Source organism: Anolis sagrei, chromosome 2, assembly GCF_037176765.1.
Source record: "Anolis sagrei isolate rAnoSag1 chromosome 2, rAnoSag1.mat, whole genome shotgun sequence".
Classification (NCBI taxonomy): domain Eukaryota; kingdom Metazoa; phylum Chordata; class Lepidosauria; order Squamata; family Dactyloidae; genus Anolis; species Anolis sagrei.
In genome coordinates, this window is record NC_090022.1 from 223,168,692 (window position 1) to 223,312,870 (window position 144,179).

The 144,179-nt window shown below is 41.3% G+C and overlaps 2 protein-coding genes and 1 long non-coding RNA gene across 6 annotated transcripts in view; 2 read left to right on the forward strand and 1 right to left on the reverse strand.

The window, feature by feature from the left end:
• Positions 1–37,083: 37,083 nt before the first annotated feature.
• Positions 37,084–98,457, forward strand: GDA (guanine deaminase). Of its 2 annotated transcripts, XM_060762201.2 has the most exons (14): positions 37,084–37,563; positions 55,945–56,033; positions 61,198–61,369; positions 63,840–63,927; positions 65,569–65,674; positions 69,116–69,143; positions 70,986–71,093; positions 80,394–80,501; positions 82,319–82,416; positions 84,220–84,287; positions 86,088–86,234; positions 87,638–87,756; positions 88,374–88,401; positions 91,561–98,457. In XM_060762201.2, the coding sequence occupies exons 1-14, from the start codon at positions 37,099–37,101 to the stop codon at positions 91,629–91,631; spliced, it is 1,695 nt and encodes a 564-aa protein (XP_060618184.2). In that variant the 5' UTR covers positions 37,084–37,098; the 3' UTR covers positions 91,632–98,457. The 2 variants fall into 2 exon arrangements, with proteins under 2 accessions (XP_060618184.2, XP_060618185.2); XM_060762202.2 differs by lacking the exon at positions 70,986–71,093 and having other exon boundaries at positions 37,128–37,563.
• Positions 98,458–126,162: 27,705 nt separating this feature from the next.
• Positions 126,163–139,866, reverse strand: ZFAND5 (zinc finger AN1-type containing 5). Of its 2 annotated transcripts, XM_060762200.2 has the most exons (6): positions 139,341–139,866; positions 132,951–133,107; positions 132,581–132,692; positions 132,086–132,189; positions 127,985–128,110; positions 126,163–127,808 (listed from the first exon to the last, which is right to left on the reverse strand). In XM_060762200.2, the coding sequence occupies exons 2-6, from the start codon at positions 133,099–133,101 to the stop codon at positions 127,660–127,662; spliced, it is 642 nt and encodes a 213-aa protein (XP_060618183.1). In that variant the 5' UTR covers positions 133,102–133,107; positions 139,341–139,866; the 3' UTR covers positions 126,163–127,659. The 2 variants fall into 2 exon arrangements, with proteins under 2 accessions (XP_060618183.1, XP_060618181.1); XM_060762198.2 differs by lacking the exon at positions 139,341–139,866 and having other exon boundaries at positions 132,086–132,186.
• A 214-nt stretch (positions 139,867–140,080) lies between these two features.
• Positions 140,081–144,179, forward strand: part of LOC132767352 (uncharacterized) — a 6,526-nt gene continuing 2,427 nt past the window's right edge. For both annotated transcript variants that reach the window (XR_010909314.1, XR_010909313.1), the window contains exon 1: positions 140,081–141,732. This is a non-coding gene — a long non-coding RNA (uncharacterized lncRNA). The remainder of the gene's footprint in view (positions 141,733–144,179) is intronic.

The following is a 144,179-nucleotide window of genomic DNA, read 5'->3' on the forward strand; positions in this document are numbered from 1 at the left end:
ATCTGGTTGAAGCATGTTGCAACATACATGGCTACAGAAAAATAGGTGCACACATCCCCACTGATCCCTTTTCTCACTGACAACACATAAATGGTCATGTTGGAGGAGCTGTGCAGCACTGCTTATAAGATGGTTATGAGGGGATAGCGTGTGGCGATGTAGCTATGGAGACATAGGTACGTGATGCATGCTTGTCCCTCAATGTAGAATTAGAGTCATAGTCTTGTATTCCACACACACACACACTCATATGCATACGAAAATGAGGTTAAGTTGCAGTGTTCTGAATTAAATTTGTAGTTTCTAATAGTGATTTCTGAAAACAGGTACAGGGAGCACAGTTGGTCAAAATCAATCCGCTTCTCTGATATCTCAAATAATACTTTGTATCCTGGAGAATTAAAGACAGTTATTGCTACTCCGTTCCCACAGCAATACAGGGAGACATGTATATTTTTCTTCTGTAAAATAATTGCTTCAGTTGAAAGCTCTGATTTTGTGTGTGTGTGTGTACCTTTTGTACCTCAATAAAACTCTTTGAAAAACAAGGAAGAGGGGGTTGCTTTATCAGGATGCCTGTGAATGAATGCAGAAGGCCCAAGGGTAGCATTATGGGTAAAGGGGATTAGCTCTCATTTGCTTTTTCGGCTTGAGCTATTTAAAGATGGAACACACGTTCACATCAGACCTTTCTCTGAGTCACTGCAGTTATGAATCACTGAAACATCTTTCAATGCTAATTTAATCTTACATATAAACTGTAGCCATACATCCATACATATGGGAGTTAATATACTCGACTCAATAGATGCAGCAGTGTAGTGATGGGGATAGAGTGTTGTCCCCCCAGAAGAATTTTGTTTCCCATTTTTTACTCAGTTTCTGAAGTTCTAATATTGCAGAAAGCGAGACACTGAAAACTAGAATTCTTCTATTTACTATATTTACAAAGCTAGCCCCTTTTCTTTGGAAATCTAGATTCCATTTCTAAAGGCTCATCTGAAGTTTTACGTTATTGCAATGTTATTAATTAGGGAATAAAGGAAAAATTAATGGTGGGGAGAAGCATTCTTAATTAGGAAGACAGTGCTCTCATTTTACCTCTTCCCCCATTGGATTGTGCTGTTTTGGACTTTTTTAAAAAAACAAAAAAAAAACAAAACTGGTGTCATGTCTCAACAGAAGAGTTCCCAACACTGATAGAAAGCATTTTAGAAGGATACAGTTGGCTGCATTTCAGAGGAAGGAATTGACAAAGTCACACATTTATGTAAGGGCCTACCTACAATGATGCCAAACCCCGAGTTAAACCAGAAGTCGAACCTGGACATTTACATGATATCCAGGGACTTCCGGTTTTTAGCATGGTTTTATCTTGAATTACAAGAAATTCAGGAATGCGCCAGAGCTTCACTGAAACTTTAACATCAATGTGGACAGCTGGACTAGTTCTAATTTGACCTAGTCCACTGTCTACACCAGGTATCCGCAAACTGCAGCCCTCCATCTGTTTGGGCCTCCAACTCCCAGAAGCCCTAACAAGCTTGTTCAATTGTCAGGAATTCTGGGAGTTGAAGTCCCAAACAGCTGGAAGAACACATTTGAGGATGCCTGGTCTACTGCTGCCATCCCCTTTTCCATTTTCTCTGTGGTGGATGGATCGGGGATGGATCTAGGATATGTTTTCTCTGTTGCTGTGGCAGCTGGCTGGAGAGCTCCTGGATGTATGCTTTTGCTGATCTCCTCTCCTTCCCCTTGCTTGTATGGGTACCTTTGCTGATGTCAGCAAAGGAACCTGGTGATAACCAAGAACTATGGATCCCTCTGGCTAATTGCCCCAACAGGAAATATATCAGGCTAAGTAAGAGTGACTGTTTGACCAGGCCAAATTGGTTTTGGTCTGACTGTGTTCTTGCCGCTGCCACATGTTGGGGGCATCTGAACAGCTCCATGGAATCCGTGGCTAGTCTGGAGAAAAAAAATGCTCTGGATCAATACAAGATTTTTCTGTACATGTAGATGAACTCTAAGAAAACCTTATGAAACTGATGGAGCCTCCTGATTTACACACACAAAGTAGTGTAAGAGGCATAGCATAGAAAACCATATTGGGAAATTAGAGAAAGCTGCCCTGCCAGTTTATATCTATTTGAGAAGAAGGCTTTGACCAAAATAGCTTTTCGTGTTCACTTTATCAAAGCTGTAAGTGCAGCCTTGTGAAGCCTGCGAGGACTACCTCTCCTTTTGTCACTAAGGAGCTGCCACAGGGATGAGGCAGAATTGAAGATCTGAGGAGAACACAGAGAAAGTGTTTGAAGAAAAAGCACCACATGAAGAAGACAGCGGAAGACAGATTTGCAATTCATGCTCTCAACCCACCCATATTCAGTTGCAACTTTGAGGCCAGAGAGTGACGAAATGTGGACTAGGCTGCAATCTCTCCCACTGTAAATATCTGATTTATTAGATTCCATCCTTTGCTGTTTGATTTTGAAATTCAAATTGTATAGTTACCCGAATTGTTAAAATTTCTGTCTTTCTCCCCTTCTCAATGAAGAAATTTTAGGAAACAGTTTTGACCTTCATTAGTATTTTATTTCAGTGTCAAATTTATATAATGGTGTTGCTTTGAATGCAAAATATATACATACAAACGGCTTATAATTATTTAGTTAGAAGAAATTACTTTTTCAAACAACACAATTTCATGCAAATCCTATTAAACATCTATGAGGTCAAATTTAGAATAAGGACCATAGTTATGGAGGGTCCTGCTCGAAGAGCGTTGCACTAACCCAACTTTTCTCCAATTGAAAGCACATTCACCAAGGTTGGAAGCAGCAAGAGGTTTATTCAAAATCTGACCAGAAGGGATAGAGTAAGGCTCGTGCCAAAAATACACACATAACATGAATACAGAAAATGAAGACTTTATACACTTGACAGGCACTCAGATCTTCCTCTCCACCCATTTCCTTCCTTGATGGCCAGAAGGAGGGCAGGCTAAGATCTGCGCTCTCATTGGCTGCTGTCATGATGATGTTGCCACCTTCAGACAGGGATTCCCTTGGGAATGGGAATGAGATGGAGGGGATTGGCCCAGGGAAAGTTCACCTGTTGAGGGACAGCTCTCCTGGAAGGAGGCAAGAGCTGAAAAGTCTGTGTTTATCTTGGGGAATGCAAATAAATCTTTGATTGTTTGTAATTGTCATAATGTTTTCTGGGTATGTTGAGGTTGAGGTGACACAAAAGGTAATGATTCTCCTCAATCAAGTCTTGGATGCCAGACCATGGGATCTGGTATGCATGTACACTTGGTGTTCCACTTTCCACAGCCAGCTCAATGGTATCAGATCTCACAGAGGAAAATGCCTGTTGTCCAGCATGTGTACACAATTATCATTTATTTATTTACTATACTTGTATACCGCCTTTCTCAGTCTATCGGCGACTCAAGGCGGTTTCTTGATTATCACCTTTGTCTCAAGATGTGCCCAGCGCAGATGTCTTAGGACATTCCTCAGCAAGGTTAGCAAGGGTGATAACCTTTGTGATTGGCTTTGTGCAGAAATCACATTTAATTAATACATTTCATAAGCAGGGATATGCGGGGGGGGGGGGGGATAAACAAATGATTTTTCTATCCCATCACATATTTTCCGCCTTTCCACTTCCTTAACAAATTATCCATTTGCTTTCCCATCACACGGGAGATATATTTCTCCTCCCACTATCCCCTCCCCCATTTTATTTTTATTGAAAAAATCTTCTCTTCTCTTTGCAAGCAAAAGTTGACAGAACAAAATAATTAAATTACCATTTCTGCCTCCACAGTCACAAATTAGTAACGGCAGAAGAAAGGAATCCATACTACCCACCTTGACTCCTCCCTCCAGCATGATGTCATCGTACTGTTTACCAGCGGACAAGGGGGACTCCCATCACATGTGAAATTTGCCATTTTTGCCCTTCTCTATGCAGGAAATTGAAAATGAAGTCAATTGCCAATCAAGTTCTAAATCATCAGGGAAAACTACACTTTAGAAATGGCAAAAGACTAGAAACTCATGAAATGATTGTGTGTCATGTGATGGGCTCTGTCAGTAGCTATTTCTGAAGTGTGTAGGAACACAGAGTTTACTGCATGTGATTAAGCCCCTTCATCCGATAAAGTCTTATAACAGTATCTTGGAAACAATGTTCGCATTTAAAGAACAAGTTAACATAGCTAATTTCTGAAAGAATTTAAGGGGACATATCACAGCTAGTAGAATTAAGGGGACTTATCTGGTTTTGTTCTAAATAATCAGTCTTTCCTTATGGAGACAGGGACACTGAATTTCATAAATTAGAGTATTGGCAGGCCCTTTGAGGAGCACTTGCTGAATCAGATGCTGGATCCAAAGGTGGTTATTACTGTAAGGAGAAAAAGAAGAATGGAATGAGATAAAATTTGACATTCTTATTCTGATACCATATTCTTGCTTAGCCAGGCATTGTACTGAATTCAGAGGTCTGTGACTAATTTAATGGAACCAGAGCTTAGTAAAGTTACTTCCTTGTGCTACAGCACTCAGAATGTTCCTAGCAGTCTGGTTGCTGGTTATTTGGAACCATAGTCCCAGGGTGCATCTGCACTCTAGAATGAATGCAGTTTGACATCACTTTTACAACCATTGCTCAATGTTATGGAATCCTGGGATTTGAGGTTTGGCGGCACCAGCACTGTTTGGCAGAGGAGGCTAAAGACCTTGAGCCATGGCAGCGTATATGCACCTTCCTCCAAAGTAATTTTCCTAACTCTAATAAAAGCTTACTTCCAAGTAACCCATGGATAGTATCATGTTGTTTTGTTAAGTTCTAAAATGTAACAGCATTAGGAACACAGCAGAAGAAATCAGGGAAAAAACATCATAAAAGTCCCTGAATGCTTTCAGCCACTTAACAGAAATGTCAAACAATGTGGAAGAGAACTTGTTTCTTCAGAAGCTGACATTCACAAGCAGCTAAAAAGCTGCCGTATAAATAGCAGCTAGATAAATATAGATCTGAAGTAACACATGAAAGGAGGCATCTCGTTTTCATGCTGAGTAAAATATGTAGGCAACATAATGAAGGAGGGGACTCTATAGCAAACTAATCAATATATGAAAGAACAATGACCTTGACAATGGATTGACAACATGCTACTTTAAGAAAAGACAATCGTGCTTTCACCAGTGTGTTATCAGTCAGATTGGAAGCCTCCTATGTCTCTATGCCCACAGAGAAATTGATGAAAGGTTTTGAGGCTTGGCTAGATATTGATGAAGCTTGGCATCAAGTTATTGAGTTACTATAGTGTAAGTACAACTTCCATTATCATGATCCCCTTTTGGGGTCATTCTTTACATAAGGAATAAAATCCTTACAATCCACTTTTAAGTGATGCAGCCTTCTGTAATATGAACATTTCTGTGTCTTTAGAGGAGGGGATCAAAATGCTCTCATCTTGTCTCCTACCCCATAACTGCATCTCTATATACAGCCCATTCTCCCATGACAATAGTTCTCAAATATCCACTGCCAGTCTGTAGTCCTTTCTTTCAATTTGGGTATACATTAGGAATGTACAAAACTTTGTTTATAATGGTTAGTTGAATCTATTTCATATGATTCATACATACGAAGCAATGTTAAGAAACGGGAGGGGCAGTCATGCTTTGAATGAGCTATGTAAGTCTCATAAATGGCTCCAGGTCTCTGTTGCAGGCGCCACTTCTCCTCTAAAAGGGTTGGGTTTGGGTCCCCCCAAGGGGGCAGCTAGCGGGAGCCAAGGCAGGCAGGCAAGAGGATGCCTGGCTAGCTGGCCAGGCAAGGAAGTAGCTCCCCCATCACATGGCTGGCCCAGGGAGAGACAGGCAGAGACCATCACAGTGAGGCTTTAACGAAGGCAGCACCGGTATTCCGAAGTGAGCAGAATTTTGGGAAATGTTTTTTAGGGTAGGGCCTTTTGAATTCTCTGTCACAGGACCCTCACCTTCCCAGAATCCTGCTTACTGCCTTGTGCCTTCTACTCCTCCCTGAAAATTTTGGTGGAGCGAAACCCATGTTCATTCTCTAAGGGGTTTTTGAGATAAAATAGGATTGTTGGGAGTTGAATCAACCCTGTGAGGTAGGCAAAGTTGAGAGGCAGTAACTACCAAGTTTACCTAGTAGGTTTCCTATTATTATTATTATTATTATTATTATTATTATTTCAAAGGCTGAATGGGCATCTGTTGGGGTGCTTTGACTGTACTTTTCCTGCCTGGCAGAAGGGGGTTGGACTGGGTGGCCCTTGGGATCTTCTAGAAAAATAATACTGTTAAGTTTATGTTGTTTAAAATTTCTTAAAATAAGTGAATGTGCAAAACTTTCTGAAACTTGGCGGGGTAGTGATGCCTTGGTTATGTTGTATAATTGAAAATAGAAATCCAAGGAGATAGCTCTTGTAGGTTTTTTTAAGTTCATAAAACCTTTTTTAAATTGCCAAAAAATCAATGGATGAGTGAAACGTTCTGAAAGTTGGCGAGAGAGGGCAGTAGTAAATGTGTTCTACCATTGTAGCAAGTTTCATCCCAATAGTTCTAAAAATGAGGGAGAAAGGAGCCCCAAAACCTTCCTCCCTTGCACAATTACATAAAAATACAATTTACATACAATTTACATACAATTACATTATCGTTGTGATACAGACCACTAACGATATTTTAGAAACACTTTAGAAATGATTCATCACCACCGCTAACTCAGTAATGAGTATTGAAATATTTTTTATTGATCGCGCTGGCCTAGTATACGTATACAGTCAGTTCCTAAATTACGAAAATCTGGTTTACAAATGACTCATAGTTTAAAAAAAGAGGGTGAGAAAACAGGAATTGATAGAAATCTACCACTAGGAAGGAAACTCACTCCTCAAAGAGTTATCATTGGAAAAAGGTGTCTCCACTGAAACTTTATCACCAATCCTTGTTTTCACAACAAGCCCAATTTTTCAAACTCCATTTCTCACAGGAACAGAAAGTGCAATGAAATATTCTAAACAGGGGCACAGACAGCAAGACAAACACCACAGGGATGTTAACCCTTCCCAAAGTTAATATTTATGTTTGGCTGGAATTACGCTTTAAAATGTATCTGTTCTAACTTACATGCAAATTCAGCCTAAGAACAAACCTACAGAACCTATCTTGTTTGTAACTTGGGGGCTGCCTGTATCCTATTGTTCAGCTCTTCTTCCCTGCCAAAGGAAGGCAAGACTCCTCCCAGTGTCAGAGACGCAGGAGCTGTTGGGAAATGTAATCCCAAAACACCATAGATCAGGGCTTTCCAAACTGTGTATCAGCTACAGTGTGTAAATGTATCATGTGAATATAACAAGAAACCTCTGAGTATATGTGAAATAAGCAATCAGTCATATATTTTTAAATATATAAATGAAAGGTTTTCAGGAGATACGTTGTCTCTCCATACATTATGTATGTATCCATATCTTTTCTAAGGGATTGGTTTAACCTCTAGTTATGCCTGTATAAAAAGGGTGCGAAGAACATAAAATGTTTGGAAAGCTCTGGCATAGTTCTGATGCAATTGTCCCAAATCACTTCCAGTTTATGCCTGGGCAGTTCTGAGTGTCGAGCAGCCGCTTCTGGAAATTCTGGAGAGAGAGAAAATAAGGTGAGGTAGAACATTTGAGAGAAAACCATTGCAAGCCAGTAAAACAGCACTCTTTAGCTCCATTTGGATCTGTTCAATCTAAATTTGTGAGATCCAATTTCATAACTAAAGAAACTGGCATTGCACACCTATATAATGCACCAGATTTCCCCAGAAAATCTTTGAGTACTATCACTATTCTGTCTTCAGAATGAAATGAGTCATTTGTTGATTTCTACTGATAACCATCAGAAGGTACAAATCTTTCTAAAGACTACTGGCAGGATTCTAGCTCAGAAGGAGAATCATACTCAGGAACTTTCTGTAATACGCTTTAATGACTGCCCTAATAATGCTCAAATTGCTATGATTGTGCCCCATTAGACTAATGAAGGCCTTCCTGGACAATCCTGAATGAAGTGCATCAGCCCTTTCCAAGCATATGAAAATTCTGTAAACACTTGAAGAAAAAAGAGACAAGGAGGCACGTATTGTCAATCTGCAGCACTCTTAAAAGGCAGTACTTTTCCTAGTCATTTTGCTCAGGGGAAAAAAGCCCCAATCTGCTATTCACAAGTCAAAGAGGGTTTCATATTTTTCTTAAAAGTTGAACTGCTGAATTGCACCCAGGAGACTTTGGGGGATGTGGGTCATTATCTGGACCTCCACCTCGTTTGGGGAGGTGGGGGCTGGTCCTTTGGACTGTAATTATCATGTGGACATTGTGAAGATTTGAAAATAGATGCCATGATATGGTGGGTTAACTGGAAAGACATGTGCTGGCAGCTGTTTGGCTGAGCATGCCAGGGGCCAGAGTTCTGATTGGCTACTGTCTCTGGCTTGCTGCTGAGACAAACAGTTTTAACTGCCACTTTCACTTTGGAGAGTGAAGAGAGTGCTGACTGGAAACAGCCAGGAAGGAAATGGCTGCCAACTCTCTGAAGCCTGATCATTTTTAAGGCATGAAGCATAATTTAAAGACTGTTCTAAAGGACTGTTCATTCCCTCTGTTCTCTGTGTGAATTCAGAGAGACTGCTGTATATATTGTTGCCCTGTTTGACTTTTTGAACTGAAGTAAAGATACTGTTACTTGTTACACAAGCCTGAGTGACACTTTATTATACTGCAGGGTTTATCTTGGTTCAAAAACTGTGGTAATGGTTCTGTTTATTTACATTCACCAACCCCTACAGACATCACATTTCACCCCCTCCCATGTAAATTTCTTATTTTAAAAAATAACATGGGATATATTATGGAGTGGGAAAAGGGAAGACATTCAACAAGACCCTGGGCAGATGGGCATAGAGAAATCTGATCCCACTTTTGGAGTTACCTTCATACCAGGCCCGTAGCCAGGATTTCGTTTCGGGGGGGGGGGGCTGAATTTTTTTCGGGAGGGGGGTTCAGGGGGGCTGAGTTTTGGGGGGGCTGAGTCTGAGTGAAAGAGGGTCTAGCCTAGCAAACCTTTTGTATCATTACCCCAATACCCCCATGCATATGGGATATATTGAGTATGGTGATCAGATCATGATATGAATAAACATAACAGTTTAAATAATGCACCAGTAAGGCCTTTTCGCGAACCACCATGAGAATTTCGGGGGGGGGGCTGAAGCCCCTCGAGCCCCCCCCCCCCCCCCGGCTACATGCCTGCTTCATACCTTTGGATCAAGAGGCAGCTGACAATTGTTTCTACTTCTACTCCAGAGACCAGGAACCAAAGACATCATTGGAAGATGACTGTGGAAATAGACTCATCTATGTCTGTAGGGTTTACCTTAAATATACTACAGAAACTTATTGTCTGTTATAGTTGTTTTTCTGCTTTCCCATACCTTTTTCCACAGGCATTTACCGAAATACTTCAGCTTTTTTCATGTCTACTCTTTCCATCCATTGTTTTGTCTGTCTAACATGAAGTCATGAGGTGCCATTTGTCACCTCTCTTGCTGTGTGAACATTTGTGATCTTCCATCTCAGAACTGTTTTAAACTGAGCTTGTGTAATAGACACTTTTTATGCAATGTAATATATCATGTGACACTACGGAAAAGTGTATTTCTGAGTAAGCCTGCACATGATTACAACATACCCTAGATCTGTCATGAAAGGGCATGGACAGCCCCAATTAATCCTCTGGAACAGAGGGCATGCTTATCAGATTTGTAGCTGACACCAAATTGGGAGGGATAGCTAATACCCTAGAGGACAGGATCACAATCCAAAATGACCTTAGGAGATTAAAGAGCTGGGCCAAAACTACCAAAATGGATTTCAACAAGGAAAAATGCAAGGTACTACACTTAGGCAGAAAAAATTTAAATGCACAATATAGATGGGTGACACCTGGCTAGAAAACAGTATATGTGAAAGGGATCTAGGACTCGTAGTAAACCATAAGCTAAACATGAGTCAATTATATAATGCAGCTGCTTTAAAAGCCATTACAATTCTAGGCTGCATCAACAGTATTGTGTCTAGATGAGAGATCCCCTACCTAAGGCCCACAGGTCAGATGTGATCCTTCAAGGTAATTTATCAGCTCCCCACCCATAACTTTAAACTTAGGGTCACTCAAAGTCTTAAGCAACTTAAAGGCACAATACAATCCTAATTAATCTGACTATTCATTAACCAAAATCAGGCCTGCACTTCCCATTGAAATACTGGTACATTTATGTCCTTCATTTTGCATATTTTATTATTATTTCATGCATGATGGAGCCCTTCCCAGAATTCCTGCTTGCCAAATCATAAATCTTCAGGAAATGTCTCAAAAGTCCTTGAAAACTGATGTTAGGGGGCGGGGGGAAGAGATCTTCTTCAAGAATTAGTATATAACTGGAGAAAACAGCAAAAACCATGTGCATGGAACCTGTCAAAATTGCCCGTGTTGAATTGTTTCAGTGGAAATAAGTGGACTAAGGGGAATTCCTCTGGGCACTCTCCAAACAAGCATTGACATTTCTGTCCCAAAATGCTTCTTCATGAGCTTGGTATGGTAATTTTTTAAAATTACTTGAATCACTTGAAATACCAAAATTTCAAAGTACATTTTTTCCTGTCTGTACAGCTAGCTTTTTAAATTTTGGACTTCTGCAATGGAGAGTACTGAGATTGGGAGGAAAGCCCAGTATGTGTCTGATGAAGATCAGTAAATTAGAACTACTCCATAGTAACAGGATTGGAGGGGTAAGCCCAGTATCCTCCAAAAAGGTTTTTTAATGGAGCAGGCAGGAACTCCACTCACTCGTGGGATAAGAATGAACATGGATAATACCAGTAAAAACAGCAACATAAGACTAGTGTATGATAAGGAATGACAGATGGAATGATGTCCTTTGTAATGCTACAGGACTAAAAACCATGGTAATATGACCCCCCCCCCCCCCGCCAGCATGGGATAATGTCCCTATGTGTGAACAGACAGCATGCTATTCTCTGCCCTTCACACTTGTCCATCTATGATGTATGGCATGCAAGCATTTCAGAATCATAACAGAAGAACCCTAATACTAAAAAACAGCCTCATACCTTCTGCCATAATGAACACATTTAGAAAACTTTGTCAAGTACACTTTCAGGTTTCAATATAAATCTAATTCCTAGCAGTCTTATTTTCAGCATACCTATGGCTAAATAGCTGACACTAGAAGGGAATGATATTGTGTGAAGTAAATCGTGTGCAACACGTGGCTGCAAGAGGCCCTCCTCTTGGGTGCACTGGCCTCCCACTCCCTGCAGCCTCCCCTTCCATATCAATGGCCCTCCCTCCTGGCTTGCTCAACCTGCCCTGGCCTGCAATAGAGTCCCCATATTCAATGCTTGCAAAAAGTGCCTACTTGTTCTAAGCCACTCTGAGTCCCCTTCAGGGTTAGAGAGGGTGAGGTAAAAATATAGTAAATAAATAAATAAATGTAATGGTGGGTGGCTGCGCCAGGGTCTACACACATTTCCTCATTCATTTGGACAGGAATGGGTATGGGTATGGGATAGGGAATGGGAAGAGGAAGGGCATGCATGTTCCCTTCTGCACTCATGCACTCACCTGCTCTCTTGAGCAGAAGGGGAAGGAGATGGGACAGGGTGTCGTCCAGGCTCTTGAGGGTTCATCCCAGCGTGTCTGCTCCTGTTGGTTCCACTTAAGACACACAGAGTTAAGAACAGAGTCAAAGATCACTTTATTCTTCAGTTGGCCAAAGAATGATTTCCCCAGATCTGACATATCTACCATTTACAGACATTAATATTTTTGAGATATTTGGAAATAGTAGACATTGCTCTGATTGGTAGACAGTATGATCTGTGGTCTTATAGGTTCTCAGGACATTAATTGTCATGTTTTACAACTCATGATTGGAGTAAAATCTGTGGTGGGAAACTTAATAAAGCCATTATTGTAGGGCAGGTGGGTAGGCAATCCCTGTTAAGATAAATGATCAGCTGATCCCCATAAGTAAGATAATAGAAATAGTAGGAAACAAAAATTGGATGAAAGTACTAGGCCTATGTAACAAACTTAAACAAGGTAAATATAGAGAAGGCACAGAAAAGTTGGATACTTTTAAAAGGATAGAAACAGAGAAAAGGTTGGCAGGAGCAATATACAAACTGATGATAGAAGAGGATGAATATATTGTAAGAACATTATAAACTAAATGTCAGACTCACAAGACAAACAACAGAGGAACTAATGAAGGGAGTTAAGAAAATTAAAATTAGAAGTATACAGAATTAGAAAGAACATTCGTTTGGAAATGGTATAGAACACCAGCCCAATTATCAAATATGGGAATGGGAATAAGCTTAAAATGCTGGCATTGTGGTGCAAATAAAGGGTGGTATACCCACATGTGGTGGGAATACCCAAAGACAATAATTCCCTGGGAAAATTTGTAAAGAAAATGGAGAAAGCATTTAAAATAGAAATTCAATTAAATATGACTTCATGTTAATGTGAATACTTAGGAACAATAAGATTAATGCAAAAGCAAGATTTATTTAGAGCAATTATTTTAGCTGGCATGGAGGTAATAGCATGGGGATGGAAAGATTAAAAATGGAGTATGGAACACTGGGACAATTATCTATTTAACCAAGTCCAATTGGACATTGTAGCACACATAACTCAAGATGATGTGTAGGAGGACAAGATAGAAGACATTAAAGAGAAATGGTTGATTTATATGGAATGGATAGAATGTGGTGAAGCCAACACAAATATTGGGGGACATGAGAGAAGCAGGATAGTAACACATCCCAGCATCCCCTTAGCAATGTCTTTGTAGATAGCTGATTCTCTCACACCAAAAGCGACTTGCAGCATACAACCAAATCAGCACAAATACTGTACAAAGACTAAGAAAATTGTGTTCATGGTTAAAGATAAAGATATAGAGTAAATGTGGTAGGGGTATGGTGTAGGAGTGGAGAGGGGGGGAAAGAGGAGAAAAGTGAAAAAATAATAACATTCTAAAGAGATGAATAGATAATATAGAAATGTTCCATTATATAGAATGTGTATATGTAATAGCTGTCTATTACCTATTCATATATCGTGTTATGATGCAATTAATAAAAATACTTCTTTAAAAAGGCAACACGACATGGTGAACTCCATTAAAAATCAACAGACTAATTAATGGGATAGTTTCAGAAATTTGTACTTGATTCAGAAAATTGTTGAAAAGTGTTCAGCTCTGTGCCCTTGCAGACAGTGACCATGTCACAGAAAAATACTATTTTTTCAAAGTATGGACCAATACTTTTCCATATTTATGATTTAATAGTAATGAAGGTCTTGAACAAAATTTCTTTCATGCTGGAACACTGAGATCATTACACTAAAGAGAAGCAGCACACTGAAAAACCCTTAAACCAATTTTCGCCAGAACAGAACACAATGTACTAAGAGGAATGAAAGACTCAAAAAGTTGAAAGTGGAAAGATGAGTGAATGAAATTTAATATGGTAGCTGTCTTCTAATTTTTGCGTTATATTATTCAGGATACATTGTACAATGTTTGCTTTCATAATTCATTTTCAGAAAAAGAAAGCATCCTGAAAGAGCCAGAGGTATTCTAGATATGTATACTCTCTAGATCACTGCTTCATAAACTGTGAGTTTGACCTCAAATGGGGTTCCCTAGCTCAAAGTCGGGGTTATGAAAAATGTGCCAACAGTAGAGGGTTTCTAAACGCAGGGGTGGCTTGTCCATTACACGAAGTAAGCGGTCGCAGAACACTTTTTTTGCCAGGGGTGCAGAGGCACCTCTGTAAATGCCCTCGACTACCACTTGAGGAGCGCCCCCTCAGCTCACAACAGCCCTAGCAGTCCAGGGGGAGCCTTGGCTTTCTTGCCTCACTGCTGGGCGATCCTCTTTCCAAAGGGACCGGGCCCTTGAGCCTCGCCTAGCCCCTCTTGTTCCTGCTCCACCCGGCCACTGGGTGCGCGAGCAGAGCCGGCGCTCAATCGTTCTCCGCGTTCGATCCCTTCCCCATGACCGGCTCCCTTTGCCGATCCCCGGACCGCCACCTGCTTCCTCTCCTCTCCCCAATCCACGGGTGGGCCAAGGGGCGGAGCCGCCGTGCCTGGCCCGCTTCGGGTCCTGAGGCATGTCTGAAGACCCCAGCGTGCGCACCAAAAGTCGCCTCTTCTCCTGACTTTCTCTTCAGCAATTGGGACCAAGAGAGAGAGAGAGAGAGAGCCCCTCCGGCTGGAGGTATCTCCCACCTCCGATCCCTCCTTTGTTCCAGGAAAGGTGGGCATCTCCACCTCTCTCTCTCTCTCTCTCTCTCTCAGTCCCAATGGCTGCGGAGAAAGTCAGGAGAAGAGGTGACTTTTGTGTACATGCCAGATCTTCAGGCATGCCTCCGGACCCAAAGCGGGCCAGGCAAGGGAGCTAGTGTGGCAAGTGTAGTTACTTGGATGTATAATTCACCTACAATCAAAGAGCATTCTGAACTCCACCAATGATGGAATTGGACCAAATATGGCACACAGAACTCCCACGACACACAGAAAATATATATCAATGATTGGTTGGGGGGGGGGGATGTGCGCCAAAATACTGTTTGCTTACAGTTGAAAATTACCTAGGGCCGCCTCTGTCTAAACGTCACCTAGGTTCTGTTTTAGATGTTACATGAATCTTTTAGCAACAACGTACAGTGGACTCTGCAGAAAATTCTTCAGCTATATTTCATAAAAAGGGGGAATTAGCCTGTTTAGCAAGCCTTGCAAATGCTTTCTTTCCTGTAACTGTTTGATTATTTTTTTAAAACACTTATGTTATATACCTATACACCTAAGGTCATGTAAACATTGTTCAGAGACAAAGTACTCTAGCACAGCTGGTAAAAAACCAGCTACAATAAATCTTACCAATCAAGAAGTTGGCAGTTCAAAGCCTAGATCGAGGTGAGCACCCAACCTTCAGCCCAGCTCACTGTCCACCTAAGCAGTTCGAAAACAGCTGTTAGCAGATGAATTAGGTACCGCTTAAGCAGGGAGGTATTTTATGGCACCATAAAAAGGAAATACCAGAAAATACCAGCAATCAAAAGAAAGGAGGAAGTTTGTGATGAAGGGCTCTTCAACATAGAGGATGGAGCAAACTAATTGCGCACAACCTTCAGGACTCTGAGGTTGGGAAAATGCCTATATATATAGTTTGTTGTTTGCCCTTCCGGAATTGAGCACAACCTTCAAGACACCTAGGTTGGGAAAATGCCTATATATATACTTCTATCTGTTGTTTGTCCTGCCTGTTTAACAGCATTGTATGTTTGCCGTATATGTGTTCTGTGATCTGCCCTGAGTCCCCTTTGGGGTGAGAAGGGTGGAATATGAATGCTGTAAATAAAATAGTGAGTGGAAAAAGTTTAAGAAGTCCTGCTCTAGATGAAGAAAATAATGCACTTTAAATGCAGAAATTCTCATGGCTAGTTTGTATCATCTTATGCTCCATGGATATAATATAACCTCTAAGATTTCATATACGAAAAATAGGACTTGTGTGGCCAAGCAATATCAGAGTGAGCTTAAAACAGGAAACAATGTTAACAAGGGATAGCACACAAGCTAAGAGTGGCTGTAATGATTTCCTTTTGCCTGAGCGTACTGGGAAGGGAAAGATCCACCCTCCCTCTCCCCATTGCTGAATCAATTGAGTACAATCTGTATTATGAACAAGAGAAGTAAGCTGAAGACAAATGGGGAATGTCAGAAAAGGAGAATTGTCAACATTTAAAAAAATAGCCCAAAAAAGTAGGATAATAGGGGATGCACATTACTGACTATATTTTGAGGAAGCTAGATCGAAACTAGAGGTCATTCCTAATTTTATGTTGAGATCACTGATTTTCAAAAGTAATCATATGACCATCTCATTGTGAAATGATTTGAGTCATTCAACCAACTGTTCCAGAGTTTTAATATATAAAGGATGTTTTATTATTTAACATAATATTTTATTCACAAATCTTACAATCTTATAGTTGGAAGAGCAATATTCAGGAATATATAAGTAAAGTACTGTAGTCTTGAGAGATGGTCATCCATTCCCTCAATAGAATGTTTTATTTGCATAGACCACTAAGAGTCGCCGCAAACTAGCCTCCTGCGGGAGCAAACTGTGCCAGCACATCCCTGATGTCATGAGACTGCGCCTCTCTCTCCGCCCCTTTCTCCGCCTCTTTCTCTGTGCCAGCGTGGTTTTTCCTTTGCTAGGGCAGCATTGCCAGCGTACTCTCGTTGTTGACAGAATTCAACAACGAGAGTACACTGGCAATGCTGCCCTAGCAAAGGAAAAACCACTCTGGCACAGAGAAAGAGGCAGAGAAAGGGGCGGGGAGAGAGGCGGAGTCTCATGACGTCAGGGACGTGCTGGCACAGTTTGCTCCCACAGGAGGCTAGTTTGCGACGGGTCTAAAGGAGAGGAAACGGCTCTCTGAAACTATTCAGTCTGTTCCATGATAAACAGCTCTTGCTGTCAAAAAACATCTTCATAGCCTCCTTTATATGTTATCTGAATTCATTGGCGTGTGTCAGAAATATTAAAAATTAACTAGGTATTTTTTAATTACAAAAATGTGAGTCAAGCACTGGAAGGGTTAAGTGGATGCCATGAGTGAGCAAAAGCTGCAGTTCATTATAAGCAGGTGTGCCTGTGCCTTAGTTGCCCTTAGTCTGTGAGAGGTCTCTGTAGAAGAAGGGCCTCAGTGTGTTAATAGGCCTCAATATGAGTAGGCCTTCATGTTAGTTTGCCTTGGTGTATGAAAAGGGTCAGTCCGAGAGAGCCCGCAATGTGAAAAGGCCTCAGTGGGAGAAAGACCTCAGTGTGAGGTAGACCTCAGTGTTAGTAAGCCTCGGTGTGAGTAGGCCTGGTGTGTGAGAAGCTTCAGTGAGAAAAGCCCCTGGTTGAAGGTCATCTTGTAGGAAGCTTCAGTGTGAAGGCTGCTGTGTGTAAAAAGCTACTGTGTGAAGCTCCTATGTAACTTTGGTGTGAGAAGAGGCTATGTGAGAGCGAAGCTGTTTTATCTGCATGAGAAAGAAGCCCAGTGTGGAAGCAAAGAAGGAAGTGAAAAGAACTTTGTGTTATGGAAACCTTGTTCTTGTAAATATTATTTTGCTATAAAGAAAAGCCTCCTATGGAAGAGACAACATTGGTTTCTGTATTTTTGTTCTTTTTATCACTTTGGACTACTGGTGTTGGGTCACGCTGTTGCTGATAAGTTACTCTGTTGTGCATTTATGAGGAGGGTCTTTTATTAATAAGCCCATTTGCCAACAGTTTGTGTCTTAGGGCCCTATACCCAAGTAACAACCAGAAGTTGTCCTTGGATGTACAGACTATGTCTAGACACTTCCTGTTGGTAAAATTGATTAAAACAGTTGTACTCCACATTAGGAGAAGTCAGGGAATGCACCATCCTCTGAGGTTAATGTGGACAACTGGGCTGGCTCTAATTTAAATCAGTTCACAGCCATGGCATCACCATCCCCTTTCCCTTGTGCTCAGTGGCAATCCCTGCTCCGTCTCATTGATTGCACAGACACCAGGTGATGGCTGAGAATCCTCTGGAGCTCATCTCTAGCTGCTGCAGTAACAGAAACAACAGCCCAGGTAACAATGACTTTCCAGCAGGGGCAAACTGGTTTTGTCCTGACAGGGCAGTCTGGACTTCTCTCCCACTGCTCCTGCAACTTGAGGGCAGAGCGTCTGGACAGCTCCACAGAAATCATGACTGTTCTGGAGCAGAAATGCCCTGGACTGACTCTGGATTTCAGATGAGCTCCGACTGTCTAGAAAAATAACAAACTTCTTCTGCATAACATCTTTCAATTATTTAAAGATGGCTAGCATCACCCCTCAGTCTTTTCTTTTTCAAGTTAAATATTTTCACCCAACTCTCTAGCTTGCTTCATATGGTTTGGTTTCCAGATCTCCTGCTCCAGGTTGTCAATATCCTTCTGGAACCATGTTACCTAGAACTGGACCAGTATTCCAGAGACTATCTGACAAAATATTCACTCTTAGTACTGTCTCCATGTGAAGACAGATGTTCTTTTAAACATTATCAGTGAGTTCCATGCATTATTTCAGAAATAATATTTGAGAAATAGTACTTTGCTCAAGGCTATCTGCCAAATTGATTGCTGAGCAAAGATTTCAATTTAGATACTTTGAGTCTGTGTTCAACAACACTGAATCTGCTACACACCCTCCTTTAAAATAAAAGTACCCTGTAGCTGAAGATGTACATTAAAGATTTATGGCTTGATCAATGTAGGCACTCCAGTGCAGACTCTCCAATATCACAATTGTTCCACGCATAATTACTATGCCCTGGTGGTCATCTTTCTACGATGAGCCTATCCATAACTAGGCTATTACTTGAGCAGCAGATATGCAGCGTGCCATTCATCCCACACTTGGAGACCTTTATCAGTTTGATAGAGTCTGCTATTGCTGGTACTCTGCTGACATAAACTTAAAAAATTCAGGGTCACCCCCATGCCATGAGAAGACACAGAGTAGAAATTTGTTAAAGCCTTAGAACAGTGTTCCTCAACCTGAGAGTTGGGACCTCTGGAGGGTCGTGAGGGGGTTTCAGAGGGGTCACCAAAGACCACCAGAAAACATATATATTTGATGGTCTTAGGAATCCCACCTGTTCTGCTCTTTCTTTTTGGAAACAGAGGGTGAATCCTCCCACCAAAAGCCCTCCTCCACTGTGATTGGCCAGCCTCTCAGCTGGCTTCTCAGCCAAGGGGAGAGCCATTTCTGAGACTCCAAGTGGGGAGGGGAGAGCAGGTGTGCTCGGCACATGGCAGTATATTGCGCATATGCAGGTGAGGGACAGCATGTGAGGCTGGAGGAAGGTGCATGTCAGCAAGTCCCTTCAAGGCATGGGGGATCTGTGTGGGAAGTTTGGCCCAATTTTATCATTGGTGGGGTTCAGAATGCTCTTTGATTGTAGGTGAACTATAAATTCCAGCAACTACAACTCCCAAATGTCAAGGTCTATTTTCCCCAAACTCCATCACTGTTTACATTTGGGCGTATAGAGTATTTTTGCCAAGTTTGGTCCAGATCAATCATTGTTTGAGTCCACAGTGTTCTCTGGATGTAGGTGAACTACAACTCCAAAACACAAAGGCAATGCCCACAAAACTCTTCCAGTATTACCTGTTAGTCATGGGAGCTCTGTGTGCCAATTCTGTTTCTATTCCATCGCCGGTGGAGTTCAGCATACTCTTTGATTGTAGCACTGCAGTAGCGCAATGAGTTAAACCCTTGTGCCAGCTGAACTGCTGACCTGAAGGTCGGCGGTTCGAATCCACAAAGCAGGGGGAGCTCCTGTCTGTCAGCTCCAGCTTCACACGTGGGGACATGAGAAAAGCTTCCCACAGGATGTTAAAACATTCTGGTGTCCCCTGGGCAATGTCCCTGCAGATGGGCAATTCTCTCACACCAGAAGTGACTTGCATTTGCTTAAGTCGCTTCAGACACAACAAAAAACATCTTTAGTTGCCAATTAGAAATCCAGTTTTGGACTGATACATGACATGTTCTGAGGAATGGGAACAAAACCACAAAACTACATTGTTTTAGAGACTGGCCTAACCAGGCCTGGTATCTTATGAAATTTACAAGGAACACTTCATGCTCACAAAGTGACTGGTCACAAGGAGTTACAGGCTTTGAATCTTGAACCTTTTGCTGCAAAATGTTCAACACTATGGAAACAGGTTTGCAAGAAGATGAAACAGTCACTTTACTGTGTAATCTGCATTGTGCCTGTCCTCACATGAACCCTTTAAAGCTAATAATTGCTATAGATTTTTTTTCACATTAGGAATAGGACCTGGAAATCACCAAGGAGATTAGACTATCCTCAGACCACTTTTACACTGCCATATAATTCATATTAACAAAGCAAATAATCCACATTATATACTTTGAACTGGATTATATGAGTCTATACTCACAAATAATACAGTCCAAATCAGATAATCTGGATTTTATATGGCAGTGAAAGGAATCTATGGATTCTTTTCCATTCTGAAATTCTTCTGTGGTGAAGGAAGCCCCAGTCTAGTCTAGTAAACCTGGCTATGCTTTTTTAAAGGTAAGAACCAGGTAGTCAACTAGCTGTTGACTGCATGTTGCAGCAGCCCTGGGCAGCATAACCAATGGTGAGGAGTGCTTGGTACTGCAGTCCAACAGCATCTGGAAGTCCACATTTCCCCCACCTTAAAATAAAGGAGGATAAATAACTGTATCCTTGTTTAGACAGAACTTGTTTAGACAGAACTTTTAGAATAAAGGCACCATTCAATATAAAACCAAACATTCTTGTAGCCACAGTTCTCTTTCCATTTGTGACTCATTTTATGACAGTGTTGTGTCTGTCAGTTCATAAGAAATGAAAGGCAGAGAAACAGCTCACCTTTTCCCAAAATGTATGCATTTCTCCAGAAAAGCACTAAGGTTGTATCAATTGTGAACTGATATGCAGTGATCACTTTCAGATATGCAGGAATATCACACGTGTCCTCATGCAGACCTAACTGAGCATTATATAAATGTAATTACTCATATAATAACCCTGCAATATTGCATATTTGTACATAGGTGTAGCCCAATAAAATAATGTTCCTGCCTGACACGACATATGACACAGTAGCACGTATGACAGTTATATTGTGCCTTCTTCCCCAAAAGCACCTAATTTACAGTATTTGTGTGCTAATACAAAATTATAATTTTTTTGATCAGGGGTCCTCAATCTAAGGCCCAAGGGTTGGATACAGCAGTCCAAGTTCATTTACCCAGCCCTCGCTCAGGGTCAGCCTAAGTCTGAAATGACTTGAAAGCACACAACAACAACAATCTTATCTCATCAGCCAAAAGCAGGCCCACACTTCCCATTGAAATACTAGAAAGTTTATATTTGTTAACATTGTTCTTCATTTTAATTATTGTATTGTTTTAAGTGTTTTTGCACTACAAATAAGATATGTGCAGTGTTTTTAGGAATTCATTTATGCTTTTTGCAAATTATAATCCAGCCCTCCTGATGCAGAGCATCTACCCCCCCCCCCCCCCAAGTATTTGTAGTTCGCCAAGGGCCGGACCATGGATTCTGCTGCTTCCTGACCCAGCACACATAACTGGGTTCCTGTTTCCCCTCTGTGAATTCTCTGGCTTGTGCACTGGACCCTGGCCCCTGATCAGGGAAATGTAGTTCTCCAAAGGACATTGCCCCACTCTCCACCATTTGCGGATTCCTTGCGGACCTTTCTGCCCTCACTGATTGACTTGATGCCCTATCATCATGAACTTCCTCCACGGACTCAAAAGCCAAGCCGCTTGGGAAGCATGGCCCCCGCCTGTGGGTGCATGCCCTTGTTGCAAAGGATCATACCTCAGGAACTCTGCTGATTGCCTTTATTAATTGCTGTGGGTTTTCTAATAAACTTTACTGGGATGGGGATCTTTCCTATGAAATCTATGAGTTATGAAAGACTGTGAAGAATATATATATGAAGTATATGATATGTAATGAGATGAAATGAAATGAGATGTACCCTCACCCTCCTTCCTTACTTCCCCCCCCCCCCTTGAACTTTACCCTACAAAAGAGTATGTGACCTGGGGATTACAGTTTAAGGAATCCAATTTCCTTGGAAGAAACTCCATTCATATTGACATTGCATGGATAAATACTGGCAAATCTATGGCTTTGTTTTCAGAGTCAGACGAACAAAAGCCAGAGGTTTTGTCAGCCAAAAGCCCGGAAAAACAGACTGATTAAATCAATCATGGTGTTTGTGTATGCTCCCTTGTGTCAAAGGATCTCCTTTGCCTACAGGGTTGAGATCCAGACACCATCCATAGCCTCCCTTTTTGCTCATACACATCTTTTATCAAGACCCAGGAAATCCCTTGTTCTCCCCATCCGCCTCCCTGCCGTGAAGAGACAAAAGGTGTTCCATCAGCTGGCAGACGCCTCCCAGGCATTCCGCCCCTCTGCGCTGTCAAACTAGAGCCCGCCTCCTGGCCGCTGATTGGACAATCTCTGGAGGCGCTCCGAGGGCTCTGATTGGCCCTCTGGAGGCAACAGCGGCCGGCGATTGGAGGGAGGGTGGGACCAGCGGCCAAGCCTCCTCCCAGCTGTTCCGGAGCCGGCCAATCAGGACAGAGGGAACTGACAGGAGGCGGGCGGGGGATTCAAACCGGGATTTCTTTGTTTTGCCTGTATAAATATGCCTGAACTCCACTGTACTGTATGCTTATAGAGGAAATATCCCTGTAATGCATCCTTTTCAGCTGAATCGCTAAATAAACGCCTCGGTCGCAGATTGCCTCTTCAGCCTCTGGCGAGATTGATTTTCAACGTTTTTGCGTTTTTTTGAATTGGCATCCGCTGGCCGCTCGCCAAGGTCAGGACCCCATTCGAGGTCCTTTGGGTCTCCCCTCGCTGGGAGAACCCCCCCAAAAGAGCTCGATATCATTTGGCTTTACCACGAAGGGACTGCTGCTTGAGGTTCCAGACTAAATTATAGCCTAAATTCTCAAGCAGGCGCCTTGGTCTGATTCTTTGGGCCAGCAGCAAAGGAGGAACGGCTTGGGAAAAGAGGCGCCTCTCCCAATTCGGACTTTCATTTGACCAGCTAACCAAAACTACAAATTCTCCCGCAGCCACTTCCTCCCAAGCTCTGACCTAGGGTTTCAGCACAAAGGAGCGCCAGGGAAGCCTTGATCTAAGGACTTCCAGGAAGAGGAGCGACCGACGCGGAAAGGGGGGAAGAAAAACGTCCGGACGGGTAAGAAATCAACCGCGAGCTGCCTTGGCTGCCAGGTGGGAGGGGATTCTAGGTTTTCTGAACCAGCTTCGGAGTCGGCCCACTGGGGAGGGATTCTCTAGGTCTCGGTAACAAATTCCTGGCGGGGGGGTAGCGAACATCCACGTTTGAGGCCTGGAATAGCAACTCAGCTCGCTTTTGCGGACTTGGCTGGAGCTACGCTGGAAAGGGAGCCCTCCCCTTTCGGACTGCCTAGCTGTCCAAGTGCTGATCGCCTCGAGCTCTCCTGCTAGGGGACCGTTCGGGCTCTAGCCTGCCTTGCGGTTGGGGGGGGGGGGCTACCCTGATTAGCCACTTCAGTGTGGGGCTACCAGGAGAGATGGGCGCATGTCATTCTGGGATCAAACGTCCTGCTTCATCAGAAACATCTTTTGGAAGGATACTGGCGGAATGGGGCAGGGTTGCGTCGCTGACGCAGGCCAGTAGGGTAAAAATCGCATGGAGAGGTGGCCCTCCAGGCCCTCAGCAGGTGGAGTTTCGTGGCCCCTCATGGCAGTCGGATCGCTGTGAGGGGGCCAAGAGGACCGAAACCGCCTCTGCCTCATGCTTTTTGCCATGTGCCGGAGGGAGGTGAAAGGGGGGGGGGTAGTTGTGGCCAACTCCTACCATGCAAGGGGAAGGTAACAAAGCCCCAACCCCCAGGAAACCCCCTCCAGACCCCTTCACCCTCTCCCTTTGGAAGAAATTGCTTGTTCCCCTACCATCCCATTCCCATTTCCCTTTACCCAATCTCCCTGACTCGTTCCTTCCCTTCCCAACCCCTCCATTTCCCTATTCCCTATTTATGATGCATTTATATGCCCCTCTGTTTGTTTGTTTTTTTTCACTGCTCCTTGAGGAAATGATCAGGGAAATTCTTTGCTCTCCTCCTCTCCTGCTTTCTCCTGTGCCACCTTTTTTCCTTCCTTCAGATGGAAAAGGGAGGCATTGCTCATTCCCCTCTTCACCAAGCTACTACATCCCTTTCTTTCAAAAGCTGAATCTTCAGTGCCTGTTTATTTATAATAAACAGTGTTTCCCCTCACCAGGAGAGACCCTGCCACTGATGTGACTCAGCTGCCTTGCAAAAAGTCTTTCTCTCTCGCCTGGTTTCCCTGACCCAAGAGCTCTCTTCCTCTTCCCTTCTCTTCTGTGCAACTACAAAACCCATTTTTCAGGGGCAGTCACCAATGTCCCTGCCTTTCCTTTGTTTTCTCTTCACTCACCAACTCCCCTTTTTTGCTTTCAAACCCCTCCTCCCTCTCTCCTCTTGCAAACAAAGGGAGGTGTAAGGGGGGGGGACCTTTTTCCTGCTCCTGTTTCCTTTTGTCAAGTAAAGTTTGCTGGGTTTCTCTCTCTCTCTCTCTTCTCCCTCCCCTCCCATCTTCTAAGAAGCCAGCATTCTGTGAATTTTTTTTCCTCTATCCCCCAGAGAAATCCTGCTGCTCCCTCTTACCTCCTTCTCCAAAAACCTAAGGAAGGGATGTTCCAGAAGCATTCCCTCCTGACATTTCACCCACATCTATGGTTAAGCCTCTCTCACACACACGCAGTCCCTCGGATGCTTTTTTCCTTCCTGGCCCTTCCTCCCTCCCCTTTCCCTGAGCGCATGTATGTGCATGTCTAAATTATCCCATTAACTGCCTTAAATATGAAGGGGGGCGTCGAGGTCCAGGGGTCCCCTCTGCACAGTGAAGAGGCCCAGATCGAACTGTGGGACCCATAATCCACTCCTGGCACTGAGGACAACTACCTGGGTGAGGTGAACAATGGGAGGTCTGTGGACTTTCCTGTGTGGAACCCAGATGGCACAGGAGGATCCCACAGAGAGCAGGACCAGACCCCATGCCGCCCAGAAGAGACAGCCCCTCCTAGAGGCTGATCTGAGCCCCCACGGGGGAATGCCATCGCAGGAGGAGCAACCAGGATCCCACAGCAACTGCCATGAAGGAAGGAGGCCCTGCCCGTTCCAGAGGCTGTGCAGAGGAGTGGCCCAAAAGGAGACCACTGACGCCCCCACTAGGTATGAGAGTTTTTTTTCCCTTTTGTTTCCCCACTAACTACCCTTGGGCTGGGAAAGGGGGGGTGGGAGGGGGCTGTAAACCTTCTTTCTGATTGTCCTAGACTCTACCCCTGAGTCTCTGTGATGATGGAGAGCCGGACCTGTCTGCGGTCACCAGGAGGCGCCACGCCAGAAGGAGTAGCCAGACTGTGCCCCATCTTCTCCCTCCCCCAAGCGCCAAGGGAGGAGCCAGCGCCCCCAGGAGGCCTGAGGACCACTGCCAGATGGGAGAATTCCACCGTGTGCTATCCTTCTTCATTGGGAACTCACTCGGGACTCCTGAATGCTCCATGCTGGCTGCCATCACAGACTCCATCATCCCCTGCCTCCACCGTCTTCGCCTTCTTACTTCAGTCTTTTTTTTTCCTCCAACCCAAAGGACATTCTGCCACTGGTCTCTCCCACCCGGCTGGGTCCTGCTGTTGTTGCTTGAGTTGGGCCCCGAAATAATCAACAGAATACAATCTAATCAGTCTAGAAAGAGGCCCTGGGTGCTTGGGGGGGGATTGTCGAGGCTTGAGGAAATGAGTGTAACCATTTCCCAGCCTCGAAGGGAGGATTTGATGCAGAGCATCTACCCCCCCCCCCCCAAGTATTTGTAGTTCGCCAAGGGCCGGACCATGGATTCTGCTGCTTCCTGACCCAGCACACATAACTGGGTTCCTGTTTCCCCTCTGTGAATTCTCTGGCTTGTGCACTGGACCCTGGCCCCTGATCAGGGAAATGTAGTTCTCCAAAGGACATTGCCCCACTCTCCACCATTTGCGGATTCCTTGCGGACCTTTCTGCCCTCACTGATTGACTTGATGCCCTATCATCATGAACTTCCTCCACGGACTCAAAAGCCAAGCCGCTTGGGAAGCATGGCCCCCGCCTGTGGGTGCATGCCCTTGTTGCAAAGGATCATACCTCAGGAACTCTGCTGATTGCCTTTATTAATTGCTGTGGGTTTTCTAATAAACTTTACTGGGATGGGGATCTTTCCTATGAAATCTATGAGTTATGAAAGACTGTGAAGAATATATATATGAAGTATATGATATGTAATGAGATGAAATGAAATGAGATGTACCCTCACCCTCCTTCCTTACTTCCCCCCCCCTTGAACTTTACCCTACAAAAGAGTATGTGACCTGGGGATTACAGTTTAAGGAATCCAATTTCCTTGGAAGAAACTCCATTCATATTGACATTGCATGGATAAATACTGGCAAATCTATGGCTTTGTTTTCAGAGTCAGACGAACAAAAGCCAGAGGTTTTGTCAGCCAAAAGCCCGGAAAAACAGACTGATTAAATCAATCATGGTGTTTGTGTATGCTCCCTTGTGTCAAAGGATCTCCTTTGCCTACAGGGTTGAGATCCAGACACCATCCATAGCCTCCCTTTTTGCTCATACACATCTTTTATCAAGACCCAGGAAATCCCTTGTTCTCCCCATCCGCCTCCCTGCCGTGAAGAGACAAAAGGTGTTCCATCAGCTGGCAGACGCCTCCCAGGCATTCCGCCCCTCTGCGCTGTCAAACTAGAGCCCGCCTCCTGGCCGCTGATTGGACAATCTCTGGAGGCGCTCCGAAGGCTCTGATTGGCCCTCTGGAGGCAACAGCGGCCGGCGATTGGAGGGAGGGTGGGACCAGCGGCCAAGCCTCCTCCCAGCTGTTCCGGAGCCGGCCAATCAGGACAGAGGGAACTGACAGGAGGCGGGCGGGGGATTCAAACCGGGATTTCTTTGTTTTGCCTGTATAAATATGCCTGAACTCCACTGTACTGTATGCTTATAGAGGAAATATCCCTGTAATGCATCCTTTTCAGCTGAATCGCTAAATAAACGCCTCGGTCGCAGATTGCCTCTTCAGCCTCTGGCGAGATTGATTTTCAACGTTTTTGCGTTTTTTTGAATTGGCATCCGCTGGCCGCTCGCCAAGGTCAGGACCCCATTCGAGGTCCTTTGGGTCTCCCCTCGCTGGGAGAACCCCCCCCAAAAGAGCTCGATATCACTCCCACAGTTTGAGGGACTGTGACCTGGCCCTCTGTTTAAAAAGTTTGAGGACTCCTGCTTTAGATATTCAAGCATGATTTATTGTCCATAAGTGCATGTTTGTATCCGATCAAGATTTATAATACACAGGAAAAACACATGTGGAGTTGGGTGTGTGTGTATATATATAAGTATCTGAGCAACCATGGAGAATAGTGATATACCGAAATCCTACTAGTTTGCTAGTTTATTTAATATAAAATATGTTTGGTATATCTATTCCATTGTGATTTTTTAACTTATATGTTTGTTTAAATCTCGAGAAAGCAGTTATTGCTGTTTAGCCAACTTAAATGACATACATTGAGTGATAAGTAAAGTTCAAAGTTCATTTGCCAGTTTTCCTGGAATTAATGAGAGAGCTGCCAAGGACATACCAGTTACTTGGCAGATCATATTATGAACTATTTATTTAAAGAAAGAAACAAGTTGAAACAGACATAAGATACCCTGCGTATTAAGTTACACCACTCACTAATGAGGTTTTATTTATGCACACCGTTCATATGTTTATCAGGGAAAACGCTGCTTTTGATGGAATACACTCCCCAGCAAACATACCCAGCACATCGTCCCTTGGTCTTATTATTAGATTTATTTGTACAGAGTATCGGGTGGCTGACACCAACTGATCTGCACACCCAAACTAAATGCTTACACATTTTTAGAATAATATAATTGTTTATGTTCTGAGGCAGTGTTTTTCAACCTTCCTAATGCTGCGACCCCTTAATACAGTTCCTTATGTTGTGGTGATTCCCAACCATAACAATATTTCTTTTGCTAATTCATAGCTGTAATTTTGCAACTGTTATGAATCGTCATGTAAATATCTGATATGCAGGATGTATTTTCATTCACTAGACCAAATTTGGCACAAATACCCGATAACGCCCAAATTTGAATCCTGATGGGGTTGTGGGTGGTTGATTTTGTCATCTGGAAGTTGTAGTTGCTAGGATTTATAGAGCTGCTTCTGGTCATCTTTTCTGGGCCATTTTTTAAAAGATCAAATGCTTAATGTGATTCCAGCTTTCATGGCCAGAATCACTGGGCTACTGTCAGTTTTTTGGGCTGTATGGCTATGTTCTAGAAGCATTCCCTCCTGACATTTTGCCCACATCTATGGAAGGCATTCTCAGAGGTTGTGAGGTCTGTTGGAAACTAATTGAGTGAGGTTTATATATCTGTGTAGGTTTATATATCTGACAACCACCATGTCAGACTACACAGAGAAGCCACTGAAATCAACAAGCAGGTGGACAATTTCAACATAAAGAAGGAAACCATAAAAATGAACAAAATCTGGCTACCAGTATTTTAAAATCTCTAAAATCAGGACAGTAAATAAAGAACAACACTCAGAAAACAGGGGAATTCCAGACAGGAAACAATCAGGGCCAGCTAACACCTCCTAACAAAAGATCCCCAGACAGGAAGCAGCCAGGCTTTGAAGCTGTAAGGCTATTCAGTGCTAATCAAGATGGCCAATTGCAACATTCACACTTGCCTCCAACAGATGAGTTCTTTCTCTCATCCTGGAGATTCCACAGATATATAAACCTCACTTGCCTAGTTTCCAACAGACCTCACAACCTCTGAGGATGCCTGCCATAGATGCGAGCAAAGCGTCAGGAGAGAATGCTTATGGAACATGGTCATATGCCCGGAAAACTCACAGCAACTGAGATCAAATGTTCGTTTTTGTGAAAAAATAGTTTAGCAAAAGTTGATTTTCTCGAAACAATGTGCCTTATTTTCATTTATTTTGTTTATTTCTCTCTGAAAGCCAAACACCACTAATTTATTTTAACTTTATGTCACTCTTATTTGCCTAGTGCTGAAAATGTATAGTGACATGGAAGCCTTAGCCCTACTAAGTCACTTCTTGCTGTCTTCATTAACTCCCATAGTTCTTAAGAAGTGCCGCAATTGACCATGTAGAGGCCCAGAGGACAGGCGATTGTGCAGTATGCTGGGTTTCAAGTCATAAGTGTGTTATAAGTCAAAAACAGTATTTGACCTGCATGTAAAAACAGACCAGGAGTCAGTGAAAGTAAATATTGACATTTGCGATTGCAATGCCATGCTCAAAATGAAAATGAAACTCTTGTTACTGTATTGTAAATGGAAGTTTGTGGATAGCCTGGTACTTTCCAGTAATCTAAATGGACGTGACTAAAAGATGTTATTCAAAACAGACATCTCTTTCTGGGACAATTTTGCTACCTGATATTATTTTCCTAAAAATAGGTGCTAAAACACGTGAGACACTTCAAATTCTTCCCTTCCTCTTGAACCTCTGTGCACCTTACAAATCGCCCACTCAGGGAACACCCAGCTATGCATCCTGCAGTGAGTGCTCCCATCCATGTGTGGAGATTTCCTTTGGCTTGAAGAAAAATTCTGGGTGGAAAAAAATCCCTCATCTTTCATTTTTCCCCCTATAATTTTGAGGGGGGGGGGGAGCAGATTTTCATTAAAAGTAAATGGTTGAAGTAGACATTAAAGGAACAAGGAAGTATCTCTCTTTAGGTCACTCATGTCTCTAGGAAATAGGTAAGCAAGACAGCTCTTTCTGAGCAGACATAGTTGTAACAGTGTACAATGGAGTATTAAATAACCTAAATGCCCTAAAGGCACCAGATCCCATCTGATTTTGATAGCGAGTTAGTTGGATGGGAAAACACCAAAGAATACCAGGTGCTGTAGACCATGTTGTAGTAGAGTCTGCTGGCAATGTTACAACTGATAGTAGGAGTAGTAGAGGAAGGAAACCAGGTGCCCAGGTGTTAGATGAAGGAAGAAAAATCTGGAGATACTTATGTCACCCACAGACGAAGAATCCTTCAAAGGTTTCTTTGAGAGTGAAATGAGTGAGGAGGAGGAAGGAGATGGGAGTAGACGTATTAAGAGGATTACTCAGGAGTAAGAGTCAGACGAGGAGCGTCAGAGAAAGAGGATCCAGGACATACTTACTGCTCCCACTGAAGAAGAGGATTGGACACAAGTTCAGGAGATCAGGAATGTGTGTATGCAACCCACGTCCAGTGACACTTTTGAGGGATTTCCTGGTGGGGATTGGCAATCTGGTGATACCATGGAATCATGGGGAGACCTAAGTCTTGATGAAAGGTGGAAGAGTTGGAGGGATGGGCATTGGCATTCAGCTGTAGAGACTAAGCCAGCTGACAGCGATGAGGATGGGGTGGAGGGCAACTCATCAACGGATGATGAGTTGTAAGATAAATGAAGGCACTGGAGTGATAGAACTTTGCAGTAGGCAAAGTGTTGGTTTCGTGCCTTGGGTTTTGTCGCTGCCGCTTCTCTTGTTGGGCTTGGGTTCTGGAACTGCAGGTTGCTGTTTTCTTCATGTACCAACTGGCTTGGATTCTCGTAAGTGTGGATTTCCCCTCTCCTTGACTTCGGACTGTTTCTGATGACAACTATGCCTTTTGGACTTTGGGCTCTTCATCTGGGACTTCTTCAACTTTGGACTGCTTTTGGACGACGGCATCTCTTCACAGCTCTTTGTTTGATCATTATCTTTGAACTGTGTGATTTTGGTGTGTTTTGAAGAAACTCTTGTTTAATCCGGATTTTTTGCCAGTTTAATCCGGTTTATTTTCCAAGTTTGTTTTTCAAGCTGCAAATTGCTGCAAACTTTGAGTTTTGACCAGAGGCACTGAAGCAAGCATCTCTGGGTCCTGTTTACTTTTATTTAATAAACTGTTGTTTTGAATATACCCCTGTGTCTGGCTCTTTAAGGCATCTGGGTTCCGACAGACCAGGACTTCTTAAACCAATTCCACTTGCAATCCTTTTATACTGAGAAATGTTTATGTGACCCCAGCTATATATAGGTATACAAAATAGGTATAAAGATAAAACATTAATGATAATATTTCAGTATTTGCAAGACTTGCTAAACATAAATGGGTTGATTTTCCTAGTAGTGAAGTATAGCTAAAGCATTTTCTGTAGAGTCCACTGTAAACATTAGATGTTGTTGCTAACAGATTTGTGTAAATGGGGAGCATTCAGAAACATCTTACTGTTGCCAAATTTTTCGTGACCCCAACATTGATCTGACGGGAGCCCATCTGGATCCAGAACCCAGTTTAAGAAGCAGTGATGTAGACTATACAGGCAGTCCTGAGTTACAAACATCCAACTTACAAACAATGCATAGTAAAGAATGGGGGTGAGACAACAGGAAGTGAGAGAAATCTATCCCTAGGAAGGGAAATTCATTCGTGGAAGAGTTATCATGGGAGAAAGTAAAGTATAAAAAAGTAAAATCTTATTTCTATTCCGCCCTAATATCCCTGTGGGGACTCAGGGTGGTTTACAACATAAAAGGCAAACATTCAATGCTGTAAAATACAACAATAGACTAACATATTTCAAAATAAACAAAAGAACATTCAACAATAAAGCAGATCACATGAAAGCAATAATATTAAATTGCTCAATGTTATTATAGCATACTTAAAAGCTGTGTCCAAATTCCATTCTTTATTTCATAGTGCTGCATCTTTTAAACATTCACATCACCATATACCTGGGTACATAGGAAAGTTTTTACTTGCTTCCTAAAGGAAGATAGCAATGGAGCCATTCTGATCTCTTTTGGGTGGGAGTTCCAGAGGCGGGGCAACAACAGAAAAGGCTCTCTTTCTCTCCCCCCCCCCCTCTCTCTATCTCTCTTTCTCTCTTCCTCACCAGCCAGGTTTTAGATGAGAGTGGGACCAAGAGGAAGGCCTCCCCTGATATGTGAAGTGCCCGGGTAGGCTCATATGAGGAGATTTTTTTCCCATAATCAGGAGCGACTTGAGAAACTGCAAGTTGCTTCTGGTGTGAGAGAATTGGCCATCTACCAGGACGTTGCCCAGGGGATGCCTGGATTTTTTACCATCCAGTCGGAGGCTTCTCTCATATCCCCACATGAGAAGCTGGAACTGACAGATGGGAGCTCACTCCACTCCTTGGATTCGAACCATCTACCTTTCGGTCAGCAATCCTGCCAGCACAAGAGTTTAACCCATTGCACAACCGGGGACTCCTGGGGAGATTTGGTTAGAAGATGAGGAGGACCCAAACCTTTAAAGGTGACAACTTTAAAACTTTAAATTTCAGCTGGTAGAAAACTGGAAGTTAGTGGAGCTGCCACAGCATAAAAGTTGTTCTCTTCCTGATGGTGCTCCTGGCCATTGATCATTGAACCAGCCGAAGCTTCTGAGCACTCTTTACAGGAAGCCCCACATAAAATGTGTTGCAGTAGTCCAGTCGGGATGTAACAAAGGCATGTACTACCATGCCCAGAACTGGTGTCTCCAGGTACAGCACACAAGTTTTAATTGTGCAAAGGCATTCCTGGTCACCGCTGATACCTGAGCCTCCAGGGACAGCAATGAAACTAGAATCATCCCCAAGCTGTGTACCTGTGTCTACAGGAGAAGTGTTACCCCATCCAGCACAGTTGTATCCCTATACCCTAATCTGCCTTCCAGCTGGCCAAGGTTGGCACCTCTGTCTTGTCAGGATTTAATTTCAATCTATTAGCTCTCATCCAGTCCAGTACGGCATCCTTGGCTTTTGGTGGAAAGTAGTAATAGAGTTGGTTGTCCTTTCGTAAATATGGCACTGAACTCGAAAGCTCCAGATAATCTCTCCCAGTGGTTTAATGTAGATATTGAACAGCATTGGTGACATAATAGATCCCTGAGGGACCCTACAGGGCACTAGCCAAAGGGTCACCCAGCACCACCTTCTGGGTTCAGTCTTCTAGGAAAGAACTGAACTACTGTAGAACAATGCCTCCTAATCCCATCCCAGCAAGATGGCCCAGGAGGATACCATGACTGATGGTATCAAATGGCATTGAGAGATCCAGGAGAACCAACAGGGACACACTCTCGCAGTCTAGCTCTCTTTGTAGATCATCTACCAAGGTGACCAATGCCATTTCAATCTCCACTGAAGCTTTCTCACCAATCCTTGTTTCCATAACAAGCCACATTTTTCAAAATCCAATTCTTACAGGGACAGAAAGTGAGGTGAAATCTTCTGAACAGGGGCACAGACAACAAAACAAACACCACAGCTGAGATACATTGATTGTTGGCTGGAGTGATACTGAAAAAAACAGTTCCAACTTACAAACAAATGCAACTTAAGAACAAACCTACAGAACTTATCTTGTTTGTAACTTGGGGACTGTCTGTATTTCAAAGGAAGGAACTGGCAAAACAAGCCACATCTTTAGTCTCTCTTTAGGCAAGGTATATTAAAGAAAGGCAAGGTATCCTGAAAGTCAAGGAGCCACCAAGAGTCAACAGGTGACTTGATGGAACATGCACAAAGGATATTCATTCCGATTCAGGATTACATACATGGCCATTTAGATCTCCTTAAGATAAGGCCTTCCTAAGTATTTATGTATTTTTTCCCCTCACTTGACTTTATATATGATCAACTGTCGGAATTTAGGGTGCAAGTGACGACTTATCTCTGCCATCATACCTGTCCAGACAGTTTTAATGATGAATTTTAAACTCCACTGTATACCTTGTTTTTGTTTTGTGTCTTTTGATACATATTTTATGGAGGTATGCTTTAATATGTGTATTTTGTGGAGTGTTTTAAAATGATTATGTGTTTGTTTAGGTTTCAGTAATGCCGTAATCCTCCTCCAGCCGTGAGGAGAGGTGTGCAAGAAATAAAACTATTATTCTTATTCTTATATATTATTTTTGCAGTGTTACTTTTGAAGCAGGGGACTTTAAGGCGCACCCCCACACATAAGGAGCATTTATTCTTGGAGGCCTATGGATAACACGTTAAACATGAACCAACAATATCATGTGACGGCAGAAAAAGCCAATGGGATTTTTTCCTGCATAAATAGGAGTATAGTGTCTAGATCCAGGGAAGTCATGCTATCCTTCTATTCTGCCTTGGTCAGACCACACCTGGAATACTGTGACCACTTCTGGGCACCACAATTGAAGAGAGATGTTGACAAGCTGGAATGTGTCCTGAAGAGGGCTACTAAAATGATCAAGGGTCTACACATCAAGCCCTATGAGGAGCGGCTTAAAGAGCTGGGCATGTTTAGCCTGCAGAAGAGGAGATACATGATGGTCATATTTAAATATATGAGGGTAAGTCATAGGGAGAAGGGAGCAGGCTTGTTTTTTGCTGCCCTGGAGACAAGGGTGCAGAGCAATGGCTTCAAATGACAAGAAAGGAGATTCCACCTGAACATTAGGAAGAACTTCCTAACTGTGAGAGCTGTACAGAAGTGGAACTATTTGCCCAGGAGTGTGGTGGAGGCTCATTCTTTGGAGGCTTTGAAAGAGGCTAGATGGCCAGCTGTTGAGGGTGCTTTGAATGCGATTTTCCTGCTTCTTGTCAGGAGTTGGGACTGGATGGCCAAGAGGTCTCTTCCAACTCTAGAATTCTAGGATTATGATCATGATTACTTTATACACAACACAATTAGTACACAGCAAACAAGGTCACACATCGGACATTTCCCAAATGTCTAGGACTGTGTGATGTATTGGCGAATAATGTGTGCAGATCCAAGTAGGGTGGCCTTTTGCTGCTGGCAGAAGGTAAGTTTGTCAGTGCTGATTGTTTTTAAGTGCTGGCCAAGGTTGTTTGACATTGCACTCAGTGTGCTGATCACCACTGGGACCACCTTGACTGGCTTGTGCCAGAGTTCAATCTTTAAATCCTCATATTGTGTAAGCTTTTTCAGTTGCTTCTCGTCAATTCTGCTGTTGCCTGGGATTGCAACATCAACAATCCATACTTTGTTTTTTTCCCATTATCATGAGGTCAGGAGTATTGTGCTCCAAACCTCTTGTCTGACTGAATTTGGAAGAACCAGAGTAGTTTGACATGTTCATTTTGTGTAAACAAAAGTGTGGTGAGCATGTGCAGAGGAGGAAGAGCACGAGAGGCTGGAAGGAGGCCGCCTGTTGGAGCTCAGCCTGTGATTGTGTTCAAGGATCAGGGTGCTTTGGATGTGGGGAGTGATGTCAATGAGTTTCAAGATGACAATGGTTTGGTCAGTGATCTTGATGCAGAGAATGACCAGGATACCCCTGTTCAAAGTGTAGTTTCCCATAAGAATGTCCCTGAAGGGTGTGGGGATGATGGTATGCTTTCTGAATTGTTACCAGAGAGTTCCCATGATAGGGAACATGAAAACAGCTCGGCATCTGGCCCAGCTGCAGAAATTAATGAGCAAATAGATAATGAGCAAATAGATAGATGTGATGAGATTAGTCAAAACAGGAGATCTGAACAGTGGCTTCAGTGGTCTGCCAGGCTCCGAGAGAAAAAGATAAGAAATTCTCAGTTAAAACAAAACCAATTACCGAATGCTAGACACTTAGCTAACAAGGAGATAAAAGTCCCAAGTACAAGATATGTAGTCAGATGAAGCATCGTTTGGAATCAAGTCAAGATCTCGTTCTTGTTCATGGAAGTTTTGCTCAGGAAATTCTTGTTTTATGTGCCTTTGTTTCATGATTTTGATTCTTAGATTTTATGCTCTATATTCATGCCTCGGGTTCATGTTTCCTGATTCTTTGCATTTTATTTGGGAAGTTTTACCTTTATTTTTATGGACTTTGCTGAACTATTACCCTGGACTACTTTGTTCCTGCTTATCTTCCTACCTAATTCGATTTATCTATTTCTTTAAAGTGTTTTTTATCTTATTGTTTTTTAATTATCTTCAATAAAAGGATTGTTTTCCATCCAACAGCATGGTGTTTAAAGTCAGAGGGCTTTTCCTGTCCTGGAGTGCAACACCGCCAGCCAGTCCCTTCAAGGCGTGGGGGTTCTGTGTGGGAAGTTTTGCCCAATTCTGTTGTTGGTGAGGCACAGAATGCTCTTTGACTGTATGTGAACTACAACCCCACAACTCAAGGTCATTGCCCACCAAACCCCATCAGTATTTTCTATTGCTCGTGGGAGTTCTGTGTGCCAAATTTGGTTCAATTACATTGTTGGTGTAGGTCAGAGTGGTCTTGATTGTAGGTGGAATATAAATCCCAAATGACAAAACTAACCCGCCCCCAACCCTACCAGTATTCAAATTTTGGCTTATTGGGGATTTGTGCCAAATTTGGTCCAGTGAATGAAAATACTTCCTGCACAGGCCTGTAGCCAGGATTTTGATTTTTTTTGGGGGGGGGGGGGGCTGAGTCTGAGTGAGAGAGGATCTACCCTAGCAAACCTTTTGTATCATTATCCCAATCCCCCCATGGAAATGGGATATATTGAGCATGGTGATCAGATCATGATATAAATAAACATAATAGTTTAAATACTGTACCAGTAAGGCCTTCTTGCAGACCATCCTGAGAATTGGGGGGGGGGGGGGGCTGAAGCCCCTCAAGCCCTCCCTCCTCCCCCTACATGCTTGTTCCTGCATATCAGGTATTTACATTACAAGTCATAACAGTAGCAACATTACAGTTATGAAGTGGCAACGAAAATACTTTTATGGTATTTTAAGGGGTGGCAGTATTAGGAAGATGCTTTGGAGGCAAGGGACTCTAAGGCGCGCTAACACATAAGGGGCATTCATTCTGATTCAGGATCAAGCGGGTGGCCACCAATTCACCCTTCAGAGAACTGCTTCTGAAGGATGTTTTCCCCCTCTAAGGAAGCAGCGCGGCATTACTTTTGCGGCAGCGTTTCCTTCTTTTCCAGGTGGTACAAAACGTGGCAGTCTTTTGGGGTGACTATTATTGTGTTATTTTTAGACCGCAGAAAGGGAGGGGTGAGCCGGAGCCACACGTGGCAGCACCAATGCCTGGGGGACCCGCAGAGGTGAAGGCGCACGCGTGTCCCCCTTCCCTGCAATTCTGCGTGATTTATTTATTTGCGACGGGGAAGTGGGAACGATTGGCGCGCCGCCCCCAAACTTCTCCGATGTTAGGTCTCAGAAAGAGGGGGGAAGAGCCTCCCTTGGCGCCACCGGACGGGGAAGAGGAGGAGGAGGAGGAGGAGGAAGGGAGCCGGGCGGGGAGGGCGGCATCCCGGGTGGTAACCACACCCCAAAGGGGGAAAGTCTTCGGGTGCCGGAGGAGGAGAGAGGGTGGCAGGTGGTGCGGCTGCTGCTCCTGGCACCGGCGGGCGAGGGCGCGGGCGCGGAGGAAGAGGGACGGCTCCTGGGACCCGCCGCCCGCTTCTCCGCTTCGTACTCTTCGGGGCAGCCCCCGCCGCCGCCTCCCGCCCGCTCCTGGGGGAGCCCCGAAGGGCCAGGGGCGCGCCATGGCCTCTCCCCCGGGACCCCCGCTGGCCCTCCTCTTCAAGGGCACCTTCGTCCACGCCACCCACGCCTCGCCCATGGACCTCCTGCCGGGACACCTCCTGGGCGTCGAGGAGAGCGGGAAGGTCAGCCGCCCCCAGAGGGAGACCACACCGGGAAGGGGGGCGGGCCACCAGATCGCCGCGGGGCGCCCCAGCCCTTTGGGGAGAGGGGAAGGACCTCCTGGGAGCGGAGAAGGGCTTCTGTCCCCCTCTTAGAGAAGGACAGGCATCAGAGGCATGCCACCAGCTGCCCCGCTTGGGCTTTGGAGAGTTGTGGATGGGTCCCCCCCCCTTCTCAATCTGAGTCGTAGAGTAGGCAAAGGGTGTCTTGTCGAAGGCTTTCATGGCCGGAGCCACCGAGTTGCTGTGAGTTTCCCCAGCTTTATGGCTATATCCCAGAAGCATTCTCTCCTGACGTTTCGCCCACATCTATGGCAGGCATCCTCAGGTGTTGAGAGGTTATCACAACCTCCGAGGATGCCTTCTTCCTTCCCCCTTTGAGCGGGGAAGACATGCCACCAGCAATGGCTTTGGAGAGTTGAGGATGGAGTCTCTTTCTCTCTCTGATAGTAGAGTAGGCAAATTGTGACTTGTCGAAGGTTTTCATGGCTGGAGTCACCGGGTTGCTGTGAGTTTCCCCAGCTTTATGGCTTTATTCCAGAAGCATTCTCTCCTGACGTTTTGCCCCCATCTATGACAGGCATCCTCAGAGGTCGAGAGCGTATCACAACCTCTGCGGATGCCTGCCATCCATGTGAGAGAAACGTCAGGAGAGAATGCTTCTGGAACATAACCACAGAACGCGGAAAACTCACAGCAACCCAAAGGGTGTCTTTTTCCTTCCTTCTTTGAGCGGGGAAGACATGTCACCAGGAGCTCGCTTTGGCTTTGGAGAGTTGCGGATGGGTTCTCTCTCTCTCTCTCTCTCTCTCATAGTAGAATAGGCAAAGGGTGTCTTGTCGAAGGTTTTCATGGCCGGAGTCACCGGATTGCTGTGAATTTCCCCAGCTTTATGGCTATATTCCAGAAGCATTCTCTCCTGGCGTTTCGCCCCCATCTATAGCAGGCATCCTCAGAGGTTGAGAGGTTGTCCCAACCTCTGAGGATGCCTGCCATCCATGTGGGCGAAACGTCAGGAGAGAATGCTTCTGGAACATAGCCACACAGCCTGGAAAACTCACAGCAACCCAAAAGGTGCCTTCTTCCTTCCCCCTTTGAACGGAGAAGACATGCCACCAGCAGCCCCGCTTTGGAGAGTTGCGGATGGGATTTTTCCCTCTCTTCCTCTGAGAGCAGAGTAAGCAAAATGGTGTCTTGTCGAATCTGGGGAGAGCGCGGGTGAGCTCCCTCTGTCAGCTCCAGCTCCCCATGCGGGGACAGGAGAGAAGCCTCCCACAAGGATGATAAAACGTCAATAACATCCGGGCGTTCCCTGGGTAACGTCCTTGCAGGCGGCCAATTCTCTCACACCAGTTTCTCAAGTCGCTCCTGACACGGGGAAAAAAAGTCATGGCCGGAATCACCGGGCTGCTGTGAGTTTTCCCAGCTTTATGGCTATATTCCAGAAGCATTCTCTCCGGACGTTCCGCCCACATCTATGACAGGCATCCTTAGAGGTCGAGAGGTTATCGCAACCTCTGAGGATGCCTGCCGTACATGTGGGAGAAACGTCAGGAGAGAATGCTTCTGGAACATGGCCATACAGCCTGGAAAACTCACAGCAATCCTTTGAGCGGGGAAGACATGCCACCAGCAGCCCCGCTTTGGAGAGTTAAGATGGGTAAGAATCAATGAGTTGGAAGAGATCTTGTGGACCATCCAGTCCAACCCACGGCCAAGAAGCAGGAAAAATGCCTTCAAAGCACCCCCGGCAGATGGCCACCCAGCCTCTACTTCAAAGCCTCCAAAGAAGGAGCCTCCACCACACTCCAGGGCAGAGAGTTTCACCGCTGAACAGCTCTCACAGTTAGGGAGTTCTTCCTCATGTTCAGGTGGAATCTCCTTTCTTGTAGTTTGAAGCCATTGTTCCACATCCTAAACCCCTATCACACCGCTGAATAAAATCCCACATTTTCTTCTTTGAACTGGGATATATGGCAGTGTGGACTCAGATAACCGAGTTCAGAGCAAATATTGTGGGGTTTTCTGCCTTGATATTCTGGGTTATATGGCTGTGTGGAAGGTCCCCCCAGTCTCCAGGGCAGCAGAAAACAAGCTTGTTCCCTCCTCCCTATGACTTCCCCTCACATATTTATACAGTATATGGCCATCATGTCTCCTCCCTGCCTTCTCTTCTGCAGGCTAAACATGCCCAGCTCTCTCCCTGAGAGTAGAATAGGGAAAGGGGTGTCTTCTTCTTCCCCTTTTGAGTGGGGAAGACAATGCCACCAGGACCCACGCTGTGGCTTTGGAGAGTTGCGGAGAAGCCATGGGATCCCCGAGGGAGAAGGGTTTGGGGAGAATGGATCATATTTCTCTTGGAAGTGGAATACCTGGAGAAGTGTGGAGGGAGATCAGGCTCAGTCTTTCCCCAGAGAAGAGAAGACAAATGGTGTTTTCCCCCCTTTTGAAAAAGATCTTGGGAGTCCTCGTGGACAACAAATTAAATATGAGCCAACAATGTGATGCGGGGGCAAAAAAGCCAATGGGATTTTGTCCTGCATCGATAGGAGTCTAGTGTCTAGATCCAGGGAAGTCATGCTACCCTTCTCTTCTGCCTTGGTCAGACCACACCTGGAATCACACTGTGTCCAATTCTGGGCACCACAATTGAGAGAGATATTGACAAGCTGGAATGTGTCCAGAGGAGGGCGACTACAAGGATCAAGGGGAGAATGGGATCCCTGAGGAGAACTGCAAGGGGAAACTAGGGTCCCTTCCACACAGCCCTATATCCCAGAATATCAAGGCAGAAAATCCTATATTGTATGAGTGTGGACTCAGAGAAGAAGAGAAGAGAGGACAAACAATCTATTTTCTTCTCTCTCTCTGTGTGTGTGTGTTTGTGTGAGCCAAGAGCAGCTCGACTGGGGTGTCTGTTGGGAAGCTGTGGAGAAGTCATGAGATCCCCAATGGGTTACATTATCTCCTGGGAGTAGAGTAGGCAAAGGGCGGTATGTTCTGGGGTTATATCTCTCTTGAGAGTGAAGATGACAAAGTACCTCCATAATATTGTCGAAGGCTTTCATGGCCGTGCTGTTGTAGTTTTTTTTTTGTTTTTTTTTTGCTGTATGGCGATTTTTCTAGTAGCATTCTCTCCTGACGTTTCGCCTGCATCTATGGCAGGCATCCTCAAAGGTTGTGAGGTTTAGAATGCCTGCCATAGATGCAGGCAAAACGTCAGGAGAGAATGCTTCTAGAACATGGCCATACAGTCCGAAAAACCTACAACAACCCACTACCTCCATAGTGTCGAGGAGGCAAATGGCATTAATAATAATAATAATAATAATAATAATAATAACAACACTTTATTTGCATTGTTTTTCCCCTCTTTGAGCAGCCCCACTAGTGTGCGCATGGGGAGCTATTATGAAGCCATGAGATTCCTGAGGGGTTCTATCTCTGCGGCCCCTTCCACACAGCTGAATAAAATTCCACATTATCTGCTTTGAACTGGAATATATGGCCGTGTGGACTCCGATAACTCACTTCAAAGCCGATACTGTGATTTTTTTGCCTTGATATTCTGGGTTATATGGCTGTGTGGAAGGACACTGAGAGTAGAGTGGGCAAAGGGTGTCTTCTTCTCCTTCCCTTCTTGGAGATGAGAAGAAAGAAATGCAACGAGCAGGCCGGTTTGGGGTTGGAGAGGGGCGGAGAGGCCATGGATCCCTGAGGGGAGAAGGGTGAGGAGAAGTGGGGTTATGTCTCCCTTGAGAGTGGAGAGAGGCCCCTTCCACACAGCTGAATAAAATCCCACATGATCTGCTTTGAAGCGGGATATATGGCAGTGTGGACTCAGATAATCCAGTTCAAAGCAGATATTGGGGATTTCTGCCTTGCTATTTGGGATATAGGGCTGTGTGGAAGGGCCCAAGGAAAGGAAAGAGTAGAAAAAGGCGGTATGGATGAAGAAAATTGTAAAAATCGAGGTCCCTTCCACCCAGCTGAATGAAATCCCACATGATCTGCTTTGAACTGGGATATCTGGCAGCGTGGAGTCAGACAACCCAGTTCAAAGAGATATTGTGGGTTCCATGGCTGTGTGGGAGTGCCCACAGATGTTCAACTGCCCCTGACGAGGCGAAAAGCAGAACCGCTTTGGAAACACACCCAGAAAAGCAAACGGGGAAAGAGGAAATGGGAGCTGGGTCTCAACACGCCCCAGAAGGTTATATAACTCCCTGCTGAGGAGGGAAAAGAAAACGAGGCTGAGTCGTAGATATGAATGATGGAACTGGGCTTCTTGGGGTGCAGAGAAGGCACCATCGGCGCTTATAGCCCAAGGGGACCAAAGCCCAAAGGAGAGCGTCACATTGGTGTGGGCGCTTGGATAAGGCAGCAGGGCCGCGACCTGTTCCAAACGGGGACCGGGAATCAAGAGAGACGACTCTCACATTCATTAAGTCATAAGCAGTGGCTTCGTTTCCGGGTTTCACCAAACTGCTTTTCGCGGTCTGGGTTAAACAAGGCCACAGAGCCCTAGATCTCAGAATATCAAGACAGAAATCCCACATTAGCTGCTTTGAATTGGGATATATGGCAGCGTGGACTTAGATAATCCAGTTCAAAGCAGATATTGTAGGGTTCCTGCCTTGATATTCTGAGATATAGGGCTGTGTGGAAGGGCCCAAGGAAAGGAAAGAGTAGAAAAGGGCGGTATGGATGGAGAGAATGGTGGAAACCCAGGCCCCTTCCACCCATCTGAATACAATCCCACGTTTTCTGCTTTGGACTGGGATATATGGCAGTGTGGACTCAGATAACCCAGTTCAAAGCAGATATTGTGGGATTTTCTGCCTTGATATTCTGGGATATAGAGCTGTGTGGAGGGGCCCAGAGTCTTCACATGCTAAATACTGTGCCAAAAGGAAGAAAAAAAATGTAGATTTTGCAGAAGAGTGCTTGGATGTACTGTACATTAAAATGCATTGATTACAACAGGTCAGGATGAACTTTCATTATAAACTACCGGCATTGTTTTCTGTGCAGGGAAACACTTTGATCAAAATGCAGTGGCAGTCCCACCTAGAGCTCTTCCACATAGCCCTATATCCCAGCATATCAAGGCAGAAATTCCCACAATATTTGGTTTGAACTGGGGCCCTTCCACGCAGCCCTATATCCCAGAATATCAAGGCAGAAAATCCCACAATATCTACTTTGAACTGGGTTATCTGAGTCCACACTCAGGTAACCTGGGATTTTCTGCCTTGATATTCTGGGATATCGGGCTCTGCGGAAGGGCTCCTAGAGTGGAGTTGTGAAACCAATGGACTTCATATGTCTGCTGATTTATCAAGTTCCCATTCATTCAAGGGATAAGTTATAATTACAATCGACAACCAGGTTTAAGCCAGGCCTGGGCAAACTCCAGGCCTTCAGATGTTTTGGACTTCAACTCCCAGAATTCCTAACAGCCTCAGGTCCTTTCCTTTCCCCCCTCAGCTGCTTAAGCCAAGAAAAGAAAGGGCTAGCAGTGGTTCTCAACCTGTGGGTCCCCAGATGTTTTGGCCTTCAACTCCCAGAAATCTTAACAGCTGGTAAACTGGCTGGGATTTCTGGGAGTTGTAGGCCAAAACACCTGGGGACCCACAGGTTGAGAACCACTGGGCTAGAGGCTGTTAGGAGTTCTGGGAGTTGAAGTTCAAAACATCTGGAGGCTGATGTTTGCCCAGGCCTGACTTAAACTCATGAGAATGGGTTGTAGGAAGTGAAAAATGTTGCTGGGGTGTTTCACAATCCTGTATCATTCACTGCTAACATAGGGCACTTCCACTTAGCCATAATAATAATAATAATAATAATAATAATAATAATAATAATAGAATAATAATAAATATTTATAACCACTTTTATTTATTTATTTATTTATTTACATCACTTATATCCCGCCCATATCAGCCCGCAGGCGACTCAGGGCGGTCTACATATCGGCACAATTCGATGCCATCAATACAATACAAAAGCAAAAACAGTTAAGTGCAATTAGACAAAAAAGACAGTGCAATGACAATTTAAAAAGAGCTATATCCTCTCATTCCAATCCTCGTCCATTTCATCGTCTTGGCCATTCCTGGGTCATTCTCCATCTCAAGCTTGACTATCTATTCCGGGGTTCCGAATGCCTCATGGGACCCAAAGCAGCTTACAACATCTTAAGATCACACAAACATCAGACCGAATACATCAATAATAAATATGAATATCATAAAATAAGCAATTTAAAAACCAAACCACTATATACACACATTTGTGTATCACATCATGTCAGGTGCAAGATACTCCACTTTGGCAGGAAAAACGAAATGCAAAGATACAAAATGGGGAACGCCTGGCTCGAGAGCAGTACGTGTGAAAAAGATTTTTGAATCCTCATGGACAACAAGTTAAACATGAGCCAACAATGTGATGTGGCAGCAAAAAAAAAAAAAGAAAGAAAGAAAAAAGCCAATTGGATTTTGGCCTGCATCAATAGGAGCATAGTGTCTAGATCTAGGGAAGTAATGCTACCCCTCTATTTTGCTTTGTTAGACCACACCTGGAATGTTGTGTCCAATTCTGGGCACCACAATTCAAGAGAGATATTGACAAGCTGGAATGTGTCCAGAGGAGGGTGACTAAAATGATCAAGGGTCTGGAGAACAAGCCCTATGAGGAGCGCCTTAAGGAGCTGGGCATGTTTAGCCTGAAGAAGAGAACACTGAGAGGAGATATGATAGCCATGTATAAATATGTGAGAGGAAGCCACAGGGAGGAGGAAGCAAGCTTGTTTTCTGCTTCCTTGGAGACTAGGACGCAGAACAATGGCTTCAAACTACAAGAGAAGAGATTCCCATCTGAACACAAGGAAGAACTTCCTGACTGTGAGAGCTGTTCAGCAGTGGAACTCTCTGCCCCGGAATGTGGTGGGGGCTCCTTCTTTGGAAGCTTTTAAACAGAGGCTGGATGGCCATCTGTCAGGGGTGATTTGAATGCAATATTCCTGCTTCTTGGCAGGGGGTTGGACTGGATGGCCCATGAGGTCTCTTCCAACTCTTTGATTCTATGATTCTAGGTGCTTCATGTTATGAAGTTTTATCAGTCAGGGTTAATTTCCCTCATTGAAAGCCTGCCTAAACAGGAAAGTTATTAATTGGTTCTTGAAAGAAGCAAGGGAGGGGGCTGTTTTAATTTATTTAGGGAGGGTGTTCCACAGGTTTGGGGCAGCCACAGAGAATGCCCACAGAGAATATCAAGGCAGAATAACCCACAGTATCTGCTTTGAAGTGGGTTATCTGAGTCCACACTGCCATATATCCCAGTTCAAAGAAGATAGTGTGGGATTTTATTCAGCAGTGTGGAAGGAGCCATAGACAAGAAATTGTGCCATAGCAACAGAAAACGTAATACCTCCTCGATAAATAATTGACATAAGCCACAACTACCTTAAAAAAATGACACACTTGTCGCTTTTACAACTCTTATTCCAGTCGTCTTTTAAGCACTTAATATGACTAAACTACTATACCTTAAAGAATCCCCTGATCTATACTAGGAGTTGATGATGATGATGATGATTATTATTATTTCCCAGAGATTCTGAAGACGTAAAAGTGGTGGTTATTAGTTGCAAGGCGTAAACTAGAATTGGTTTACTATGAATACCTCTGCAGGAAAGAAAGGCAGTGAAAATGACAGATTTTGGATAGAGAAGTTTAGGATGTCTGATTGAATGAGACCCCTCCCAAATTATCTGCTTTGAACTGGAATATATGGCAGGGTGGATTCAGGTAACCCAGTTCAAAGCAGATATTGTGAGATTTTCTGCCACAATATATATGACTGTGTGCTATTTTATATATATAATGGCTACATATGTTTCATATACTGGAGTTTTTCATAAATTTGTGTAGATTTTGTACATAAATTTGTGTAGACTTAGCACATTTAACATCAACTTGGCTCACAGAAGTGGCTTGCCATTGTCTTGACACATTTTTTTAATGTGACAGTTGGAAGTGTAAAATTATGATTGCTGTGATATTAATTTCTAACTCTAAACTGATTTTATCTGAAGCTCCAGATAATCACATTCTGGAGTTAATTTCCTATTCCTTTAAGGATAAGAATGGATTGAGATAATTCAAAAGCAGCTCTTCTGTTAAGAACATAGAGAACATATTGGCACAAAACTGATTTTTTAAATGGTACATTTACCTTTCAGAAGATGTCATTTAAGACAGTCTTTAACATATCAAGAGGGAGAGGATTCCCACCCTTCATTTTTGCTTAGGATCATCACTCTGATCCTAAGCAAGAACATTAACACTGTATTTCGTCTTATTTTAATGCATGTAAAGTGCTGCAGAAAGATGTTTCACAATTCCTTTTTCCACAATCTCTGAAGACTATTCAAATTTTTGAATACCCAACTAGCCGACTCTTCAAGATAATTTTTCCCTCAACCATTAAACACAACATTTTTAAAGCTTCCAGTCTTTGCCATTTTGGCTGTCTCACAATATGTTTGCTCATCTGATCAAATAATATTGCCAGCAACTTCTTATCTAATTAGCATCTCATTTAACAAAATATGCAATTGGTAGCTATAGAGTTAAAGGCTTAATGTTAAAGGCTTAATGTTATTGTACATAGTCATGCACTTTGAAATATGTGTGGAGACCACAAGATTGCAGTGACTAATAAACGAATGTGTTTGGCATGGCAACAGCACCTGCATTATGTCTCTTGATTCTACAGACCCTTTGGCATAGATCTGTTCTTCTCACACTCCTGCATATGCTATTTCTGCCACATTTCATAGAATTGCAAAGGAGTTTTTTCACATGATGATATCTTCTCTGTATTTAATCAGAGGAGGGGTTAGTAACACATAGGGTTAGGATTGAAAACGCCTTTGGAGGTTCCTGACAATACAAGAAAAACAAAATTTAAGGGTGGTATATGAGAATGTGATCATTTGGCAATGATCTTGCAAACTGATGGTTATATTTTAATCGTCGGTTGTTCCTCCTCCACACTTTTTTTTGAAAATCACAATTTGACACATCTAGTTGCTGATCAGGGGACTGTGGCTAGGTGTTTGCAAGTATAGAGGGAAAGCTGGTTTTGAAAAAGCCCCCACAAATTTTGTAAATGAACTTCCGTTTGACCCATCACATCAAAAAGTCTGTATATTTCACCACATTGATTAGGATGGAAAACTCTGGGTTTAATTTAATGTGGGAGTTTCCACAATAAAAAGGGGGCTGTCCAGACAACATCCTGGACAAACTTGAATTATTTTGCCACAAACCAGGAAAACCCTGGTTTGTGGTGAATTAATTTGATAGTGGGTTTATTCCATGCCTTCTTGGAAGGCGCGGGATAAATCCACTACTTCCGGTGTCTGGACTGCAGTTCAGACAGTATTCCCATGGATTTCTGGGGTAAATTAGCCTGGAAAACTATGGGAATACCACCCCCCTCTCAATAACCCCCCCCCCCATACAAAGTAAAAAACAAAAGTACTCACCCGGCCTCCATGAGACTGCTGCCGGAATTCTCCTGGCACATACAAATGACATGCCAGGAGAAAGGGGGGAATCACTCCTGCCCCCCCCTTTTCTCCTGGCACATCATTTATACACATTAGGAGAACTCTGGGAGCCATCTCATGGAGGCTGGGTTGTTTTTTTTGTTTTTTACTCTGTTTTTTTTTTGCGGGGGGGGGGGGGGGGGCTTCTGAGGAAGGGTTTACAGTGTCCTGGTGTTCTCCTGGGTATTCTCGGAAGAACATCTGGACACCCATCCCAGAAAGTGTGTACTGTCTGGGGTGTGTGTAGATGGGCGCCCAGGAACATCCTTGGTTTTTAAATGTTTGGAAAGGCCCTGAGACTTTATAGAAGTCTTAAATGCTGATTGTTGTGTTGGGTTAAGGGACTATTTTTTCCTATTGATGGCTTTTTCTCACCAAAGGAGAAGGGACTGTAACTGAAAAAGATAATGGTGGAAAGAACATGTTCATTGTCTTGCAATTCTGATTTCCTTCATTGTCTTGTTTCCAGAGTAGCTGGGTGCTTCTTCAATGCTGATGTACCAGGCAGTCATCTCTGTCCCTGCTGGACATGATGTCAAGTTTTCCACCTATAATTTCTTTGATGACAGACGTTCCCAGTTATTATCTATTGATGCTTATTTTATCCACTCACTAGGCAATAGATAAGTGACCACAGTAGTGTTCTTGCTTGTCAAAGGGAGGAGATGTATATCAGTGGTTCCGAAACTGTGGTCCATGGACCACCAGTGATCTGCAAGAACTAAAATATGGCCCTCAGGCTCACTATTACTACGCAGTTGCAATGATAGTAACTGGTCTCCTGAAACCCTCTTATAGTGCCAAGGCATATTAAATATGGTTTTCTGTGGGCAAACAGATGGCAACTACTGGATGGCATATATTATGTATCAGAAACTAGAGCAGATGTGGTCTATCCAATGCAATTTTCTGAATCAGCACCCCAAATAACTAAACTGAATCTAAAGCTGATCAAAAACTGATTCGTAATCCTTTTGGTATTAATGTTGGAGAGTGGTCCCTGGTCAAAGTGGGCCCTCGTAAAAAAAAAGTTGGGAACCACTGGTGTAGATAAACTGATCAGAATAGACAAACCCTGGTTGGCTGTAAAGGACCAAAACACCATCTTCCGAACTCAGCACATATCTACTCACTTTTCTTTTTTTCCCATTGGAGAATTATTTAGCCATTTCAAATTTGTCATATATTGCAGTGGTAAATAATTTGCAATGAAATAAGTGACAGCTGGCAGAAACAAAACATGGATAGTCGGACTGCTAGTAAGTAGTCCAAAATATAAAGCAAATGGGGCTTCTCCAAACCATCTCGACAGCCTCTTAGGCCAGTTTGTTTGAGAGACCAAAGAAAGGAATTCCCCTTGAGCATGCCTGACTCACTCAGCCAAAGCTAGTAATTGCTATGGTGGTAGCAACACCTTCCCTCATCACTTCATGCAAAATGTGGCAACGTGAGTGGAGAACAGGCATTGCAACCATGCCTGGGCTTGGAGCCAGGGTGGAGTTCACCCAGAAAGGGGATGGGAGGTGACTGAAGAACTGGCATTTACAGAAGAATTGGCATCTCAGTCCAGAGAATTTACCAACAGTGTGGGAGGAATAGTAAAGTTAACAACTACTCTGCAGCAATTGATTTAATTTGGTTAAATGAAATTGTGCCCTTATGAAACTTCAAGGTAGTTGCCTCATAATTCCTGGGTCTGGGCACAATGAGAAAAAGTGGTTTTAAAATGTAGAAATCCAAAGCACACTCACTTGGGAGGGCTATTAAAATCCATAGGCTGCCCTTCCAAGTAAATGTGGTGGGATTGAGAGGTGCGTGTTAAAGAATAAAGAATCCACTTGTAATTAGGTATTGTGTTGTGTTGTTTTGCTTCTTGACAGCCCTTGTACTTTGCTTTGCACAATTCAAGAACAGCTTGTACCTTCGTCAGTAAATCAACTGATCACACGTCTGCCTTTTAATTTCTCCCAACCAAATATTTGAACCAATTAACAGTAAAAGTTGGCATTTTCCCCTTAATGTAGGCTTGCCTACATTGCTATTAAGTAGTGAACACCCATGATGATTTGGCAGATCTTTGAAAAGTGTGGGAAGCTCTTTTCATTTGGGATGTCTGGAACTGAGCTGGTGCTATCCTTTTGTATTTAAAGATATCCAGTGATATGGATTACTGTTATGCAGAGTAGGGAACATGTAGGCTGTAGCCACTGGTGGTTTCCATGTGAGTGGGATAAAGGGTCCACTCCATGTATTAGTTTGAATGCACTCTGTGTTTTGAAGAACCTATCCTTGATGCTGACTTTACACCTTTTGAGTCACAATAAAACACTTGGCTCCTTTGCAGAATGGAGTATCTTGTATGCATAGTGATAACAGTCTCAATTAAATCAATTTCAGTTCCAGATTGTCAACAAAATGTGGAAAAGTCAAGAGTATGTGTGAATGAATGTGCAAGGGGTTGAGTTTTGGGTTGAGTTTTGGGGTGAGTGCAACGAATAGGTCATTAAAAGTTTAAATCAAAATTCGGAGCATGTTTGCTATCTCATTGATATTTGAAGCCACCAGTTTCCACAGCTAGTAGAATGGAATGTATTACAGTAATTTCACATTTGCTCATAAATATCGACTATGACTAAACTTCATTTATTGCTGTTCTTATGGTTCCTCATAAGATTGTTCAAATATTGGATGCTCAACAATATTTATGTGTGAATGAAAATCACAGGCTTCTCTGTCCTTTCTACCAGTACAGACTTACTTCAGTTAACAAAACCTCTGGCAAAGACTTTTTATGAAGTCTTTTTACACCTGTCCAGTCTCTTTTATTCCTCATCCTCTGTCTTGCTAGAAGCTTGTTTTTTTTGAAATAGCGTTGGCATTGGAAGAATGATGAAAGAGGGCTAGAGAAATGCAGACTCACAGTACTGGAATGCAGCTGTATGTCTAGAATACAAAATGAAGTAGAGCTTGAGCTGGAAAAAACAAAATCCTAGTATAGCAAACCCTACTGTAGCCATGTATGCCTCCCTACAACAGGCAAGCTAAGTAGCAGCTGTCTACAAAATCTCTTACTGAATATTCACAAGCAGCAGAACAGGGAGAAGAGGGAAGAACAGACGAACCTGCCTCACCAGCTAGCTCCAATGTGACAGACAAACAAATAAAAAGCATAGATCTATAAGTTTGAGCACCAAAATGGAAACCATAAGAAAAGTAGAGGGTGGAGAGGGAAAAAATCAACACTGGAGACATTTTGGAAGAAACTTTCAGATAGTCTCTATGAAGTTCAAAATGTGTTTATTCATACAAGACTTACCTGATCTGGTGGTTTCATATCACATGTGTATATTGTTTAGTTCTTTCTTTTTCTAAAACATGTTGAACTGCTCATTTTTGTGTGTAGCAGGAAACCTATTTTTTCCATGTTATTCCTGTCTCTGAAATACATTTTTCTGTTAAAGAAATAGTGACCAAGAAAGTGATGGATTCTCCTTTTATGGAGTTCTTTAAAGTGCTTGATTTGTCAGGAGGGCTTGGGTTGTGCCTTCCTCCATGAGTAGAAGGTTAGACTAGATGACCGTTGGGGGTCGCTTAATAATAATAACTTTAATAATAACTTCATTTACAACCTGCCCTATCTCCCTGAGGGGATTCAGAGTGGTTTTCAACAAAGGATAACAAACATTCAATGCCATAAAACAATATAAAATGAACAAATAGCCCAATGAATAAAACATGAATAAAACATCTACAACAAATTATAACAACTGCTCAAAAAATTAAATAAGTAAATAAAAAGAACATACCTATATTTTCCATCTCATGTTATGTTTCCATCTTATATTATGTTTAACTCACTGATACTAGGTTTAATTTGATGTTAGGTTTTTAATGCTACTTTCATATGTGGGGTCTATCTGGGATTTTATGTTGTTGTCTGTCTGTTTAATGAAGGCATTGAATGTATGCTGCTGTATTTTGAAATCTGCCCTGAGTCCCTTTGGGAAGATAGGGCAAAATAGAAATAAAGTTATTATTATTATTATTATTATTATTATTATTATTAAGTAAAAGGTAAAGGATTCCCCTTGACATTCTAGTCTAGTCATGTCTGACCCTGGGGGTTGGTGCTCATCTCCATTTCTAAGCCGAAGAGCTGGCGTTGTCCATAGACACCACCAAGATCATGTGGCCGGCATGACTGCATGTGGCACCATTACCTTACTGCCAGAGCGATACCTATTGTTCTATTCACATTTGCATGTTTTCAAACTGCTAGGTTTGGCAGAAGCTGGGGCTAACAGTGGGAGCTCACCCTACTCCCCAAATTCGACCTTTTGATTAGCAAATTCAGCAGCTCAGCGGTTTAACCCGCTTCACCACCAGGTGCTATTATTATTATTATTATTATTATTATTATTATTATTATTATTATTATTATTATCTGACTCCAACATTTTTTCTTCATGGCTCTTTTAAAGGCTGGACTTTTTCACACACCTCCCCCCCCCCCAATCAGCTGCTTATTTAACTTGCAGCTCTGCAAGGTGCATACCTTAAGGCCCATGTTTTCCCAGCCCCATCTCTGTTTCCTCAATTTGAGGCAAGTTTCTGTTTGTGCCCATAAGATGTAAGTATGCCAAATAGTTCATCATTGATTTCTGTTCTTGGAAAAGCATGCCAGATGATCTGGCTGATGACCTGAAGTTTGGCAATCTTTGGGTTAGTTCAAACCCACAAGCATCGCAGATGGTTCAGACATTACACAATTTTTTTATGGAGTCAGGTCAGCCTTGCAGTTATGAGGTACCAGATGATCCAGAAATCAAGGGGTGCTGGCCATACACTACAGACTGACCCCTTCTTCATCTTTCTATTTGGTAGAATATTAATTAAGAAGGAATGGTGTTCAAAAGAATGATGGAATCTCAAATTGATTGCAGCCAAGCCTTTTACAGATTATTTTTAGTTACTCCTTTTGCTGCTAAACATTGCCTTTTTATCCTAAAATGACGTTTCTATGAAGGATATGCTGTTGCATTTTGTACTTGAGAACAGAGTTATTTCAAAAGGCCTAGCTATGAATATTATATAGGCATCTCATCTTCCATGACAACAAGTTTGCTTTCAACACTAACCATCTGGTGTTGTGTGACATGTTTGTCTTCTTTTCACTTAATTCTAGTGAGCTAGTTTGTATTTCCTAAGCAGTCTTAGTCATTCTCTTTACAGTTTGACTTTGGTTTCTCATTGGCATTTCTTTTCCTCATTGGAAAATCTGGGTTATCAAGCATATGCCTCTGTTAAGGAATTGGATAGTGTTCCGATACATACTCAAAATATAGCAATAATAACAGTAATCATAATAATAAATCAAACTGAATTTGTACTTAATCTGAAATGTTAACAGGCAAGTCCATCATTTCTGTTTATTCTGATCAGGAACACATATTTACATTTTAATGCTACACAAGACACCAGGAAACATTTAATTACATGGAATCAAGATTTAGGCTACAGTCCTGTACCTGGGAATAAGTTTTATCAGCTCCTTGCAATTTCCATCTATTCATTAGTAAGCTTCTCTGTGTTCAGTGAAACTTGAGCCCTTGTGTATAATGGATGTATGGATGTTTTTGCAATTTTAGTGAGTCAAAGATTACAAAGGGAAGCATAGTGGAAACTCATTATCTTGAGAAAACATCAGAGTTGGTTAACCAAATAAGGACTATGAAATCTGGAATCTACTTATATGTAAATATATCTGCATATTATGAAATGATATTTAAAGTCAGCTTTTTGCATGTGAACATAAGGCAGAGACTCAGCCTCTTCTAAAGATGAGGTCTCTTTTAGTTTAACAAATAGTATCCAGATGTTGGATTCATTTACATTGTAGAATTAAGAGTTTTTTCCAACAGGATTCCAAATGTGTGTGCATAAGTGTACTTTGGCCACATAATGAGAAGACAGGAAAGCTTGGAGAAAATAATGATGCTGGGGAAAATGGAAGGAAAAGGGAAGAGGGGCCAATCAAGGGCAAGATGGGTGGTCCACGCTCTTGTTACATCTAGGATAGACTACTGCAACGCACTCTACATGGAGTTGCCTTTGAAGACTGCTCGGAAGCTTCAAATAGTCCAACGAGAGGCAGTCAGATTAATAACTGGGGCGGCATACAGGGAGCATACAACTCCCATGTTACACCAGCTCTAATGGCTGCCAGTTTGCTACTGGGCACAATTCAAAGTGCTGGCTTTGGCCTATAAAGTCCTAAACAGCCCCGGCCCAAATTACCTGTCTGAACGGATCTCCTCCTATGAACCATCACAGAGATTAAGATCCTCTGGGGAGGCCCTGCTTTCCATCTCGCCATTATCACAGGCACAATTGGTGGGGATGAGGGAGGGACAGGGCCTTCTCGATGATTGTTCCCCGACTATGGAACTCCCTTCCTGGTGAAACCAGATCAGCCCCCTCTCTCTTGTCCTTTAGAAGGATGGTAAAAACTTGGTTGAGGGACCAAGCTTTCGGGACAGGGCAATGAAGCGGCAGTGAGAAAGATGACAGGGCTAAATAAATAAACAAATAAATGTTATCCTTGAAGTGACTGGCTTGACCTTGAAGGAGCTGGGGGTGGCTGACAGGAAGCTCTGAAGTGGTCCATGAGGTCATGATGAGTCAGAAGTGACTGAATGAATAAACAACAAAAAGGAGTACTCTGCAAAAGAATAAGCTGCTAGCATGGGTATGATTTGGAGCAAAGAAATGATGGGTACATGTACATTGTATGGAGCCTCCAGTGGCACAGTGGGTTAAACCCTTATGATGCCGGGACTGAAAACTGACAGGTTAGAGATTCGAATCTGGGGAGAGTGCTTATGAGCTCCCTTTGTCAGCTCCAGCTCCCTGTACTGGGACATGAGAGAAGCCTCCCACAGGGATGGTAAAACATCAATAACATCTGGGCAACCTCTGGACAACATCCTTGCAGACAGCCAATTATCTCACACTAGAAGTGACTTACAGTTTCTCTAGTCACTCCTGACTTAGAGAAGTTTCATTGTAAAAATAGTGGGACATAAGAAAGTTGTAACTGTATTCCAATGGTAGGCATGTATGATAAGGGTGGGGGCAATTTTCTGTCCTGCACCCATGTCAGGGGCTACATATGTGCATCTGATGTATCCAGAAACGATGCCATCTCTCTTCTGGACTCATTTTTGGCCTTCCAAACTGTGTGGAAACAATTGCAGTGAGCTAGATTCTGTCAGTGTTTGAAGTTTTTAAAAGGAGTGGCGACACCATGCTTATTTGTAAATTGGGAAGTAATTTACATGAACCTGACATGCAATATATATGGACTTTGTTGGTGAACTCTTTGTAAAACAAGAAGAAAATTTACAGGGGGCAAAGATGAACACCCCCGCCAAGTAACTGAAAGTTGATGGGATGGATGAAGATAAAATAAATGGAGATGAAATAAATTAAGTGCTTTATATACTCTCTGTGTGAACAGTTACCCTACTATGTACAATAAAGACTACAGACACAAAACATATATAGTCCCACAAAAACCTAGGAATGTATTAATAACTCTGGAAATTACTAAATAAAATGTTCCAGGTCCTCCTCACAGCATGCATACTTTATGCAAAGAATTAATTCGTATTAATTTATATACACACTACTGTGCTCCATCCATCTCCCTTCTTAACACATGGTGATAGTAAAGACTAGATAAAGTTCTTCCTTAATTGGAAGCTAAAATTGCCAGTCACAAAGCTATATCCCTCACTGATGTTCTACCATTTATAGACAGTCTGGGGACAGTTCAAACCTTCATTTAAAAGTGAGACACAAAAACGCTGTCCAAGGTCACTCCAAATCCTTGCTTCAGACTGTTTCAAATTATTTTCATTCAGAGATAGTTGATGACATATAAGTCTTTATGTCTTGGAGTTGTTCTTAATCTGAGGAAAATGCAGAAGCATGTAACTCAAGCATGGGCAAACTTTGGCCCTCCAGGTGTTTTGGATTTCAACTCCTAGAAATCCCACCCAGCTTACCAACTGTTAGGAATTGTGGGAGTTGGAGTCCCAAACTCCTGGAAGGCCAAAGTTTGCAGGTGCCTGATGTAACTCCTGTGCTGAACTGTAGTGGATATTAAAAATAGGTGCATAACCGAAATAGGCAATATAGGAATGCTTAAATGATGGAGAGGATTTCTTGCAATATCAGTACTGATCTAACACTGTTTACGTAGTGACTGTACTTTTCTGAGGCCACCATAAGCTATAATTTAGTTTTGTCTTTGTTACTAGTAAGGGGTATAACTAAATCCAAAATCTACAAACAGTGAGAAAGATTAAAACAAAATATATCATGCAAGTTGTCAAAGCTTCACTGGCTTTTTCATCAGACAAATATGCTAGAATGCTCAATATCATTTTCTAATGAAGAAGTTGGCAAAGCTTTGAAAGCTTGCACTGTATATTTTGTGCTTTTTAGTGGATTTTGTTGTATTTTGAGGTATGGAATATGTGGTGATGCCAGTGTTGTAATAGTAGTGGCTAATTTTACTATCTATAAGCTTTAGAATACCAAGCATCACCAAAATGATCTAGTTTACATAAAACTTGTTTACAGAAAATGACTCTAACATAAATGTGAAATATTTGCACATAGTCATATGTATAACTTATCTTTTTTACTTTCTTCAGATTGCATTTTTGGAACCAGCTGATGAACAAGAGAAACTGGCAAAGAAGTGGGGATTTAAACCATCTGACATAAGAGAGCTCAGTAATAAGTATGTACTTGCTTTAGTTTCCTTTTGTTGCTAGCTATTTTAATCATGCTATTTTAATTGTGCTGGCACCACGAGATGCAGACCCAATCTTAAGAAATGGGGCTACAGGGTGGAATCCACAGCATGCGAGTGCGGAGAAGAGCAAACCACAGACCACCTGCTGCAATGCACCCTGAGCCCTGTCACATGTACAATGGAGGACCTCCTTGCGGCAACACCAGAGGCACTCCAAGTGGCCAGATACTGGTCAAAGGACATTTAATCAACTACCAAGTTTGCAAAATCTGTGTTTTTTTAATCTGTTTGTTTGTTTTGTTCTGTTAGAAATGTAATACAATGGTATGGTTGCTGACAACACGATAAATAAATAAATAAATAAATAAAATCATGCTGTTAATTGTATTAATATAAGTGATGATGATGATTTATTTATCGCGTCAGAAGTGAATTGAAGGTACAATTATAATGTATTTAAAACACAAACAAAGTTAAAAACTTGTCATTATGCTAAATGTCCTTTGACCAGTAGCTGGCCACTGTGAGAAGGGCCTTCATTGGGCATGTGGCAGGGCTCAGGCTGCATTGTAGTTGGTGGACTATGGTTTGCTCTTCTCCACACTCACATGTTGTGGACTCCACTTTGTAGCCCCATTTCTTAAGGTTGGCTCTGCATCTCATAGTGCCAGAGTGCAGTCTGTTCAGTGTCTTCCAAGTTGCCCATCTTCTGTGTGCCCAGGAAGGAGTCTCTCATCTGGTATCAGCCACTGATTGAGGTTCTGAGTTTTTGCCTGCCACTTTTGGAGTCTCGCTAGCAGAAGTGTTCCTGCGAGTATCTCATGATGATGATGATCATGCTTATTAAAGACTTTGAGCATTCAGAAAAATGTTCCAGAAAGTACAATTGTACTTCACTTTTTTTCAGTCACTTTACAACAGTCCCATAAAGTAGATTGGTATTTTTATGTCCTTATTATATATTAACCTTGTATTATGCCAAAGGGGAGGGAGTGGGCAGGGACAGAACTGAAAGAGAGTGGTTTAGATAAGATTGCATAGAGAGAGTTCATGTTTGAGGTGAAATTTTAACTCAAGCTGGTCAGGATCCAGTTGCACACACCTTACTTAAGAAACATTAAAACATGATTGAATAGGCTCAGGATAGTCTTGGTCTTTAAGACAGTATTTCCTACTTTTTTTACTGCTTTTACTGTAGAATTAATAAAGCTTGACACTACTTCGTCATGGCTTAATGCTATGGAATCACAGGAGTTGTAGTTTGGTGAGGCACAAGCACTCTAACACTCTGTACTGAGGACGGAATGTTCTTTCTATGTGGCCAAAGAACAAATATACACAAAAAATCATTCTTTTTCAGCTTTATTGGTCTGCAATTGAAAAGCTTTGTCAGAACAGGTTGGCTGCAAACTCCAGCTGAGTAGATAAGTATGGGTTGTCCTGTGTAGCAGGAAATTGACTGAGCTGCATGAAGCCTCTTTGTTTTACCTTCTTGTAAAACAGAAAAGAGGCTAGGTTTCATTGTGTGAAAAATATATCGGTGTGTGTATCACACTGCTTCAACCCAAGTGAGTGACACATTCACACACAATACAGATGAAGTTAATTAAAATTGAATAATTAACATTGTTGAAATAATGTTTGCTACCTGCTCAAGTTTGTTGTTGTTGTTGTTGTTGTTGTTGTTGTTGTTGTTGTTGTGTGCCTTCAATATATTTCTGACTACCTATTGATAATGCTATAGATTGCACTTTTGTTTTTGGACTATGACAGTATCATGAGGTTTTTAGGGTTGAGAGTGTGTGACTTGCCCAAGGCCACCAAGTAGGTTTCCATGGCTGAGCAGGTAATCAAACTCTGGTCTCCAGATTCATAGTCCAATGCTCAAACCATTTTGTCTGCTTTCTTTAGATATTAACACTTACAGCTTCCTCATTGAAATCAACTCTTATTAATAGTGCATTTTAATGGAAGAAATATTTGGCTTATGACTGGGTTGCTGCAGATTCAATACAACCAGAAAAGCTTTAATATTTGCTGGAATGTTCATGAATCACAAAAGCTAATTGATTAAAATGCTGGGAATAATATATGAAGTGTGGCATAGCAACCGAATTAGGCATCCCTCAGAGAGCTGAATCAGTCTTATGTAACTCATAGATGCAAGAGTCATAAAGTAAATGTTGTGTTAAATTTAACTAGGGAAATGTTAGAAATTATGGGTTCTGTGGATTCTTTCCCCACTTTTGAATGCCACTGTGGGTGGCTGAGCCACACCAAATCCCAGGTACACATGGGAGCAGCATTTACTTTACAGCAGAGATGCTTGGGCTCAGCTCTGTCTGGGAATAATGTGCTCTAATCTGACTGTTCTCCCTGCCCACCCACAATGTCTCAATTGGTGACTCTTTACTGATTCACTGCGGATAGAAATACATTCTGAATCTGTCTGGACCACTTATTTTGTATAATGGAGGTTTGGTAACTGCTGGGCACAAAGAGTGAAGCAGTTACCATGTGATCCGGACTAGCAACAGATATTTTTTCTGTCTAAAGCATAGGATAAGATGGTGCCTCCCTCTATTTGGTGTATAGAATGATTCAGTTAGCAGTATACTGTTATGTAGCTACTGGAAGTGGGACAGCAGGGCAATTTGGAGGGTAAAAAAATGGAACAGGTTCAGTGGATCATAGAACTCTGTCCTCCATGGGTGCATCTACACTGAAGAATGGATGCAGTTTGACTGCACTTTAAATGCCAGAGCTCAGTCCTGTGGACTCATGGATGCTGTCGTTTTATAAGGTCTTTATCATTATCTGCCAAAGAGTGCTGGTGCCTCACCATGCTATAACTCTTAACTATCAGTTTCCAAGAACATATGTAATAATACATATTAAGACAAAAAAATCATACTTTTATTTGAATTTACCATTGAAGATTAAACAGAAACTTCATTTGTGTTAGGGAGCATCAGCTCATTAGTGAGCAGAGCGATGTGATGTGGCTGTAAAGAATTAAGACAATTAATTAATTAAGAATTAAGACAGGCAAAGATGCAGAGTCCAATCTTTAAAATCACAAAAGGTTTATTTACAATAACAAGAAATAACTGCATTTCTTAATAATCAAGAACTGGGTATGAGCTACTCTAACACCCATCACTTCTAAGGTTTCAAAGAGAGGGGAAAACACCAGTTGGTACATTATGTCATTATATAAATTTAATTGAATATTTTGTTTAATTTATTGATTTTAGGTTCTGATGTTATTTTCATATGTGGCGTTATTTTGGATTACTCATTAACATTTGTTTGTTTTATTGAGACATTGAATGTTTGCCTTTTGAATGTTGGAATCTGTCCTGAGTCTCCCTGGGGAGATAGGGCAGAATACAAATAAAGTTTATCATCATCATCGTCGTCGTCGTCATCATCATCTATCTGACACACATGCAGAGAGAGATCTCAAAGCACACAGCACATACTCAGATGTAAGAAACAGAAGTCAGAGTTTAAAAAGGCTTGCAGTAGAAAAGTATCATTCTACATAAACAATCTGAATGAGAGCAGAAACAGAGAGGAGAGAAAAAACTGATACATTCCCAATTGTCATACAGGAGAAATGGGGGAAAGGGAAATGCTTAGACTATTCTAAGCTAGCTAAACTGTTCCCCATTGAAGTCTTATGACTTGAGCAGTGTGGGGTTGAATGCCAACAATTTGGTCCCAAATTTAACTGTTAACTGAGATGATTCGGAAGGAACACAACTTGCCTAACTAGTGTAATGAACTAAATCCAAAGTTAATCCTAGTTAGGGAGTAAGCATGTTAAAATCAGTGGAATTGCTTAGTCACCACTAATTGAAGCCCCCTTGGTTCCAATCCATCTATTCTAGGTAGAACTGTCATTGAATGTAGTATTCCACATATGTTTGAGATTCAATATGGGATAAAGGTCTCAAATTTCTATTTGTTCCCATGGAAGCATTGCTAGCAGCCAGCAGGTGTGATCCTGCTTCCTCCATGCACTGATGTCCTACATATATTTTCTGAATAGGGCTGTCATTTCTGATGAAAAGAAAATTATTGCTTTTGCCCAACAATGACATTTGATCCTTTGACACATTTGAGTGTTATGCTATTGATTTTAGGAATATTATGTAACCATATTATTCAGGCACAAGATTGAGGATACTTATATAAATTAAGATTTTTTTAATGTATTGTCGAAGGCTTTCATGGCTGGAATCACTCAGTTCTTGTGGGTTTTTTCGGGCTATATGGCCATGTTCTAGAGGCATTTCTCCTGACGTTTCGCCTGCATCTATGGCAAGCATCCTCAGAGGTGAGGTCTGCTGGAACTGGGAAAAAAGGGGTTTATATATCTGTGGAATGACCAGGATGAGACAAAGGGCTTTTGTAAGTTGGGCTAGGTGTGAATCTTTCAACTGACCACCTTGATTAGCATACAATGGGCTGACTGTGCCTGGAGCAAACTCTTCTTGAAAGGTGATTAGATGTCCCTGCCTGTTTTTCTCTCTGCTGTTTTTGCTGTTGCAATTTTAGAATTTTTTAATACTGGTAGCCAGATTTTGTTCATTTTCATGGTTTCTTCCTTTCTGTTGAAATTGTCCACATGTTTGTGGATTTCAATGGCTTCTCTGTGTAGTCTGACATGGTGGTTGTGAGTGGTCCAGCATTTTTGTGTTCTCAAATAAAATGCTGTGTCCAGGTTGGTTCATCAGGTGCTCTGCTATGGCTGATTTCTCTGGCTGGAGTAGTCTGCAGTGCCTTTCATGTTCCTGGATTCGTGTTTGGGCGCTGCGTTTGGTGGTCCCTATGTAGACTTGTCCACAGCTGCATGGTATACGGTAGACTCCTGCAGAGGTGAGAGGATCCCTCTTGCAAAGGACAAAAGCCCTTTGTCTCACCCTGGTCATTCCACAGATATATAAACCTCTTTTTTCCCCGTTCCAGCAGACCTCACCTCTGAGGATGCTTGCCATAGATGCAGGCGAAACGTCAGGAGAAATGCCTCTAGAACATGGCCATATAGCCCGAAAAAACCCACAAGAACTAAGATTTTTTAGATTGCTTTGAGTCATATGATGACAAAGGTGAATGTTTCCCTTTTGTTTTTCTTCCACAGTGAATTCTTCATGCCAGGTTTGGTTGACGCACATATCCATGCTCCACAGTATTCTTTTGCAGGAACACGAACAGACCTGCCTCTTCTTCAGTGGTTAAAAAAATACACGTATCCAAGAGAGGCCCAATGTGAGGACCTTAATCTTGCTGCAGAGGTGTACACAAGAGCTGTGGTGAGTAAATTCTTTCCCTGCTGTTGTGATAGCTTGTATTTTTGTAAACATATTAATTTGTGTAGCCCCTATGCTCTTTAACGTCGCTAAGAGTTCCATCTGCCTGTGAAGAGCCATTATTGGCTTCTGATTCTTTCAATGCCCTTTTGTCAAGAGCAGACCGCTCTGTGCTGCACCTCTGCTGTCATCCACGTCTACCTCTGGCCTGCTGCCCGGCTGCTTCTGGCCTGTCCTTGCTAGTCAGATAATCTTGCTGGGTCTTAACCATTACTCTTGCAGGAATCCTTCTTCAGGTATGGTTTAAGCCTGTCACAGCCATACATTGGTCTCAGCCATACATTGGTCTCTCAGCCATACATTGGTTTTCTGTGGACATGATTGTCTGGTCAAGTAAGACACAATCTTGAGTCTGCAGGGCATGAGCAGGGCTGTTAATCACTGGCTGTTTTGGAGGTCTCTCATTCACCATAAGTTGAAGCAATTTGGTGTCAGTTAACAACAACAACATTCACATAAGCAGGAAATAGAGAATAATGTTTAAGTGAATTGAAGGAGGTAAATCAGAGGTATTCTTACCCTGAGGTATTCTCCCACCCTGGACCTTCCACAGATATATAAACCAATTTTCCAGTTTCCAACAAACCTCACAACCTCTGAGGATGCTTGCCACAGATGCAAGCAAAATGTCAGGAGAGAATGCTTCTAGAACATTGCCATGCAACCCAAAAAACCCACAACAACCCATTCTTACCCAGAATTTGACCACTGATAATTTTATTTTTTTCATCATTATCACCACCATCATAATTATGTAGTATCATCATTATACATAGTAGAGATAAGCTTATAGCTTATGGACTTATAGCGTTATCAGGGCAGCCCCCTCCCTCCTAGTTTTCAGAAGGAGAGTCAAAACCTGGTTCTGGGAGCAAGCTTTTGAAAAATAAATCAGTGCAGAAATGTTAATATGGAAAATATGCAATATGACTACAGAATGGCCATGGACACTGACTCTGGATGACGTGATTCATTGAAATATATTTTAATTATGTTTATTATGTTTTTAATTTTAAAACATGTTTTTAGTTGGATATTGTATGTTATAAGCTGCCTTGAGTTCCCCTCGGGGTAGAGAAAGTTGGAATATAAATAAGGTAAATAAATAAATAAATGGATGATACTTGTAACTGATATGCTGCATCAGATTCCAGACCACGGTAAGCCATTGTTGTCAAATGATTTATTTATTTATCATGTCAAAAGCGAATTGAGAATACAGTTATAATGTATAAAAAAACACAAACAAAGTTAAAAACTTGGCATTATACTAAATTTTCTTTGATCATAAGCTGGCCACTTCAAGTGCCTCTGGTGTCACTGTGAGAAGGTCCTCCATTGTGCATGTGGCAGGGTTCAGACTGCATTGTAGTAAGTGGTCTGTGTCTTGCTCTTCTTCACACTCGCATATTGTGTAGCCCCATTTCTTAAGATTGGCTTTGCATCTAGTAGTGCCAGAGTGCAGTCTGTTCGGCATTATTCCACGTTGCCCATGACCAAAGTGTTCCTAAAGTTTTTGAAGAGCTGGCTTTCCAAGTAACTGACCTGCATGCTCCCCTTGTCCCATACTGTTGCATTCCAAATGGAAGGTTGAAAGCAGAATTTGGAAAAAAAAATGGCCAAAATGTTCAGTATCTGAAAGCCAACAGGGACACTTTACAGTTGTTAATATGACAAATCCCTGTTCTCAGGCTTACACTCTATAAAGATATCAACACACAAGGAAAAGAGTACAGCAGTGGTGGAGGGGATAAAGTTCAACAGATGCTGGCTGCTAGACCAGGGCAATCACAAGTGGGATAGATAGATAGAGGGCCTTTCTTTGGTTCCTGGACTAGGCATGATGCAGCTCATATTTCTCTCTCCAAGACCACACCGGTGGTAGTATTTGTATCTTATCCTTTATCAAAAGATCTCAGGACAGCATATGAACAAAACAAGAGTGAACAGATTAAAAATACACATTTTAAACCTATAATAATTTAAATAGACCAAAATCATATCAAAGAACTTAAAATAGGTAAAATGCTCAAAATAGTTTGGAATCATGTACATGTACATTGATAAAAATGCAATTAGGTCCCACAAATCTGGAAAAAATGCAGTTAGGTCCCACAAACTTGAATAAAAACTGTTTTAGCTTGAGAGTAACCTGGCACCAATTGAGTGTTGATGAGAAAGGTATTCCACAAATGGGAAAGGTCTCTCTCATGTTCTTCTACAGTTTATTGCTCCCACAGGTGGTATTGATGCTTCTGGTTAAAACATTTTTAGAATTGTTGGCATTTTTTAATTTTGAAGGATTTTGAAAAATGTAACTTGAACCAAACTAAAGTAACACTATTCATTTTATCACTCTTCCTTCAGATGAGTTAACTATGAGGTTTTTTTTTTTTTTTTTTTTTTTTTACAGAGGAGAACACTCAAGAATGGTACAACTACAGCCTGCTACTTTGCAACAATTCACACAGATGCTTCTTTGCTTCTGGCTGATATTATCGGTAAATTTATGAAAGGCTTTTTAGAGGAAACCTTATTGTTAGCTGAAACCAACTTGACTACCACTTCCTCTTGAAGCAGAATGATTCATCTAGAAACCTTTTGTGGTTATGACCTTGATTAGTGTAGTGCAGATAGAATGATGAAAAATCCTCTTTGCAAAATACTGTATTTTGAGTTCTAGTGCAAATTGACTCTGCCCTGGAATAGCTCAGAAGTCTTCTGGAGCTCTAGGTATGCATTAGATTGACCCTGAAAAACTGGGTAGCAACAATAGATTCCCATTCACCTCCCGCCCCTATCTCAGATTCCTTATAACTTTTTCCATTTCTTTTAAATTGTTTCCGTGTAGTTGGTAATATAAGAATTGCATTGCTAGATCAGTCTGCATTCTTTTTTCAACTATTCTCAGATCTGATGCCACAAGAATATGAAGGTATATTATTGTTGTTTTAAACTGTTTATTTTAGGATGTTTTATACTTATCGATGTTTTTGGATTGTTGTTTACATGGTTTTAATATGTTGTAAGCCACTTTAAGTCCTGTGAGGGAGAAAAGTGGGATATAAATAAAGATTTATTATTATTATCCCAGAAGAGTTACTTTCAGGTCATGTGGAGTGGGGCATTTTCCAAGTTCTGACAAAGATTGCTTAAAAAACATGAAAGGCATGAAGGAGTACATTTTTTGTGTTATTTGCAGTTAGCACCAAGAAAGATCTACATGGCTGTCGCTTCCAAGTAATAAGCCTGTCTTCCTTGAAACTATCTAATCCTTAAAAAACCCATCTAAGCATGTGGTTCTCAAAATATAGTGTGGCAATTATTCCATAACAACCATGTCACTGTTGTCACCATTTACCACTTAAAGCGTATGGCATCTTGGTGTGTTTGGAGCACTTCATATGGAGATAAGAGAGATAATGGCTGTCCTACAGGCACTGAGAGAGTTATTAGTGGAGATAAGCTTTGACTAGAGGCACTTATAGCTTGTAGATCATACTTGTAACTGCTACACTACATCAGATTTGAGACCACTGTAAGCCCGTATTGTTAGAAGGTTAATTTCATGGATATGGCCATAATGTTTCTAAAGTAGGGTTGCTGTAAGTTTTTCAGGCTGTATGGCCATGTTCCAGAAGCATTCTCTCCTGACGTTTTGCTCCATCTATGGCAGGCATCCTCAGAGGTTGTGAGGTCTGAGGATAGTTCTGAGGATGCCTGCCATAGATGCAGGCGAAATGTCAGGAGCGAATGCTTCTGGAATATGGCCATACAGCCCGAAAAACTTACAGCAACCCTGTGATTCTGGTCATAAAAGCCTTCAACCATGTTCCTTAAGTATTTGAGCAGTTGGATGTACAAACAGCTGACCTGCTTCCTGCGCCTTGTATTGTGCTGCCGTATTCCAAATAGAAAGTTGCAGGCAGAGTTTGAAAATTTTCCTATTTTGAACAATTCCCAGAATCCCAAAGCCAACATAGCACTCCCAATACAGACAGGAACATTTAGAAACCTTGGCTGCAGTGACGATGTGTTTTTATATGAACAGACTTGGTGAACATGTTTTCAAAAGAAAGCCTTGTTTAACAATGTGAATGAAAAACATTATTTTAAGCTTTATTCTCTTTCATTTCTCACAGATAAGTTTGGCCAAAGGGCATTCGTGGGCAAAGTTTGCATGGATCACAATGAATGTTTTCCAGAATATAAGGAGACCACCACAGAATCTGTTAAGGAAACTGAAAGGTAAAATGCTGATTCTGTATAAATTTGGCACTATATTCTTCTAAACACAGTGAAGATGGAAGAGTGTAGAAATTAGAAATTAAAATAAAACCTTGATTTAAAAAACTGGATTGTCATCATAAACCACATTTGTTATCTCATTGCAGTTATTCTTAGATTCATGCAGCATTTTTTTCAACAGTTTCCACTAAAGTAATTTGATTGGGCCATATTACTTTGTGAATATATTTCCAAATGCATGTGTATGTTTTAACATTCAAAGATTAAAAACAAATTATTTAGACAACTGTTCTCTTTCACACTACACAAATAACATGTCTCCATCCTATGGCATCCTGGATTTGTAGTTTTGTATGGAATGTAGACTTCCCTACCAGACAGCCTTGTTTATGTTGTGTGTCTTAAAGTCATTTCTGATTTATGTTAACCTGAATACAAGCCTGTAACAGAAGTTTCATGGCAAGATTTGTTCAGAGGGGGTTTATTGTTGCCTTTCTCTGAGGCCGATGAAGAATGACTTGTCTGAGAGGCACTCAACGGATTTCCATGGCTGTGCAGAAATTCAAAAACAACATTGAAACAATGATATAAAACAATATGCTGTGTTCAGGTTGGTTCATTAGGTGGTCTGCTATGGCTGACTTCTCTGGTTGAGTTAGTCTTTAGTGTCTTTCATGTTTCTTGATTCCTGTTATGCACTGTGTTTGGAGGTCCCTATGTAGACTTATCCACAGCTGCATGGTACACGGTAGATTCTTGCAGAGGTGAGAGGATGATGAATCAACCTGGACACAGCATATTATTTGAGAACACAGAAATGGTGGACCAATCTAACAACTACCATGGCAGACTACACAAGAGAAGCCATTGAATTCCACAAGTATGTGGACAATTTCAACAGAAAGGAGGAAACCATAAACATGAACAAAATCTGGCTACCAGTATTAAAAAAACCTCTAAAATCAGGACAGTAAATAAAGAGCAACACTAAAAAAAAAAAAAAAACCCAGGGGAATTTCAGACAAGAATAAATCAGGGCCAGCTCACACTTCCCAAAAAGGATCCCCCCAGACAGCAACCAGCCAGGCTTTGAAGCTGTAAGGCCATTAAATGCTAAGCAAGGTGGCTAATTGCAACATTCACACTTGCCTCAAGCAGACAAGAGTTCTTTCTCCCACCCTGGACATTATTCCACAGATATATAGATCCCACTTGCCTAGTTTCCAATAGACTTCACAATTTCTGAGGATGCCTGCCATAGATGTGGGCGAAATGTCAAGAGAGAATGCTTCTGGAACATGGCCATACAGCCCGGAAAACTCACAACAACCCAGAAGACTTAATTGATGACATGAGCCAATTTTCTATCCCAATAACAAAGAAAGCTCTGCTGAAGGAGATGGTCTTCAATGAAGAGCCATTATTTGCACCACTACAAGAAAGCAAGGCATGCCTCTTGGATGTTGCAAAATTAGTGCACAATTGGCAGTTTACTTTACAGAAGGTTCTTGTGAGATTTACTCATCAATCACTTTATTTATATCACATCTTTCTCCCGGGCTGGAGAAAGGTTTTCAGGCTCACAGGAAGGCCCTCTTTGAACAAATCCCACCAAAAGAACCCCCAATTATAGGTTTGCCATAGGTCAGGAACAACTTGAAGACATACAGCAAATCTTGACAGAAGCATCCTTGAACTGTCACATTTAAAATAGCTTTGTGCAGCATGAAAATAGCCAATCTTGTGTGTCCATGTTCATACATAACTTATTTACCAGTAATAAAGAACCTGTGTCCTCATCAACATCAAAAGAATATACAGCACATTATCCTCATAATGAATGTGTGACTCACCCATAGTATCAAAGAAAAACTGCTCCTAATGTTGACTGTAGGATTATAGACTCTCCTGTACTTCTCAAACCTTTGAAGAAATTCTCATTTCTCTGCGTACTTGAAAGCAGGTAAATGTTTCTGCAAAAAGTTGCAAGGGAAACTTATACAGTATCAAAGAAATGAATGATGGAAGAGATCTAAAATTGAATTTAAATGTCCCAGTGTACATAAATACTATAAAAGAAGTATATTTGTGACATCTGAAAATAGGACAATAGAAGTAGGACATTCTTGGTATTGTGATAGTGAGCTGAAATTATGTTTTTGCGCTTTGAAAAAAAATACTTCTACGGTATTATATAATTAAGCTTTCACTTGATTTTGCATGTTATCTATATAGTTGTCACTGAAAGCAAAGTAATGACCAGTTGTGTGCTATTAATTACTAACAGTTTGTACAGATTTGTATTCAAGGTCTTTATTTTAATGTACATTTTCACAGCCTTAAAACATCCATAAAATTGTGTTGATTTACTGCACAATTGCACAAATCACATTTTCAAATGATCCATACATTAAGTTCTTTATGTCTGCATATTGACATGATGATATACAAAACATTGTACATGTTTCTTTGTCTCTTGCTTTTTTGGTGTGTATATAGGCAGTCCCTGAGTTACAAATATCTGACTTACAAATGAATCATAGTTAAGAACAGGGGTGAGACAATAAGACAACAAGAAGTAAGAGAAATCTGCCCCTAGGAAGAAAAAATCTCTCTTGAAAGAGTAATCATGGGGAAAAGATGTATCTGCTGAAGCTTTCTCCCCAATCCTTTTTTCCACAAAAAGTCAAATCTTTCAAAATCCAATTCTCACAGGGACAGAAAGTGAGGTGAAATCTTCTGAACAGGACCACAGACAGCAAAACAAACACCCTATGGATAGCATAGGGTTCACCGTTCCCTATGCTATCCAAAGCTAAGAAACACCTATTGTTGGCCGGAGTGACACTGAAAAAATGTACCTGTTCCATTTTACAAATAAATTCAACTTAGAACAAACGTCCAGAACCTATCTTGTTTGTAACTTGGGGACTGCCTGTATTTCAAATCTTCTGAACAGGGGTACAGACAACAAAACAAACACCACAGAGTTGCATACACACACACACACACATGCACACACATATATACTGTGATTGTGTTTATTGTAATTTTATATCGTTATGCATTCATATGTTTTATGTAATTATGACCTTGTTGTTTATTGTTTGCGTTTTCGGTTTTATTCTGCTGTAATTTGTTGTTTGGGCTTGGCCTCATGTAAGCCGCCCCGAGTCCCCATCAGGGAGATGGTGGCAGGGTATAAATAAATAAATAATTATAATTATAATAATTATTATTATATAGCTGGAGTTCCACTTTAAAAATGTACATGTTCCAATTTACATACAAAACGGCTGTATAGAGCCTATCTTGTTTATAACTTGGGGACTTCCTGTATTTGTTGTGTGTGTATGTATGCACAAATTCCTTATCTATCATTTACCTACACTGTAATGCTAACATACGGTACTAATCTTAGCTCTTCTCTAACTCTCATAGGTTTATTAATGGAGTACTGGAAAAGAAAGTAAGTAAAACTGCATTTTTTTCTTTAGAAAATAACTAATCTTGCTATACTTTTGCTCTCAGCTTTTTTAAATTGAAAAAATAAGTAAAAGGAGACATTTTCCTGGATAAAAGATGATGAGGCATGGGCTCCTGATATAGTTTTGAGCATAATAGTTCAGGTATTACCTTAGGGTCAAATAACATGTGATAATAAATGACCCACTGTTTTAAAGGCTAAGCTATTGTAGTGTACAAACAGGGAAGCCTAATTTTAAAGGTAAAAACATCATATGAGAGCTAAACCTTCCTCCTCTTCCTGGTCAGACTTTTCCCTCAGTACCTAAATAGGGTGAATGAAATGTCCCTCACTGGGCATTGTTGGATTGCAATTTCCAGGACTCCTCACCATAGGCTGTGCTTTCTGGGATTGCTGGGAGAGGCAGTTCAAGAATTACAGAGAGCCACATATTCCATATCCAAAGAACACATATCTTAGCTAACCAAGTAGTTGTTTTCCTGGGCACTGCTTCTTTAACAGAACATTTGGTACCAGAGGCAAAACTAATATGGAAAGATTACTCCCCCCCCCTCCCAAATACAAGCAAACTTGTTGACCGCTTGAAAAATTCTTCCAAAATGCATGAAAGGTTGATTTTTCCCCTTTTGCCAGCTTCCATTTTTATGATTTTCCTATGAGGTAGTTCCAAAGCTATTCCTTTTTTTAACATGTAGGTTGATGGTGAGCCATGTTTATCTGTTGCTCTCCTTTCTCTCTGTTTTGTTGTCCACACATGTTTCAGTAATGGATTCTGGAGGCAGCTGGTGTTTACCTTGCCTGTAGTAAGCAAGCACAGACAGCTGCAGTAGGGTTTGTTAGTGTGAAGTCCCATTCTTTCCACGTGAGTTTTATGTCATTGTTTATTGTAGACACACTGCTGCAAAAGTCTATGTTTCTGCATTCCTCTTTCATCAACCTCCCAGAGATGTTGCTGCTTAAAATGTCCGGTTAGATAGAGGACAATGGGCAGAAAGAGGGATAGGGTAGGTGTAAAAATTCTTCGTAAACAGAAGCTTCTTTGTCAGGTTTTGTTAACTGGAGTAGTCTTTTGTGGCCTTGGGAAGGCAAGCCATGGAAAAGGGAGATCGTAGCACCCTTTAAAAACTGTTTATCCCTTCTGTTCTTTCTTTAAACCTGATCATGGTAGAATGACCTTTAAATAGGCATTCATCATTTTGATTCATATTGTTGTCTTTGGGCAAGTCAATCTGCTTTACTTTAATTAACTCTTGTAAAATGAGAATTTGAGTACCACCTTTTTCAATATTTTCATGCTGACAAGCAATGTAACAACATTCATATTCTGATAATCCACAATCAATGCCTTTTGGGCTTTTTTATCTTAGAATTTTCAAGCATTAATTCTCCCTTCTTTTCCTTAGAAAGTTCTAATTGTATCTCTTTCTTTGTGATTATCAATATACATACAGATGAGCATAATAAGTAATTGAAATGCATATAGTAGTCTGATGCCAGACATGAATGAACAGACAGGTTTTCTGGTAATTAAAACAACATCCTTCTTTTAAATAGTAATCAATTAAAGCCAGAATGTGCACATACTGGGTGCTTTGTGCTTATTAACTGATGACACTGTTTTACTGTGTGTACTTTGTGGTTTAATCTTTGCAGAAAATAAAACTTGATTTGGAAACAGTGAATAACAGTACAGATTTACGAGTTTCTACTTTTCGAATAATTTACATAGATGTTATAGAAACAATCTAATAATAACTATAATTTTAGCCTGCTGTCATGCACAAATGTGCATTGTTTATTTTTATATTATTTGAATGTTCCCAGTATGCAAGAGTACATCCCATAGTAACACCTCGTTTTGGGCCATCATGCACAGAGGAATTACTGCGTAGCCTTGGTAACCTGGCAGAAGCTCACGATATTCATGTACAGGTAGGATTTTTCTTCTTGTATTTAGTGGAAACTCACTGATCCAGCAGTTTTGAGAACTCCAGTAGCTTAAACCTTCACCAGGTCTGTTATCAGTTCCTGCAGACATAACACATGCGAACACCATAACATCTAGTGCAATTTCCTTCAAGTTTGTAGGATCCACAGTAAACCTTTCTGCCAAAGATAGAAATTAGTTATTTGAAAATACATTACATTTCTGAACAATATAGACTTTAGCAAATAAAAGTGTAAGGATTTCATAACATGGAGGTCCTTGATGCGAGGGTTGGTGGGGGGATTCATAGGGCAGAGGGGCAAATAGTGGGGTAGTGGGGCAATTCCGTCGCCCAGTGCCCCAGATCACCCACATCACTCACTTGCCCATCACACGTCAGAAAGCATATCTTTCCAGTGTGTTCCTGTGCTATCTCCATGATTTGTAGTCTGAACATGGGTAGAGCACTTCACCAACATAGCCACCATGGAACCATGCTGGAAGTAGTTGTGTGTCATGTGATGAGTTCCAGCGGGCTCCGTGCTGACTGCATTTGAGAAGTGTTCTATGATGGGGAATTTTTCAAATGGGATGAGGTCTTAAGAGTGTTTCTAATCAGAATGTCTTATTTCAACATGATTGCCATAAGACTGCCCCTTCCACCCATTTCAGCCTTCTGTTGGCATCCTTGTCATCTTTATATAGTGCCATCTTACATGCTTCAGAGATAGTATAAAAATCAAAACCAAAAGAGTAAAATTATAAATATACAAGTACAGAGAGAAAAAGTGGGTATGGCCAACTTATAACCAAATGTATCTTAATCTTATGTATATACATCAGATGTCGTTGTCCCCCTTACACTGTATACCAATCTAATCAATATACTCTGATAGATTGTATGTCTTCTAACCCTTATCAGCACAATTTCTGGAGAGTACAGTGAGTCTAACTGATTGTCTAAAATATAAGTTCCTGATTTATATTGTTGGTGATACTTCTGGTAAAGTGAAATGATAATTGAAAGTAACACATTGTACCAGGAAAAGTGGTTGTTCCCTCAATTTGTTTTCTCTGGCAATTAGTAATACAGATTGTTTCTTGTTTACCCAGTTGTGCATGTAAAGACTCGTTAGCTTTGCTGACATAACTTTTTCACTTTTATTCATAAGCAGATTAATAAACAGTAATCCCACACTGCACTTAATAGTATGCATTATGCCCAAGATTATTTAACAATACCCATGCACACAATGTGGGGTTTTTCCCCCCTTGGGGATATTTGGGCAAACGTGATGTTCTGTGAATGTATGTGTGTTGTATAAATGTATTTTTTCTTCGTGGTCTCTGCGAATGCACACTTGTGGAGAGACTGCGCCTGCGCGGGCTCCAACGGAAACTTCTATAGTTTAAACTTTTCAAGTTTTGGCGGTAACCCCGCCCAGCCCCGCATACCGTCACAATTCCTGTTTTTCCGCCGCACGGCTCGCTTCGATTCTTCTAGTAGATTCTTCTGGTAGTATGTCAACAACGACTTGTTTTAAAAGATGCGCGAATTATCCGAAGAAGATTCCTGATTCGGACAAGCACGCTCTTTGTCTTTTGTGTCTCGGAGAGGCACATATTACCTCCTCGTGTCGTCATTGTCAAGCTTTGACAGCACAATCCCGTAAAAATTGGGTTCAGCGGCTTCGATACCTGCTGTACCAGCAGACGTTGGCTCCGGTACCTTCAACATCGACACCGGTGTCGGCGTCAACCTCGGTATCCAGGCCATCGGCATCGACATCGACCAAGGCCTCTCGGCCATTGACGTCGAAGGAAGCATCGACCTCGAAACCAGTCGATCCCTCAACTCAGGCCAAGCCTCGACAGACAAGGGCGAAGAAGGCTGCACAGAAAAGACTGAGGTCAGCCATGTCGACAGCTTCTAAGGCCTCGGTGTCGACAGCTTCTAAGGCCACAAGGCCTGCAAAGCAGAAGGAACCATGCACGGTCACGACCGAGACTGTGCGCGTCCGACACTCTTCGACCAGCTCGGTGGCATCGGTGAGGTCGATTAGGTCCACGAGGTCAACATCGGCGACTCCGCCATCTTCCACGGCGGTTCGCATTTCCTTTCGCCGAGCTCATGAGGAATCTCGGCGTGCTTCCACCTCATCCTCCGTCCCGCCCACCTCGGGCAAGTCTCTGTCAAAGACGGCACAGCCACCGGCCAAGAAGAAGAAGACGATGCCGCCTCCATCCTCGTCTTCTTCTTCTTCCCAAAGACACACCACTGCCTCCTCAGCCACCTCGTCGGCGAGGTCATCGCCGTTGCAGCCTGCTCAACCCCAGCCGCCCCCCCAGCCCGCTCGGGAGCCACAGCGGTCTCCAGAGCCGCCTTTGGAACAACCTGAGTCCCCGGTGATTTCGGTGGACACGGTGATCGAGGCACCAACTCGACTTGTAACTGCCAGACAGGAGCTGTTTCCAGCTGTGACAGCCAGACAGGAGACCGTGACAACTGTGACGGCAAGACAGGAGACTTCTCCAGTGATGGAGACACCAGAAAGGGGCAGGCAGACTATGAGACTGGCTCGTGCCATTCAGGCCTCGGCCTCTAAAGCCCCTCCAATGGCTTTGCCGCAACAACCGCTTCGGGACGCTTCATCGTCCCCTCCTCCCCAGTCCATCGCTGCCGATGACGAAGAGGAAGATGGCGAGTTGCCGGGATCGGTACACTCGGGATCGGTCTTATCTCTCGGGATCGAGAGATCACCTACCCACGATGCATGCGACGTCGATCCACCATCTCCTACGGACAGTGTCCGAACCTTTGCAGATCAAATGGCTCGTATGGCTGATGCCTTAGGCTTGGAGGTCAAGCAGACTTCCAAAGCAGTGCAGGACCCGGTCTTTAAGAGGGTGCAGTCAGAAACTCCACCTGCTCCTCTTCTACCATTCCTTCCCTACCTCCTCGAGGTTATCCAAGGCTCCTGGAAAACCCCTTCCTCTATCCCTCCTACATCCAAAAAGATAGAATCATGGTACAGAACGGACGATGAGGACTTGGAGTGGCTGAAGCATCACCCCGATCCCAACTCGGTGGTGGTTAAAGCGGCTCAGGCGTTTGGGAGACAATCGTCGATGCCGTCTGATCGGGAAGGGAAGAGGTTCGACGCGGTGGGCAGAAAGCTCTACTCTGGCGCCCTCTTGTTAGCTCGCATGGCTAACTACGGTGCGTGTATGGGTGCATACCAGCAGATACTGTGGGAGAAAGCGGCACCGTTTTTCCAGAGGATGTCGGAGGAGGATCGTACCGTCCTCTCCACCCTGGCCCAAGAGGCGAACTCCTTGGTGCATCATCAGATGCAAATGGCCAAGCACACCGGGGACACTGCGGGCAAAATGATCGCCCATGCCGTGGCAATTAGGAGGCATGCCTGGCTCCGGTCTTCTGGCCTCTCAACATCCTCGAGGCAGGTCATTGAGGACCTTCCCTTTGACACCCTGGGACTCTTTAACGCCGGGACGGACGACAAGCTAAAGTCGAATCACGACTTCAAGACCTTGGCTGCCAAGTGCGGGTTCGAAAACCAGAACCAGGCACAAAGAACCAGATGGTTTCAGTACAAGCGTCGGCACACGGTACCGTACCGTACCATCCAATACCGCCAACCAGCCCGTCCCCTGCATTCTTCCCAACAAACCCACCCTCAGCAGTCTCAGCAGCAGCGCAGACAGCACCAGCAACAACGCTCTCGGTCCCGCCAGGCTTCAGGAGGCAACCAGGCCAGACGTCGCATTTGACGCCCTAATGGGCGATACCGTTTGCAGTTCCGTTACCGATGTTGTTCCCATGTCCCTCCCAATGGTACCCACCCTCATCCTTCCATCCGGCTCGACACCGTTCGGAGATCGCCTGACGAACTTTCTCCCTGCATGGGAAAATATCACCTCAGATGCATGGGTTTTAAAGATTGTCGACGAAGGCTATGCATTGGAGTTCGAAGAACTTCCACCAACGGGACAGATTGTCGATACCGAGCCATCTTCGGCAATTCTGACAGAAGTCGAGACCTTGCTTCTGAAAGGGGCCATTTCCCCTCTACCGGACTCTCAAAACCATCGAGCCTTTTTCTCCAGATACTTTACTGTCCCAAAGCCAGATGGCTCCCTCCGCCCAATCCTCGATCTCAGAGACTTAAACTCCTTCATCGAACCCCAAAAGTTCCGGATGGTGACGGTATTGTCCATACTTCCCCTCCTCAGATACGGAGATTTCTTCGCGTCCGTCGATCTCCGAGACACGTATTTCCACCTCTCAGTCAGAAAACACCACAGACGCTTCCTGGCTTTCAGGGTAGCGGGACAAACGTATGCCTTCAACGTGCTTCCGTTCGGGCTCGTGACAGCACCGAGAACTTTCACCAAATGCATGTCGGTGGTCGCAGCAGCCCTCAGAAGGGAAAAAATCCGCATTTTCCCAAACCTAGACGACTGGTTGTTGGCGGCCTGCTCCCCAGACCTCCTGCGGACCCAGGTGGCAAAGACACTTTTCCTCCTAGAAAACCTGGGCCTCCAGCTGAACGAGGAGAAATCTCAACTGGAACCCACCACTTGCATAAAGTTCATCGGCGCCATGTTTGATTCTCTCTCCCAGTCAGTGTTCCTCCCGGAGGAGAGATTCAGAGCTCTTCGTGCAGAGGCGCTCAAAGTTCGTCGATCTCGAGTGGTTCCAGCGAAACAGATGCAGGTCCTCCTCGGGCACATGGCCTCCACAGTGATGATGACACCGTTGGCGAGGCTTCGCTTCCGTCCCCTCCAGAGATGGTTCTTGGATCACTTCAACCCGATGCGGGACAGTGCCACGAAACGCTTGACGGTCCCGAAGTCGGTGAAGGACTCGCTGAGCTGGTGGATGAACCGCCAGCATGTCTGCAAGGGCATTCCATTTCACCCAGACCTTCCATCCGTCACCATCACGACGGATGTCTCGATGTTCGCATGGGGATGCCATACAGGAGACCTCTCAGTACACGATCTCTGGTCTCCGCAGGAAAGACAATGCCACATAAATTACTTGGAGTTGCTAGCGATCTTCAAAGCCCTAAGGGCATTTGCCCTTTTGGTCACCGGGAAGTCTGTCCAAATCCTTACGAACAACATGGTGGCAATGTTCTATGTGAACAAACGAACTGTATCCTGATAGCGCCGGAATGGCCACGACAACCGTGGTTCTCAGTCCTCCTCCAGCTGTCAGAGGGACGGATGAGACGCCTTCCACTTCGGCAGGATCTACTCTCCCGGGAAGAGGGTCAACTACTCCACCCCGACCTCGCTTCTCTTCATCTTTCGGCGTGGAGGATCCAGTTTTGAGGTCTCTCTGTCCAGGAGTTCTCCCGATCCTGGCCGCAGCGCACAAGCCAGCAACTAAGAAATGCTATTCGGCGTGCCTCAACCGTTTCCAGGCCTTCCTCTCCAAGAAGGGGCTAGACGATCCTCGGCCTTCGGTACCGTCAATTCTCTTGTTCTTACTGCACCTTACCGAACGGGGCCTGTCGCTGTCATCGCTTAAGTCCCATTTGGCGGCCATCTCGTGGCAGCTTCAACGGAGAGGAGAAGCCTCCTTGTTCAAGGACAGCTCGGTGAAGTCCTTCCTGCGGGGGTTCAACAACCTTCATCCCCCAGTTCGCTCTCCAACTCCTGGTTGGGACCTCGACCTCGTTCTGGCTCGGCTCGCACAGGCTCCCTTCGAACCTCTGGCGTCGATCGACCTCCAACTTCTTTCATGGAAAGTGGCCTTTCTGGTCGCGATCACCTCGGCCCGTAGGCCGTCGGAACTGGCGGCGCTAAGGGTGGACGAACCGTACTTTGTCGTCCATGAGGACAGAGCAGTTCTCCGCACAGATGTGACATTCCTGCCTAAAGTTGTATCCCCTTTCCATGTTAATGGAGACATTGTCCTTCCCTCGTTTTTTCAATCTCCCTCGACCCCGACGGAGAAAAGACTCCATAGGCTTGATGTGCGGAGAGCATTGCTATGTTACAGGGATAGAACTGCTCAATCTCGGAGGACTCAACGATTGTTTGTTGCATATGCCCATGATAAAGTGGGTTTGCCGATTACGGCACAGTGTCTTTCTCATTGGATCACCTCGACTATCGAGCTTTGTTACCAATTGGCTCGACAACAGACCATCTCGGTTGTCCAGGCTCGGTCAACCAGGGCGATGGCGACATTGACAGCCTTCCTCAAGGGGATTCCTCTGGACGCTATTTGCAGGGCGGCCATTTGGAAAAATCCCCAGACTTTTGTATCGCATTACAGACTAAATACCAGGTATACACCTGACATGGCCTTTGGAAGGGCAGTTCTGGCGTCGTGTCCGCCATAGGATCCTGCACAAGTATTGCCACATCGGTACCTATGTTAATATGTTTTTTTACCATGTCTACGGGTTGCTCGTAAAGAGCTGTTTACTGATAATGGTGAATGTTATTGCACTTGTTCGATTTGATGCCTTTCTTGATGCCTTTCTTGCCTGGCACGTAGGCAAACTTGCACTCAAGCCTTATGGGGCTCATTATGTTTACTGCCTTACAAATGTGTTTTTGCGACTACGGTCGAATGTGTTTTTGCAACCACCTCAAGTACCCTCATTGCAATGAGTGTGTTCGATAATGACTGTGTTTTGTTCACCAAGGGTCAAAAGTTTACGTAATTGTTCAAAGAATGCCTCACTTGCTGAGTGTCTTTCACTGTGAATTGGCCATTTTCATATGGCCAGGAGGATCACGTACTCCCGCAAGTTTATGCACTGTGCCCTTCTTATGAAGTGATTATGATATCTTGTTTAATGACTGTTTGCACTTAATAAAATTGTTTGGCCCTTGACTTTGATAGTCGGTTTGCCTTCTTCCCGCCTCCGGGACCTGAGCTTGCTAGTCTCCACAAGTGTGCATTCGCAGAGACCACGAAGAAAAATGGTAGGTTACATACCTGTGACCATCTTTCTTTGAGTGGTGCTCTGTGAATTCACACTAACCCGCCCAGCCTCCCCTCAGTCAAACCTCCAATTTCTCGCTGCCGTAGCGGCGTAGGAATTGTGACGGTATGCGCGGGGCGCCCTTTTATCCCCTACCGGGGCTGGGCGGGGTTACCGCCAAAACTTGAAAAGTTTAAACTATAGAAGTTTCCGTTGGAGCCCGCGCCGGCGCAGTCTCTCCACAAGTGTGAATTCGCAGAGCACCACTCGAAGAAAGATGGTCACAGGTATGTAACCTACCAATATTCATGCATGCGCGCATGCGCATGGACGCACACACAAATGTAGACAAATACAAATTCAGGCAAGTAAGAAACTGTACATATTTGCATTTGCAAGTATCTCATTTGCATTATGCCTGTAATTTACTCACTGTAAAAGCAGTAAGAGTCCTAAAAAGATACTACAGAAGGGCTTATAATCATGTAGCCTTCCAGATGTTGCTGAAGTGCAATTTTCTGCACACCTCACCAGTGGATAGTTGTGGCCAAAGTATGGCCCATGGGCCACACAGGGCCCTAAGTGCAGTGCCTGAGCCCCACCTCAAAGATTTCATAGCCTCCAGTTCCTTCCTTCATTTTGAATGAGTTAATTGTTTGGGATTATTTTATCCACAAACCAACCAAACCCCCTCAAATCTGCCCATAAATGTGAACAAGAAGAAAGGCCCAAAATGTCAACAGTAATTGATTAAATGGATGCAGCATGTGCATTGTCTTTAATAAATTATGTTATAGCCTTTTCATATTTTTTTTTTGCTCCAGAAATGGGCAAAGGCTAGTCCCTATGCCCTTCAGATTCACCTGACAACCATTTTCTACAGTGTGAATTGTCTCTTCCACAATCTTCCTTGAATGGCAATTCACCCTTTGAATGTGCTTTCAATTCTTCTTTTACTTTTTTTCCCCCACTTGAGGTCATTTCTGGGTTTGTGTTGCTGTTTTCTGTTCTTTTTTTTCTTTTGGCATTTCCACAGTGTCTAAAATGCCAAAACACTGCTCCCTGGACTGGCTGCAGTTTACACCTGCAGAACATACACCATCCTTTCAGGACACTATGCTTCTGAAAAGATAGAAATTTGCCAGGCAAGCAGAAATAAACATGTCCCCTTAAATCATAAGTTATTGCAGTCTAGCTTTCTTTTACTTTGTTTTTTCATCTAATTACCATTTTTAGCACCATTTCTGTATAAGTCATTGCTTATAAACATGAGATGTTGTGTTCTAAATCACAAATTTCTTCAGGAAGGGAAAATCTCCCTGCTTATCCACCCCATTACTTCAGGCTCCTGTTTTCTAATTTTGAAAAGCAGATTAGAACTAGGCTACAGAAATAAGCATGTTTCTCTGAGTTTAGAATAGCAACAACAATAACAACAACAACTAATAAGAACATCACCATCATCAACATTGGCTTTATGGACCAATAATGTGGTGCCAGCATACCCGTGTTGACTGTGAAAGGAGGGTTTGTGTACTGTAGTTCCCAAGCTTTGTCCTTTATTCCACTCCCTTCTGCACCTTTTCTACTTAGAGTCTTAGAATCATAGAGATGGAATAGACCTTGTGGTCCATCTAGTTCAACCTCCTGCCAAGAAGCAGGAAACTCACATTCGAAGCACCCCTGACAGATGGCCACCCAGGCTCTGTTTAAAAGCCTCCAAAGAAGGAGCCTCTACCACACTCTGGGGCAGAGGGTTCCACTACTGAACAGCTCTCACAGTCAGGATGTACTTCCTAATGTTCAGGTGGAATCTCCTTTTTTCCTGTAGTTTAAAGCTATTGTGCTGCGTCCTAGTCTCCAGGGCAGCAGAAAACAAGCTTACTTCCTCCTCCATATGACTTTTCCCTCACATATTTATACATGGCTATCATGTCTTCTCTCAGCCTTCTCTTCTTCAGGCTAAACATGTCTAGCTGTTTAAGCCGCTCCTCATAAGGCTTGTTCTCCAGAACTTGTATCCATTGAATGATAACCTTAAGCCACCTTCAAGTTTTAACCAGTGGACATACTTCTTTAAAATGCTGAAATCCTGAGAATAAGCTATGGATATGGGAAAGGCAGGGATGAGTTGGATTCAATCATCTTCCTGATACATAATAATCACATCTTTGTAGGACTGAAATGCTCCCACCATGTTTCTAGATGTAGCCCTTTCTGGAGAGCAACGCACACACCACACCTCCGGTATTTACACATTTCTTTGTTTCAGAGATGTTCTTATTATTTAAACATAAATGCTGACTGTTGTCTTTTCTCCCTCCCTCCCTATAGAGCCACATAAGTGAATGCGAAGAAGAGGTCAAACTTATTAAAAATATGTTTCTTTCTTATCAAAATTATACTGAACTGTATGATAAAAACAAGCTTCTTACAAACAAGGTATGATGTTTTGGAGTCTATCAGTTGTGAGAGAGATATAGGTCCTATGCTTTGTCTATTTAATGAAAACTATTACTGAGATGGAATGTTGATCCATTTTCTGAGGCTTGATACTTTTGAAAGTTTTTTTCCCTTGAGGATCATACCTATTCTGCTATGTTGTATCCATGAAGTGCATTTCAGTTTCTGTGCAACTTCCCAGTATATTACTATCTGAAATAAGCATTTGTGTCTGCAGTTGAATTAATTTCATTTCAAATCTCCAGGTTTTTCAGATAATTTTCTTTGTGACTTATTTTTCCCCCCAGAAACATTCTCAAATTAATTATGACTTCATTATTGAAAGAAGTTTTGCGTAAACCTGACTTTGAGGCAAGCCCTATAAACTTGTATAAAATTCTTTGGAGGGGAATCTTTCAATGACTTTGAAGCCATTTTTTATGTACCACTGAATGTCTTGGGGGAATATGACTAGTTTGCATTTGAAAATCTCCCTTTGGATTTTCAGATTTGCATAGCATTTTATTATCTGAATTAGTGTCAATTAGCAGCTTGTTTACATAGAATTAATCATGTTAATGAGATGGAAATGTAAGTGGTATACTTCTAAATTCAGTCATTAGCAATGGTTTTCTACACAGTTTCCTGGTTTGCATATGTCATTCTGACTTATAGCAACCCTAAGGCAAACCTGTCACAAGGTTTTCTAGGGCTGAGGGTGTATGGTTTGCCCCAGATCACCCAGTAGATTTCCATGGCTGACTGGGGCATCAAACCTTTTTTTCCAGTGAAACACCACACTGGCTCTTCACAAAGATTTTCCATGATTATCTGAGAAGCAAACCACCTTTTCTGTCATGAGGAATAATCTTTCTGTAAGAAAGCATTTAAGCTTAATTTATAACTGATAATGGATGCAGAGAGATTGCTTTTAAAGCAAGAATAGAAATAGGTCTGAAGTATACACCTAACAGACAAGAGTGGCCTTTTTAGCACATGGTAAAATATCTGTGAAGTCATGGGTTGTACCTGCCATGTTAATAGGATAATTAATCTTCACCAGCTTTTAATTTAATCCAAACAAGGGGAAATAGCCCCTACAACTGACTTCTGTGGCTGTTGAAGCCTCTTACTAGTCCTCCAAAATCTCATCTCCATTTAAAAAAACCCAAAACATTTTCTAATAATTCCCCCAAGCAATGAAGAAGGACCCCTCAGTAAATGAAAACAACTAAAATACACATCTGTAGGAACCTGGAATATTATAGATGATGTCACTTCATGTCACCATTTTGGTAGGGACTACAAAGAAAAATGCCAGCATTAGTCGCCTTCAGGCTTGAGATACAGCGGTATATAAGCAAAGTAAATAAATAAATAAATAAATAAATAAATAAATAAATAGGCCGTGCTGTATGGAAGTATAGCTTGTGGAGATAGTTCCCATGCAGTTGTCCACTCCTGGTCTCAGCTTTAAATGTTCTATCCAAGGTTCTGAACCTTATTTCAAAAATAGATTTGGTCCTCTGGATAGTCCATTTGAACTTCCAACAAAAATCTAAAATGGATTCACTCCCCTACTCATGTGAAAATGTTGTCATGACATCTGGATGGGCTTTGGCTACATATTCAAAAGAAATGTTCATACACTAACGACCTTGAAATCTTGTGAATACATCAAATAATGACATGTTGTTGTGCTTATAGTCTCTTCATTAGTTTGCAAAAGCACTGCTGAAATCAAAACATAAACTGGAACAATAGTAGTCATTCACAACAACAGAAGTGAATTATTCTGTATTGCTTTACATCCTTAGACCATAATGGCTCATGGTTGCCATCTTACTGATGAAGAGCTGAAAATGTTTCACCTTAGAGGAGCTGCCATTGCACATTGCCCAAATTCAAATATATCGTAAGTAAACTAACATTGTGTCTGTGCTTTTACCCTCAAGTTGCTTTCTGACTTATGGCAACCCCATTAATTTCATGTGGTGCTTTCAGGCAATGAATTTCAGAGGTGGTGTTGCCATTTCCTTCTCTGAATGGTAGCCTACAGCACCTAGCATTCCTTGATGGTCTCCAACCAAAGAACTAACTAGAGCTGATGCTAGTTAGCTTCCATGATCAGATGGGATCTGGTATATTTTATGTATTTATATAATAAGTGAATTGGTTTTTTCTAAAACTATACATGAGATACGGTTGAGTATCTTTTATCTGAAATGCTTGTGATCAAAAATGTTTTGGATTTTAGATTCTTCAATATCTGTGTTTTCATATATGTGCAGATTCTTTTACCATGCCATACAGGTTGAGTGTCCCTTATCCATAATTGGATGAGACCATAAGCGTTTTGGATTTTGGAATACCCTCATTTACATATACGTAAATAATGAGATTTCTTGAAGATGTCACCCAAGTCTTAACACAAGTTCATTTATATTCCATACACCCCTTATACACATGACTGGAAAGTAATTTAAACACAATATTTTAATAATTTTGTGAATGAACATTTTGTACACTGAACCACCAGAAAGCAAAGGAGCGAATATCTCAGCCTCCCACATGGACTTAGTTTTGGAGTATTTCTGATTCCAGAATTATGGATAAGGGATGCTCAACCGGAACTGTCTTTCTTTCTGAGTTTTAAAGTTTTCTTTGTTTCATTATGGATAGTTTCAAAGTTGAGACAATTCTGAATTGTTGTGTAGTGGCAAAAAGAGAGGGAAAATAACAGAGTCTCAAACAGTGGAAATTTAGGAAGAATACAAGTACAGAGATTATTATAATCACATTTGTATTTTGTTTACCAAGGAATAGGATATATATGTGACATTTAAATGAATGCTTTTTGTGATTTTTCTGTCTCACAGGCTTGTAGTCTCTGTTACTTGCACCATGCTTTGTGGGGTTTCAGTAAAATTCTGCCTCTATTCTCTGCACATAACTCCTTGGTTTCTTTCCATCTACTTTGTAAGGATGGGCGAAGGGGCAGAGTTTTATTAAAACTCAACTGTAGAAGGTTCCAAAGATATATCTATTCAAGCACAAGATCTATATATCTAATTTCACAAAATACCACTCAGATTAGAGTCAAAATGCAAGCACTGTGTTGAACAAGACAGAATGGCTTTAGGGTGGTCAAAGAGAACCAACACTGATGTGGGGAAGGTAACAACCAGGGAAAGAAGAAGGCAACAGAATTAGTTACAGGTGTAAGGCTGAACAAAAACTCAGGAAAAAAGTCATTTTAAAGCTTTTGTTTAGGGAATGAAGAGGTTGAACTTGCAAATTCTAGACATAAATTCTATATTCAACAAATATTAATGGTATAGAGCTTGTTAATCATGAAAATAATTTGGATAGCTTGACTAAGCTAAGAATTAGGCAGGAGGAAGGCTTCTACATATTATAGAAGTGCCATGGACATGTCATCTGTTGCATATATCAAAAGAGAACAGTGTTTTATTGGCCTGTAGGTTCCACTTTCTATTTGACTAGGAACTTATACATTTCTTGATCAGGAAATGTAGAAGTTCCTAGTCAAATCTATAAAGTGAACATTTAAAATGAAAGGGAAGAGGGCTCTTGGTAACAACTTCTTCTCCATTTCTTTCCCATTTGTCAACATCTTTTTGTGAATGTATTATAAATGTTATCCAGCATTTGAGGGAAAATTGTTATCCTTTCCTTTTCCCTTCTTCCAATCCAGACTATGTAGTGGACTTTTTAATGCAAAAAAGGTTCTGAAACATGATGTGAAACTTGGTCTTGGCACAGGTTAGTAATTTCTTTCATAACTTTTAAACACAAATTACTGTTTTAAAAGACTGAAAAAAGATAAACAGCATTCATGTTCACAAGGTGCTATATCAATGGTCAATTGCTTTTTGCTCCAAATGTTTCCAAACTGGATTCAAAAGGTAGAGGGCATTTGTCCTATGCTTTGAAGCTTGGGCACTCTTAGAGGTGAAAAATATTATCACCTCTATTTTTGCAATTTTTTTCAAAATAATTTTTGACCCCAAATAATAAAAAAAATGACCTCTAGGGGTGTGTGGGGCCAATTTCCACCACATACATTCTTGGACTATTTAGATCCAAGAGAAGCCTTTCATCTGCTTCTGCTCAAAAGGAAGTTCAGGGCTAGACTTGGGCCCAGATCTGTTTGACTGAAAGAGATTTGTAATATTTGGTGGTCTGTTTCATGTAAGCCCCTGAAAACAGAGTAGGGAGGAGGGAATCTAAAAGCTGGGCAAAACGGATCAAGAGAGCCGAATTTATCAGTTACTAGAGAGGATGAGAGTTAAGTCTGCCGTGGGGTTCTTAGAGAAGATGGGATTACCTGCAGCGTCTTTTCTCCCTCCTCAGCAGTGAAGTGTCAATTTCCTTTGGAAACATTTCCTAGTCTCCTCCTTCAGAGAGGGCCCTGTTGGGAACTTGCTTTCCCAGCAGCACTTGCATGAGGTGGGCACTTAAAAGTTTCTGAGTTCCTCTCAGAGCATGATGGGAGTTGAAGTTTCTCTCTCTCTCTGTTATCTAATAAAAGACGTGGTTGTGTCCATTCTCTGATTGGCTGAGAATAGACATAAACAGTGACTACAATTCCCAGAAGCCTCTCTTGTGGTTTGTCTTATTTTTTAAAAAATGTTATGGTAAAATTTTTAAAACAATTCTAAAAAATCAATAGATTGGTGTATTGTGTATTGACAGACCTGCAGTTGTAAATGGGGTCTAAAACTGAGATAGGATTCATGCAGATGGGCCTTAATATGACTGAGGATTGAGCTGAATCTTTGCCGAATGAAAACAGCAACACCCCTCCCAATTCGGGTAACTTCCAAGTAAACAGAATGAGGGGTTAGCCAAAAACGGACAACAAAATTGCATGTCTTTTGGGCAAATTGCATGAATCTATTCAGGACCTTTGTCTGCTTCTAGAGAACGGACTGTTAGGAATATTTGTTAAAAACATTGGGATATGAAAACTTTTGTGTATGTTTCCTCTTGGGCACTCACTTTAATACACATAAAACAATCTGAAATACAATTAAACATTTTAACAAACAGATTGAAAACCAGAGGTTGGAGAAATAAACTTTAAAAGCTATTTCTAGAAAAATATCAGTACCCAGAGTTAAAATTTCTAGTGATAGCATGCCGGGAGTTAGAGAGCATGGGCACCTGTTGGTAGGTATGATTCCCATCAAAATAGATCTGCTTGTTTATTGGCCCAAAGATATCAGTGAAGGAGGCTAATGGCTTATCTATTGGGGGGGAAGTACCAAACTGAGAACTAGCTGAATTCTAATGATGTTGTCACGGAATTTGAATGTCTGGCAGTGCAGCTTATATCCAGGTGTTCTTGCTTCCTCATAAAGCAAAAGACCCAGACCAAAGGTGTCATTCTTTAGCTATAGAAATCTATCCAGGAGTTGGCAGCAGTTGGCAGAAGGATTCCTCATAGAAGGAACATGCTCTAGTAACATATCAACGTGATTATAATAGCCTGCATATTTGATCAAAGTCATGTTTTCACCCAGTGAATATTTTCTTGTTTACTGATTTGAAATATTACAGATGTTGCTGGTGGGCACTCATCATCCATGCTTGATGCTATCAGAAATGCAATTATGGTTTCTAATATACTTCATATTACTCGAGAAAATGAGGGAGGCTTAACTCTGAAGGAAGTTTTTCGACTAGCCACCCTTGGAGGAAGTAAAGGTAATGAAGCTCTTTAAAAAATATTTATCACTTAGTTGTTGTTTACTCAAGAAATTCCTTGTACAAAATTAGAGCTAAAATAAATATAAGAAAGGCATACTTGCAGTCATCATCTTAAATAATGAAATTTCCTGATCTGATTCTTGGAATTAGCCCCAAATAAATTTTCTATTTTGGAAAGAAAACTTCAGATTTTGCTGATAGCATGTCTATTTTAGGGGGGAAATAATCACAAGCTCTTATCGGCTTCAGGACATTTTCTGACTCTGATGAGAAGTGCATGACACTGAGGGTGGGAATTGAGTTTGGGATCAGTTGGGGTATAATTTACAATCCTTGATTCCCGATAAGAATTACATTGTCGCCTACTTGCCCACAAACATTTACTGCCAACCAGAGAACATAATTTTTGCATCACTCCATCATTGTTCAACAAAACATTATAGTGGGGTTTTTTTCATCCCAATAACTTAGTTGTTGGGACAACTAAGTCATAAAAAGGAACAGATTTACTGGCATACTTTTACTCTACTTTTGAAAATTGTTTTAAGAAAGCTTGTATAGCACCTAGCAAATGGCCAAAATTTGGGGACATTATTTATGACTGTTCAAGTGACAATGCTATGAAATGCCTATATTTTAAGAATCTATGCCAATTCTGCAATGAAATGTGACTCATGTGGAATAAATTGCCCCAAGGAATTAAAAGGGCTTTTGGAATAATGCTATAAAATATTTTCTATACAAATGCCCAGTTTAGTTTTTTTTCTTTTCTTTTTCTAGTCTATTCTTTTTCTTCTTCTAAGTCATTTTGATACACTGTTGGTCTCATATCACCCTCTTGTGTTTTAAATGGGAATTGCATCAAAGACATCAGTGAATAATATACCACTAGGATTGGGGTTTAACAAAATGTGGATCCCTACTTGGCCATGGAAACATACTAGATGACCTTGGCTAAGTCACACTTTCTCAGCTTCAGAGAAAGTCAAAACTGAAGAATTTTGACAGGAAAACCATGTTATAAGTTCATGCATAAATTCACACAACCAACAACAATAATTGTTCTTCACAGAAGTGTGCAATCCTGGTTCTTTATTATTACTTGAGTTCCAATTGTCATACTTTCAGGAAATTAAGTCATTTCTACATGTTTTAGCATTGTTCTCAAAGGGATTCCTCCAGAAATAACTTTGCTATGTTCTGCTTTCAATTGCTTTCAACTGTTCAGAAAGAAACATGATGTATTGTGGTGTGGTGATAAAATAAATACAAGAAAAGTTTGTAAATAGCCTTGCAGAATTTCATACTTGCATCTGCTTGAACCCCAGTTTACTAGCATATAGAATTTGGGTCTCTGAAAGAAAAAGCAATATTGTTTATTATTTGACTTTGTTTCACAGCTCTAGGATTAGATACTATAACTGGAAACTTTGAGGTTGGCAAAGAATTTGATGCACTGCTAATCAACTCCAAAGCTTCAGATAGTCCTTTTGATTTGTTCGCTGCTGATTCTTCTGAGGTAATTACATAACGGGTCATGGAAATAAGTTGCTTATATATGGAGAAGCCACTTTTGTCTATACCATGTACAAAGCTACTTTTGGCTATTTTGTGTTACTACTCAAGATAGAGAAAGCAATAAGATAAATAAGGAGAGTCTTGACTTTATTGATGGGGTAATCATCTCACTGAATTAGAAATGAGAAAATAAATACATTACATTGTTTCAGGAGACATTTAGCATGGAGAAATTAAATGAACTCAAAATATTCCTATGGGGAATTTAGGATAAGAACCTGAATCAGTACATGTTATACACAGTATTCTTTCCAAGCTTAGAATTGCATTTTGGTTAATAGCCCTTACTTTGGGAAGTAAAGGAATGGAAGTGATAGAATGGAAAAATAGCAATATCCACTGAAAAGTATTTGTAGCAGAAGGTTATTTTTTGCAATGCTACAACTTTCCAAAATGCTGACAATTAAAAGTAAGAAGTAAGGCAAATAGCCATCTTAGATCTGGACTCTTTTTGAAATATTGATTTGCTTAGTGGTTTAGACTACTGTTAGTGTTTTCTTGGCTTCTTTTATTAGCAAGGAGGATCAACTTTTTTAATATTTTTTTTCATATTTTTAGGATATTATCCAGAAATTCCTGTATCTGGGTATGTATCAATACTTGTTATGTAGATATTTTGATATTATTTCAAAACACCTGTCTTCTACAAATACATGAATCATAGTATCACAGAATTATAGAGTTGGCATCAGTTCCAAAACCCAAGTAGATAGTAGCCCAGACTCTTTTTAAAGACATCCAAAGTTGATCCCATCCACTCCCAAACAATTGGTTCCATTGTTGGACTGCTCTCACTGTCAAGACATTCCCTCTAATGTTCAATCAAAATCTACCTTTCTGTGATTTGAACTCATTATATCATGTTCTGCCCTCCAAAGGAGCAGAGAACAAGCCTGCACCCTCCTCTTCATGGAAGCTCTTGAAGTATTTATAGAGTGCAATCAATTCATCCCTCAATTTCCTCTTCACCAGGATTAATGTGCCCCCCCTCCTTCAAACTCTCATTGTTTTGGGTTTTTGTAGGTTTTCAGGCTATATGCCAAGTTCTAGAGGCAATCTCCCCTGACGTTTCACCTGCATCTATGGCAAGCATCCTTGGAAATAGTGAAGTCTGTTGGAACTAGGAAAATTGGGTTTATATATCTGTTGGAGCTAGGTGTGAATGTCTCAACTGACCACCTTAATTAGCATTTGATGGCCTGGCAGTTTTTGTCCATCAAATGCTAATTTTTGGCCATCAAATTCTAACTTAGAAGTGAGAGCAGTTCTCTAGAAGAAACCTAATCAGCATAGAATATGGTAGTAATATTCTTTCCCTCGAGTTGGAAGCTGTGCTTCTATTCATTTAGGTCAAGACAACATTTGGCTTCTATGCTGCAGCATCATACTGTTGGTTCATGTTCAGTTTATAAGTGTCTCATGTGTAATACTGCCTAGCCATCCTATACACATGCACTTGGGGGTTTTTGTGGCCTAAATAAAGACTTCTGCATTTCTCCCTGTAGAATTTCATTGTATTAATTTTAGGACAATTTTCTAGTTCATTAAGGTCATTTTGAATTCTGTTCCTATTTCCAATGTGTTCACCACCTCTTCCAGTTTTGTATCATCTTCAGATTTGACAAGGGTCCCCTCCCATCATATACATTATTAATAAAAAAATACTGAAGACCATTAGCCCTAGGACATGACCATGTGGAACTCCACTTGAAGCTTACTTCTAATTTGAAGCACAGCCATTGATTGCAATTCTTTGAGCACATTTCCAACTAATTATGGAACAAGTAACTCTGCACGTATGCCAGCAGGTTCCTTCAATACTCTGGGATACAGTTCATCCAAGCCTGAAGTTTTGAAGTAATTTAGATTATCTAGGTCAGTGGTTCTCAACCTGCGGGTTCCCAGATGTTTTGGCCTACAACTCCCAGAAATCCCAGCTAGTTTACCAGCTGTTATGATTTTTGGCAGTGGAAGGCCAAACATCTGGGGACCCACAGGTTGAGAACCACTGATCTAGGTCATGCTTGACAAACTTCTCATTAATCTTAGTGTGGTTTCTGTTGATATATGGGAGCATAGTTCTCTAGTTGCACATGAAAATTTTTGTTTATAGCTGTGGACTATAAAGGTCAGTGCAGGGATATACTTGCTCATGAATAGGTTGCCCAGTGGTTTTCCCTGCATTTTGAGAAAGCTCACTTACCCATAAGGGTGAATATAGCACTGAATGAAACATGCAGAATAATCACAGGAGGTTTCAAACTTACACCTGTTGATAGACTCTATAAGCTGGCTGGCATTGCCCCTGCCCCCGATTTGAGATGGGAAGTTGATGCTAACTGTGAGAGAAATAAGGTTGAACACTGTGAAAGCCACCCACTACATAGTTATCAGCCTCCTCTCAGTAGACTCAAATCAAGGGAAAGCTTCATGAGAACCACCACTCCTCTTAATGTTCCCCCAGTAACAGCAAGAGTATCCCTCTGGGAAGCTAAACCAGGAAATCCCAATTGCATGCCCCCCCCCCCCACAAGGGTCTTCCTCCAGAGGCAAACCAAGAATGGTTAACTTGAAAGTCCCTGAACAAACACAGAAGTGGAGTGGGCAAATCAAAAGGCAAAATGGCACTACCTAGAAGAATTCTCCACCTTGTGTGACTGTGGAGTAGAACAAACAACTCTGCATCTGCATGCTTGCCTACAATGCCCTGCCTCATGCACAGAGGAAGACTTATTTAAAGCTACAGATAATGTGTTTGCTATTGCCCGTTTTTGGTCTAAAATTATTTAGCTGCTTGTGCTTCCTCTATTTTATCAGTTTTATACTTATTTAAGCAATGCTTTTGACACAAAATAAATAAATAAACCCATGAGTATAGCAATGAAAGTCTAAAGGGATGAGATACTGGGCCCCAGTAATGATAGTCTCTGAACTATTACATTTATTTATTTATTTATTTATTTATTTAACAATATGTGTCCCAATTTTCTCCCAATATGGGATCCAAAACAGCTTGGGTATAAAGACAAAATTCAGCTTTCAAACCCTCCTATTAATGATCAAGAAGCTTTAAAGCAATTAAGTAAGCCACCCGATTAAAACCAGAGCTAACAGATCTGCAGAGAGACATACAGCACTCACACGTGCTAGCAATTTTCTTCTCTTTGTTGCTGCATTTTAAATATTTTAAAATTGTCTTAAACATGCAGTGTTTTAGTTAGATAATATTTTTAAAAAGTGTGTTTAATGATAATTTATCTTGATCTATGTTGTGAGCTTTGAGGTCATGACAGTCACAGTATGCATAAAAAGTAAAAGGGAATGTGTTGTCAAAGGCTTTCATGACTGGAATCAAGCCTGATCATTGGGTTGCTGTGAGTTTTCCAGACTGTATGGCAATGTTCCAGAAGCATTCTCTCCTGATGTTTTACCCACATCTATGGCAGGCATCCTCAGAGGTTGTGAGGTCTGTTGGAAACTAGGCAAGTGAAGTTTATATATCTGCAGAATGTCCAGGGTGGGAGAATGCCGGAATGAATAGAAAGTTTTGCATCTTCTTTCCACTAGAGATATTAATGGTATAAACAAAGTCTAGGTCTCCAATCCCAGTTCAACATAGAAACATGTGAACCTATACTTAATTCAGTGGCAGTATAGTCAGTCATGCCTTCAGAAAAGGCCATTCACAAGATTCATACAGGATCATACTACAAGACAACAATCTTTTTCATCTTTTCGATTTCAGGTGATGACAGGAATATTGAAGAAGTTTATGTGGCTGGAAAGCTGGTGGTTCCATTTTCAAGTTCTGTATAAAATGAATCCCATTTTTTTCTCAAAAAATGCTCTGTTGGTAATTCTGTAGCTTGAAAGAAGTTGGTGAAAAATGCGGTGCCTTGTTGTGATGCTATGCTCACTGCTTAGTTTGTTTCTGATTTTCAGGAAAAAGATTGCAGATCTCATCAGTACTATGCCAAAAATGTTTCTAATTTGTACAAGAAAGCGAAGTAACAGTGTCTAAAGTAAAAGAAGAAAGTGCTGTGCAAAGAATGTATAGATACAATACACAGGGTATGCATTTCTCTCCTTGAGCTTTACTTAATGATGTTTCTGCCACAACATTTTGGAAAATTTATTTCATAGTTATGAATCTACTGAGGATTACAAGACCTGACGGAGATCCAAAGCACTTTTGTGTTGTGTGAGTGTTGTTGATGTCCTCACCCCTTCCTTATTTGACCCTTACCTGCATAGAGGTTATGTGATACCCCAGTGGTACTGCAGTCCTTTGATTACCTATCACTGCTGATAAATATGGCTTCAGTATTGTTGTTAGTAAAAGTGAGAGCTTTTGGATGACAACAGCAAGTACTCAGGGATTATTAGGGGAGGGGGAAAACAGGAAAACCAGATAATATACAGCAGTGATGTAGTATTATCCCAGTCCTTTTAACAATTTCTTGCACTTTGATAACATTTGTTTCATTCCTCCTTGGAAGTTGAAAGGCCAGTGTAGAAATCATATTCTGTTAGAAGACTTCTCTTTAACAAGCATGGCTAACTGTGAATTTAAGCACTGCCATATTCTTAGCAATGCTTGTGAATGTAAATGTTGCTTCAATAAACATTCACAGCACAAAATACATTCATACAGGGCTGAGTTTCAACATGGCTTTCAATCTAAGTAATTGCTTCATTCTAATCTAGAGCAGTAGACCAAGGCTGGTTATGAGGCCAGCGGGGAGAAATCTTTCCCAAACAGCAAATTTTTATGTATCATTAAAAGGCAGCAAGTGGTCAGCTATTTACAATACCATTGCTCCCATGGGAGTTTGAGAATAGTATTTTAGGCATAAAATATTTTGGGCTATTTCTGATGCAGTTTCAAGACACACTGCATAGCCTAGGACCAATTTAATGAGCTCTTACAATCGAAAAACTGTTGTGAACAAGATATGTTTACTTGAGCAGTAGTACCCTTAAAAAATAAATTTAGCTGCAAAACTGTGTTGTTTTACTAGTGTTCATCTGAATCAAGTTTGAAGGACCAAATTAGATACCACTTCACCCTAGTGTTTAACCCTTTGCTACTTTTCTGCTTTGCAAACTCTTTCCCCAGTGCTTCTTTTCCTTTCTTTTTTGGGAGTTTTAAGTACTTCCTTTCTTTAATTTAAACACACAGAAGGAAAGCAGCTGGAGAGGGAAAGATTTGGAGCATGCAAGCAACCAGAAAATGTTTTAGCTTGCTGCTTTGAATTGTCTCTCTGGAAATAGCCTTTTTTAGATTCAAGAGTCTCAGGATAATGATGTCTGCATTTGCATGCAGCATCTAATTGAGTGCAAGAGCTGTGCTTTCGGAAATAATTAAGAAGCATGCTAATTGATTTTACTTGCCCTTTACAACTCATTCTGATAGTTACCATAGTTCTTTGTGCAGAGGGGACCCAATTTATAGCAAAAAGAGAAGGCCCAATTTTCTTCTATTTAAAACTGAACCAGTGCTGTGGGTGCAAATGTATTTCTTCTAGTATTAAAAATGTAAAACATTGTATAAAACTCAGTTATTTTATGCTATTAGATTTTTTTTAAAAAAGAACAAGTTGGAAACATATTTTTAAAATAAAGTTGGAATGTGAAATACTTGTTGATAGAGCTGGAATTTTGAGCTACAGAAATGCCATACTGATTCCAGATCTAATTAAACCCTTAGATATTATAATCTTTTAAGAAATAGTTGGTTGTGATGCAGAAATTTAAACACACTTGGTTAGGTTTCATGCCAACAGCTGGCTGAACTGATCTCTTTGTTAAAGGTGTCTCTACCTGGTTTTCAGGTTTCCACCTTTTCACTTCATTTAGTGTAGAACCTTGATTCTCTGTGTAGCATTTTTATGGGGGTGGAGGGGATGCCATGGGGAGGAAGGGCAGAGAAATCTTAGTTTATCCCAGATTTATATACATAAATTTGGACACAACATGCTAGCGTGACACTCTGAAGCTCTGGCAGAGTCGTCATACACTGCATTATATGGTCAGTGTAGACTCATGTAATGCAGTTTGAACTGCATTGTGGGCATCTATGTTGAGCGTATAATGCAGTTCAAACTGCATTATTTTGTAGTGTAGCCTCAACTCCCCCAAGAAGCATTCTGTCTTTCATTCCGTAAGATCATAGCTGAGCATGCAATGTTATAAGAATTCCTCTGGGGAAAAGCCTTCCTTTCCCTCCTGGAGTAGCCATGTTTCTCAGAACTTGGACAAATATTTTCTGGAACTAAACACCCTGAATCATGGGGAAGAAGAGTAATGTGTCAGGAATTATAGGAAGAACCTTATTTAGAATGGTACAATTTCATCTTCACTGTTATGGAGAGAGATGTACCTCCTGCTTTCTCCTCCATTTACATCTTTGCTCTTCAGTCTAAAGTGCAATTTATTTTAAATTGTTGTGGTGCATAGCAAATAGGCATATCAGCAATGAATGTCCATCGTTCAAAGTTTATCTCAGCCTTACATTATATTTGATATCAAGGACTTCATCAGACATATTACAGAAAGCTTGGAGAGGATGGGGACAGGGATGATCTTCTTAACAAAGCATATAATCCGCTTCCATTTTAAAAGACATTGTTTACAAATCCCATCTGACGCTTTATGTTCTCTAGCCTTCTCCCATTCTGTTCTGCATTTTGAACCATCACACTAGCAAGCGCAGTCAGCACCCACTCCACATTCTTCTTCTTTTTAATCAGGGAAAACTTTGAAATCCAGCACTATTTTATCCCCTTTTGTCACAATCAGCTCTTCCCATGCCTTGTTGCCCTGGATTAGTGCAGTACTATTTTAACCCCTTTTGTCACGATCTGCTCTCCCATGCCTTGCTGCCTTGGATTAGTCCAGTGCTATTTTAACTCCTTTTGTCACAATCACTTCTTCCCAAATCTTGCTGCCCTGGAGTAGTCCAGCACTGTTTGAATCCCTTATACCATGTTCTGCCCTTCCTTACTATGGAGCAAATAGGAGGCATCATTCTTAAGGCCAACACCTTTCCTCTCCATGGGCCTCACCTGCTCGTCCTCCAAATGCCCTTACTCTTGAAGAGACAAGAGGCATCTTTCTAAAAGCTGACAAGCCTTCTCTGTGCTCCTCTTCTCACCTCCCAATTGCATTACTCTCAATTGCAGAAGTCCAACATGTTTGAAAGCCAACATTACTATGAAGGAGAAATAACTGGAAAAACAAAGTGGTGATATCTTGAAATTTTAATATTTCTAATGATTTAATTAATTTTAACAATTACCCTGCCAGGCTCATGAAGCAGGATTTTGGGAGAGAAATATCAATTCTTGCTAGGAGTCTGCCCGTAGGAATGTCCATTGTTCCACATCACTGAACCAAAATGACATGGGGGAATCTAACAGATCCCATCCCATGTGTTTCCCTCCTCCTTTTCCTGTTTAAATACACTTGGGCTACATTTCAGGGATAAGAGGCAGTGGATGACAACCGGAAGTAGTTTTACATCATGGGGAGAGTCCTGTGGCACTTCATCCCTGAAATGTCTTAGAAGTGTGTGGAAATGGGGGAGGACTTGTGTCTGATGAGGTCCCAAGAGAAAAAAAAGGTGATGCCTGTAGGTTTTTAATAGTAAAAGATGAGATTCTAAGAAAATAATATATGAAAGGAACAATTAAAAGATAACAAATGTTGTTTTCCTGTCAAATGGGAAATCAGCCTTTTGGATGGGAGAAAAGGGTGAGTTCAGGTGGTAGTTTTTGTAATGGGGGGATGTCAGATAGTGCTATTTTTTGTCTTTCTGCTTACTTTTATCTTGCTGTGTTTTGTGGTGGTGTTAGATGTATTCTATATTTTCATAAATGAATGTGTTTACATATTTAATATACGTGATAAAAGTATTTTAAAAGCCCAACTCAGCAGGCATCTTTAGACAGAATATCACATTTTAATTTCAGTTTACCCCTCTCACTGTACAATGAAAATGAGAATAATGCTATTGTCCTAGCTGTTTCATTGTAATATTTGGGAAAAATCTCTGTATTGTTATTGGGTACTACAGCCACACTTCAGGGAGTACAAATGTACAAGTCTAAGGCTAGGGATGTCAATAATATTTGAAGATTTGAGGAGGGAAATGAGAAAAGGGCTTCTCAATAAAGACTCAGTGTACAGTGGCCTGAATCAACTTCCCCTCTTCCCTCCTCAAATAATCCCCCCATGAGATTTTTTTTTAATTGAATACTTTTTGAAGACCTCTAGAAGTGGGGAGGAAATGTATTGAATTATTTATTCTGTCTTGTGGGAATAAATAATTTAACACAGCACACCCCAGCTTGGATAGAGCATCTTTGTAAGGATGCCTTAGAGCAGTGGTTCTCAACTTGGGGTCCCCAGATGTTTTTGGCCTTCAACTCCCAGAAATCCTAACAGCTGGTAAACTGGCTGGGATTTCTGGGAGTTGTAGGCCAAAACACCTGGGGGGCCCAGGTTGAGAACCTCTGCATTAGAACCTTTCCCGTTTTTGATAGACACTTTTAGAATAACTACTCTTAGGCCATTCATAATTTTGTAGGCAAGGCAGAAGACACTGACATTATTAGTCACAAGACACAGTCAAGAGAATTGTACTGATGTAGCCAAGGATCTGTCACTAAACACCTCAAATGGGGACCAAAGCCTTAGAAAATATAAATGATTTAAACTCTTGCTTTATCCACCACTTTCATTGTCAGAAATGTTAATATTGGATGTGTATCCCCATTTTCATCCTTGCAACTTACATTCAATGTCAACATGTAATTCAGACCAAAAAAAGAAAAAAGGAAAATTATGGAAATATAGCTTATTGAAAAAGATTCAATGTGCACTTTGTGGAAATGAGCACTTTTAAAATATATAAATGGAGTTGATTTGATATGTGTTTATCCTGCTGTGCTACCTTTTCACCTTATCTTTGAATAATGAATAATGTTTTACACACTCATATGAATGATTCCTATATGGCAAAGAGAATTCTGCACTTTAAAAATGATGCCATGACTTACTGTCCATGGTCTGTTGTATTTGCGAACAGGTGGCTTAGGAAACTTAGAGAAGGGGCTGCACTTTACTTGCTTTTACCAAATACTTTTCTAGTGCACTGAGCCTACATATTTTTTTGCTGCTGCTTACCAAGATGAAATATAAAAATATGGCATTCTGTATTGCTTTTGCAGATTGATATTCTACAGTTACTGGTCCATAACTGTATTCCCAGTATTCCCTGCCCTGTATTCAGCAGAACTATGTGTTTGTGATTGTGGGCAGTATTACTACAATCATAAATGTTCCCCTCCCTAACCCATTTCAATAGCCAGCAGCTCCATCAAGCAATAGTGAATGGGGTGTGGTAGGATGCCATTTCCAGCTCTTCTTTCCAGTGAGTGAGGCTGTGTCCATCAGCAGCAAGACTCCTGTAGCAATTCCTCATTGAGATTCACTTGCTGGTGAGAGGAGACTGGAAAAGTTATCTTCATCACTAGATGAACAGATCTCTATCACATAGTCAGCTGGCTGTTAAGATAAGTTTTGGATGGGTCAGGAGATGCTACATGGTTATGCATTCACAACACAGTAAGCCAGTTGTTCTCAACCTGTGGTTCCCCAGATGGTTTGGTCTTCAACTCTCAGAAATCCTAATAGCTGGTAAACTGGTTGGGATTTCTGGGAGTTGTAAGCGAAAACACCTGGGGACCCACAGGTTGAGAACCACTGCAATAAAGAATGCAAGGAAATAACAATAGTCTTTCAGTCTCTTGATTTACAACAAAAATGTAACTCACCAGTTTGTGGAAAAATAACTGAAACTGTCAAAGGAAACAGGTGAAATATAATGTATTAACCCAGATTCAGCTGCAATATTTATTTAATTCAGACTACAACACCTAGATATTCATTAAGGTTCATATGTGCCATGTGCCCAGAGCTGGAAAGTCAGGATGAATGTTTTCCCACCAACAGAAACTTGCCTGGAATAAGAGTGCAATATGAATGCTACCATTTTTTTTTCTTCCCAGGGACACTAGCCATGTTGATTTTGTGCAATTTCCCCTTCACATATATTGGTTTCCAGCATGAAGGAATCTCACTTAATTAGTATTAACCCAGCTTGCCTATTTTTTTTCCTGTTAGTAGGATATTTTGACTGGCTTTGGAACCAGTGGTGGGGAAAAACAATACCAAGAGCATGGTGATTTTAACTTTTTATGAATTCAAATCAACTCATGTATACATGCAAACTGTGTTTTGTTTGTGCTGCTAATAGATTTGGAAGACTGCTGGGATCTTGATGTTGCTAGCCCTAGGGAATGAAGCATTTTGGGCCATTCTCATCATGATGTGCTGCAATTAATGCTGATGTGAAAAGTGCTTTGATTTCATTTTATAAAAGGGAAAAGTCACTTTCAAAAAGCACCTTCAAATAATCTTGCCCGGACTCAATTTTCTTCTGATTTCATACTTTCAAGATGGGAAATGCACCTGGAATAGTGACTTTATCTCTGTGTACCAACTGCAATGTTGTCATTTATGTTAAATGAACACCATTTTGCTGATTAAATAAAATGAAGAGATAATGTTTACATTAGTTAGCATCTGACTGTTTCATTGGGGAAAGATAAGACACTAACTCATTGATTGAGTAAGGAAAGCAAAAATTAAAGGATGAACCTTTGGAAGATTCTAGTATTTGTCATGATATTAATGGATGCATTTAGTAGTTTGGATTTCTCTATTATTTTGGTAGAGGAGAGATCCTAGACATTCTGGAACTGGGAAAGTACCTGAATGTATAGTTGCCTTATATCATCTTATCTCAGAAATCTTGGCCACTCCTAAACCATCCATCAAATTTATAAAGTGTGGATCATATGCGGGATTCTGAATGCTTCATTTCAGATGGAATGATACTTCAAAAATGTTGGCAATATGTATCTTCAAGGTCTGGAAGCTCTGACATGAAACAGCCCAAATGTACGAGAATCTTCAGAGTTCAGCATTTAACTTTGAAAAAAATTACGTGTGCTCTTTTTTATGCAGAAGATACGTTCTACGCAGAAAACAAAATGTTGTTCCTTACACAGAAAATATGTTTTGTTCATTTTTTGTAGTAAATCTAGAAATGTGAATAGACTCTGATAACTGTAATTTTCAAATAACTTTCTTCATCAAGGAGAGAAATGGTAAAATTATGTTTTCCTCCAAGAATGAAATTTGAATCTCTAAGATCCAGAAACTCTTAATGGCTAGGAGTTCCACTCTTTGCATAGCTGCTTGCTGCTTTGAGCATTCTTGAAGGACATCTGAAAACTGGTTACTGTGCAAATAAGGCTATGCTGCTTTTGAGAGTACCATCTCCTAACAAATTTTTCAGTGGGAATTTCTTGCATTCCTGGACCATCAGTTGTCCCGCCATTGTCCTCAGGTGTTATTCTACCTTATTTTCATCAAAAGATGTAAACTCTAGAGTGGAGAAAACAATAGGAGTTTTTGTAGACATCAAATCCAAATATTAGTTTCACTGCTAAAATTTCAGTATGGAAATCAGTATTTCAGACCATTACTTGAAAACCTTACTGTGTTCAAATGGGTAGAAGTGAAGCAATTTTTAATCTATTGGTTGATTTCTAGGTTTTGATTCTTATGTGTTTAGAAAAAAGAATAACAATGTGACTTATTCCCACATAGATTAGGCTGATGGAATTTTAAAAAATGGGAGAAGTACTATGTGTGAACTCAGTTCTGTTAGTGAAAATACTTAGTCTGAGCCCTGTGCTCATTAAAATTCTGAATTCTACCTGATATAAGTAAGTCCTGAGCTGCTGTTTACACTCAAATCTACTAGGGCATGGTCTGAATATTCTGCCATTGCAGGGTGACACCCACCATTTCCTTGCTCAGCCCATGGCTTCTATTAAGAAAACAAAATGGATATTCAAAATTAGAAGCTTGCCTGTGATCAAGTGCAATTGCAGAATGAAATTATATCAAACTCTGAATATATTGGATCTTTGTCAGTCTTGGCAGGGAAATGGATTTTCACATTGTAGCACAGTGATCAAAATTTCCAAATTTGCATTTCAATTAAATGCTGTACCATTCAATTCAATTTCACTCAGCTATTTTTCTACAGGAATTATTTTAAGATACTACTTTTAACCAAACTATCACTCAGTATTTTTCTATGTTGTTTGAACAAAGTTGGGGTACAGGCACTTGGAAGACTCACCGATTAAGCAAACAAGATTACATGGAAACACATTAAGCTTTTCCCCTTCAGACTGACACTAAAGTGTGTGCAACTTGATTGGATCATGCCCTAGCAAAATAAAAATGTATAATTTATGAAGATTTGATTGAATGTGTCATTTTCTGATAGAACTTGATTCATTCCATCCATTGACCGGAAAGTATAACCCACAGTGAACCCTGAGATTAATATTATTTAATCAGTATGAACCAAAGTGTTAAGTGTTTTGTAACAGCAGCAACCACTGGACAAGTCAGATATTGAGATGTTTCCATTTGTTTGTCTGAAGGTCACATGAAATTCCACAAATTAAAGTAAAGGTTACAAAATCAAGAACTAATTAGTTGTATGCCATTCAGCAAATACTGGTGCTATATTGAAGTTACCTTCTACACTTTGTTCAACATTGGAAGGACTTTGACCAAATGAATTATGTGGTCTGGTACAAGGTTTTCCAACATCACACCAGTAAAATTGTCTAATATCTGGACACAGACATGGAGGTAAGAGAAGCGAAGGCTAAACATTAGCATGGTCTGGAGATCCATGGAGTTCCGACCCCGGCTGCTAATCGAACTGGAAGAAAAGCAGCCTTGGGCTCACTTTGCAAATGAATGAATCTTTATTTATAGACCATCCTATCTCCCTAAAGGGACTCAGGGCGGCTGACAACAAAATACAGTGACAAACATTCAATGCCAATATTAATATATAAACAAATCAAAAACAACTCCATAAAATTATAAAACAACTCAAGTAAACCAGATGTGACACAATTCACACAATTACAAACATATTGAGTCCTTAAAATCTTATTAAAATATCTAAAATTAGGCTAAAATTGTTGGGGGGGGGGTGGAATGGTGAATCACAGGTTAATAGGGTGGATATTAGCAGCTTAATTCTCCTCTCCGTAAGCTAAATTGCATAGATAAGTTTTAATAGCTTTTTTAAAGGAGAGGAGGGAAGAGGCCATTTTTACTTCTTTAAGGAGGAAGTTCCAGAGGTGGGGAGCAGTCACAGAGAAGGTCCTCTCTCTCATTCCCACCAGCGGCACTTGGTGTGTTAGAATCAGATATTGTGAAATTTTCAGGAGTCAAGCAAGGAGGCAAACGAGTACTATTAAAACAGCAACAGGGGTGGGGTGTGCTGGGTAGGTAATCCAACAAAATTGGGAAGTAAATGTAAATACGATGATATTATGAAAATAATTACATACAAATTAAGAAAATTCTAAACTCAAACCACCTAAATCAATAAGTAAACAATGTAACTTAAGCACATGCTGTGTACAACTAATGACATTATGAAATTGAATGTAATATATACAATATTCCAAAGGCAACAGGCGATTATCGTAAAGTAAATTTAGTGTTAATATGAGGTTTAAAGTCAATAATACAAACAAAAGTTATCAAAAATATTGTCCAATAGACATCAAACCAGTATGCTGAGATGTTGGACAAACTTTACTAAAAAGCTGCACTTGTAATACAGGGGTTGAATAAACTTGACTAATGTAAAGGTGTAATGGTCATGAGCTTATAAATTGCAAAACCAAACCTTTTATCAAGTCTTCAAAACATATATCCTTTAGCAATTAAAATGTTACACAGACTAAAGTATCACAAAAAACTATAACTATAATAGATAAGAGCTTGAACAAATTTTGCTGAAAAGCTGTAGAACTAATTTACTATCTCCAGAACTATGAAACCGTTTTTAAAAATCATCATTGGGAATGAAGAACAGGTAATATTTTCCAATAATTACTCATAGCACTGTCCAAACTCCAAGAAACTAAGCTGTACAGGAATTACACACAATGAAAGAACTGCAATATCAAAGAAGTATAATCAACAGCATTCTTAAAAACCAAGAGGAGAATGTGGATTTTTCTCTCTGGTCACACACACACAGAGACTTTATTGGCATACAACAAAAATTGCATATATCACAGGTATATACAACAAGAGGAAGTCACAGATTAAAAAAAATACTTAAAAGTTACTAATCACAAGTATAAAATTTGCAATAGCCTCACAAAACAATGCATTAGAATTGTTCAGAAGATATGGAATATTATAACACCCTTACCATTGAGAACACTGTGAAAAATGGTATTCTTGTATTTCATCCGTATATTATCATATTTGAGGCAAACAAAGAATGATGCAGTGTGTTGTCGAAGGCTTTCAGGGCTGGAATCACTGGGTTGCTGTGAGTTTTCTGGTCCATGCAGCCTGTAAAACTCAGCAACCCAACGATAACGTGTTTCAACAGAGACCAAGTCACAAGAACAAAACCTTTTAGATCAAACCTTTAACTCTGGTGCCCCTGTCATGAATACTTTTTGAACTTTAAAAATGTTCTTTGATCCGTTTTAATTGGGACAGAGTACATCATCATCATAATAACAATAACAACAACAACAACAATAATACTTTATAATCTGCCCTATCTCCTGGGGGGGGGGGGGGGGTCGACATCAGGCACTTTCAGAGAAACAAGCAGACACACAGACCTCAGTACTGGTTTTATAATAGCTACATTGATTACATAGACAAAAGGGAAATGTCACATTTACTCATTGTTCACTCACATACATTCAACATTCATACTCACCATCTCTTCTCCATTCAGGCCTGCTGCTGGGAGACGAGAGGCAGCTGGACAGAACTGCATCCCTGTAGATCTGGCACACTGTCAAAAATGAAGAGGGTCTTCTTATCTAAAGCTTTTGGTTATCCATTATTTGGTTGTTTAGATAACCTTTGTCATTCAGCTCAGACCTGAAAGAGCCCCATCAATTCTGGAACAGATATGTTGTTTAACTTCTTTCATTTAAAAAGCTATTGTTATTGACTACATAAACATGTGTTGTTTGCACTCAGAGTTTTCAGTTGTCACCAGCATCTTTCTTGTCATAATTCATAAAATTCTTCACCACCTTTGTTTTTCATAATGTAGTTTTCCAGGTTCCATTTTTAGGATGGCATCTTCAGCCTTGCCAGACATTAATAGGTCCCAGCCAGATCCCAAACATACACTCCATTCAATTCATTCATCACACCCCAAAGAGTAGGATGAGGACTAGTGTTTTGCAATTATAGAAAGGCTGATTGCAAACGAACATTTGAAGGAATTTCTTGATGGTAAGAGTGGATTGGCAGTGGAACCAATTATCCTGAGATGAAGTAAGATCTTTTTCTCTGGACGTCTTCAAAAAGAGACTGGATGCTAGCCTGTTAGGGATGCTATGACTGGCTTCTTGAAATGAATGGATAGGACCCAATGGTCTATCTATGGAGTCTTTTTAGAGCACTGCTTCTTAAACTGTGGGTCCCAATCTCAAATGGGGTCCTCTTAGCTCAATGTTGACTTCACACAAAAAATTGGCAATAGTAAAAGTTTACACAAATCTCCACAAAAAGTAAAACCAGACTATTTAGCAAGCCTTGCAAATGTTGATTTATTATCATTAAATGTTTGATTTTTATAGCTATTTTTCCTACATATCCTGAGATATATAGGCCCCAGTGGCACAGCAGGTTAAACTGCTGAGCTGCTAAACTTGCTGACCAAAAGTTTGGCAGTTCGAAAAGGGGAGCAGGGTGAGCCCCAGCTTCTGCCAACCTAGCAGTTCGAAAACATGCAAATGTAAGTAGATCAATAGGTACCACTCAGCTGGGAAGATAAAGGCGCGCCATGCAGTTATGCTGGCTACATGAGCTTGGGGATGTCTACAGACAATGCTGTCTTTTCAGCTTATAAATGGAGATGAGCACCACCCCCCAGAGTCAGACATGACTAGACTTAATGTCAGGGGAAAACCTTAGCCTTTACCTATCCTGGGATCATGTAAAAGTTCTCAGATGGTTGCAAGTGAAAAAAGTTTAAGAACCCATGCTTTATAACACTATGATTCCAGGATTCTATGTAAAGATGGTCAAGTAACCACTACATACAAAAGAAGTGTGACTAGCAGTATAAGAAGGCATTGCTTCACTGATTCCTCTCTTTTTTTTAAAGTTATTTTCCAGAATGCACTTTTCCTAAAACAAAGAGGGAAGGATCTTCTCTAATTTTATTACATGGTGTTTTCCAGAAACAAAGCAACTATTTGTCAATGAAGCACAGTTATTTTATTTATTGCATGATCCTGGTGATGGTAGAGGAAACTGAAAGAGATTTCAGGAAGCTGACACTTCTGTTATGTGGCAAGAACAGTTAAGTTACTTAGCATTTTTTCTATGGGTGTGACCTGTCCACTCTGAACAAAAAAAATATAATCAAAGGTGTGGTTTTTTAAAGAAACTATGACCAGAATCTTGTGTCACCATTTCATACTATGTAGCACTATAACTATGGTGCTTTGTAGTGGATTCTAGCCAACCCCCCCCCCCCTCACCCTACTTGTGTACGTAGCCACTGAGATTGATGGTGGTCCATTTACATCATTCAAGAATCAGTTAATGGGCATTTCCATCTACTCTGTGAGTGAGTTCTGGTGCTACTTACAGAAAAAGGACCCCTGTTGCAAATCCCTCTTGTGCAGGAGATTGTTTTGAGGTGGCTGCTTCTCTATCAGCAGAAGAACAGATCTCTGTCAATTTAAGTGGCTGCTTACTGGTAAGTGAAGTTTATGGATCGTCCACTGTCCCTGAAAATAGTGGCTATGCAGAGAGTGTAAATAAGTAACAGTTATTAATATAAACTGCAGGTTACATATTTATAACTGGCCAAAAGACTTCTAGCTCATGCACATTGTCCAGAGAATATTCAAAAAGCACTTGAGATACATGTTTCCCAACTCCTTTGAACAAATGAATATTGCACAGGTGTTATGAATAACTTTTCATTAACTTTAAAGCATAGGTTCTTTTTATTCCAATTTTCCAGTAAGAGAAAGGGTATTACACAAAGAATGACATTAGACACAGATTTTATGTAACTACATTGAATTCACAAATAACCTACAGTTAATGTATTGTCTAAGGCTTTCATGGCGGGAATAACTGGGATGCTGTAAGTCTTCTGGGCTGTATGGCCATGTTCCAGAAACATTCTCTCCTGACGTTTCGCCGACATCTATGGTAGGCATTCCCAGAGGTTGTGAGGTCTGTTGGAAACTGGAAAGCGAGGTTTATATATCTGTGGAATATCCAGGGTGGGAGAAAGAACTCTTGTTTGGTTGAGGCAAGTGTGAATGTTGCAATTGGCCACCTTGATTTGCATTTAATGACCTTACAGCTCCAAAGCCTGGCTGGTTGCTGCCTGGGGGATACTTTGTTGGGAGGTGTTAGCCAATATTTTTGAGCCAGTGTTAGCTGTATTTTTCTGAGCCCAATTGAAGAAAAATGGGACACAAGTCGCAATATTTCTACTATTGCATTGCTTTATTAGGAGTGGAAACCAAAGAGGAGCAGTATCAGAATGCCTTTAGGACCAAGTTAAAAGATCACACAACAGGAATCTCACCAAATGACATTTTCAAACAGCAACCTAGCCATCAGAAGAAAGTGACAGCTGCTGGCCTCCCTTGAAATCTGCTTGTTTACAAACTCCTTATGAATTAAGATTTTTCACATGGTAGAAATAAGGGACTCAGATTGCATTAGTGTCACACCAGTCCCCTTGGGAAAGAAATGCTGCAATCTTGCTCTTTGTTGTCAGAGTCCTAAGCAATCAGCTACAAGGAAGCAGGAGAGACACTGCCCTTTTGATGTATTCAGAGCAAAGGCATTTTTGGAGATTTATTTATTGTGTAATTCAATTTGGGGCTTGGAAGGCAGCTCATATGCTAAAGAAAAGACTGACAGGAATAAGCCAGATGTCCTCATGGACAAAAATCAAAATAGCCAGTTCAAGCACAGATAAAGAATAAGTAATTGTAATCTTACAAGATTTGATTTATTTATCTGACTGGCATTATGTTGTATGGCAAACATCCAACTTTGATCTAGTCATTAGGGTAGAGGTAAATAATACACAGCTTCCTAGATGTGATTGGACTACAACTCCCATCTGCTTATTACACCAACAAGAGTTGTAATCCATCAACATCTGAAGGGTCACATTTCCACTCTCTGGCATTAACAGTTACAGACAGGTCTGCTTATTTATTACAGCTCATTGCTATCTTGGAATCTGCTTATCACAAAATGTGTACATCTAAAAAAAGATTTTAAAATGAATTTCTAGTTCTCCAGAAATATATGACTGTAATCAAAAACCGCCTAAGTGCACTGAAACTGCACTGAAACAGTGGCAGACACCATTCCCTGTAAACATGGAAGCAATCTCTACGAAAGGCAAAAAAGCAAGATTTCCAGGTGTAGGAATATTGCAGTTTTGAGCTGAATATGCAGATCTGGGTTTGTTCCCAGGCTCTAGATGTTTGTTCCTGATTGGTTGATTCCTTAAAAGAAGGTGTCACTTGAGTAAAAGACAAAAAGTTGGTTTGTGTGCCAGAAACTTCATGAAATGTGTGGAGGGCACATTTTCTCTGTCCAGGACAAAGTTGTGCCCCCCCTAGTCAATGTTGTACATCTTTTCAAAAGAAGAGCATTCAGGAACACCCACGTATAACCCAGGAACAGCACCCATTGTTTGATGCCACAAGTACACAACCAAATCTGTCTGGACAGATGGCCAGGCTTTAAAAAGTGTCAATAATGACAAAGTTCTGCTCCTGGCTTGAAAGCATGTTGTCCTGTTTGATTGTGCAGTGCTGACTTGGGCAGAAGTAGTCCTACCCTGTAAACTTTGTTTGTGTGACAAATACTTAATGAAATGTCTGGAGGGCACAGTTTCACTGGCCAGAACAAAGAACAGAACTTTTGCCGTGATTTGATGTAGTGATGCTCTGCATATCCACATCTAGACAATTTTTAAGAAAAATGCTGAAGTTTCTGGTGGAAGTCCCGCATCGGCCATCTTGGGAGACTCTATATCTAGCAACAAAGCATCAAGTCTGGACAATGGAGGCAAACATCCCAAGACCAACAGGTCTGTAGGTGGATCTCTTCTGAAGTCTCAGGATTTTTTGCCCCTATTGAAAACCCGTGATTTAGTGCTATCTGGAAGCGCCCTCAGTGTTCAATTTTGGTTAAAGTTAACAAAAGACGTAGGTGAAGCTTCATATCCATCAGAGTCGTGATTTTCTCTCCTGAGGCATTCAGAGATCAGGACATTCAAATTGTTACATTGCTGTAAAAACATGTAATGTTAAATAGGGAAGTAGCTGTCAGTGATAGACTTGGCAAAGCAGAAGGTAGTCAGAAAAGTGAAAGACCACATTACAGATGGATTGATGCAATAAAGGAAAGCCCTGAGCAGGACTGTTGGTTACTGCATCTCGCATTCATAGAGTCAACATAAATCAAAGTTCATATGATGACACGTAACAACTACAACGGCAACAAGAACACCATAACTGTCATCTCAGAGCAAGATTAAGTCATGGAAATGTAACACTACCAGACTGTATTTCATAAACCAGATGGCAGTGATAATGTCATTACTCAGCATATTCAAGCCTGTTTTTTTTTTTTTTTTGGTAATACCGGTTGTGTAATAAACAGTAAGGCAGAGTTAGGTTTTGTAGCATGCAGTCCTTGAATTTGGCTCTTTCTTAATGTAAGTCAGATTGTGTTGCCTTCTTCTCCCACCTCCTGCCCTACTGAACATTTCCCTTCCTTTATTTAGATCCGGTCCTTTTGCCTCTTCTTCTGCCTTACATAACCAACTTGCTGAATTGTTCTTTTCTAAGAGGTTATTTTTCTGTGCTGTTCTAACCATGCTGTCTTGAATTCTCTATTTGAGAAATCTTCCTTTCCCAGGGGACTATCACAGTTACAGGCAATTTAGGAATAATGGAATTGGAAAAGTCCACAAGGGCCGCCCGCCCAAACCTCTTGCCATGTAGGAACACACAATCAAAGCACAATCCAGCCTCTACTAACAAACTTCCAGAGAATAAGACTCCACCATGAATGTTAAACAATCACAAACACCTAACTTTAGGTTATTCATTCATAACTACCAAATAGAATTTCAAACATTATTATTTATTTTTTAAAATAATGAACATCATCAGCAACAAAAGGAGAATAGGCTCTTCCTATCTTTCCATGACAGTGGTTCCCAACCTTTTTTTGACCAGAGCCCACTTGACCAGGGATCACTTTGACCAGGGTCCATTTGGCCAGGGCCCACTTTGACCAGGGATCACTTGAACAGGGACCACTTGACTGGGGACCACTTTGACCAGGGATCATTTGACCGGGGACAACTTGACCGGGGATCACTTTGACCAGGGATCACTCTCCAACGTTGGTACTGAAAGGGATAGGCCGGTTAGCTCAGTGGAAAAGGTTCAGAAATAAATCAAAAATATATAAATAAATAAATAGGAAGGAGGTCTGTGGATTGGATTTTCATCTTGCAGCCCACTGTTGGGCCATGGCCCACAGGTTGAAAACTCCTGCTCTATGGACATTATCACATGAAGTTTGGAAGCCATGTTGGAGACTTCACAAATGAAAAAAATTAGCCATCACATGACATCACCATAAACTCACTGCAAACCAATCTTCAAGTCATGTTGAAGCAGTAGGTTTTGAAAATGGGAAAACCTCATTTTAGAATTGCTCAACACACATGCAACCAGTCTTCCAGTGATTTCAGCCATGTGGTAGAGTGAAGCTGTTTCTGCAGCAATGTTAGGGACAGTGACATGAGCTGTGGATGTGTTGTGAGCATTTTCCTTCTTCCACTGCTCCAAGTCTGCTCCAGATATGCTGTCATTGTCACTTCCAGTAGGCAGAGAAGAACTCTGGCTCCAAAGTCAAAAGTTTCTCCTTTCTCCCTGACTGCTTAAAAATAAATAAAATAACTACACAGTTCTATGGATGTGTCTTATCAGTGATACTAATTTTCTCTTAATCAAATGTTACCTTTTCTTGCAAAGCAAACGTGTTTTGCAAAATTACGCATTCATGCATGGTTTTGCATTGCTAAAAAAGGGTTCATAGTAATTAAAACACACACACACACCTTGAAGAATAAACACAACAGGAAAAGAATGGATAGTCTTTCAGTATTTTGAAGACCTGGAAGGACAAAGGTGTGCAGTTCAAATCTAAGAACTCTGCAATTATTATAGGAAAAATAAAAATAAAAACAGGCATGTATGATGATGGGGAATGTACAAATTGGTGGTTAATACACATTGGTTCTTTCTCCCACTCTCATGGACATCCCGCAGGTATATATACTCCACTTGCTCCTCTCAAGATGCCAGCCACAGATGCAGGTGAAATGTCAGGAGAAAATGCTGTTAAAACATAGCAATACAGAGCAAAAACTACCCAACACCCTAGTGATTCAGATCGTGAAAGCCTTTGATAATACATGGGAGGAATAATGTCCCTGCAACTGTGGTAAACTAAATGCACTTTTAGCTCTCTCAAAGAGCTTTAAGAAACAGAGCCAGATAGAATGGATCATCCAGTTCTTCATGTTTCTTGGAATGATGCTGTCACATTTTGCACTTGGGCAGGAAAATGGCTGCCAACAGGAGCTTAATGGAAGTACAGCTGCCGAGGTGGCCTTGAGAATAGACTCTTTCCCTGGGGGAACAAGCTTCATCTGAATGGCCAGCATTATGCCAACATTTGGCAAGGAGATTTCCCTACAAGCAACACGAGGGAGGATGGCTACAAAGGAACTGCACCTAAAGGACCTCCAACAGGGACTGGTTGAGTAAAGAAAGGTGGATCCTATGTGTGCCATAATCCCTACTGCTATAGGTATCGATGTGCAGCTCAAAGCCAAAATACTCCTGACAGCTCTGCTTCAAACCTGAGATTCCGCTGTGCAGCTGATACTCTGCCTGACTACCTACAGTGACAAAGGCGACAGCTGTGAAGGACTAAGAAAACTTACCAAGGCCTTAAAGAAAAGAGTGCAACTCCGGCAAAAATGGCATCTCACCAAAAATGAAAAAATTAAATAGAAATATTGAGTACGTTAAAAAAAAGAAAAGAAACAGAGCTAGGCAGGCATATTCTAACCTCAAGCAGGATGGGTTTGAAACGACAAAACCCACTTTAGGAGCCTCATTGATAATATCCTATAAATTAGTACCTTTCTTATAATTTTGAGATGCTTCTGTTGTTAAATTTTTAATGTATTACAGTATTATTTCTGAGAGGCTTTTTGTTTGTTCAAGACAAAAAGATGAACAGCTACATGATTTCTTTTGATTGGTGGCACTAGGAGCTATCCAGTTTTTTTTCTTTTTGGAATCCATCATTTTGGGCTCATGTAGCTTGAATGTGATATTTACTGAGAAAGTGTGATATTTACTGATTTTTCTGAAGTTTTGATAACAAGACAGTTTAGTTTCTCTATTCAACTTTAGTATCTGTGATCTTCTTTTTTGTAATCGCATCAGAAGCGAACTGAGGGTACAGTTGTAATGTATTTAAAAAACACAAAGTTTAAATATTGGCATTATACTAAATGTCCTTTGACCAGCAGCCGGCCATGTGGAGGGCCTCTGGTGTTGCTACAAGAAGCTCCTCCTTTGTGCATGTGGTAGGACTCAGGTTGCATTGTAATAGGTGGTCTGTGGTTTGCTCTTCTCCACACTTGCATGTAGTGGACTCCACTTTGTCGTCCCATTTCTTAAGGTTGGCTCTGCATCTCATGGTGCCAGAGCCCAGTCTGTTCAGCATCTTCCAAGTTGCTCAGTCTTCTGTGTGCCCATGTTAACACAGTACTTTAAAACTCACTTACAGAGTATATAGTTGGGAATGATTTGTGCCCCTTCGAACTCTTTGTGACTTAGGATAATCCTAAGGCAAACTATCTGATGGGGGAGGGGTGGCAAGATCTCAGACTTCCTTGACTTCCTCTGAGGCCAAGAGACTGACTTGCCTGAGATGGGTTTCCAAGACTGAGCAGGAATTCAACTCCTGATCTCCAGATTTGTAATAGAGTATACCACTTTGGCTCTCAGCAGGGAATGAAAACACCAGTGTGACTAAACAATATAAAACCGGTTCTTGAAAAGAAGAGAAATTCAACATCAGATTTATCATAACTCTCTTCCTGCAGAAGATGGCAGTCTTCCCTCCATTTTAACTCCATGGACAAATGCAATACTTTAATAGTACAATGTAAAAAGTGCTTAGCTTTTGAAAAGCATTTAAGTCAAGTTCAGTATTTATGATCATTCTGATCTATACAACACTTTTAGGAAAAGAATATTGATAGCTTCCCCACACAAAGGCATGCCCACACCTCAGCAACTAACCTTTACTTTTTATTGAAAAAATGTTATTAGGTATAATAATGACATAATAATAATAATAATAATAGCATTTCATAACTGTACCGTTTTCTGCATTATACAGGGTTAGTCAAAATGAATAGGCCAATAAGAAAATTAATTGTAGCCGAATTGGCCTATTCATTTTGACTAACCCTGTATATTTCTGCCACTTCTGTGATTGTTCATTTGCATTTTGATTCTGTAGCCCACTTGTCAATGGATGTCCAGAATCAGCAGCATCCACTGCAGTCCTTTTTATCCTGGGTGTCGATCAAGCCAGTATAGATTTCTTTTGGTTTGCTTCTCCATAGTGCTAATGGGTTAGGTGCTCTTAGTTCTACTCCTCAGCTGAACCCTTTCTGACTTAGTTGGTCCTGCTGGTAGTTACACTACCACCAGCACAGTTCTCAGCATCCTTGGAGCAGTTAAGCCCCCCACCACGACAAGGTGGCACCCATCGGGGGGTTAAAGGAATTAAGGCCAGGATTGAAAAATCAGCTGATGACGTAAAATGCAAACTGTGCAAGGAAGCTGATGAAACCATTTCAGCTGCTGCAAGAAAATCGCACAGACAGATTACGAACAGAGGCACAACTCTGTGGCCCAAATGATTCATTTGAACTTATGTCACAAGTACCACCTGCCAGTAGTAAAGAACTGGTGGGATCCTAAACCTGCAAAGGTAGTGGAAAATGAACATACCAAAATACTGTGGGACTTTTGAATCCAAACTGACAAGATTTTGGAACACAACACACCAGACATCACTATTGTGGAAAAGAAAAAGGTTCGGATTATTGATGTCACCATACCAGGTGACAGTCGCATTGAGGAAAAACAACAGGAAAAACTCAGCCGTTATCAGGACCTCAAAATTGAACAGCAAATGCTCGGGCATGAACCAGTATAGGTGGTCCCAGTGGTAATCGGCACATTTAGAAAAATAAACATTGACAAAATCACAATCTGTCAACTGCAAAAGGCCACCTTACTTGGATCTGCGCACATCATTAGAAAATACATCACACAGTCCTAGATGCTTGGGAAGTGTTCGACTTGTGATTTTGTGATATGAAATCCAGCATATAGATCTCATTTGCTGTGACATACTATGTTTTTGTGTCAGTAAAATAATAATAATAATAATAATAATAATAATAATAATATACTTTATTTATATTCCGCTCTATCTCTCCGAGGGGACTCAGGGCGGACTACTGAACACATATACAGCAAACATTCAATGCCGTTATACAATTAACAAGGACAGACAATACATAAACAGTATGTATGTTTTGTATGGTATGTAGAGGTTGACTGTTTTAGTTTATATTTTTCTTGGGTGGGAATAAATCAACATTGATAAAAACATTAACAAGAAAATCCCTTCAATAAAACTACAGAACGTATATGCATTTTCCTTAGGAATTTGTAAAATTATTTTTTTTCTATAGTTAACTTTTCCAGACTCTGATTTTAATATATTTCAAATCTAGAAAAAAAAGTAATACTGATACTCAGAAGTGAAAGACAAAGCAATCAGTCCTATGGAATACTTTTCAAGCCCCATCATTTTCTTAACTAAACATTTTATTTTTAACATTTTAGCCACAGAGGTGCTATATTATGGTCCCCAGAATTCTGACAGCGAATTTGCATTTTATGCAAATAATTATCATTATTCATAATATGAATTCTGATGCAAATTTAATCATTGTTTTTTTGGGTACTACTGACAGTGATCAGGCATTCAGACAATGTGGCCAGTCCAGTGAAGTTGATGGTGGAGGATCATCACTTCAATGCTGGTGGTCTTTGGTTCTTCAAGAATGCTGATATTTGTCTGCCTGTCTTCCCAAGAGATTTGCAGGATTTCTTTGGAGGCAACGTTGATGGAATTATTCCAGAAGTTGAAACTAAAAAGCTAAGGACTGAAAGAAATAAAGGAGGAATATGCACTTTCTCATGAATTTGAAGGACAGCAATCTTTTGAAAAGGCAAAACATTTCCAGCATACACAGAAAGGCCTGCTACCATGGAACCCAGAAAGCCTATTAAAGTTATCCCACTCATTTGAGGTGTTTATAGCATGATCTGAACCAAAATCTGTAATTTTTACAATATTTTCCAAAAGACTGTAAACCAAATGTTGCCATGTTTAATTGTTTCTAGATGTTGCACACACTGAGCTAGCTCCAGGTGACTTTTCTGCCTGTTTACCAGAAATCCATAATATATTAGAATTTAGGTTTTCCTCGATATTTCTTTGTCCTTGCCTGAGGGAAACTGAGAAAACGAAATCTAAATATGAATAGATATGAAAAACTTTGGCACAGAAATGTGCCATCAAAACTACTCTTTTGTGAATGCTCAAGGGGAAACGGAGAGACCAAATTAAAGACAAACAGCCTTACTAATGGGCTCCACCATGCACATATCTCAAAAAGTATCAGTGAATAAAATCAAGCAGCCTGTGGAAATAGGCACAAAAAGTTGCCATCCAAATGCATTCCAGTATGATTTCAGCATTTCCAAGCATTCACCAGGCTAGATACAAATTTATCCTTTTAATGTCCAAAATGCATGTATTATTGTTCTTACTTAGAACCTGAAAAAATACTGGGTAGGAACTATAGCATTCTGCAGAAGGTCTGAAGCAGATGGTCTGTAGCCTAAAGCTTTACTTGTTTCAGTGAATGATTTGAACCTGAGGGTTGTAATGAAATGATGTGGAGGAAACTGCATACAATCTATTGGGTTGCCTTTGGACACAATTCTCTAATTCTAGGCATGTGTTGTAATTTCCATATATTTGAAAACAAAGCACTGAAGACCTCTCTCTGTAAGAACATGGAGATAGGCATCTTTATTTTGATTATTAGTCACTCTCCATCAGACTGATGGACTGATTCTGCTGACTTTCAAGGATTCTTTCAAGACTGTGTATAAATTCTTAACTTTTCAACAAGACAGGGAGATCTGTGGGGAAGGAAAAATTGAGTAGTAGTTATAGTGGAATTTTCTCCTTCTTAGACTCAGTGAACATAGCCTCCTTCTTTTCTTTGTTTCCCATTACTATATTCTTTCAATGGGGTAGGTAGACAAATTAAACTTAAACTTAACATCCTGGTGCCACCAGGTAGCCAGATAAGGCTAGAGGTTTGGATACAATCTAATGAATGAGATTACTCAGAAATCTTTGCCTATTTATTCATGCCTTGGTGACATTTGGCATTCTCTGGTATTCTCTGATAGGACTTCAGACACAATCTCCTACAACCACGTGATATCTGTCAACTGTGGAAACATCTTCTGATAACCAAGGCAGAAACCTCAAACAACTTGTCTAGAAATCCTGCCATCTTTAGATCATTTAGGGCATGATTGTCACCACGATCCTTAGAACATATTGCACCTTATAGTAAGATGATTACACAAGGGAAATCTGCCAAAGACATGTTGTTGTTATACTTATTTATACCTTGCTTTTTCTTTCCACAATGAGAATTTCAACTTCTCAGTAGACTTCTGGGATAAATAGTAAAACTGGTTGACATGGAGAGCATGCTGCTTTCTTTCCATGGTCTTGTGAGAACATCACAAGAACCAAAATGGTTCATGCCTCCATCCACTGTTGATATACACTCCATCACTAGAACTTTGAAGTCTCATTGCTGTACCTCAACCTCCTTATATATGTAGGGCTAGCAGCTTGAGTATTTTCTGAAGTAATGGACAAAAATCCTCAAATGTGAAAGGGTGCATTGCTTTGCCTAGAGGCAGTCGCCTTCTCCTCAGTGGATTTTTCCATCCCCTTTGTACAAAGTGGGGTGGGGTGAAAGAGAAGTCCCTTCATTGGGAAGTGCCTCTTCTGTTTTTATCTGTGAGCACTTTAAATGAATGAAGTGGAACATTTGCAAACTTGATCTGGTCCTATCAGGAGAGAAGAGGAGAGATCCTAACAAGAAGCAATTTGGTATCTATCTCTTGAACAAGTGCCCTCCAATGTACAACTGGAGCAGTGGTCCTTATTCTGTGGTATCTATCTTGTACTTTTTTAATCTCTTAAATGCCACCAATCTCAGAAAGGAAAAGGGGATGGCATATTCATGAACCTTCCTGCTCCTCCTCTGACTCTGGAAACCTTCATCCATAGTTTGCTATCAAGTCTGAAGCCATTTAATCCAAGAGTAAAATTCTGGATGAAGTGTTTGTTCTCAGCAATAACAGGATGAGCGGGGAGAAGGGATGCTGAATCCCCCCATAGTCACAGATTCCTGAAGCAGATTAGCCACAAAAACAGTCCCACTTTAAGAGGCATTATAGACTGGAAAGAACTTGCTGGAAGCTTCAGAAGGAGTTGGACACACCTTGGATTTGTTTAGTCTTGATCAAGAGGTTAGAATGAAGGAGTTCCTATTTGTAGCCTAAATTATCAGGTTATATGACCAGTGTCAAGGCCAGACTGTCATCACAAATCATACCACTGACAAATGTATGAGTCCCACATTAGAACATGGTTATCTTTAATTCAATTGCAAATATTTATATCCCACCCTACGGGTATCACCGGATCTTGGGACAATTGGTTTACAAGTTCAAAGCAGTTGAAGCCATATACATTCTTTTAAAAACCCATTAGATTGAAAATAGTAAGCAATAGGCCCTTTTATTGGTTGTGGAGAGGGCAAGCTCACAATACCTTCCTACATCATAGGAAAAAAATACCCAGTTATGCTAGAAAGTCATTTATCATGTCTTTCATTTCAGTCTAGCATTTATCCATTGAGCTTGCTTCTATATGGGGATATTGTGCACCTCCTTAAAAACTGGGGTTCTAATGGCCAATTCTACCTTCTCCCAGTCATCAGGTTGGGCAGGTATGCTTCCGTTAATAAAACCTATAACAAGGAAGTTCCTTTGTACAATGTATTTTTATTGCTTCCTGGTCCTTTTTGTCATTTACTCCATCTAGATGCATGGGCATTGAGAGGATGAAGGAGTGCTGGAAAAACACATCAGCTCAGTCATGTAGCAGCATACATGCAGTAAAAAATGCAGTAAAACTTGAGCTAGCAAAGTGGGATTCTAATTGACCCAACTCAACTATAGCTTTGCATGGTAAAAAAGGCAGAATTCTTACAGAACATGTTTGAACAGCAAAACGGAGGCAAGAAAAAGAAAGGTTTACCTCAACAGGCCCAACACCATGTCAAAAAAAAAAAATCATTATTGCTTACATTTGGCCACCTGAATGGAATCATACAAATTGAGGCTGGTGAAAGAAACAAAATTTATCTAGGCTACATCCCTAGATGCATTTTGCAAAAGGCTTTCAAATGGTCTCTAAAAGTTTTACAAATGGTGTTTACTTGGTTTACACAGGCATATTTATAGTTTTAAACAAAGTTAAAACTGTTGAACTGTTCCATCTTTGTTTTGTTTTGAAGCTAGCAATCTATTCATATTCTTCCCTGTTATTTCTGTCCTAGTGCCAATTTTTCTGTTAAATAAGTATTGCCCAGGAACAAATTGACTTCATTAACTGAGGCACATCTGTGCTATTAGTCATCTGGCTATATCTAAGGCCTTTTTATACCCCACTTCACCTGTTGCAAGCTTTCCTGGGCTTCATTTCCAAAGCCTATGAATGTTAATGGGTATTTGGGAGGCAAAAACAAAAAAGACTCCCAGGATTTGTGGTACTGGGACCCTCTTAAGTTAATATGGTCCAGGGCCCATTTGGCCTCCTGGACAGATTTCCCCAAGTCAGTGTTAATGTTTTCAATATAAAAACAATTCATCTTGCAAACCTTCATCACCACAGTGTCTACCAGGAAAGGTTTCATCTGCAAATTTCCCATCAGTCAGAAATCACAGCAGTAAACAATACACATTACAGGGTTGTGAGTTTTCCGGGGCTGTATGGACAGCATTTTTTAAATTTTAACCATTACATTTGGCCCTGCCACAGGTTTTTAAATGCGTTGTGATTTTTGTTATTGCTTTGCTTTGCTATGAGTTATTTATTGTTGTATTGTTGTTGTTGTGTTTTTTGTTTCTGATGTATTTGGGCTCGGCCTCTTGTAAGTTGCATCGAGTCCTGCGGGAGATGGTAGCGGGGTATAAATAAAGGATTATTATTATTATTATTATTATTATTATTATTATCATCTCCTGACGTTTGGCCCACATCTATGGTTGGCATCTTCAGGTTGTGAGGTCTGTTGGAAACTAGGCAAGTGGGGGCTATATATCTAGAACATGGCCACTGGGTTGCTTTGGAAAACTCACAACAACCCAGTGATTCCAACAATGAAAGCCTTTGAAAGCACAATACTTTTACAGTCTAACTGGATAGTTAACTGGATGTTGGCTTGCTTTTAAGAAACATGGCAGAGCCAATTAAAAAACAAAAAAACAAAAATGAACTAAACACATGCACACCCAAACAAAATAGAATAGTAGCCACTGTAAGGAGCTGCTGTTTCTTTTTACTCACATATCTAAACCACTAGATCAGATTAGCATCTGTTTCCAGTTGTTCTAATTTGTTTGACAGTACAGTGGGATACTGTTAAGAGCTTTACTTGGAGTCAACATGACCTTCACAGCTCACCAAGGGAAGGAACACAGCAACACACCTTTTATTTCAACAGAAACTTTAACATCATTTCATATGATTTGCCAAGTGTCCTTTCTTCCTTCTATAACCACAGCATAAAAAAGCCAAACACCATTTTAAGCCAGTTAAGATATTCCACATAATCACAGTATTCAGCTCAGCGACAAAGGAGATGAAGAAGCTGGGACAAAATGTAATTGTCTGAAAGGGTGTAGAAGTCTATATATAAATGGAAAAAATTAACAGTTGTCCTCTGCATTTCATATTTCATACATCATAACTTGAAGGCAAGGGCACAACTCCTTCATTATTTCCCATTTGGAAGTACAGTCACAAATCAGACAGCTAAAGATAACAAATAAATGTTGAACACCCCTTATCCGGAATTCCAAAATACTCCAAAATCTAAAATAGTTAGTATGGTTCAGTTCTTGTGGGTCTTTTCGGGCTATATGGCCATGTTCTAGATGCATTTCTCCTGACGTTTCGCCTGCATCTATGGCAAGCTTCCTCAGAGGTGAGGTCTGGTTGACTGAGGTAGTGACACTTTTGTTTTCTGATAGTTAAATGCACCCAATTGTCTTTCACAAAATAATTACAATATTGTATACAAAATTACCTTCACATGATGTGTATATTGCATAATTTTGTGCACAATATTTCATGTTTAGACTACATGTCATCTCAGTATGTACAAGAAAATATTCCAAAAGTCACCCCACTCCCAAAAAAATAAATCTGAAATCCAAACAATCCTGTTCCCAAGCATTTTGGATAAAGGATACTCAACCTGTATTAATTATATGCAACCACTGCAGTTTACTTCTCTGCAGACAAGTAATTTCACTAGCACCTTCCCTTATCTTCATTTTGGAAGACATAATGTAAATCCGCTTCTAAAAAAAGATTGAGATTTTCTGGCATTTGAAAAAATGCATTTCAGTTGCTTGACTCCTAATTCATATTTCTGTCATATTTTCATGTTCTACAAACACCCAGTCATGTGCATTCTTACAACTGTACTCAAGCAAATCAACTCCCTTTGGCCACGTGATGCTGATCCTAACTTGGAGCCTACACATCTTAAGCCCCTTCCACACAGCTGTATAAAATCCCCATTGAATTGGATTATATGGCAGTGTGGATTCAGATAATCCAGTTCAAAGCAGATATTGTGGATTATCTGCCTTGATATTCTGGGTTATATGGCTGTGTGGAAGCGCTTAGAGGTCATCTTCCCTACCCATTAGAAATTCCTCAATTCCAAACATGAGTATCATCTTGAAATAGTGGTTATGAGTCAAACACAGACCAGAGACACAAAGACACAAAAGCTATTCAAAAGAATCTCAAATGTCCACGCTTGGCCATTGTTTTGAAATGGATTAGACTATATTTGCATGTACGTAGATAATGAGATATCTTAGAGATGAGTCAAAAGTCTAAAATTCATTTATATATCATATATATCTTATATTCATAACCTTTATGTAACTTTATATACAACATTTAATAATTTTGTGAACGAAATAAAGCATGTCTACACTGAACCATCAGAAAGCAAAGATGTCATCTAAGCTGCCCATGTAGACAATTTTGAATTTTGGAGTATTTCAGAATAAGGGATGTTCAACCTGTACCTTGAAGCTTGTATTTTATTTATAAAATGTTTTAGACATTGTACAAAGGTTTAAAATGGCACTCCCTGCTTTCAAACTAAGACTACAGATAGAAGTGAAATAAAGGTACAGCAATAAAAGACATAATTTGAGCACAAATATGACTTTTGCTGACCATCACAGCCTTTCATGGAGTCCCAAGGTCCAAGTTCTATAAACCAAGCAGCAACCATTAGTCTGCACTTTGCTGCCTTCATTTGAACATAAGAAGATGTCAAATGTATATCATCTTCAGCACTTTCCCACTGACAGAGAACAGTTGCTTTAGAACATATAATACATTTTGTAATGTGCGGTGTAAATGTGCTTCTCTTGATATCTCGGAGATGCAGTTTATACTTTCTTGACAACTGGCCATGTTGACTGGGGTTGATGAGAGCTGGAGTTTTACAATTTCATGGTGATCTTGTAGCTAATAGTGACTGTCTTCCCAAAAGTGTCATATCCTAGTAGCACACCATGTTTCTATTCCAAATGTTGACACAAGGACAGTAAGCAGGAGTGAGTAAAAAAAGATTTTAGAGGGAGCAAACGAGTGATGTCAATAGTGGAACCACAAAGCTACACTTTTGCTTTGCATACATGTGGCATTTGAGCCTAATAATAGAGGCAACAGTTTGTAAACACTGTTTTATAGCACATCTGTTTGAAGATAATTTTAGGCTTTCTTTAAAAAGTGCAAGTTTTCAAGCAATGGTGTCACGAGTAAGGCAGATGCATAGCTAAGCATTGATTAGAGTGTCATTAATACTCCACCCCGTGATGCCTATAGCTGGTATATGGCTTTTAAAATGCACACAGGGCAACAGAAATGCTAATTTGCAACTTCAACAAAAAGCTACTACAGAGTCCAGGCTAGTTTGTAAAAGTCTATCTTGAAAATGAATCTATTCCTGCAGTAAGAATTTCAGGTTTAACATGGCTCTGCAGTATATAAAATACTCCCAGTTGTTACATCTGCTAAATGCTGAAATAGTAATTGCAGGCTACAAAAAGGCCAAAATACTGTGCAGCTGATCTCATATTCTGCTCATTTGCATACAAGTCTTAGTGCTTCTTTCCGACATAGGTCTTTTTTCCATAATTCTATGCAAAATAAGTATATCTCCAGAACTTTGTAAAGGTGGCACAACAAAGAGATTGGTCAATAGCTTTTTGGATCATTATGGTCTTTACCCAGTTTCAGGATAGCTATGACTCTTGCTTTCCTCCAGATTTTGGGGATCTGAAAGGATGCAATGCAGTTGTTCATCGGCTCCAGCAACCAGCACCTTGCTTTTGGACCAAAATTCTTAATTTGTTTCATCCGTAGATCATCCAGGCCAGCTGCTTTGCCATTTTCACATTTATTGAGAACCATGTCCAATTCAGTAAATATAAAAGGTTCATGAAGGTTGTTGTTCTCATTATCTGGTTGCCTATTGGTTTCTTCCTACTTTGGTGGCAAGGTTGGGTTTCCCATTCTTCAACAGTTGTTGATCTGTATGTTGGCATGGGTATTAGTTTGTGAGGGGTCGTTGCTCAACCGTCTTAGTAGCCTCCACACCTTCTGGCTGCTCTTAGAATCATAGAATCAAAGAGTTGGAAGAGACCTCATGGGCCATCCAGTCCAACCCCCTGCCAAGAAGCAGGAATATTGCATTCAAATCACCCCTGACAGATGGCCATCCAGCCTGTTTAAAAGCTTCCAAAGAAGGAGCCCCCGCCACACTCCGGGACAGAGTTCCACTGCTGAACAGCTCTCACAGTCAGGAAGTTCTTCCTCATGTTCAGATGGAATCTCCTCTCTTGTAGTTTGAAGCCATTGTTCCGCGTCCTAGTCTCCAAGGAAGCTGAAAACAAGCTTGCTCCCTTCTCCCTGTGGCTTCCTCTCACATATTTATACATGGCTATTATATCTCCTCTCAACCTTCTCTTCTTCAGGCTAAACATGCCCAGCTCCTTAAGCCGCTCCTCATAGGGCTTGTTCTCCAGACCCTTTATCATTTTAGTCGCTCTCCTCTGGACACATTCCAGCTTGTCAATATCTCTCTTGAATTGTGGTGCCCAGAATTGGACACAATATTCCAGATGTGGTCTAACCAAAGTGGAATAGAGGGGTAGCATTACCTCCCTAGATCTAGACACTATGCTCTTATTGATGCAGGCCAAAATCCCATTGGCTTTTTTTTGCCGCCACATCACATTGTTGGCTCATGTTTAACTTGTTTTCCACGAGGACTCCAAGATCTTTTTCACACGTACTGCTCTCAAGCCAGGCGTCGTCCCCCATTCTGTATCTTTGCATTTCGTTTTTCCTGCCAAAGTGGAATATCTTGCATTTGTCACTGTTGAACTTCATTTTGTTAGTTTTGGCCCATCTCTCTAATCTGTCAAGATCGTTTTGAATCCTGCTCCTGTCCTCTGGAGTATTGGCTATCCCTCCCAATTTGGTGTAGTTTGCAAACTTGATGATCCTGCCTTCTAACCCTTCATCTAAGTCATTAATAAAGATGTTGAACAGGACCGGGCCCAGGACGGAACCCTGCGTCACTCCGCTCGTCACTTCTTTCCAGGATGAAGAGGAAGCATTGGTGAGCACCCTCTGGGTTCCTCCATTTAACCAATTACAGATCCACCTCACCGTAGTTTTGCCTAGCCCACATTGGACTAGTTTGTTTGCCAGGTCGTGGGGGACCTTGTCGAAGGGCTTACTGAAATCCACGGCATTCCCCGCATCTACCCAGTTTGTAACTCTTATTGAAAAAAGAGATCAGATTAGTATGGCATGACTTGTTTTTGATAAATCCATGCTGACTATTAGCGATGACCGCATTTGTTTCTAAGTGTTTGCAGACCACTTCCTTAACAATCTTTTCCAGAACTTGTTATCTGCTTTATCCACTGTTCTTTCTTGGCTTCAGAGATGCCAAGATGTGGACCGCATCTCACCATGCTAAAACAGTGGATGTGGCTCTTAATGAGACATGCGGTATTATCATGGGATGTCTGCGCCCTACACCACTGGAGAAATTACACTGTTTAGTCGGTATTGCACCACCTGACATCCGCCGGGAAGTAGCAACCAATATTGAAAGGACCAAGGCACTGACAACTCCGGCCCATCCCATTTGGATATCAGCCAGCATGCCAACACTTAAATCAAGAAATAGTTTTCTCAGATCTACTGAGACACTCGCTGGAACACCTCAGCAAAAAGTGACAAGCTAAAACCCAGAACCTTAATCCATGGCTGATACCAAATGAGACTCCCACCTGGGCACACAGTAAACTGGACGACTTGGAAGGTGCTGAACAGACTACGCTCTGGCAGCATGAGATGCAGAATTAACCTTAAGAAAGTGGAATCCACAACATGCAAGTGTGGAGAAGAGCAAAACTACAGACCACTTACTACAATGCAGACTGAGCCCTGCTACATGCACAACGGAGGACCTTCTTATAGCAACACCAGAGGCACTCCAAGTGGCCAGCTACTGGTCAATGGACATTTAATAGAATGCCAAGTTTGCAAACTTTGTGGGTTTTTTTTTTAAATACAATTGTTTGGTTTGCTCCTGACACGATAAAAAAATAAAATACGAGTCTTAGACATGACGAGGAACACACAGCAGAGGCTTTTCTTATTCTTTTGAACATTCTACAAGGAAATTAATATAACAAATCTGGAACAGTGAACCAGAAAACAATTATTTACATCTATGCTAAATAGAAGGTACTGGAATAAACACAAATTAAAAACAAAATGCATACAATATGACTTTTGAGATTTACTCCTGTGGAAATATCGTATCACTGCAGGATAACTGGATATGGCAATTGCAATGAAGACAAAAATAACTATGGCATTATCTAGTATTGTCAAAGAGCACGGTCTTGAAGTGAATTATCTCTAAAACTTAAAGAAGTGCTAGCTCTGATGATACTGTTTGTACTTAATTATACACATTCTTTTAAAGAAGCTACATAGAACTAAACAATAATCTCACTTCAGGATTACATCAACAATTTATTCCACACATTCCAAGGCATGCGCCTTGTAAAATAATTTACACCCCCTCCCCCAAGAGGCACTGGGCTTCTGACTCCTGATAGGGGAGAAAATCATCCCACCATTATGTTGATCATATCAGATAGGTCTCTTCAATGAAGATTTTTTTTGCTTAGGAAGCAAATGGGATTTTCTATCCTCTTTCCTTTATGGAATTAAGTAGACAAATTTTATTCCTGTAACATTTTCTGTAACTGGAATTCTATTATACTTTCTTTTTCAAAGACAACTGTTATTGTTTCTATTTTCTTTAAAACATTTTAAAGATACCAATGCTGCTATGTATCCTAGTTTACAACAGTGGAATACAGACAGTGTTTGCCATCTGAGACGAAAATAAATCAACCATATTTTATCCACTCCAATTCTAAAAATCAAAATCAAAAGTAAATAATTTAAACTGGTTAAACAGCCATTTGAATTTCATATTGTTTCTTAATGGTTCAAATTGAGGTATCATTAAATGCGGAGGAATATTTGGTCTCCTTTTGCAATGGTGACTCATCATGGAGCATTTTTATCACTGCACTCTCATGGAATTAAGATCTCCGTTAGAGAAAAACTACTGACCAGTCTTTGTATCTAAAAACAGAACGCTTTTCTTTAATCTTTCTACAAAAGTATTAATTCAAGCCATTAGTGCAGATGATATGCTTGATTTAGAAAATGGGCTTTGGAATTATTGATATGAAGGCATTCTACAGAACATATAAAATCATATATACTACCTCTCATCATGATTGAATTAACACGGCTAGAGGGAGATGTTATGCTAGTTTACACTTTTCAGGACTTGGGAAATTCACCTGTCTTGGTTTGAAGGAAGCACTATGCACATACTGGACTCTCTCCAGTCACTTGCAAACAAATGTGCAAAACTTCTCAATCTCGTGTGAACATATCAGTATCAGTCAAATATGGGCAACCGTCTTAAAAACTATAACAATTTGTAAAAGTTGTATTTCAATTTAATGTAGCTGAAATAGTAAAACCAAAAAGTCTATGTTCAATACTTTCAACTACTTTGTTTGCTTCCGTCTATCATTACAATGCTCTATGCTGTTTTGCATTTCAACTTGTAAGTGCCATAAAGCAACTGGCGAGACAGCTGGCACTGTAATAATAGGAAGATATTAATTACACTGTTTATGTAACCCATTGGCTTTGCAAAATTTGGTTTTAAGAACCTTGAATTACATCTGTTAAAGACATGAATTTGGCTTTACTGGATTAGATGATCAGCTTCCAAGGACATACAAGATACTAAGGCAGGGGGAGTCTACATTTGCAGTGGATAACCAGCAAGCAATAGGTATGATCTTATGCCAATGCAATTCTTCAGTAACAAAATGCTTGTTAAAATAGTCTGACCCAGTAAGAGCATGGAAGAAACAGGCATGTCACACTCAAACCAAGCCCATTTGCATGGATATTTCAGGACTGTACCGTTTATAGGGTGTTTGGAAAGAGCTGGTTCTTTCAAAACATGTCTTGCTGATTCATTAATGTAGTTTTAGGGGTACATGTTTCTGTTAACTAGTAGAGTATTATGTAATTCGGCGATTCAAAGCTATTCCACAAAGCATTGACATGCTTATTCAATATCTCTCTTTCAACCTCAAATGGCATTCCTTGCACATATCCACCAGACCAAACAATATTTTTCTCTTCATTAACACAGCAAAATTTGGTATCTGGTCTCATTTGTTTAAAAAACCCAATAAAACAAAACCCTAATTTCAATAGATTATAAATTACGTCAGTTGCAAAGATATCCTTTCTAGCTGCAGTGTTCAAAAAGCAGAACCTTTCAGAGCAGATACAGTTGCAGTTATCACATTTTGTTGGGCGCCGTGTACGATGTCTTGCTGTTCTCTTTGTTCAGATCATGAGAAACTAATCAGCTTGCATAATAACTGAAGCCCACATTGAGGCCATCAGTCAGGTTTGAAGTCAGTAAATGGAGCTAGGAATCTGCTGCAAAGGTAGAACTAGAAGCAATGTTAAATGGCAAGTGCCAGAAGCAAAGCAATTAAAATCCACTGGGATGCAGAAATTTTGCATTTTTGATCATGATGTTGGTTATTTGCTGAACCTCTATCCAGGTATTACATTTGTATTCCAGTTTATACGTGTTGCTCAGCTGAAAAAAAATCTTCTCCAGTTGATGCATGAATAAAAAGTAAATCCAGCATGAGGAGATACACAGAGGGTAGAAGAGTAAAACCCAAGGATTAGATAGAAACCTATTAATTACCAAAATCAGTAGTGAGTTCACCCATAACGAAGAGTCCAGGCTATTCAATAAGTTGTAAGACCCAATGAACCATCACAATGAACTATATCCCTCTGTACATGATTTTATTATTTACATAATACAATATCGCATAGATGCTGGGTAGCATGATTATGTGCAATACATAAATATGAACTATCTGTACATGTTTATCTAATAACTCAACTGAGGACAAAGTTTAAAGCAAAAACCTGATGCTTTTAATGAAGAAAAATTAAGACTGAACACTGCAATATAAGTCAGAAGTAGTGCCCTATGTATACACAACTATTTACAGATGAGAACAGGCATTACCACTATACTACTCTAAACTGTACTTGTTTATATAAAAAAACACAAGTTTCATACATCACAAAAAACCTTCCATTATAACACAGAAGTGATATTACCAGACAAGCATCAGTGAAGTATACTGCCTTTTCTAGTTGTTATTGTACAATGCTGTAGATAATGCAGCCCATGCAATACACCCAAGAACACTACAGTCCTACACCCAAGTACTATTAAATGATAAAGCAGCCCTCAGAGTGGTTCCAGGTACCACTTAAAAGTCTACAGCAGCCATATTGGGTATGATTTTATTTCCATGCAAAATGGTGCAGTCTCACTATATTTTAAATTATAAAAATTAAGAGCTAACATTCTCTTGCAACCAGAACACATTCAACATAAAATGTATATGAAAAATAAATGCTTGAATACACTTGCAAACTAAGTTTATCAGATGCATGTGTTACTTGATAGAGCTGCTGTGGTTAAATTTATTTTTTAAAAGATGTAGCTTTCTGTTTGTAAACGAAAAACAAAGTCCTGTAGTATTGTGCTACACAACTTAGCTACATAAGAGTAAGAAGCAGACAAGTCCTCTGTTGTAGGCTAGTTCATAAAAGTTCTAAAATGTAGTCTCCTTTGGGAACCAGTTTGTACTTGCTCAGAAATTTTTATCAGTTCCAAAGATCGCATCCTTCAGACTCAGATTCCTTGCTTTAATCATCATTAGGTAGCCTTAAACTGCAGCTTATGGCACCTGAAAACCCATTCTCATTTAGAAAGTGGCTTCTATGCAGCTCAGCTTCAAAACAACGAATTGTGGAAATTAAAAGGAACAAAGTTTAACTATGGTAAAAGTAGACTCATTTTTCCTGGTGTAACTTTTAATCAAACAGGCACATAGCACTATCCAAGGATGATAGACCTCAACTACATTCCCAAAAGGCAAATCTGCTGCAAACATGCAGATTTTATGCATTTGTTTGGCACGTGTGAACTAGACAACTCTGTCCTTTGTGCATGTCTGTTTTCCAGTGCAGGTCTTACTCTTTCGACTTGTTTTGGGGAGGGCATGTACACATTTTAAAGGGCTGTATCTATCCATTTCTGCCTGTAACACCCACAATATCCTAAAATATCAATCAATAAGACAGACTAAAGTAAAACTCTGGAGAACATCAAAGGAAAATGGCCATGCATCTGCTCTTTAATGTTTTCCTAGGATATTTTAAAATAAAAACAAAGGAAGTCAGTCTTTTCACCAAGTAGGTTAGTTTATATTCTCTGGATTTTTTCAGCCACAACAACTGGATTCTCTTTCCTGATTTTTGCTGCAGCTTCTGCTTTGTAATCATATGGGCAGTTGTGCTTGTCAGAATAACGATGAAGTCCACAAAACAGATTTCCACACCGGCAGTCAAATCCTGTGAAGAGACAAAAGCACTATCTTGAAGTATGGCAAATGCAATTACGGCATTATCCTTTCACATAACAAAGCTGAACATGCTTTTTGACTAAGCCTAGTTTCAAATGGCTCTTAAAGTATGCAAACCCTAACAAGAAACTAGAGTAAGTTCAAATGAGTGTAGATGATACATACCTGTAAGGCCAACCTTCTTTCTGCACATAAAACATCTGTTCTTCTTTGGTTTGGGCATTTCGGGTGTTTTCTCTTCATTTTGAGACGTACTAGGTTGAGTTACTGTAGGACTTGGCTGAGTAACAACTGGAAAAACAACCCCCCACCCCAAACGTCATTAGAAGTGCTTCACACTATTTAACTCCATACTGCTTTCATTCCATTATCTTTCACAAACTCAAATGTATAAGGAGCCATTCGTTCTAGAAAGAGCTTAGGACGCATCTTTGAAAGCTATTCGTATCAAAAGCATTGCATAAATGAGTATAAAACAGATTTAACTGACAGATTACTCCTCCCTATTGTTCTCCATCTATACTTCATCGTTAAAAATATTCTGCAATGAGATCTCTTCTAGTTAAGGCAATGATTGGCAAAAAGTGATTTCTACAACAAAAGTATTAGTTTCTGGGAAATAATCGAGAATCTATTACTGAGTTTTAAATAAGGGAACCCAAAAGAACCTACAAGCTGTGATAATGGTAATTTCCTATTGGTGGATCATAAAAAGCTGTACACGTGTCAGCTACAACTATTGGACATGAACAAGATATGGATGTTTAACATTTATGGGATTCTATGTAAGTCTATTCAAGACCAGACAACATCTTCCAGATCTTTACACAGTCTTTGCTCTTGAATATAACATCTTCTATTTGTTTCCACCCGCATCAGATCCCAAAGAACAATTTACAGCTTCTTAAGGTAACATTTAACTGGAGAGGCTCTTTTAGACCCCAATATATTGTGCTTGCATGTTTCAGACATGAAAAAATCATTATGAATGAAGAGCCACAATACCTACAAAGCTACAAATAACTTTTGAGACATGTGTACACTAGTGTGTGTGTGTGTGTGTCTATCTATCTATCTCAATCATTTTGCCGGTTTTTACATCCGCTTTTTCCTAATCCATTTAACATGTGATAATGTAACTTGATTCTATGACATTCTGAAATTCCAACATGCAGCATGGTTATAAAACTTAAAGTACCGTATATTCCGGGGTACAAGACGACTTTTGAACCCCAGAAAATCATCTTCAAAATGGGGAGTCGTCTTGTACGCCGGATATCTCAGGGTCCCTTTGGTTTTTGCTTCGGCTGCTGTGGGCAGCTGCTCGCCTCCCTCACCATCTCCAAAGCGGAGCTGCCTGAGGAGGAGCGTGAAGGCATGTTACCTTGGAGAACGGCTGCGGGTGGTGGCCTGCTCAGTTGTCCCCACCTCGCGAGCCTGGTACTGTTTTGGTACTGCCTCCTCCTTAAGCATTGAGCGGCTGCTGCGGGGAGGGCGGAGCCGCGAAATGCGCCCCCGGCTCTGGCCCTCTACCGCCACTGGCTTGGTGCTGCCTCCTCCTTCAGCTTGAGGAGGAGGCAGCACCAAGTCAGCAATGGCAGAGAACCGAAGCAAGAGCCGGGGGGGGGGGGGGGGCGTGCCGCAGCCTGGCTTCAACCCCCGGGCTCTGGCTTCAGTTCCCATAGCAGTCGCTCCATGCTTGAGGAGGCAGTACCAAGCCAGCGGTGGCAGAGCCAGCACCAGGCTGGCCACAGTGGAGACCAGCTGGGGGTGGTGGCTTGGTACTGCCTCTGCTTTAATCCCGGAGCAGCTGCTGTGGGAGCTGAAGCCAGAGCAGGGGGCGGAGCCAGGCCGCGCCACGCCACGCCACGCCCCCCCCCCCCGCTCTGGCTTCGGCTCTCACAAAAGCTGCTCCAGGCTTAAGGCTGAGGCAGCCCCAAGCCAGTGCCGATAGATATCACCAGGCTCACAAAGTGGGGGCAGTCTAGTAGGCTACCACCCCCAGCCATTCTCCAAGGTAACATGGCCTTACACTCCTCCCCCTTGCCCCTCCCTCCCCCCTTGCTCCTCCTCCTTAGGCTGCACGCTCAGGGAGGTGGGGGTGGGGCAGGAGCAGCCGAGGGGGACATCTCCCCCCACCCATGCTGCCCCTCTTCCCACTCCGGGCTGCCTTCTGTCCCCCTTTGCCACCCTCATCTATAAGCTCCAGGAGAGGAGGGGGAGGAGAGGAGGGGGGCTGGAGCCTGGATGGCCACCTGTTGGGAGGGCTTGCATTGTGATTTCCTGCCTGGCAGGAGTGAGTGGGGATGGACTGGATGGCCATTGGGGTCCCTTCCAACTCTAGGGTTCTAATATTATTATTATTATTATCATCAAGGAGAGCTTAATGGCCACCTGTTGGGAGGGCTTGCATTGTGACTTCCTGCCTGGCAGGAGTGAGTGGGGATGGACTGGATGGCCATTGGGGTCCCTTCCAACTCTAGGGTTCTATTATTATTATTATTAAGGAGAGCTTAATGGCCACCTGTTGGGAGGGCTTGCATTGTGATTTCCTGCCTCGCAGGAGTGGGGTTGGACTGGATGGCCATTGGGGTCCCTTCCAACTCTAGGGTTCTATTATTATTATTATTATTATTATTATTATTATTATTATTATTATCAAGGAGAGCTTAATGGCCACCTGTTGGGAGAGCTTGCATTGTGACTTCCTGCCTGGCAGGAGTGAGTGGGGATGGACTGGATGGCCATTGGGGTCCCTTCCAACTCTAGCATTTCATTTATTATTATTATTATCATCAAAGAGAGCTTGATGGCCACCTGTTGGGAGGACTTGCATTGTGTCTTCCTGCCTGGCAGCAGTGAGTGGGGATGGACTGGATGGCCATTGGAGTCCCTTCCAATTCTAGGGTTTTATTATTATTATTGTTGTTGTTAAGCAGTTATATGGCCACCTGTCACGAGAGCTTGGATGTATGTTCCTCCCTGGCCATTGGGGTCCTTTCCAACTCTAGGGTTCTATTGTTGTTGTTCAGGAAAATACATTGGACCTGGGCTCATTCTAGGTAAGGTAAAGGTTTCCCCCTGACATTAAGTCCAGTTGTGCCCAACTCTGGGAGGTTGGTGCTCATCTCCATTTCTAAGCTGAAGAGCTGGCTAACACTCTGATAGTCTTGGATTTAAGATCAAATCTGATGTTTTTTAAAATTTGATTTGGTGTGCGTTGGAAGAGGGGTGGTCTTATACAGTGAATATATACCAAAATCTGTATTTTAATTGTAAAAGTTGGGGGTCGTCTTATACGCCCAGTCGTCTTATACACGACTTATATACGGTATCTTTCCCATTGTCTTTTTACACATTTGGCAATGAACAAAAAGGTTTAACTTTTCTTCAAACACAACATCTATATACTAGTCTTGTATTGGACCCTTTGACAAAATTCAGCTTATTTATAATTAATCCTCACTCTTGCCTTTTTTAAAACAGGGATTGTCAAATGGCAGAAGATGGTTAAACACTTCAAAGTCTTGTAGTAAGACTTTAATCACCTTGCTCCAATCTAGGACCCCCCCCCTCCAGATATTTTCCCAGCCTACATCACCAAGTATCAGATATAATGGGAAAGGTGGTGTAGTGTTTAAAATCCACTAGTAATTGCCGTTACTGGTGGATTATAAACAGTAAACTGGATTTTAAGCAAAACCCACAAAAATATGTTACAATCCCTTACCAGTAGGTTAGTATATGAAGAACTGGTTTCAGTTATTTTTATTTAATGAAAAATAATAAGCTACTAATGGTATAGACAGAAAATTTCCCCCTTGGTATATTCAGTATTTTAATAATTTTGAAAGTTCTATCATTATATTAAAAGAAAATAAACATCCAATGCTGGACTGATTTTGCTTTCTGGAAGTAAAATGTGGGCTGAAGGATCATTAGATTTCCCATTATTTCTTGAAATTCTAAGATTTGTCTAGCAGCTGCAAAAGTCTCAAGACTAAAACATAACTAACATTTCACAACTCAATTCAATAAATATATTCATTATATGTACTGACACTACTAAATTTCCCAATCCTCCTGATGTGGTTGGCAATGTTAATATTTTTATAATCAGTGGGAAAAATCTATTTTAAGAATCTTATGTTTGGAAAATTGCTTTTTATAATAATCCACCAAATGTGATGTAGGCTATTTTCCTTATTATAAAAGCTTAAACCTGTCAAGGAGCTACTGCACTAAAGTTACTTTTAAAAGGCATACCTGGCTCTGTTGTCTCTGTTTTCGGAGTTACTTTCTCCTCTCTTGAAATGCTCATTTCTGTCATTTGCTGTGTGACAGGCAGGGCGGCAACAGGCACATTTCTGCTTGCATTCAGTAAAATGAAAGCAATCTGTTAGTACTACTAGGAAGACATATCTTCAAAAGTAAAAATTGAAAATCTTGATCTTCTTTTGGTAACTATTATCTGACTAACTGGCAATAAAGTCTGCTGAAATGGAATATCAATAGCCAAGTGCCCATTTAATGCAAACTTATAGTACTATGGGGGCACAATCATATTCACTGGATTGTTGTAAAGCCCAATAAACTTTTAAGTGCAGCAATAACGAAAGTGTAGTTATCTGCTCTGTTAAACTAGTTGTAACATAAGCAACTGCAATATCATCAGTTAAAAGATTCCCTTTACACAATGGTAGCCTTAATCCTTTTCACCATTGCTCCATACTTTTCAGCATTACCCCATACCTTTCTTACCTTGATTTGTCAGATGTGCTGCCAGCAGCACCTTCACAGTTGCTTAGACTAGTATCTGCTCTCTGTGCAGATGTAGAATCTGAGGTAGGGCTGTTGGAACCACTTGATGTTCCTGAACAGAGAGATAATATAAGCAAAGACATTAGGAAATATGACATTGATTAATATCCAGGAAAAAATAAAAGATTCATTAAATGGTGTTTTTAAATCTTTTGAACTAGTTGGGAATGAATCCAACCTGTAATAACATAAAAATGCCTCAAAGTTGGGGAAGGCGTCAATAGTGCAAGAGTTCACTCAACTGGTAATTTCAGCAACTTGTCTATATTCACAGCTAGCATTTCGGCTGTTATGTTCCTCCAACACATACCCATTGGACTGATTCGGCCACTATTTTGCTGTCTTTGAAGATGTTCTTTATAGCAGACTGAACACATTCCATTAGTTCTAGGATTCCCATAAAATCCACATCCTGTGCTACACAGCATGGGCCCTGGGGTCTGGTTGGTCTCCTGAGCCATCTTGCACTGCAAATAGAAAGAAAAATAGTGCATTAGGAGCTGGCACACCATCATAATGTACACAAAGACACCATCAGAAATACTGACATCACTGTTCTCCTATAACTGTTCTGAATGTAGAAAGATAGTTAATTAAAACAAGGAGAACAAGACTAGAGAAGAACTGTACTCACCCGAATCTAACACTTACTTTTTTGGCTTAATCACTTTCCCAAAATTAGGGTGCTCATTAGATTAGTGTAATGTGGTAATCTTAGTGCTGAGCCAAAGCAATAGGATAAGATGCTTCAGGAGTACCTGGAGCTCCTATTTGAGAGACCCTATGATTGAATTGTTGTAACTCAATGCTATGCAATCTTAGGATCTGTAATTTGGTGAGGCATCTGCACTCTTTGGCAGAGAAGGCAGAAGGCCTTGCAAAACTAGAGCCCCCATGAGCTCATAGCATTGATTCAGGGCAGTTAAAGTGGATTCATTTTACAGCATAGATGCACCCAAGGTTTTATTTTCCATTGCTGACACTTTTGTTTTTAAAGAAGGAATTCTAAGCAGGCAGCAAATACTTTTTTTGGTTTCAGAGTTTTGAAACTTCAGGTGTGCATTAGAGTAATTACATGTATCTAAAAGCATGGAGGAAGCAACATCCCTCTAGTACTCTAAAAAGTTCTAGAACACTACAAAAACCGAATGGGAGAAAGTACTGCATATGTCTGCTTCTCTTCTTTACAGAGGCTAGTAGTATGTGCAGTAAACTCTTTAACTTGGGAGTTAGGTAGGAGGGAAGTAAGTAGCTTCTGCTTAGAGCTAAATGGACAATGGGGACACATTCAAGAACAATCAGCAATGTTATGGATTCTTTTAGGTAAAAGGGAATAATTTCTTGCAAAGTAGAATACTGCATCTGAATGTGAACCCAGGTGCCATGGCAGTGCACTCAATATTGAACTGTTAATGTCTATTCAGATGTGTCTCTTCCACTGATAAACACTCTGTTAATGCAGAAAGATTGCACCTGTAACTTTGATGCTTATCCAATTAATGTGCATGGTTTCTGATGCACTAAATGATACATGGATTAAGGCCATATACGGTTTTCACTGGGGAAGAAAAGAAGGTACTTTCTCCATTTTGTTTCACCCAATGTCTGCAACGACATGCAAGAAGAATGTTTGGAGCAATATATATAATCTGAAAGTGTTTTTGTAAGTTTATGATTGTTGATCTGCACCATTCATAGCTCTCTGGGTAGAATTTTCAGGCTAAGGCAGGCATACACTTGTTACAATTTTTTTCCTGATTTTCATAGTTATTTTTTAACCTAGTGAAACCCAGAATTACAGAACAGTCTTATATTTGTCAATATAACAGTTAATTTTGACACAAAGAACAAGGTGGGAGTGATTTTACTGTGTATGTGTTGTGTTGATAATTTTTGTGCTTATGTTTTGTATGTTTGTGTTTTAACAATTTGGAAACCGCACTGAGTCTCCTCAGGGAGATAGAGTGGTATATAAATAAAATATTATTATTATTATTAATTAGGTCTTATACCCTAGGACTACTTCTCAGCTGAACTGACAGGCCAGCCACATTTTCACACAAAATATGTGTCAATTTTCTCAGAGCTTTACTGTAGTGAAGCTCTTCAAAATATATCATGGGCAACTTGGGGAGTAATCCAATTCTGTGTTGAAAACACAAGTTTAAATACTTATCTCTCTTTAAAATATGATCAGTATAGTACTACTTCAATAAGACAAAAGCTATTGAGAAGCTTTATTTGAAGCAAGTTGAGAAGCTTTATTTGAAGCAAGTTCTTGTAAAAAAGTTTTATATTCATGTATTCATTAGAAACAGTTACTTACTGTTTTGTGTCAGCATTTTGCTAAATTACTATAAAGCTACAAAGAGAAATTGTATGCTCAAAAAGCAATTCTACTTGCACCTTGTCTGAACATGCCACTAGTCAAAGTTTAGGAATAAAAATGTTTTATTACTGAATAAGCTAAGCAAGGTTGAGATAAAGGACTTGATACAAAATCCTCTACCAAGTTCTTGCTTTAAATTGTTCATATAATAATTACTAGAAAAAACACTTAAAAACCTCAACTTTAGAAAAGCAGAGTATAAATTTATAAAATGGATAACAACAAATAAAATACAAAACACAACCTGTTTTGCAGATTATGCTTAGCCCATTTAACATGGCGTGACCAATGCTGACTGGATGGCACAACCCACTCTAAAAATTAAGGATTTTAATCTGGGACTTTCTCCATTCTAAACATGCAAATAAGCTGTAATTGCACTCCCATATTCTTTCAGTGTAAAGTACTTTCAATATCAAGTACAGTAAAACAGCAAACAGCGTTAAAACCTGCCCACAGTCTATGGATGACAATATACTGATCGTTGTTCTGGAATATTTGCACACAATCTTTTAGAGCAGTAGTTCTCAACCTGTTGGTCTCCAGGTGTTTTGGCCTACAACTCACAGAAATCCCTGCCTGTTTATCAGCTGTTTGGATTTCTGGGAGCTGAAGGCCAAAACATCTGGGGCCCCACAGGTTAAGAACCACTGTATTAAAGGAAGACAAAGAAATTTGTTCTTTGTCCTCAAACGGCAAGCATTTTTAGTGAAACTATTCTTATCAGTGAAATCACTGTACATGTTTGTTCACAAAGCTAAATCTACTTTTAAAAATGGATATCCAACAAAAATAGTTAGTGTAGCAAGAACTAACTATGCAAAACTAATTTACGGTGATTATTTTGAATTAACTGAATGCACAACTATTCACAACACAATTGGTTTTTGAATGCCTCATGGAGACAAAACGAATCTCAGTAAATGCCAGGTCATAGTTCTCTCCTCTTTAATTTCTCCGCTATAGTTACTTAAAAAACACAAAATGGACACCTTCTGATAACTGTAGTATGGCATGCACACCATATATGGTGCAGTGAAAGCCATTATGGGAAAGAAAGTTTTCTGCTTCAAAGGAAGCCCACGTGTGCCAGGTTTAAAAGAACTTTTAATCGTATGTCATGCCATACTTTACACCTTTAGCCTTTTCACTGGAATACTAGCTCCTAATGCCATCACATGTGTGTCTGCTCACTTTAATATTTCTCAGAAGCTAAGGTCACATGGGTGAGTGCATTAGCTTCCGCTTGTCACAAGGCTGCAATGTGACAGGCTGAGCTAGCGGCTCAGACAAAACCTCGTCAACAGGGGCCTCTGAAATCAGCTTCTATTTATATCTCCAAAGGCTACCCAGCTCCTGCACAGCCCACAGTACTGAAGCAACAAAATGTTTATTCACCACAATGGAAAAATGTGAACTCTAGTTAATATGATGCAACATTTTCAAAGGGGAACAGAGGATAAGTAAAAAATTCACCCTATTAATTGACTAGCAGCTATTTTAAATCCAAGGAAGCGAAACAGGTAACGGTTTCAGATGACTCGCCTCTCACATAATATATGTTATACAAAGTTTTAGGAGGAATTTCTTTCTCTCTGTCTCTCTCTCTCTCACACACACACACACACACACATATGATAAATTCCTCCTAAAAAGAGGGGTTGCCCAAAGATAGCACGATCTTTAGACACTGAGGGATTCACTTTTTAGCTTGCTTTTAGCTCCAAATGAGCTCAACTGCTGGTGTCACAAAAGCACAACTTCAGAATGGATTTGTTTACAGGTAAGGAAAAGATTTTATTATTCCATCAAAAGAATGACTTTACATCACCAGTAGGAAAGAGTTCACCAAAAGCATAATTTTTCACATTGTACCAATATGAAGTTTATTATTCTGTCTTATTTTATTTTTTTCAAATAGTATTGAAGACAAAGCAAAACAATGATGAAACATCTTAAAGCTCAATCCATTCTGGGAAAATGGTGGTGACAGCCAGAGGTGGCTGGCCTCCTGAGGAGGAACTGGTGCTTTCTCATCTGCAGAATGATCTTCAACTTATTCATGGGCAAGACTTAATGTCAGGGGAAACCTTTACCTTTTTATACAGGCAGTTCCAGAGTTAGAAACATCTGACTTACAAACAATTCATAGTTAAGAACAGGGGTGAGACAACAGGAAGTGAGAGAAATTTACTCTTCAGAAGGAACATTCACTCCTGAAACAGTTATCATGGGGGGAAGATGTCACTATTGAATGTTTATCACCACCAAGCCAAATATTTCAAAATCCAATTATCACAGAGACAGGAAGTGAAATCTTCTGAATAGGGACACCAGGAGCAAAACAGACACCACAGGGGTATTAACCCTTCCCTATGCTATCCATGGCATGCATATATGGACTTAAAAACAAATGCAACTTAAGAATACAGCTACAGAACATATCTTGTTCGTAACTTGGGGACTTCCTGTACATGATAGTAGAAGTAGTTGTTCACAACACAGTCGTGTTAATATCACTTTAAATACGAGCTTGTCACGTGATTTGAATTAGTGAGTTAAATATTCATTTAACTGTAAAACACAGATATTTTACAGTTAAATATTCATTTAACTGTAAAAAATATGCCACAGGTGCTTTCCCCCTTTGTGGAATGGCTTTCAATTCATCCACAAGTCATATCGACAAACATAATTTTGGCCGCAAAATCTGTATATTTGGAATGGGTACGTTCAAAATTCGTTTCTCCACTCTGTAAAGCACAGAATGAGGGCATCTTAAACCAAGACGGGTGGTAGGAAAGATGACAACAGTAACATTAGGGCTACAGCAAACATTAAACCTTAGCAGTAAACAATGGAGAAACAAGGCTTTTGGTAGTGGCACAATTGAAACCAGCCACGTGAGAGAAACAAAGGGGAAGAAGCTGCCAGCTCAGAGCAAGAGGGGGGGGGGGGGAACTGTAACGAGATCCGCTCTCCAGCGCCAAGGACTCGGGGACATAAAAGGCGCTGGGGAAAAAAAGAATTAGAAAATGGCAGGCGGCGGCGATGATGATGGTCGGGGCGGACTCTCCTAACAGAACTACCGGGGGCGGAGTGAAAGAGAAAGGGAGGGATGAGGGGAACGGGGGGGGGGGGGGGGGAGAGAAGAGACGCCCGTAAGCGGAGAAGGAAGAGCCAAGGGCCGTGCTCATAGCCCGGTCGCTACCCCTCCTTCTCCTCCTCCTCCTCCAGATCTAGATCCAACACCCCGCAGCTGACAAACACACTCTCTTCTCTCACACCCGAAGGCCTCGTGAAAGAAAACCACTGAGTCATGGCAAGGCCCAGGCAGCCTCGGGAAGCCGTCTCCACCTCCGAGGGGTGGGCGCAACGAGGGACACACAAAAGGACCCCCCCTCCCTTCCCCAAAAGAAATACAGGGGCACGGGTGGGGGGAGGGAAGGGAAGGAAGGAATGCCGGGAAGAGGGAGAAGGAAGGAAATAAAGGAATGGAGAAAGGGGAGAGGGGGAAGGAAAGAAAGGGAGCGAAGGAAAGCAAGGAATGGAGGGAGAAAAGGGAGAGGGGGAAGGAAAACAAGGGGAGGGCAGGAAAGCTAGGAATGAAGGGAAAAAAGGGAGAAGAAAAGGGAAAACAAGGGAAGAAAGAGAAGCAAAAAATGGAGGAAGAAAAGGGAGAGGAAAAAAGGAAAACAAGGGAAGGAAGGAGAGCAAGGTAGGGAAACAAGAAGGAAGATATATAGCGTTAAAAGAAAGGCAATAGAGAGGGGGAAGGAAACAAAGAAGGAAACCAAGACGGGGGAGAGGGCTGGAAAGCAGGGAAAGAAAGAAGGCCAGGGAGGAGGAAGGAAAGATCCCATGCCAAGCGGGAAGAGGGCAGCAGGCATTGTCCGCTTCCTGTCCTTTGTTTCCCGTCTCCTCTTTCGCCTTCCTCCCTTCTCACCGACTCCATTCTTGGCGGCCAGGGAGTCCTCCTCCCCACGCCGAGTGTTGCTTGCCATTTGGGGGGGAGAAGCGGCGCCCCGCCCCCCCCCGGGCCCCCTCCTCACACAAAGGCCAAGCTGGCACCGCGGCCCTTTCTTTGTCCTCGCCTCCCCCTCCCTTTCCCTCCTGCGAGGAGAACGCGGAAGGCAGGCTTCCTCTTTCTTTCCTTCTCTCTTTCTCCCTCGAGCCCTTTCTTTTCCCACCGCCCACGCGGCGTGTACAAAATGTGCCTAAGGAAGGGACAAAAGACGACGACGGCGACGACGCCGCCGCTGCCGCCTCCCCCACTCCAAAGGGAGGCTGGAAAATGGCCTCGGGACTCACCCGCCGGCGTTGCCGCTTGGTCGCTGCTGGAGGGAATCCTTCGACGTGCGCCGCGAGGCAGACGCAGAGGGAATGATGTCGTCGCCTCCTTCTCCGCCTCCTCCTCCGCTGCTCCCCGGCTCGAGCGGGAAGAGAGTCCCGGAGCTGCTGCTCCTCTTGCCGCCGCCGCTTCCTTTGTTCCAACAGTCAAGAGGAGGAGGAGTTTGTGGGACTGCTTCTGCGCGGGGCGAGGAAGGAGGTGGAGAAAGGGAGGAGGCAAGAAGGAGAAGATGGTTCCTTGCCGCGCGCTGGTGGTGGTGGTGGTAATGGCCGCCGCCGCGAGCCTCCTGACAGAAGACGCGTCCGCCGCGCGCACTAACCGCCACTTGTGTAGCCAGAGAGGCAAAGCGCGCGCTCAGCCACCCTCCCTCCCTCGCGATTGAGCGAGCACGCGCTTACGTCGGCAGTCGAGACGCTCTGGGCGGCGGGAGGGGCAGAGAGAGTGAGAGCGAGAAAGCGCGCGCGCGGCCTGCCTCGCCTGCTTCACGTAATATAGCGAGCACACGCTCACGGCAGTCGAGACGCTCTGGGCAGTGGGAGGGGAAGCGAGAGAGAGAGCGCGCGCGTGAGGGCGCTCGATTACTTGCTGGCTTTTTCTTCCCGGCTGGCCTCACCGTGCCGAGCGTCGCGAGCGCGTCGACGGAGGGGAGGGGCAGGGAAAGAGGAAGGGAGGTCTACGTCACCGCTTCAAACCCCGCCCCTTCTCTCTTCCCCTTCCCCCTCCCTTTCGCATTGGGGGTAAAACAGTCGAGACCAAAGGGAAAGGCAGAGAGAGAGAGAGAGAGACGTGTGCAGGGAGGGACGCACCGCGCAGGCGCCGCCTCATAGTGAACAGTCACCGTCGACGTCACGGCCATTCTCGCTCACTTCCCGCCTCCCCCCGCGGCGCTTTCTCTTTCCACTCTCCACCCCTCCCTCCCCAAAATCCCACACAGGGAAGGGGAGGAGGGAGCGTGGGGCGCGCGGATACGTTGATACGCGCGTGTATTTGGACTGTGTTTCTCTGTGGGGTTTCATTCTGGGGAGGAACGAGCGGAATAGCGGAGGGGGGAGTGTGTCAAAGTGGGAAGAGCCACTCCTTTCAAATAGGCATCCCATTGGTTTCCGAGAGACTCGTGTTACAGCTCCTTCCTTTCCCCCCTGACTTACCAAAGAACAGGTTGAGTGTATCCCTTATGGGAAATGCTTGGGACCAGAACCATTCAGGGTTTTGGACTTATTTGCATATACTGGAAGCAATGCCTGTGTGCCACTTCTCTCCTGAAACTGCCAATCCCAGTGTGGTTTTCTTACACCACAAGGCAGAGTCACTCTTCCTGCAGGGCTGACATAATTTCTGGGTGTTGCATAATGTGGAGCAGGAACACAGAGAAGTCGTGGGGTTCATCCCCAAAGAAGGACCTGCTGCTGCCAACATCCACAGAAGGAAAGCCATGGGGGAAGATGGCGGCGAGAGTTGGAAGAAGAGGGCGAAACCAGTGTTGAAGACCCATGGAAATGGACATCAACAGCAGTCACCAATGAAAACCAGAATGGGGTGGAGGACATCATTTGTGTTGAGAGATTGCTGAAGAACTGGGCTGCGGCCGAAGAGCGATTGAGTAAATGGTCCTCAAGATTGGAAAATGTGCGCCAAGTGAGTTCTTTATCCATTAGCAGAGGATACTTAAAATAATTTAAAAAGCAAATGTTATTTGTTACCTGCCCCTCCTCGCGATTCAAGAAGACACTATGTCAGGCAGCATTTGAAGTCCGCAAGGACACATTCGGGATGAGACCTGTGCATACATGTATGATCCCAAGAACTGGGGCACATCTATTTATTTATTTACAATATTTCTACCCCGTCTTTATCGAATGCAAAGGTGACTCAAGGCGGCTTTACAACATAGGCAACTATTCGATGCCATTAAAGCAAGGTAAACATTACAATAAACATTTAAAACAGAATTATAAAATACATACATTAAAACCCTTAAAAACATATAAAACCACTACCTTCATTATTAGCCTCGTTGTTCAAAAATATTGTCTAAGCTGGCTGGGATTTCTGGGAGTTGTAGGCCAAAAACATCTGGGGACCCCAGGTTGAGAACCACTGGTCTAAGCTGTTCCAGTATTCAATTTCACATAGTTCCATGTTTATCTATTGCACTAGGTTCAAAAAGCCATGATTTTACTTTTCTGCAAGAGGGAAGGGACTGATCTAATATCCCTAGGGAATTCCACAGCAGAGGGGCCACCACTGAGAAGGCCCTGTCTCGTCCGCGCCAGTCGTACCTGTGAAGAAGGCGGGACCGAAAGCAGGGCCTCCCCAGATGATCTTAAACTCCTAGATGGTTCATAGGGAGAGGTACGTTGATATTGATTACTTAATGTGGGATGAAAGTGGTAGAGGAGGGTGTGAAATGCAATGTGGCACATTAAACTCAGGAGCTGGATAGAGGGCCTATATGTACCAGAGAGCTTGGCTCCGATTCATTTCTAGTACTTGTGGCTTTATGGAAGTGTAAGATCTGTTCTTTCCCTCCACCCATGTGCAGATTGCTGAAGCAGCCGTCCCTTAATGAGTTCCACCATGAGATGTGGTTCACACTTACTTGCGTTACAGGCCCTAATGGTGTGCTCCAGGCCTGAGAACACCTATGACCACAGCACCACACAAGAGTCTAGAATATAAGCAGTTTACTGTAAAAACACATAACACAAAAGTATAGGAAAAACCAGGCATAATGAAAGCTTAGCAATATGTGATAATACAACAGGAATCCATTTTTTCCCTGCAGATTCAAAGGTAACATAGCCCAGGGATAGCCCAAAGTCACCAGAACAGCTGGACTCCCCTGTAGAGTAGTGGATTGAACCCTTGTGTCAGCAAGACTGAAGACTGGCAGGTTGGAGGTTCAAATCTAGGGAGAGTGTGGATGAGCTCCTTCTGTCAGCTCCAGCTCCCTGTGCGGGGACATGAGAGAAGCCTCCCACAAGGATGATAAAACGTCAAAACATCCGGGAATCCCCTGGGCAACATCCTTGCAGACGGCAAATTCTCTCACACCAGAAGCGACGCAGTTTCTCAAGTTCCTCCTGACTAGGAAAAAAAAAACCCAGAACAGCTTAAGTCCACAAGCAAAAAGTCTACTTAATAAAACTTGAACAGGAACCCCAAAAAAGGTACATAGAAACTTCCAAAATACTTGAATCCAAAACCAAGGCTTGACTTGAAACAAAAACCAGAGATTTCAGGCCTAGCTTCTCACTTGAACTAGCTCTTAGGTAAACATCTTGCTAATTAAAAGGCATCCATGAAGTCATGCCTTTTCCCGTGAATTTTCTCCCTCACTTTCCTACATAATCGCTCTGACCGGCGCTTCCTATTTTCTGCTCACATCTGCAAACAGATTTTTTTTTATCTCTGTAGCTTTTCCCATGAGAGCCTTCTGTATCACTTAGGTCTTTGCCTGACTCTTTATCTAATGTTGCAGTTTCTGGCTCTTCTGACTGAACTTGAAGCCCTGCACTTTCTGAGTCAGATTTCTCACAGAAAGAGGTATCATTCCCTTGGCTAATATCTTCCTCACTTCGAGCCCCAGAAAATCCCACAGGCAATCCCACAACCATCTCTAAATCATTAGTGAATCCATCAGCCTCAAGAATCTCAGACTGATCTACAACACTTATATCAGAGTATCCCCAAGATTTAGGCCTCTTAATTCACATTCCTGAATGCGTTTGTGCCATGCGTCATTTAAACACCAGATTTTGAAGTGGACAGTGTAGATGTTCCCCAGGAATCAGTCCACAAAGTAGTGGCACTTTATCTCCCCTTCCAGCGCTGTTCTGTCAGATGAAGGGATGTCTTCTGAGATGATGCTTCAGTAATGTTAATGAATTAGAAGACCTTAGTAGATTGGACCAAGGAATACACTAAAGAGTTTTTCCAAAATGGATTGAATTAGTAGGTTCAAAAGTGGCACAAATGCATTGTCACAGGTGGAAACTTTTTTGATTAATATCACATTGTAGACAAAGAGCTACTCTACACATTTATGGAGTTGCATCTATCTCATGTTTAGAAAGGCATTATGACCTGATAGGTATTACTTTGAGTATGACACTTGTACATACATTTTTGGAGATGGGACCCAATTCTAAACACAACATTTACTTACGTCTCATACACATCTTATACACATAGCTTGAGGATAATTTTATAAAACATTTTAAATATTTTTGGGTGTTAAACAAAGTTTGTGTACACTGAACCATAGAAAGCAAAAGAGTCATGATCTAAGATACTCAGGTGGATAATTTTGGAACATTTCAGATTTCTGGATAAGATATACTCAATCTGCACAGGAAGGAGGATTTCAGATAGTTCCTCCAGGTTATGGTTAATCTTCATTAAAGTGACTTAAAAATGTCTTGAATTTATTGTTTATGGTTGCTGGTTCCTCTGCGTCTTATGACAACATTACTGTGCCAAGCAAGAGGCATGCTAAGTCTTCATCAACATATTTACAATAAAATAAAATAAAAATCATCACATTAATGACATCTTTATTTTAATAGTGGATTTCCCAGTTTCCAGATAGATGACGGGGGGGGGGGGGGCGTTTTACAGCCACTCATTTTCTTTTGGTTTTATATTTGCTGGGCAGTAGTGAGCTTTGTGTTACATATATATCACAAGGAGCACACACTCATGGCACGATGGAGATGTTTTATTGCTTACCCGTGTTATTCTTGTTTAATTGAGTTTGATTGTCTTCAAGTGGTGCCTATATCTGCATGCTACATTTA

Bases quoted from the DNA above. Each gene is read 5' to 3' on its own strand.
- GDA (XM_060762201.2), top strand. From the start codon at position 37,099: ATGTTAGGTCTCAGAAAGAGGGGGGAAGAGCCTCCCTTGGCGCCACCG. The intron at 61,370-63,839 runs GTGAGTAAATTC...TTTTTTTTACAG, and splicing joins AGGTGTACACAAGAGCTGTG to AGGAGAACACTCAAGAATGG. The intron at 86,235-87,637 runs GTAATGAAGCTC...TTTGTTTCACAG, and splicing joins CACCCTTGGAGGAAGTAAAG to CTCTAGGATTAGATACTATA.
- ZFAND5 (XM_060762200.2), bottom strand. From the start codon at position 133,101: ATGGCTCAGGAGACCAACCAGACCCCAGGGCCCATGCTGTGTAGCACA. The intron at 132,693-132,950 runs GTATGTGTTGGA...CTCTCTGTTCAG, and splicing joins TGGCCGAATCAGTCCAATGG to GAACATCAAGTGGTTCCAAC. The intron at 127,809-127,984 runs GTATGTATCATC...GTCTCTTCACAG, and splicing joins AAAGAAGGTTGGCCTTACAG to GATTTGACTGCCGGTGTGGA.